The sequence below is a fragment of the Pseudomyrmex gracilis genome, unplaced genomic scaffold (genome assembly GCF_002006095.1).
Source record: "Pseudomyrmex gracilis isolate BER0280 unplaced genomic scaffold, ASM200609v1 scaffold_40, whole genome shotgun sequence".
Classification (NCBI taxonomy): domain Eukaryota; kingdom Metazoa; phylum Arthropoda; class Insecta; order Hymenoptera; family Formicidae; genus Pseudomyrmex; species Pseudomyrmex gracilis.
Window position 1 is genome coordinate 791 of NW_018020624.1, and position 144,179 is coordinate 144,969.

General features: G+C 35.1%; 1 protein-coding gene and 1 long non-coding RNA gene across 4 annotated transcripts in view; both read left to right on the forward strand.

Annotated features, from left to right (window-relative positions):
- The first annotated feature begins 22,170 nt into the window (after nt 1-22,170).
- On the forward strand, nt 22,171-94,511 carry LOC109852940 (glutamate receptor ionotropic, NMDA 2B). Of its 3 annotated transcripts, XM_020424581.1 has the most exons (17): nt 22,171-22,673; nt 24,715-24,886; nt 55,049-55,227; nt 55,917-56,331; nt 58,500-58,683; nt 59,206-59,344; nt 73,689-73,918; nt 83,461-83,608; nt 84,524-84,707; nt 84,982-85,091; nt 85,800-85,912; nt 86,617-86,901; nt 87,723-87,904; nt 88,072-88,307; nt 88,822-89,015; nt 92,517-92,618; nt 93,311-94,511. In XM_020424581.1, the coding sequence occupies exons 1-17, from the start codon at nt 22,392-22,394 to the stop codon at nt 93,366-93,368; spliced, it is 3,213 nt and encodes a 1,070-aa protein (XP_020280170.1). In that variant the 5' UTR covers nt 22,171-22,391; the 3' UTR covers nt 93,369-94,511. The 3 variants fall into 3 exon arrangements, with proteins under 3 accessions (XP_020280170.1, XP_020280168.1, XP_020280169.1); XM_020424579.1 differs by lacking the exons at nt 22,171-22,673; nt 24,715-24,886; nt 55,049-55,227 and adding an exon at nt 91,218-91,334 and having other exon boundaries at nt 55,958-56,331; XM_020424580.1 differs by lacking the exons at nt 22,171-22,673; nt 24,715-24,886; nt 55,049-55,227 and having other exon boundaries at nt 55,958-56,331; nt 84,982-85,121.
- A 9,133-nt stretch (nt 94,512-103,644) lies between these two features.
- LOC109852935 overlaps nt 103,645-144,179 on the forward strand; it is an 88,989-nt gene continuing 48,454 nt past the window's right edge. Inside the window, exons 1-2 of the long non-coding RNA XR_002250061.1 lie at nt 103,645-104,303; nt 117,207-117,775. This is a non-coding gene — a long non-coding RNA (uncharacterized LOC109852935). The remainder of the gene's footprint in view (nt 104,304-117,206; nt 117,776-144,179) is intronic.

Here is a 144,179-nt window from a genome sequence, read left to right on the forward strand (position 1 = left end):
TCTCTGTACTATCAACCATGTATCTGCGATTTCGCGAAAGAACATAGATGTATTCCTGATGTAAGACATATCGAGTTTGTAAACTGTATTGTACAGTTGTGTATTGATCTGTGTTTAAAACCGATCAGCGTGACTCAAACATATTAGCTACGTTGTTTGTTGTTTACATAGAAATGTTTTTATGTCATACATTTCTGGATAATATTGATCCTTTTTGACGTAAAAAATAATAATAATAACAAACAAGTAGATAATAATAGTAATGACTTATATACAATAAGTTAAAAAAAATGTTTGAGAAAAATTACTAAATGTATTAACATAAAAAAACACAGATACTTTTTAAAATTATATAAAGTTTATATAAAATATTATTAAAGTTTCTATAAATTAAGCTTGATTTTACTTGATACCTAATTAAAATGTCAAGTCAGGTCTCAGCTTACTGAAGAAACATATTTAATTAAGTAAAATTTAAATATTTTGTTGAGAGACTCGATATACTTATATTTTATAATTTTATTTAATCTTCTTAACTGTTTAACTTTTTGGTTGGTTACTGAATATTTACATATAGAGATTGTATACAAATTGTATAAGAACTCTTGAAAAGAAAGTAAGTAAGGGCGCATTTTTTTTAATAAATTACTTTTTTATTACTTCTTTTACAAATTAATTTATTCGAGTTCAAAGATCGGCACAAGAGCCAATTCGAATTAGACTAATTAATCTCTTAAAGAGTTATGTAGAAAGTTGCAAAAACACGTCGAGTGCGCAGCGCGATTTCCACCTTGTGAAATTGATAATGACGCAGAAGAAATGTGAATTGCACGGTCGGTTTTTCGTACGTGAAAAGCTTTGAGAGGCTCTACATCGATCTTCTCTTCAAGGACTCGAACTCTCGGCGCGTGAAAGAGCCCAAGTGATTGAACATTAAAATCGTGGCTCTGCAAGATGATTAAGATGATTAAGTTTAATTGGATCTCGAAGCCAGAGAATTAGAGTTCTCGAGAATGGTGTACGTCTGCGTGAAGTACCGACGCGAGAAATATCCATTCTAGTGGATTAACGCGTTTTACGCCGCGAATTCGCGATTAATTCGTCCTCTGAAAACGCTGCAAGCCAAAGACCCGTTTCCATTTAGAGTGAGATTATTCCTATGTCTAATCTATAGAATTAACGGAAGCTTTGGGAAACACTGGAACCAAAGTCGACAAACGCCTCGATTCACCTCAATTTATGCTTCTCTGTGTAGATTTCAAGTGCGAAACATATTCTCTGTGGTAATAAACGTCGAGAGATTAAACATAAATTCACTGTTACAAGCGATACACATTTGTCTATAGTCATAAGAGAGACAATATTAGATAAACTACAAACAAGCATTTGAAATGAAATTGAATAATATTAAATTCATATAAGCATATATTCTCCTCTCTGCACTGTGCATTTAGATCGTCGCTGTGTGAACTACGACAAACAAATCCAAGAGAGAATATTTATTTCTTTCAACCCATTTTCCACATAGGACTTTGTGAAGATCCCGGTAGAAATATTGCATCCCTGCTTTATTAACTGTGAATTTAATGTTACGTTTCTGTTTTACATATAACACGTTGTTAAATATTTTTCTATAGTGACATTTCTATTATAGAGATATTTATGGTCACATATTTACTGAGTATGTTTATATTATATTTACCGAAAAACACGCGTTTAATGAAACTCGCGTTAATGTTAGAATAGAATAAGAACTTGTAAAAAACAAAGTTTTGGATTATATCTATATCAGCAAATATGCTTATAACATATTTACGGGAGAGTATTTTTTTAGCATTTATACTTTATATAAAAGTTATTAGAGGCTGCAGATTTGTGGAATATTTTTATCTTCGAAAGATTTATTTACATCGTAATATAATTTTATTGGAGATTTTTCCGTCAAGAATGCCATAGTTCTTTAATTAGGTGGTGGAAATTTATTTAAACGAATCACGTTCAAGGAACGCCGGGAGCGAATCTCGATGGAGATCAGATGACTTTTAAATCTTCGTGTTTCATGGTGAAGAATAGGCGAAGAACATTCCAGCTTGCGCGTAAACAGAAGCTCCTTAATTAAGGATGCAATTAAGACGCGAAACTTTGCGGCACTTCTACTCCCTTCAAATTCCGCGTTTCCAGTCGAAAAGGATTAAAATGTTATTGTGTTGTTTCATTTACATAGCATAATAGGTAATTAATTAACGATTTTGCAAAATTTATTCTTCTCGCACGAATGCTTTAATATTAATTTAAGTTTTAAGATTTGTATAGAATACTAATTACGCTCACAATAAATAAAATAACACAACAAAGCGTTATTATATTGGTATAATGTGTTATATTTATCTTTTTTTGTTTCTTCTTCTTTCACAGTTACGCCGTAATAGTCGTTACTTTAATATTTATACTCAAATTTTGCCAGTTTGATTGTTTTATTTTATTACAAAACACATAAATGAATATTTTAACAAAACACGTTGCTGCAAGCTGTGTTTCCAACAGTCCATATGGCACTGCAAAAAAACACGGAGAGAAAAATCAATAACAGAAACAATATGTCTTCTGTTTGGTCGCAATGTGTCAGATTAAATTTCTCCAAAGACAAATAATTTTGTTTTGATTCGAAGAAAAATATATAAATATTTAGAAAAACGTTTAGTATGTTGCGCGCGCACATAATCTATAATAAATTAAATTACATCCATGATCATATACAATTATCTTACACAATAAAAAATCGTGACAACGCACTAAGTAAAGTTGGTTGTTCTGTTGTGCTATCTTGGTTGACAACTCTAAGAATTTCAACCGAATTTTTGTTAAGCTGCTTTCACGCAAGACTCATAAAAACCCGCGCGTCTTCCGCGCTTACAAGCAAAAATACTATAAAATCGCCACTATACTCTCGCTCGAGTTGCCACAGCAGCTTTCTTTAAAAAAGTCACCGCATTTCTTTTTTATTTCAAGCTTTATTCTACAGGCAGAGAGTTCGCGACTCCCCAACTCTGATGATTATTGACGGATCAGCAGAAAAATATCTATAATTCTGAAGATAAAAGTGTGTCACAATTCCACATCAGTTCTTCGTTTTGGCATGCAAAGGTGCAGATTTTGCTATTTTACAAGTCGAAGATTATAATAATAATAAACGCGAAATCAGATCAGTGAGTCAGAGAAAGTAATTTGGATTTGAATTACTTTATATATATATTATTGGTATTTTTTATTTAACTCCATATAAAGTTTTTAGTTATAATCAAGTTTAAAACTATCTGTTTTGCCGCAAAAGTATAAATTCCATTAAATAGATCTTCTATTTGTATAATAATTTTTTTAAAAGCTTTGAGATTAAATATCTGTATCATATATTATAACAATATTTTAAGTGAAAAGATAAACATTTTTTTAGGATAGAACAACAGGAATTGCGTAACGAGCGTGAGTTTGCAATATCAATCGATATTGAACGATGTCAAAGAATGTATGTATAATACATTATGCATTCCTGCAACTCGTATACATATATATACATATATATGTCGTGCTACGTCAGTGCCGTATACAATCGACGGTGTACCTTAACTGGCTTGTGCGCATCGACTGTGAACGTATTTGAAAAGCGCTTTTACGATAAACTGCATATTACTGGCTTTTTCAGCAACTTCGTTTTTAGAGGCAAACACGGACGGAAACGGTTTTTCGTACGCACAGAAATGCGCATTTTTTGCGTCGGTTGTACGTGCGTATCGATTATGCATAAAGGTCGCGTTTTACAAACTACCACCCACGCCGCGTATTTTTATCACTAAAAAACAAGTTTTTCTTTGAATTTCAACAATGAGTTTGTTTCTTTGCATGTCGTTAGATGCGCGATTTATATCAATCCATTGAACAAACAGTGATTGACGGCTAGCAATTGGCGTTGTTCTGTTACAGGTTTTATTTGAAAATACAAGCTCGTTTATGAATTTGTACAAAAAACCAATTTTAGAGCGGATGGAAATTCGGAATTCACATGTGTTTTGCTATCGGAAGGACGTACATTTCCGGAAAGCAATTTTGAATAACTCGATGATATCTGTATTATTTAAGAATTTAATAAACGATGTAACAAGTAAAATATATCAGAAACGTGAATTTTTCACACACCGTTTATTGACAGTTAAATCAATAACAAAAATCGCTAGAGAATTATTTTATTATGTGCGGTGAGAAAGACAATAAAACTTGGTTTTTCGATCAAATAACAGTATATATACAACTTCACTGACGGCGACGATTGTTTAGTATAGTTTCATGCGTCGTTTCAAAAGTGAACGCTTTAACGGAATGCTTCCTTTTCCGAGACTCCATTGTAAGATCCTTCGTCTGAGCACACATAATCGTTGCGATGCAGCACGTCGATCTCGCCACAATAGAGTCTTCGTTTGCGCTCAACGAAATGTAGCCTTTATCCAGAAACAATAGAAATGTTATCAGATGCGAACTGTGAAACATTTCAATATAAAATAGAGAAAGGACTTTTGTATAAACAGAATATTCTGTATGATGGAGATATAAAAATTATTTACAATGAACAACAAACAAATGTTCCCTTTAAAAATTAAAAATACAATTTATGATTAATTTTATGAAGATTAAAAAATAAGATGATGACGCACACATTTGTCTATATACGCAAACATAATAGAAACATTGTTAGAAATATGCAAACTTGGTTATTATTTGTGCGTGAAAGTTTGTCGTAATTGACAAATGTGACCACTGATGCGGCACGTTGATCTAACGCTAAGGACAGTAAGACGACAGTAGATACTCAACAACCGGTCTCATCAACATAGAATTACGACAGAAGTTTCGTACCTGCGCAGCAATAGTCGGTACAACACGGTATTTCGTAACAATGGACGCGACGTGCCTTTGCAAATCGGAAAGCAATGTGCAACTTGGAAACGAATTTCGCACGCTAAGTTGGAGATAACTGTCTTGAGATTGTTCCAGATAAGCCGCACGTGCGGACTTCATGACTGGTCAGAGCTTAGGCGAAAGTGTCTTACATCCACATGTATCACTCGCAAAGTTCTCTTGTGGACTCGAGGGAAGAGCTTCGTGTATATGCGCGAGTTGTTCGTGTGCGCAAATCGTGTAGTTCAATATTAGTTGCACAGAAACAGAGCTGGTTGTATTGTGGGTGAAAATATTTGATGTCTAACAGAGAGAACTGGAATGTACACTTATTGTAACAAGAACTTTCCCAAATAACGCATCGCGAAAAGTCATACTTTATATAGAAGAAATTTTAATTACAAATTGAATAATTTCGACATAATTTTCGCAAGTTTAATCTCGAAAATTTAGGATATTTACATTTTGCACAAAAATTATCACGAAGTAGCATATAAATGAATTCCGTGCTTGTAGCACAGAGAAATGCAAATATCTGATATTTTATTTATTTATTTTTATTTTATTTTTTTATTTTATTTTTATTCATTATTGTTTACTCGCGATAGAACTTAGAATAGAAAAATAATATTTCAATATTTAGAATAATAATATTTCAATATTTCTTGTGAATTGCCATTTTATTTCTATTATCTTTTTTAATCAGTCAGTTTATGGTGCATTTACATAATACTTCTCGTTATTGAATTTTTAATTTCAAATAGTAACATTAATTGCAACGCCGAATCGCTGCGTCACAAATTTTGAAAATATATATTCCAACGATACTCGGAACTATGATAGTGTATTGTGACAATTTTTCCGCGAACGTAAATAGGAAATGTGTGTAACTCCTGGTAGAATGGTAGCAGGATAGTATGGGAGTATACAGTAAAACGCGAAACTATCTGCGGACTTAGGTAGGTGGTGCTTACAATTCGTCTCTGCAAAGAAATTTTCTCAGCTATTCCCAGCAGGAATAAACGAAACGACGGAAACGGTCGTTTCCGCGAGATCGTGCATCATCAGGGAGTGTGCGGGACTCCTGTCAGAAATTGCACAAAACGTTGAGCTGTGCGCCAACGGTGTACATTGAGCCCTGCATGAACCGCACGCGCGGTTTATATTTCACAAGATAAACATACATACACAAAAATGTCCGGTTTTGACGTGCGATTGGTTTACCCTTCGAATTTTGCGCGCCTTGCTTGTCGCGACTATGCGAACGATTTCACATGGCTGAAAAACGTTGCGCAATTTTGTGATAAACTATCGCGATATTATTTCGACGTTGTCATGCGTTATTTAACGGGGCTCGTATTTCTTGGCCGTATACGATATTTGCTGCGAAATGCTCGAGCGGCGCCGCCAGTGTTTCATTATAATCTTGATTGGATTCTCACTGAAATCCTATCTTTCATATACTGTTACATTGTTCATTGTCTACACATTCATAACCCATTCATTCACGCTGATATTTATATTTCATGGGTTTCTTCACGTACACGCATAATACATCCTTTGCGTTCCTTCTGAGACGATTTGCGCGGAACAAAGACGATTCAAAGCGTATTGGGAAAATCGATATGTCGGAGCATCATCAAGCGCAACTTGTTTTTTATGGTTATATTTTATACCTTACAGCATGAAGATATTCTTTCAAAGTTTACACTTAACGCACTCGTACATTTTGATGCAAGTTGACAATATGTCATGCATTAATAAGTAAATAAACTAGTATAAGCAGATGTGCGACGACTTTTACTTGCATACGATACAGATATATATCTGTTTTGAGAAATATATATATACATATATTATATATAAAATATATCTCTGTAATACATTACGCAGAAGAAAAATTACATTTTGCGATTTAACAAAAAAATCTAATATATTTTAAATGTGATACGTTCAATAGCATAAAGAGATTATAATATTTACATGTTAAAATTAAGATAAGTCAAGTACATCTCGCAAATCTAAAATGACTTATCTTTGTCAGATAAAGTCACTTTAATTCATAAAAATGGTGAAAAGCATCGCAAAGTGCAAACTACTGTTGCTGCAACTTTTACTTTACAAAACAAAAAAAAACAAAAAAAAAAACAAAAAAAAAACAAAACGGAAAAGCACAAAACGGGAATGAAATGAACAACTGCGAGAGATAACTAGACGGGAAAACATGGTGCTAAAAGAGAAGCAGCAAACGATATAAAGGGTGAATAAACGCGCGAAACGAAGCGCCTTTAAAGAGTGGGCTGTTCGATCGGTCGAGCTTTTGTGATTTACCAACCGGAAGAAGATCAGAAAGCAGAACGAGGTCTGCGCGCGGCGGGCTATTCTTCGTGGAAGTTAAGTAACGAAGCTATATCGATGCAGACAGAGGTTACTGTCCTTTTTCTCCTGTCAATGACATCGACCGAGCAGATATGTTTCGACTTGCGAGTAGCGAAAGAAGGAAAGTTGTTTCTGATTACTTTCGGAATAAAAAAAAAAAAGTTATGAGAAATATAGTTTCGTCATCCGCTGAATGTTAATACAAAGATTAAACGCGTATTTCTTTGCGATTTAAAAAACGAAGATATGAAATCAACTCAAACAAACGTCACAATAAAAAAAACTTTTTAATCATATTTCTCACACATTTTAATTTTTTTTCAAAAATTAGATCGAACTTATAATAAGAATCTAATCTAATATAAAAATCTCGGGTGGCGTCTTTCAGATGAGAAATTTTTTGCCGGTGTTAGAAGGAGCTTCACGGAATTCGTTTTATACTCTACGTTCAAAAGAACACAGGTCGCTTCGATATCGGATTATATGCGAGCCGATTGTAAGACGAATTCACGGAAATCAGAGAATGCCGTGCGCTCTTTGACGTGTAAGCTCGCAAAGGTTATATGCGTCGAAATGGAAATGCTTTCTCAGGGACCGCGCGCGTTAAGGTGATACTCAGCGGCTTGTGAACTCGATTCTGTACGTTCTATACCTACTTCAGGATTATGTCCTTGTCGGCTTCTTCGCTCTCTCTCTCTCTCTCTCTCTCTCTCTCTCTTTTTCTTTTTCTCTCTCTTTCTTCTCCGTGACAGAATTTCACGTGGTCGTCCGTGCGAATCGCACAAATCTCTGCGCGATTGGCCGGAGTCACGCATGGAATTCGATTATCTCGACTGAAGTACGACGGTGAGATCCCACGGGTGCGGGAATGCATGCGCCGACATTGGACACCGAATGGAATGACAGTCAGGAAGTAGGAAATTTGAACTTATACTAAACGACTTTGAAACGTTTAAAAAAATCAAAGTTTTTTTTTATCTTTACGTGTGCGTCAGATAAAAAGCAGTGAAAGCAGAAAACAGAGATTAAAAACAAAAGAATTAATTTTAATAAAAAACAATTTAATAAAAAACCAAGCACTTTATGCCAGTATCGTGAGTGCTTAGTAGGTAGCGCGCAGTAAGACGCGCTATCGTGAAATAAAAACGATTGTGTCATCACGGTTAAGAAGGCTGTAAAAAGGTTTGTTAATAAGAAGATAAACAATAGCTCGATATTATAGTTTAGAAATGTAGCCGTTCTTTTAGTCGTCATAAGCGCCATCAAGCATCTTACTAGAGAGAAGACAGAGAACAGTCACGGCTACAATTGAGCTTATATGGCTTTTTACTCTGTTTAATAGCGCTATGTTTACGGTGGTGCATATTGGCAACTACTAAACCCTGAATTTCCAACTTATACTATCTAGTTCCTATTGTTATACGATAAAACGTTTCTCTTTTAGATCCTAATATTCCTGAATTCGTAAATCAAAGTACGTATCTCTGTATATTATATCTATATACATATTGCAAGATAAAAAATATAAATAGAAAATAGTTACAATGATATATAACTTTTTGTCCAAACAAAACAGTTTTACAGTTACTTCACTATATCGTTAAAAAATTATATGTAAAATATTACCTGTCTTTCGCTGCACCAAATCACGTTACAATAACATTTATATCTATGAGGACGAGATTGTGTTTACGTCTTACTTAAAATTAATATAAAGCTCGCGCGTGCGAGCACAGAACATGTCTATCTGCAGTTTGTAAATAATTTGCACGCNCACGTAGATCATGTCTGTCTCTCGGCTTTTGGTGCAGCCAAGTTCTTTTGCATTAAATATTTTTTATTTTTTTATTTGTTTATTTTTTTAATTTTTAAAATATTTTTTATATAATAATGTGACCGTAGTACACGTCATTGTTTTTACCACGACCTACTTCCTTCCGTGATTACCGCTAGATGCTCTCCCACAATCGTACAGAGTTCAATCAGATACCTAATCCTTATTGAATATCGTAAACACCTTTCATCACAACCCACTTCTTTCTTAATCATCATAAGATGTTTACTTGATTGTCACGAGATGTTTTTCTTAATTATTGCGACATGTTTTTCTTAGTCATTACGCTCTCCCACGACGCCCCCCAAGTACAAGGGTCTTCTCCTAAGTTAGTATAAGTACCACACTCAAATAGGGCACAGCCAGTCAGAATTGAGCAGTCAGATACATACGATCACTTACTTCAAGTCATTCTCGCCATTTACCTGTAATCTCGGTCGCGCCGATTATCTACAGAAGTGATACTTGTGAATTATAAGTTAAGTATTGTAATAAAAAACACTGTAACTGTGAAAGAAAATAAAATTGTTTTTATTAACGAAGTTCGCAAATCTTACAATAACAAACAAAAGTTTACTTGGTGCTACCTTTTGATATCACTTCTTTTGTAAAACAGGTTTTTTTATAGACAATACAATATATATACGTGTTGTGCGTGTACTTGGCGTGTCTGTTCTTACTTTTTTTTGAAAATTAACACAAACTGCAAGATATTCTCCATCCCGGACGGTTAACGTGTAACGGAATATTGTAAACGGGACCGTAGTCTCAGCTTCAATTCTCTTTCGCAAAACCGAGTAGCGCGAGTGGCGAGGACGAGATAATGGAATGGAATTACGATCGTGCCAATGAAAACAATACCACAGTAGTTCGCATGCCGCATACCATACGATGTCGGCACTCCAACGCAGGTCGAACTGTACCGTAGTTTGCATTCACCATAAACTAGTATGTCACGCGCCTTCGCGTCTATGAATCTTCTAAAAATGGTTACAGTACATTTTTACTTTGCCAGATTGTTCGACGATAGTCCGACAATCTTCTTTTTCTACCTGTCACAATTCAACACATCTGTCACATTTTAACAACCGAGATATAAAAAATACAAAAGTATTTTCTTTTAATAAATATTTACATCGCAAAAAAAAGAATTGCTTTACCTACTCGACTGAGCACAACAATCAAGTGTGCAACATTTACTGATCATAAGGTGACATCTATCGTCTAAATATTTTACGGTTTATAAAAATACAATTGGTTTGCAATGGGGGGTTTTTAAGATTGCTTAAAGTCTGCACAATTGTACGTTATTTTAGAAGTGAGAAAAGAACTTCTGCAGACGCAATAAATCAAGGGATCCTCCGGTGGATGCGCAGCATTTCTTTGCGAGCGAGGTATGTGAGAACGCGTTTTTGAGATATGTGTGGACGCAAGAACCTGTACACGGATTTCGCGTTTCGGAAAGTAGAGTCTAGATTTATCTACCATGTGACCTAAGAATAAACGCACCCACATAAAAGCAGGCGATATCTTATTTTCTACTTTGCTCCAGTTTTCTGTATAATCCAATATACCCTCTTTACGTTACCATAAAACATTGTCATTTCCAACGACATTATTTATTTTTTTTTTTATCTTCTGTATCTTTTTTAGACTTTTTATTTTGAAAAACATTTATAATGGAATTTTGACAACGTTGTTATTGTTTATGTGTAAAATAACGTCGGAGATTGAGTAATTAGTAATTTTCATATAAAAAACTATATTATGCAACTTGCACGACAATACAAATCATTTTACAAATCTGATTTTTATTGACCTATTTAACTTCACTCATAAAGAAATACAGTAAGTAAGAACCTTATACTTGAACAGATCATCTGTTTAAACACATCTCTCGCTGGTATCGTCCTCGTTTGTAGAACATTGCTTTGTGACAACGGATTTATTCTCGAGACGACATAGAGTGTGATGTTCTGGCAAAACACGGTTCGCCACTTTTACGTACGCGCTCGAGGGTATTATCGTATTTATCTTCTTTATTTGGCATCTTTCTGGTCGGGCGGGACCTTAAGAGCGTTGTCGCGCACGCAACCCCTGCGACATTAGTCGGCACGATATAGCGCGAAGGAACCCTTTGCTGTGTGCCAATGTCCCTGGAGTGCGCTTTTGTCTTATTGAATTTATCGTCTCGTCGCTTCCAACTTCGTGCAAAGCTACAGCCAATAGCGGAACGCCTTTTCGCTCCATCGAGTTACTCACGTACTTCACAGAAAGGGGTAACGGCAGATGAGAGACAGAAACGTAAAAGTGTAGAATAACACGGGAAGGAGAATTTAAGAATGAAAACTTTATAGAAAGCAACAGTAAGTGAACTATTATTTCTGAAATAGAAAAGAGAAGAACATTAACTCGTGAAAGCTTTTCCTTATTGGTGAGTGGCAACAGGATTTGCTGGTTGACTACGACAAGCGAGTTATCGTGGGATTTTATCGCGGTTTGTGCACAAGTATTGTTATTGGATGCGATCAACTGCCCCGCGAGAGAGGTTATAACTATAAATACTGTGCGAGAGCACACCCAATATGCTGTTTATCACTTGCGAATATGGCTTTGACGGAAAAGCAATAATTTAATACTGCGTAAAACAATTGTTTTTAGATTTAGCTAACACTGGTATTGGTTTAATTCCGTTATATTGAACATTTTACAGTAAAAGGTTTTTAATGTTTTATTTTCGCAATTTTAATGTCAAATATGTTATTATTTTTTGTCTATTATATAAACAAAACTAAAAGTTTATGATTCTCGATACATTTCGATACTCTTAGTCATAAAACGTGCGTTTGATAGAACGTTTTTAAATTAAATAAAATTATATTCCAAATTTCGTTTTATATTATTCATCAATTACATTTTTTTTTTTATTAACAGAAACATCGCGCGATCAGAGATATTTCAGACTCAAGCTGTCGATGTTGCTGTCGGACAATAATTTCGAGAGCGCCATGTTGTTACGTTTTATAATAAATTTGTTATACGAGCGAACCAAGTCGTTGCTGTAGCAATATCGTTTATCGTTATTTCGACTTTCAAAGATTTGTCTCGATATTCGTTCTCGATATTATTGTTTTATTACCATTTTTGAGATAGAAAGAGAATCGAAAAATACACACTTGAGTACTGAACGCGAAAATCGCACTTTTCTACCGACACAGACAAGCCGGAGGCGATCTTTGTTGGAATAGAACAATAAAACGATTCAAACGAGCGCCGCCTTCCTAATGAGAATTTCTCAACTTTCCAGTGAAGACTCTGAAAACGCGGTTCAAAGTTTGTGCGACGGAAATTTGCGCAGAGACAAATGACAAAACTGCAAATTTCTTCCACCACTCTTAGCAGTCTGTATTAGCATGACGCTTTAATGGCAATTTCGAAATTTCAGCTATTGATGTACGGACAATGAGAGGCAAAAGTTAATATGTGTAATTTACTTGTGTATTTTTTCATTTTTTTTTCTCTCTCTCTCTCTCTCTTTCTCTTCTAATTTGTAACTCACATTTGACGATTTTCTATCTCTGACTAGACAGCGATCTTTTTGCTTGTTTGGATAATAAATTGCAGTTTCTTCGTCGAGAAACTATTTGTCTCACGCTGAAAGAAATGGGTATTCTTGCGTTTTAATCGCTTTTCTGATCGAATGACCAACATTTGTTCATACTGCCTTGTAAAAAGACGATGTGACCAGATAAAGAGTAGAGAAAGAATATATAAGGTGAAGAAAACCTTAGCACGCGAAGCTTGTGACAAGGAGTAAAACAGCATCTGAAAGAGCACTTTTCACGAGGTCTTTTCGCAGTTTTTACCACATCTTCCGTTGCTTTTGTAAATTTACTGGCCTTTAAGGTCTTTAGTACACGCTAATGTACGCTAAATGAGGCATTTGCGGTTTATGTGTGGAAGCTTAACTCGCCGCCACGCACCGCTTGGGAAACAAATTAGCAATATGCTTAACTTTAGGATATACATAAATGTCAAATGTAAGTAAAGAGAAATGAAGAAGAGGGTAGCGGCAATGAGTATATTTATAAGTGTTTTGCTGTATGTGTGTGGTGCGTACATTAGCGGAGCATCGCGAATAATTTTATAACATTCACAAACCACAGAAATAATATATATCCAATGAAATATTTCAAACGACCTGTGTAGAGCAAACTATTTGTGTTATTTTTGTTGCAACACTTTGAGCAACGCTTACCAGAGAAAAATACAGTTTGCAAAGAGTAAAAAAAATACGCACAGATATACATGTACACACATATATATATGTATATATATATGTACACAAATATTATGATGGTAGATGGATTTTTTTATAACCTACGTGTATGCGAGAGCATTGACGCGATGTTCTCCATCGGCTGTCAATATCTGCCGCGGGAAATCCTGCGCGGGAGCTCTTGGGAAAAATAAAGCACACGATCGAAATGGGCATTATTATCGTATATCTCCGGGCGCTATGTATTCACTGCTATGTACTGCATGTAATATACATAATGCATTATGTAAATACATCGTCCACAAATGCAAATTGTATGCGTAGTTGCGTCATGTGTTCTTGCACTACTGAAACTATTCAGGTAACCTCTTAACGTCGTGACTGATAATCTGATAAGTTGGTTAGGCTATTATCATGTGCAAACGTTTAAGATGTCCCGTAGGCATCATCGCTTCGATTCTAATTGCGAATCAGTCTCTAAGGAAAATTAATCTTGTCCAGAGTGAGTTTGTACTTACTGTATATAACAATCAAGGATACGCTTAGCAAACTGCAGGAAGTTTTCTCTCTCGTCGGAAGAAAATATAAAAGAACTTAATCAGATGAAGTAGATTGATCTCTCTCTATATAGATATTCCTTTGTCAATACTACAATCTCATGGAAAAGATTTATTTGTTATCAGTTTTTTTTTTTTTTTTATTGCAATGTTATAAACGGGATTAACAACTTACTTCTGATTTTTCGATTGAATTAAAAATTGTAACGAAATGTATTTTCCACGCGCTACGAGCGACGTGCAATTTCGAGGAAGATTACGGTACTTCTTTCTCTCTCTTTCTTTAATACATTGCCGGTAGTTCTCCTTAATATATTGGAACTTTCTCCGGAAAACACCGCGGCGCCGTAACTTTATTCCGCCGTATCGCTGAGGCGCACAAAATTTTTCCGAATAAGAAAGAAAAAAGAACGATAGGACAGAAAAAAGTGCGCAGAAACGCACTTACTCATTTCTTCTTTTTTCTCCACTGTGTTTCCAGCTTGTAATCTCTCTGACGTATCTTCTTCTTCTCTTCTCTTGATTTCTAATATTACCATCTAGATGAAAGTATTTATCTTTTGTCTTGTTGTTCGGATTTTTTTATTATTCACTGTGTCGGGGCCTCTGTAGTAGAGTCTCTCGAAACCCCATTGTTCGCTTTACCGTGCGCCGAAAATCCTCTTACGGATCTTATCGTACCGATCTCAAAAGAGTTTCCCCAGCGTGTGTTTATGTCATCCAATGCGAAATATCCGCCTAACGACGATGTTTCTTGTTGAAACTCTGTCGTCAGCCGTCTGTGACGGCAGACAGTTCGCTCTTGTTTTCAAATTTTCCTTAAGCAAGCTACATTGCTAGATTGTATTAGTTTACGTGATTTTGCTGCTCTTTCTTCGGCTTTTGCATGCTTTATTTTCTTCCCGTGTGATAAAACTCAACTTCTAGTAAATTGAGAAACTTAAAATTCGAATTATACGTCTTGATCAACTCTCTCTTCCATCGTCGTGCCTACATTTTTCGAGATCGTCGGAATCCTTTCAGAATTTCGCAGTAATTCACTTTATTATTCCGAAGTTTTCTAGATGTGTATTTTTTTTTTTTTTTTTTTTTTTTTTTTTCAATAAAAGAAAAATTGCGGGGATTCCTGCTTCGCTGATAACCACGATAAGTTATAAATAAGCTCGAGAAGAAATAGTATTCGAAATTTGATTCCATCTGATAGAAGAACCGGTAGCGAAGATTTTCAGGCGATCTCTCGTTCTGGGGTTATTTCGCTCGGTACATACGTCAAACGAATTCTTGATTGAATATCGAATTGCGGTCCGATGGAAAAGAAATTGGAATCACTGGTGATTGCCGAACTATCAAGTTGTACAACAAAGTTATACAATAAATACGGGAACGTATTTAGTCCTCTTAGATAGAGTTTTCGTTCTTCGATTTTCTCCGTAATTAAGATGAATCTTGTACGACCATAAGGTTAAATAAAAATTGTCCGAAATATATAAATACATTTATTTATATTTGTCTGTCACTGTTTTCTCTCTGTTTTTTAACCATTATTTTTACTTTATTCAATTTAAATATTGTATTTTAAATATTAATACTGTTTATAGTTTTTCTATAAAATGATCATTTGCGATGCAAGACCTTTTCAATATTCGAAGTTTTATAAGGAATTTCGAATTATCAGAATATTGATATATATTGATTATGTTGATGCTGTTTAATCGAAACACCGATTATTGGATTATCATTTATTTGAGATATTGCTTATTCGATACGACAAATGTGCACGGATATTCGATAATACACCGATACGAAATATTGACACTGACGTAACATTTAACGACTGATATTTTACGAAACTGCATGATTGATGGCGAAAATTTCTTGTTTGTCAAATAGCAATTATATCTATATAATTTAATCACTTTGAAAAAAAATTAGAATTAATGACACGTGAAAGTTTTCCTAAATTACATATTTGATATCTTTGCAAAATATATTTGTATAAGAGATATGAGATCAGTCGATGTGTGATCTATCTATGTAAATTTTACTGTTGATATGGAAGACACATTGTTTCCTATTATTACCATATTGAATTTACGAAGCTCATTTAGGAACGTTCCACGTCACTGTTATCATGACTTGTTGTGCACGGGTCAACATTAATGAAGGTACGTACTGCATAAGCTATTTACTTAATCATGCCTGTAATCAGACCTACGTTTCCGCTTCTCTATCAAATAACATCTAGACGTATCCTAACAACGCGTGATGAACGCTTTCCGCACAGAATAAAGTAACTAGTTCTGAATTTTTTAAAATTCGATTTCAAGAATAGTTTAAAAAACTGATTTCGCTGTGTGAGCAAAACGTAAAACAACTTTATGATTTGCTTAAAAATTATAAATTAGCATGTAAACATTGATTTGGAAACTAATATTTCTGCATTGTAATCTGTCTATCTGTTTAAATGAACTATAGAATATCAAGATAGATCAGTGGATAGAGTTACCGCCGAAATTATGCACGGGGAGCGCACAGAATAGCTTTTGATATAACTAAGCCGCTTGTTAATTGGATGTGTAATTATCACAAATAGATCAATGGACAGCAGCAGATAGAAACCCTTACATGAAGGTTAGCTTGATATCTTAATAGAGACTACAAGGGTCTAGGGATAGTGTTGGGTCACAGAAATCTGCGATAGTTGATGGTCGGTTTACCGAAGACCATGAGATGTGGTTCAATATCGCAAAATCTGATATGTGCAGGATAAACGTGAGTTAAAGCGTTGCGGCGAAAAGTCAACCGTGTTGCTGTTGTATTATATTTGTGACAATATTTTTTATAGCATTTTTGATCTTCTGTCGATTTGGCAATTACTTTTAGAAAAAATCTCGCATTTCATTGTGTATCAAATGTTATGATATACGAATGATACTAATATATAGTATATATATATGTTACAAGGAGAGATGTACAATCTTATTTTTAACTTCTTAAAAAACTGAAATAAAATTTTGTAACAGTTAAACATGATCTAATATTTGATGCTTTTGCAGTGTGTTGTATTAACATTACAGGTTGCTCTTAAAATCCTGATGAAGTGAGCTGAAATGTTCACGAAATGTTGGTATAAAAATGATACTAACGCGGTTAAAACCCGAAAAACATCTTCGAAAGTTAAACATGACATTTTATATTTATATATATAAAATATACATATATGTGTATATACATATACACACAATAGAAATAGTCTGTATGTTTTCAAATGTTTTCGTACAAAGAAATTGAATCTTACACGTAATTATTAGATGTTCTCGCGTCACGCTTCAAGAGCAAATATTTAATTTCTCCTGAAATTGTTTCCTGAAAATCAAAAAGTAAACCGATGGAGAGAACAAGGCGACCTTCGACCATAAACTCGGAGAGACTTGACAAAAGGAATCTCGTAAAAAGTTTAAGAAGAATTTATGTCGTGAGATATCTAACTTGTCGTTACGTTGTCTGCCGCTGTTTTACTCTCAAGTTGTTAACCAATTATCTAAATGATAAAAATTATATCTTTTTGTAGCTTTTTAATTCTTTGATATATAATCCTATAGGAATGATTAATCTCTTTGTATTCTTTTTTTATATATTATTAACTTACTTTTTTATATATTACTTTATATATAATATACTTATATATGTATATATATACATGATTGTGTGGTATTTATAGATTAATTAATTAATTTAAATTAATTTTATTAGTCTTAGTGACTAAAAGGGTAAAGCAAGAATTACATATTGGTATGTAAGGTATTTGAATATTGCTCGCGCTTGCGTTTATAATATCGGAATCAAAATGTCTATCACGTAGAAACGAATGCTCTCTTTAATGAAACTCTTTGTGATTTAATTTGACGCGATCGTCTATGTTGTGCATTTGAATACATAATGCAAACTGGAAATTAAAATTATTTGCATGTAAAGTCAAACGCATTACTCGTAAATTACAAATCAAATTCGCGATGGTAACATGCGTTTATATTATTACAATTTCATGCAAATCTCTATCATCATGTGAATGATTACTGACAGCCTTTGCGTAAGATACTCGTTCAAACATTCGAATATGTACGTTGCTTTATATCAAAACGTTGAAAATATAAATCGTAGTCAAAAATTGACAGCTCTTCCGTGCAGTAGAAATATTGCACTAATGAAATAGGTGCCGGCGCGTCAAAGTTGAAATAAACGTCATCACCAATGTAGGTCTGACACAATCGAGAAATACAGCAGGAAGTATATCGGCAGCGATATATCGTTTTTGTTATCGACGGTATATCTATCAGTTATTTTACGTGAAATAAATTTGAATCGGTTTGAATTGGTTGATAAAAAAAAAGTCATTTACTGAAGTAAGACAACAAGCGTGAAAAAACAAATTTTACATATAATGTCTATTTCTATAGAACAACAACTTTGACATTAGAGACAACAAGAATCATTCTTGTGTTGTTCTAGATACAAACACCGGTGAAACGATCTTTCTCAGGTTTGCTGTAGGAACTTCGGTGATTGAAGTCCGATCAAACTTCGAAGATCGATTGTCACGTGAAAGGACTAACCAATATCTTTATTCCGTGTTACGAGAACTCGCAAGAAACTTTTACATCATTAGACGGAAGAAACTTTTAAAATAGAAGATCTCTTTAAGAAGTCTAATTATTATTATAGAAAGATCTCTTTAAATATTCTAATTATTACTTTTAATTACATATATGATTAAAAATTTGTCTGAAAAATTCACTTTCTCTTTTATCCAGATGTATGAATATTCAAAGTATATGTAAAAAAAAACTGTTATGTAAAATATTGTATTTTTACGTAATATTATACGGAGACAAATTTAAAGAATTTATTGGCGCCAAGCTAATATTTTTATTATCTATCTACATGTTAAATCAAAAAGTTCAAAAGTTCTTCTTTCTTTAGCCGTTTTCTCGTAATTGAAATTACCAGCTGTGTCGTTTGAACTTACGTAAGACTAAAAGTTTCGTTTGTTACGGAACTCTGATGTTCGTTCTTTACGAAGCTAAGATATATTCGTGTGAAGTCCGAGAAATCAGCATCGGTAACTCTCTAAAAATAAAATCAAAGAATCGTGAAAGTTAAATGTTTTTTTTCTCTGTAAAGCATCTGCGCTATGAATACGAATATTTGAATGTGGAATTGCTTTCTCTCTTGCTACTTTTATTTCTGGAAATCAATTCATGTCATGAAATTTCCATAGGAAAATACGTATCATTTGCCGTGAATAGAATCGTCAGATACGCGAGAAGAGTCTGAAATGTTCTTGATTTATGATTAATATTTTTTCCAATACTGCATTTTTTATGCAAAGTAATTTAATTTTCTTTTCTTCTAAACTCTTTCATACTTACTTTTTTTCTGCAATAAATATTTCCTTGCTTAATCAAGAAGCAATCAAGTATCATATTTATTCCGTTATAATTTTATCTTTGTTTTTTCTTCGTTCGTCTTTTATAACAAACTTTAGTTAATAACTTGTTTACCTTAGTTTTATTATTTTGCTTTGTTGCGCACTTATCTTGCAGAAAAGTTCTCATTGAAGTTGTGCACATCGTCTCTGTAGTTAATAAATAATGCAAAATAAATAGAAATGATTAAAACAGTTTTTTTTTTCCACCGTGGTACGGAAGAAGTTGTATTATTTGTAGTTCACGAAGATGAAATGCGTCAATGTTGCAAGCGTCAATCAGATTGAAATTTATCCGATTAAATTTTACAGATTTACGCCATCAACGTGCAGATTCGATTTGTGATAGATTCAATCTGTCGGGTAGAACATTTCACATTCATGTACGATGACAAGTCAGCGATGGTCGATCGATCTGTTAGACTAATCCCTCGGGAAATCGTCTATCCATGCATGTACGATCGTCTATTGCTTCGAACGCAATTTCTCGTAAAACGATTAGATTATTACGTGTCAAGAATTTGCGGAATCAACAATGTATCTATGACTGCATCTCTGAATTTAATATTTGAATTGTAACTTTTGATTGAGATAATATTACAAAAATGGTAGAGTAAATCTGCAATTAGGCGTTCAATGAAAGCGTTTACATGGACAAAAATTATTAGAGATTATCTCTCTCTCTCTCTCTCTCTTGCTTTCTCAGTTTTATTTCCGTGTAGTCTGGTAAAATGTATAACAGTTATTTATCATATTTCTAAGATAATCATGAAAATATTGTAGAAGCCAAAAATTATATTTTTATGTATTTTAAATTTCTGTGACTATATATTTGAATTTAACTGTTATTATCTCTCATAATTTGTATGTTTGCGAGACTCGAGGTGACAAGTGTTTTCAATTCTCACCTCTGAGATGTTTTGTCGACCTCCTCAACCGACTAATTCGAAAGAGAAAAACAGAGTCGATGAAAAGCGTAAAGCTGATAAGCGTACAGGGAAGGTTCGAATCCGCCGATGAAAGTAGACGCCCGAAAGATTACGCGCTCCGAAACGATTATTACAATGTGACCACATTTATAATTGTATAACGTGACTACATTTACTATTATTAACACGTTTAAGCGCGGAACCGAATTTGCTGTGCTTTCCAGGCGGCCTGACTGACGCCGTCTAAACGGAAAATTCACTGTCAATCTCCAGATACTGAAACCGCGTTTAACGTGTTAAATTTCTAATATTCTAACCAGTAATTCTATTTATTTAAATAATAGACTAATCATCAAATCCTACGAAAGATTCCTACAATATTTATACCTATTATATAATATAACCTGAGAAAAAATGGAAAACGTGTGATCATGTGAGATTATATATAGATCGGGGGTATATGGTTTTATATGATCATATAAGATTTTATGCAAGTCGGATGTAATTTCATGTAATCGTGTAAAATCAAATCCGAAATTTGACGCGATCTGATTTTATATGATCATATAGAGGAAAGTGTGTGTGTGTGTGAGGAAATTGTGCGCGGCGAGCAGTCGTATACGCTCTGGATTATTTAAATAACCAGCCATAATTTTGAACTTTTTTTAGTACTGCACTTTAGCAGTTGGTTCTCGTAACTATGCCACATTACCCCGACCGCGCCAAATTTTTTGTGTGCCAGTAGCGAAATAAATGTTTGTTAATGGTGCTTTTTTTTGTTATTTCCTGTGTGATCTAAAGAAAAGACAGTAAGCCTCTAATTTTTATTTGTTTAGTTTCACATACATATAATCTTAAACAGTATTCTTTCTTGAAAATAAAACTGTATTTTATAATTATTTTAGTCAATAAATATCCTGTATTTTAGTGAAGTTTATTAATTAATCTCGAGTCGGACAATAGTACGCAGTCACAAAAGATTGCACTGGAAAAGACTTCGGAGGATTATTTGTGTAATCACTTTAGCAACCAATTAAATGTAGACTGAAAATAGATTTTCTACAATGTCGTATATGTATTGTTTGAAATAGTTGTCCCTTTTAATAACATCCCTCTTACAGGCCAACATATAAATTTCATCATATTTTCTTATCGTTTCTTATCAATTTTATTATTATAATTCTGTTGTTATAATTTTGTATCATTAAAAATGTTTAGTTCTTAATATACGGCTTTTCTTTTTAAATTTTTCATTTATTTTCAACTCTCAATAACTGCGCACAATAACTCTATGTGGATTGGGGAATTGTGAAAATAAACTGTTCAATTATTTTCAATGGTATTAAAGTGTGTTTAAGCTTTAATCAAATTTACGTATATGATAATAGACAGTATAGGTTGTGTTAAAAATGAATCACAATGTTTCAAGTCTAATAATAGCAAAGTTACAACAATTCGTGCTTAAGTGTGCGCACAATTCCCCCACTTTTTCCTATAAATATAGAAAATCGTGTATAATTATATAAAATTAGATCCACAATTTGGCGCGCGATCTGATCACTTATATACAATCTTATATGATCATATGTTTCTATTTTTTCTCGGGAAAAGTGTATGTATTATATATTATATATATGTAATATATACTACAAAATTTAATACTAGAGAAAAAACTAATTAAATTGTATTTACTGAACAATTTTACTAACATTTACATATTATTATTTGTTTCAGTTGCATCAATTTGCGATGGGGCAACGCTACGACGGCAGAAAACGTGCGTGCGCGCGGTTGCGTTACGTCGTCGCGTTACGTTGAAAAGTTCGCGTGTGTGTTGAATGGCAGTGCAGTGTCTGAATCGAAGTAGCACGTGGAAGTGGGGCAAGATCGGATCGATTGCCGCGTCGCGACAAAACCGGTGATCGTCGTTGTCGTCATCTTCGTCGTCGTCCTTGTCGTCTCAAGCAACAAACTGCCCGCCATGAGAACCGCGTATATCCTCTCGTTGATGATGTCACCTCTTTTAATAATAAGTAGTCCGAACGCTATCAGAGAGGGTGGTATCAAAATCACTGGCAGGACTCCACCTCCTAAAAGCACAGGTAGAGGCTATTCAGGAGTTCAACTCGGCTCGGGTAGAATTTCGAATGCGACGAGGCAGCGGCCGTTTCCGACTACCACAACCACCACAATCGCGCCGTCATACGGATTGCCGTCCAAGTCTTCTATAACAAACAATCAGTCATTCGTCACTAATCTCAAGGTAAAACTTTTTCTTAATAAGAAAAAAACTATACGGGATACAATTGTTAGAGAATTATTTATTAAGATAGAAAGTACAGTCGGACAAAAAAGAACGTTTATGTATCAGACGATTGTTAAGTATATGGAAACAACGCATAGCGAAAGTAGTATCACATTGCTGTTATTGAGGAGTTTCATTCTTCAGAAAAACAAGTACTGAACACACACAAGTATTAAATCTTAATTTATCACATTGTATAAAAAAAACTATACTTGTATTATAAAACAATATTTTTTAAGTAATGCAATAGTAAGTATATAAATAAATTAGTTATATATCAAGTTGTTTAGAAATCTATATTTGTGTCAATTTTTATATAGCTTTCTTCACATATTATAAGAGTATAGCTGTTTGTTATTATCTTTGCACAAACTTTTCTTTGCGTCTCGTAATTTTATGATGACCGGCTTATGATGCGTTCTCTTTGTAAACTTTTTTGTCTCCCTTTGTGCACGCGTTGGTAGATTTTAATTAAATTATTCTTAGGGGCGCTCTTAATTTTTTTATGCTTTAGTTACTTAACTTATATTAAATTGTATTTTTGTGTGAATTAAATTCATTAAGCTTTTTTTAATTGGAATTCACAAAAACTTCTTTGATTTAACGGGAATAGTCGTTATGGAAATAATCATTTTTAATTAATGTTAATGAATTCGTCGAGTTAATATCTCGCATTATAATTAGAAATGATTATCTCGTTATTTTTTGCGTTCACACTTTCATAAAGCGAAATTCTCTAGAGGTTCCCAGTTTTCAACAATTTTATGATTTTTCTGCTTGTACGGCACACAATAAATTAATTTATTACATCTCATCTCTATTCATTGATTGTAATCAATTTATTATAATGCATAGCAATCAATTGCTCAAACTACGTTGCAAAATATTGGCAAAACTTTTTTGTCAAACAATTACTTGATATTGATGCTTTTGATGAAAGGTGTTAACAACATCGTATTGATATAAGCCAAATACGTAAGCCGCTGCCCATTCTCAGCCTATGCCGTATTCATTTGCACCAATCGATTTATGCAACAGGTGCGCGCTGGTCCATTCTTGCAGTAATAAAGTGAACAAGATGCCTTTGCTGCAGTTTTCTGATCGCTTTGAACACATTTTACGTTGTTGATCGCTAAGTTGATACGCTAAGCAATCGAAAATTATAATTGTCTCTATTATAGTAGGAGACGTTATTGTGTGCTATACTTTGATGTTGCCAAAATGTGGTAAACAAAGCGTTGACCAAAGATTTGAACGCTCATTTCAAAAGTTTGCTTATAAAACTGAGATTTAAATGCAAGATAGCAGGATACTCTGTGAAGTCAGTTTTTTTGTATTTCAGTTTTAAGTATCTTATCTAAAACATGTATATATATATATATATATATATATGTATGTATGTATACGTACAGTATACGTGTACCGAAATTTATTCCTTTGTTAATATAATAATGCAAAATCAAAAATTGCAAGAATATTAAATAACTATATTATTAAGTATAATTATATTTAATAAACATATAACATTTTTTATTGCTCCTAGAGAAAAGTGTAAGAAGGTGTACAAATTGATGCAGCAGTTACAAACTAAAAATGATCGCTCAACATGACACAGCAATAACGGTAACGATAAAATAATACGACGTATGACGAATGCGCCTTCTCGAACTTGCATGTCACAGTCAACATATATCGCGGACGACGATATTCGTTTTCTAACTCGGACCATTTGTAATGGGAACAGACGTCCCAACTCGGCGACAACTCAGCCGAAACTTTGCGAAATATCGTTTTGTGCAACCTGTTGACGATCCTTCTTACACTGTTTGACATAATACAAAAAAATGGATAATAGTTATGTCACTTGATGGATAACGATCTTCTCGACAACATAAGTTGAAACTAAGATGGAAACGCTACTCTACGCACACAATCGTGAAACACGCGTAATAAGCGTTCTTGCCGAAATTTTACATTTTCCTTATCACTCATGTAACAGGTGGGCATGATGGTGCCGCACAAATCTTTCGGTACGAGGGAATACACCAGAGCGGTCACCACCGCTATAAACACGCTGCAAAGAAGCACGAGAGGCCCGAAGCTGGGACTTTTTGAGCGATATGATCTGCACGTCAAGTTAGCAATGAAGGAGCTGACACCAAGTCCGACCGGTGAGTGTTAATTGCACTTGATTAATGTTTCGTCCCGATTACGATTTGTTTTTTACGCACTTCCTATCACATCTTTTTATATGCTACACGAGCTAAAAATTATTTTAAATTATACATCAATACTAAAAGGGAAAAAAATGAAACATTTATGTGATGTTTTTCCAACTGTGTTGTTTCGATTTTTAGTATAAAGTTAAGTTGTTGGATGTTTTGAAAGTTGCAATTGGAATCTTGTCGCATTAAACGTACTATAAGGTTTGCACTTATTCTCTTTCTTGAATTAATAATGTTTGTAAAAATTCTGAAATTCTCTGTGCTTTTAATTTTGAATTCAACACGTGCGTAGCATGCTTTAATATACGACTTTAATATGTGACTTTATGAAAACTGTATGACAAAGCGTATAAAACTAGTATTAATTCTCCAAAAGGAGGATTAAAGCATTTAATTGGTAAAAAGCATCACCGAGGCAATAGTGTTTTTATTGTTGCTATTACAAGAGATTATAAGAAGTCGTAAATACTCGGCGATATATTTCGGAACTGCGTAAATATCGCAGTAAAACTGAGAATAGAGAATCTCATAGATCGGTTCGAGTCCATTTTATCGAACGTTCGAAGCTTTTATGAAAGCTTTTATCACAGACAAAATCTGAACGTTGGTCTCTCCTTTTATCTAATATCGCGCCGCATAAAGTGCAAATCAGCACTTTATTTATGTGCGATAAAACGATTCTTCGCTATCGAGCAAATACAAAACAGAAATGTAAAGACGTTCGACGTTTACCGTTCTGAGATTTATGTGACTTATTTTTGACATACTTGTTTGCACAAAGCTATCTTTAAAGAAGACTCTCTTACATTTATATAATTATTTCGCAATTATTATTTTTTGAAAAATACTATTTTACTATTTTACACACATACACACACATAATATGTGTACGTAATAACATTTTTTGAATTTTAAAAATAGTGGGAATCCATCTTGTTTTTATTACACTATAGTCTTCGTGTTTTTGTTGGAGAGTTAAAGCATTGTATGATTGGTTTGAATATTTTACCATTGAAAGTTTCGCGTCAATTTCAGGTAGTGCAAGTAGATGGAAGTGTAATACCAGCTTTCCAATCATTGTACGCAAGTTCTGATGGAAGTGCATTTGAAACATGTTTATTTGTTGGCATTTGTCGATCAGAAATGCAGCACAGTTTCACACACACACACACATACACACACACACACAGTCGGAATTAAATAGAATTATGTATTGACACTATTATTGATTAAATAAAGATGTCAAGAAATATACGTTATTTGATTGGGAGGATCTTTAAATTAATTAAACTTCAGAATATTATTGAGCTAATTAGTGATTTCTATACAAGTTTTACAATTGGAATGTATTATAATTCAAAATTTTTATTCGCAAGTTTAACGTTATACAGCTTATATTGTCATCTGAAAACGGTTGTTTTTGTCGGACTTTTTGTCGTAACTTCAGCATTTTTGGAGAATTTAAATCCTTCATGAATTTTCTTCGCGAAGTGCATAGCCACGCGCGGCAAGTGACAGGTAGGTGTGTGTCGATGATTGGTTTGCTGTAAAAACTTCCTATTGATGTTAGCGACAACTCTTCGGAGTCTATCGAATTTATGAAAAATCGAAATCGAGGTGAAATCGGATGTTTTCGTGCTGCTGCACTTTGTCGAAAGACATAGAGTCGTCAGGCGCAGTTCTATCATGTAAATCACGTCAAAAAGCTGGACAAAAGCCAGGCGCCGCTCAGACATCATCACACTTATCGTCACACGCGCTTTCCAATGAATACATTGGCCGAGAAATAGTCATGCTTTACTGACAAAGGGTAAACCAGAAGTGGAAACGTATTTTTGAAATGCGGCTTGTTGCAAAAATAGTAACTCTTTATTCTCATATTAAAAATTCCATTCCTTAGCTTCAGAGAGCTCTCTTTAGATTGTTTCACAAATTAACAAATTTGCTTGTTCAAAGATTTTAAATATGACATGAAGAAATACTACCAATAATATACCAATATAAAAATAATTAAAGTAATTGTTTTTTTTTTGTGTTCTCTCTTTCTTTGAAAATACTACAAAAATCCTTTTATAGCTTTGGCAGTTTTGCGTGATCTTATCTGACACTTCCGCACACTTCCTACGATAACACCATTGGGAAGTAGCAAACGGCTTGTCGAAAACCGGAAGCAGCTCGACCGCAGGGCAAATTGAACATCGTGGTTAAACGCAGACGCCGCAACGGCTGACATGTGTAAATCGCGGGCCACCGCCAGAAGTCACGATCAATATCCGCGCTTTCAATATCACGGTGACAATTTCCATGTACGATAACTTTTCTGCGCGATCGCGTTCTGTTAAAAATAGAAACGGTAAAAAACGATGATCCGCAACTGATACGTCAGAAATCGACATACAGATTTAGCGTACAGATTAATCTCAGACTGAGTTATAAAAAAATTCAAATATACAATTAAATAATATCATTATATATTTACTGAGAAGCGCACATTTATAAAAAATATATATTAGTTGACGTTAATACATACGGAAGCTAAATTTTTGTGTTTTATATTAACAATATGCGGTGCAATTTCTTATACCATGTTTTCTAAGTAGTATAGAACTGTGTTACGTCAGGCAAATAATAGGAGAAAATGAAATCAACGAGAAGTAATTGAATGAATCTTCTATATCGAGCGTGTGCAATACTTTTGCCATGGCTGTAACGGAATATAAAACCCTTGAAAAGCCCGTACCAACGAACTAGAAAAGATATAACTTATACGATGAGAAAAGTTTATGTACGAACTTCGCGATTGTTGGTGTAGGTTTTGGATTACTCGTATATCGACGGTTATAAAGCTAGGTGCGTGTCAGCAGCACTGTGCGAAAATCCATCGGTAATTCCAGTCGGCGTCACAGAAGGAGGTCGCACCGGTGCCTTAAGAGAGAGCGCTCTGTTCTCTACCAGGCAAAGTGATCTACTCAATTTTACCGGTGACTCGATAATGCCTGCAACGCCTCTGATCAAGTTGGCGCTTCATCGATTATTTAAAATCTTATTAATTGTCTCACGCGTTTGTCACAAGAATGGAGAGTAGGTAAGTGAAGCTTTTGGCGAGAGCTTGCAAGCTGCCGCCATCTAGCGAAAAATATCGAAACGTTTTTACACAAAGTTTAGTTTCAACCCCCCAGAGTCTAAGAAGTTCCAGACGCTCAACAACCTTTGTCGATTTTGATTACTGTATCTTAATTGTTCAGTGATTTATATAAAAATAACAAGTCTAAAATGTTAAGATAAAATATTAAGAAATCTTTTTATAAGGTTGTTATGTAAAATAAAAAAATTAATATGTAAGAACGAAAAGTGCAATAAAGAGCACTAAAAAAGTGAGTGCGATATATGGAAATATATGTATCTATAATTTTATAATCGTTTTTTCACATGCGACATATGTTGTATTTCCAAGTTTTCAAAATTATTTGTTTGAACTTTCAATTAAATATATAACGCTCTGCACAAATAAGGTGTATAAATGGATAAATCCATTTTAATTATAACTTTAGTATATAATTTTAAATTTCGCGAAATAGTAGCCAATATAAGTTTTATTTTTATATTAATTTTTATATTAATGCTATTTTCATAGATTATACTTGTTTCTGTGTCTATAAGATAATGTTTTGAGTGCAAATAGTTGGTAAAGAAGATCAAGGGAAACATTCGAACTATTTCGCATAGTCATGCGTACAGACCGCAAAAGTTTCACGAAGTATTGTTCGAGTCGCCGAAATAGAAAATCAAGATATATCCAACAAGTTCAGAAGCCAAGTTTCAAAGACCTGTAGAAAGTATAAGTGAGCTAGACAAATGATTTCCTCCTCCTATTTTATTTCGTTCTTTTCTTTCTTTCTTCTCTTTTTATTTCGCAGCCCCCATTGTTATGCTGGCAAATCCAGGCGTGCTGATTTATGTGTCTCTTGCGGTTTTCTTTCCTGGCACTCGAAAGTGTTTCGATTCTCTAGTCGTGCTTTGTCAGAACATAATTTTTCGAAAATTTTTATTGGAAAAATAATCACAGTAAAACAACGATAATAAAAAAAAAAAGAAAAATTGGAATAGCTGCGGAATAGTTTTAATTTAAACATATCATTTTATTTAAATTATATTGACTTTTACTTGACTTTACTTTTATTTTCAAATACATTGTTTGTGATACTTATATGTGTATACATATATTGTTTTTTAGCTTTTTCTTTTACTAGTTTACGAGAATGCATGTTATATACATTTTCCAATATCTATATACGGATTGCGAATTACTGCCTTATCCGCCTTATTTGCTGGATATGGCCTTGTGTGATTTTCATTTATCTCCAAATCTGAAAACAATGGCTCGGTGGGAAGAAATTTTCGAGCAATAATGAAGTCATCGATACTGTGAATGGCTATACTTCGACGACCTGTTACACAAATACTATGTACGATAATGAGCCAGCGCTTGACATTTGTTTTTCTGAAAAATGAAATTTGTCAACGACAAATGCAATGTGATACTACTGTCGTTATCTATGCGTTGTTTCGAATACTTATCGAATTGCCTCACACGTAAATCTTTTTTTTTTTTTACACATTATAATTTATCTTCATATATAGTATATGTATATTTACTTTCAATATATGTTATCTTTAACGATAGAATTTCTAAGTCTCCATAATCTGTAAGCAATTTGCCGTTCGTGACATTTCTGTTATTTAATCGCATTAATTTCAAATCAATGACAAAGCTTTTCATACATCAAATTATTGTGAGATATACTATACGAAATCTGTTTACACAAAAAAGGAAAAGAGAGAGAGAGAGAGATGCGTCAATATTTGCTTTATTTGTTTGTTAACGAAATTGATGACAAATAATAAAATATTGAGAAATTTTCGTCGATTCTGTGATATTTGAAAATATCGGTTGATTTTATGGTTTTGAAAAATTTTATATTATTCAGAAACACATATTCGAAATGTATTGTCTACTCGCGCATTACTCATTGAAAAACTTGTAATTATCCGAGGTTTGATCTTTATCGAAATCTAGCAAACTAATAAGAAGCAGTATTTAAATACTTGGAGTGTTATTTAAAACACTCAGTGTTTCCGCTTAGCAAGTCGATTAAGATCTGAAAAGCGAAGCTAACTGCTTGTTATTGATTTAAGTTGCAATCAGTCGCTACAGTTCCTCGGAGACGATCTCGAGTTTTTCTCATCTTTCGCCTACATGCAACTTTCACATTTTCTTGAAAGAGATTTATATACTATTTTCTGCATCGGAGAAGAATAATGAAAAGAAAAACCACCTCCACCAAGCAATCTCATGCGAGCTTTGTTATCTCGTCCAAATTTTAATCCTTGCTCCTCTCTCACAGAATGACATTGCGATCAATCGATCGATTTTACCGTCGTCTTACAGTCTTACGAACGACATTCACACAACGACTACACTGGCCCTACCTCGGCAAGTTCGATTTATTCGAACAAACGACGACGTTCTTTTATCGCGCGCCATTTCGCAGATTGATGCGACTACATCGCGCGCTCTCTACGGAAGTTCAGATTGGTTTGCGTCATCGATTAGTAATTTGGAACACAAGGATCTTTATAGTTCTCTAAATTTAATTTTCTTTCTATTTGCTTTCTTGTAGATGTATCGTAATGATACGTATTACAGTATCAATGTTGCATTATAAGATCAATCTTTCTTTTTGCAAATTAACTTGACAGTGTTTAATTGTACCTATAATATGTAAAAGGTTTTTATCTATAATATGAAAGCAGAGCAAAACTACTTGTGTTTAGTATAGAACTAATTACAAAAAAATGTTTGTAATTAGTGTATGTAATTAATATGTTGCAATTTGAATAAAGTTACGTAATGAAATCCTTAAGACTAATGTCAATCGATTTTGATTTATCTTCAGTAAAACTAGACCGAATCTGTCTATTGATATCGAACATTTGACCTGAAATCCCGAAATAGGTGTGGTAAGTTAGTACCTCTTGTAAAAATAAGTCAGCAGTGAGTGAAATTGAAAGAACAACCGTGCAACCCAATACATTATCTCTCCCGATCAGAAGAGTGGAAGAGAACTTGATACTTTTTTTTAGCACAAGCAATCGGAGAAAAAACTTTTTATTCTAGTTGCACTTTGGGAAATGTTTCCTCTCTTTTAAAAAAAAACAAAAAAAAATATACGTTATCTACCTATCCGTGAAGTTAGAATAACTGTTTAAAAAATTTTTGCAATATAAAAACATTTTTAACATTTTTTCGCTCGGTATTTTATTTACTTTTTTTTCTACAAAGTTTTACACAGTTTTTTCTTGCATTATATGTAATAATATTTTATAACGCGATTATATTATATTATCTCTCATCTATCACACGTGTGTGTTAATATATACTCTGTTGAATCTCCCTCGAGGAAGCAATTTTGACTCACGCAAATGAACCATATGGCTTTTTGTCTAGTTTTCATTTTTCAACAAAGCACATCACGATAGTACGTGTACTATTTTTTGATTATTCATCAAACAGAAGTTTCAATTGTACGCCATGATAACGATGCCATCGCAATGAACTTCATCGCGTATATCGATGCGAAGTTTTGGACTTCGTTCTTGATACTGTCTCGACAACTGAGAATCAATCTTATTCTATACGATGTTGATTCGTCGATTGAGCACGTCATTTGGACTGATCGCCACATATGTACAATCATATATCTCTAGAACGAAGTTACGTCGCTCACCAAAAGAGAGAGAAATCAGGTCGATCCGCTAATGGAGCTTTTCAACGGACTCGCGGTGCTCCATTCCGGTCAATTCGTGCTGATCGATTTTTGTCTATATCAAAAGATATAACCGATCATCATGTGAGGAAACTTTCTCTTCTCTTTTTCCCGCGTCATACATTGTTATTTCAATAATAGCATTAATTTTTTTCTTCCAATAAGTAGATTCCAGTGTGCCTTTAAAAAACTAATACACAGCGTTGATTTGCTGACAGACGAATCGAGAAAATAATTGCGAATAACCACGTGGAAGATGAATCTGCGCAACATATATGTTGAGAGAATAAATTAGTATTTCTCTTTCTTTCAAAACGATATTTATATTTAGAATTTTTCATATCTGCATCTATATAAGATATTTCGAAAAAATATGTTGAGATATAAAATAAACATTGTAAGTAACTTTCGAACTGTTTTCTCTAATAAATAATTAGAAAAAGAGTTCGTGAACAAATAAGAGTGCAAATTAATAACATCCTATTGTGCTTGAATTTTATGTTGAATGTCAGATTTTATTTATTTCGACCTTTAGAATTTAATTCCAAATTATTTTGTACTTAAATATTAACCGAACTTTCTTCGCTTTATATTCACGTGAGAGAGATTCGTGCAAATTTCAAATTTGCAGAGAAATTCACGTTGGAAGTGAAGAAGTTTACACACGTTGGGGCAAACGGTCAAAGGAAATTGCAGCAGTATGCAAGTCTCGAGAGTGCAACAGGATGGGACACGGTGTTGTCGAGAGCAGATACGTTTAAATTTCTACTTTATCCTTTTTTTTTTTTTTTTTTTTTTATCAAACTTGCGCAACCGTAGAGCAACGAGTCAACTCGCGATATTGTCAAACGTACGACGTATAGCAAACATGCTCGGATTGGGAAAACGAGTAATAATGTAAAATTCTCGTCAACTTATTGCGTGATAGAAATCGTTATAGCAAAAATAAATTGTTTCTCGTAAAGGAAGTCCCTTAATTAATGATGCTACAAATAATAATTTCGCGTTCAAATGTTAATTACGCGACAGCGTAACGACTGTAACAACTCTAACGATTTTCTGTTACAACTTTACGCACAATAATATGCGTAAATATGAATATAGAAATAATAATAACAATATCAACGTGAGAAAGCTTGTTTGAAAAAACCTATCTTCCTTTCTCGAGAGAATAAACGAACGAAAGGACAAATGGAAAACGGATTGAAGACAAGTAGGTCATTCCTAGAACACGCATGATATTTGGTTGGGAGATGAAAGGACACGGTAGCAATATTCTGCTGCGCTGATACTCGATGCGTATTATTCGTCCTTCTCCCGTGCGGCATTCGTTGAAAAGAAGAATGCTCTTTGTGGTGCAGAATGACATCCGTAAAAAAAAAGTGAGAAAAAAAAAGAGGAAAAATACCGCGCGCCAGCTGCAGCCAATGTAACAAAGTAAATTGTTATCGTGTGCACACAAGACAATTGCCGCGACAAAATTCGCAAAGAGAGACATCTATTTTAGTCGCGTGCGACAAAGACCATTCAATAAAGTGATTTGGCGCGAAATCTCGTAAGCCGAATGTATGCGTTATGGGTCTTCAGCGATTCGATACGAGCCGTGCTTGAAGCGCCCTTATGAATATTTGATGCCGATACCGTTACCTCGGATTGTCTGCGTATCCTATTACAATACGGCGGACATGTTTCGCCATATTTTCGTAAGTGACTCTATGCATAATAAAAGCGGCATTTATGGATCTCTGATTTCATCGATATTAAATTTAACATAGTGTCGTTTATAAAAGAAACACTCTTTATTTTGTTTTTTTTTTCACATATGTATAAAATAATCACAAATAATTTTAAAATACCTCAGGATAATAGAATTGCAATGATATTGATTTATTATTTCTCTCAATTTTATATAATACTATAGCACAACAGAGGCGCGCGTTACGCTCACGCTATTATTATTTTTATTTTAACGTGTTCTGAACACAACCTGTCACCGCGATGACAGCTAGTATATATATATATATATATTCGTACGACATAAATCGAGAAACACATTCGAGAAACGTCCAATCAGCGTCGAGATAAAAGTGGCATCAATCAAGATCGATAAAATCAATTGTGATTATTTTTCTGGTAGAAAAAACAATATGAACAACAATAAAAAAGATCGTATAGAATAATTATACTAAAAGATTCAAGAGGAATTGCATCAAACTCGAGATTATAATTAAATTCAAAATTATATGAGTAACTAAAGTTTGTTTCTTCCGCGTAGGAGATTTGCACGCATGCAAATACTATATTATATGACACGTACGACTAAATTTCTATTTATAATTTCACAAAGTAAACATCACGCTCTGCTGCATTGACAAAAGCGACTCTGCATGCATAATAAAAGAGCGGTGTTTGTAGCTTACCACTAGACATTACCTTCTACGATAAAGATAATCTTCCGCATAATATTCTGTTTACTTGAGTTTTTCTAGCAAATGTTGAAAAATCAAATAACAGCGTTACGAGAAATAGAATACCTACGATTATATCTTAAACTGCTCGAAAAGCATACATAAATATATCTAAAAAACGGATAACTTTCGTAATTATACATAAACAATCACTTAATACAAATTGTTAGTACTCTTGAGTTTCTTCGCATACATTTACTATTTATTGAAGTGTAATATTATATGTTCTCTTGCGTGGAAGCTGTTGTGCTATTGCCACTCACATGGAATTTCAGAGCGCGAAAATGTAATCAAAGTAATGTAATAAAGTGCCGCTATCTCTTGCCTATTCACTCGCTGGACAGTCTGCTCGTGGCGGAAAATCGCTGGTCCTGCTCACACGTTGACATTTGTTTATGCAAGAGTTCGCATATGAAATCGACATTCACGTTTGAAGTTCAAATGAAACTGTAAATAATATAAATAATGTGCCCTATTCTTTTAATATGATGTCACCGGAATGATACTCGTAATAATCACAATTTTCCCTGATAAATTTCCTGAATAAGAAGATAATGGCTCGTTATTTTTCACTTAGCGAACTGTTTCGCGCGCGAAACTTTGTTAATTCCGCAGTAACAGGAGAGAGAATCTCCGGCTCTCAACGTGAGTGAACTATGTCACTAAAATTCAATTTTTGTTCGCTAACGCCCACGCGCATCTGGACACGCTGTACGAGCAAACGAACTCTCGAATAAAGATTTAAAAAATGGAGAGGCGTGTGTGGTGATGCAAAATAATAAATAAAAAGCACTTATTGCATTTATTGCACTCTTCTTATTTTCTATTCTTGCTATAAAGTGGTCATTTACGAATGAACGCGCTTTAATATCAAATTCTATTGTAGATTTTCTGCAACTCTTTCGAAATATAAAAAACAAAATTGTAGAGAGACTCGACCATTGTCTGGATTTTCCCGGGATTTTTCCCGTGGGAAAATCTGACAATAAACATACCGACGACATGTTTTTATTTTACAATTTTCATATAGTCGATGGAATTTTTATTGAAACTATTATTTTCATTTTTGAAATTTAACGAGAAATAGCAGTGAACATTAGTATAAAATCGACGTTTTGTATGCGACATGTAAAACGTTGCTAAAATTAAAATGCTACAAAATTGAAATACACTTACAATTTTTTAGAATGTAAAACTCTGTGTATTAGATTTAATTACAAACTACCGGAAGTTATTCATTAGAATAAGAGACAGAAATTTCTCTTTATGGCAATGATATAATAATTTAATTCCTGCATCCAATATAATTCCATACCTTGTTCAAATATAACACACACATTCTATTTCTACATATTATAACAGTATATTTGCATGTGCTTATGTTCTTGTGATTTACATGGCGTGATGGAACTCAAAATAGATGTTTAACCGCAGCGCGCTGTGAGACACATCTGTGTGTTTTACGCGACGTGCTTCGAAAAACACACAAACACATACACATGCAACACCTTCGAATAATCAAACTGAACAAAACCCAGTTTGGACAATTACTTTCGTACGTGGGACAGTAAAATACTTACTTGTCTTTACAGCGAAGCTTCTAATTACAGCACAAAGAACGAAGTACGGCGCCACAGTCTCTCTTATTCTCTGTTCAGTATGGATCCAAATAAAATTACGTGGCCTGCACTTTTTTTTTCTTTTTTTCGTGCTGCGTAGAAACGTGATCACGTACGAGAGAGAGAGAGAGAGAGGGACGCTCGACTTTAATTAGATAGCCTTGTGTGTCATGTTAGATATACTACCGATCCAGTGGGACTCTCCAAAGTCTCGACTTTTTCAAGACGCGATATATACTTCGAATTCTTAAAGAAATTTTCAACCAGCGTAAAAATACTCACAAATCTGAATTTGAAACCTTACAAGTTCTCAGAATCAATCAGTCAAATCATTTGTAACAATTCTTGGTTTCTTAAGTGTTAAAACTCCTCAGGATTTTATTTTCATCTTTGATCAATAGTCAAACTGACACGTTTTTTCGAGACAATACTTGTTCATCGCAACTCTCGCTATTGATGCCGAACAAGTTTCTTTCGATATGTTTTGATGCCTTCGGCGGCGCCTATTCCATTGTATTAACATAAAATAGCACTTATACCAGAGACGATCGGCGGGAGTCGAGCTGGAGTTGCTGGCGTTTACTTGGTCGAGAAGCCGCATTTTATACACCCCGAGAAGAGGGAAAGTTGTTAAAAGAAAGTTGCTGGAAAAGAGAGTAGACACAAATGGGGTCGACTGTGTCAGCGTTCTGTCTATCCTTGTTTTCGTGATTCGCCTCGCAACAAGGATCCGATATCGATTGGCGGCATTCTCTGTGTTTACGAGATGCGCCAGTAGCGGCAGTGCATGTATAAGCGCGAAATTGCCTGATCTGTGTGAACACAATTATCTGTATCGATTGATTATCAATGGCGTAGCTCGTTATCAGTTGTGGTTTCATTTTATGTATACATAATATACAAATATGTCACGTATGCATCAACAATGTTTGTTTGCATTATCGTGTCCGAATTTCCTATTACAATTACAATTTTGCATTACAAGTTTGTATTTTAAGAGATGGCTTTCTCTAATTAATCGAAATTACGAAATGTAGGCTGTAACAACGTGCGACTCTCTTGCTAATTTCTCGTAGAATTACAATTTTATACAATTTGACAATTATTTCTTTATATGAGGAATATCGTCCTTTCCGCGTCCTTAAACTACTCCTACGGTCGCTTATTGCATCAACACCGTGCGAGTTCTGCTCTGTGAGCAGTTAGAAGCACACATCCACTTTCGAGAGAGTAGTTGAAAATTATATTTAGTTAAACGGAAATTTCATTATGTATACCTTGCGCGTAATTTTTCCTAAATCAGTTTTCTCTTTGCAGTAATAATGACATCTACTGATCATACTTATTGCACTTTGTTCATTTTTGTTAATCCACTTGTGGCTTCTCTGCTTTAGAATATGCTATTTAGATATTTCTCCTGTTCTATGCTATTTTTGCATATAATAATGATGTTTAAAACAAAGAAGATTTAAATAATGGAAAATTTATTCGGCCGTAAATAAAAGTTAATCTATTTTTATTTATTTATGGAACGTGTTTGTTTTTCACTTTTGATATATTTGTACGCGCATCTATCCATCTATGTTTAATAAACATATGAATATCTATTTTAAATATCTTTGTTTAAAGAAGTATATATGAATTTTATAACGAGATTGTTGTGAAAATTATATTTAATTTAATAACAAATTATTTTTTAAAACAATAAATCTCAAAGTTAATCAAATAAGTATAATCTCAAATTAATAATATAAAAAATTTTAGATAAGTAATCTCAAAACAGCCTCGCCCACTTTAAGCCCCGCAAGCCAAACCACCACGCCCGTATTCATCGTTTCTCTTCTCGCATATACATAAACAGCCCCTTCTCATCCATTGTACTTTTCACTCTCTCTCTTTTCGGTATTATATAAACATTTGAAAGCTGACTTTCGCCGTTACGAAGAAGATCGCTATAAGGTGATGTGGGTGCGATGGAGGTGCGTGAAATTTCGCTATCCATTCTTTATATCACTAAATCCAGATATCCTGCTGCGTAAGAAAGTCCTGGCGACCCTTAAAGTACCACGGACCGCCGTCACCGACGCCACCGTTGTCGCCGCCGCCGCGTATCTCGCGCTGTATCCATGGAGACCGAGCACATGCGCGATGGGGTGACTCGGGCTATCCGCCGTGGAGCACACCACGGGGGTGGTTTTTCGTGTTGGCACACCCGGGCGGTTGGCTGGGCGGTGTCTGCGGCCTTCACTTTCCTCCCGAAAATCGAAGGCTACGGGGGTAGTTAGCCGTCCCTTTTTCCTCTGTCTCTCCTCTTCATCACCTTCTTCGTTTTCTACCTTCTTTCTTTTCCTTCTCTCTCTATCTTCCTTCTGTTTTCTGTCTCGTTTTTTTTTTGCATCTCCTGTTTCTTGGTCACTGTTTGGTTTTGTCATTTTCCGTTTTAACACCTTGTTTTCGCGTTGTGTCTATTGTGTCATGCGAGTCATACTTCGAATTTTCGTTTTACGGTGAGCGTTGGTACGGTGCACGTGTCAGCGGAACATGCGAGGGCGTCACACGGCAGTATCCACCGCACTGGAGCACGTGTCAAAACAACAAAAAACAAGTGAAAGTGTCGCAGTACCCGACGGTACGAAAGCGTCACTCGTTTGTACGCGCTAGTCCATCATCACACAGATGGTAGCGGTCCTTTTCAAGTCTACACGTTTTCTGAAGATTCTCGAGTTTTCAAGAGTCCTCGAGCGATCGTCAACGAGCGAAACGACTGTCATCGTCGAGTCTACTTTCCTAGCCGAGCACGCGATGTGACCAGAAAGAGAACATCGTTGAATCGAAAAATCGCACGGCGTGCAAACGCAACGCAGATCGTTTCCGCTGCGCCAAGTGAAACTTCCTGATCACGTGAACGAGTGAGGGTTGCGGCGGAAGTGAGGAGGGGTGCGTCAACTAGTGCCGTAGTCAGCGATACGACGACAACGACGACGACGACGACGACGACGACGAAGACGTGGGGTGAGATACCGCTCCGCGTGGGAAGCCACCGATGGATCGCCCGATTCTCTCCCCCGACTACCACAAGCAACTCTACGTCGATCGATCATCCGAACGGCTATCACGAAAATCACCGCGTTAGTCTCGCGTTTAGCCCCGCGGCGAATTGTCCCAACATATCGCTGCACTTGGTATTTCCGTCGGATAATATTCTCGGTAACGAGAGATAGTCGGTGAGTTTTGTCGGTCACAACAACGGAAATCTTCGCTATCGACAAATTCACGCAAAACGTCACGGCAAACGCGACCTTGTTGTTATGAGCGTGAGGAGAAACACGGTACGCTGAGCGCGGCAACGAAACAGCTGACGCGTGACAGGTAGCTCAGCACGCGCCGTTTGCGACGCGATTGGACGGTCAACAGCGCGGTGATTTAAATAGACGGCTGTGTGTCTTTTGCGACGAATACACACAACTTTGAACAAAGCAACGGACGGAAGCGGATTGCACGTCGAACGTGCGTGTCAGCGTAACCTCTTCCATCTATAGCGAATCGCGCGACGCGATGAATGTGTCCAGTTTTGATCAAAATTGACCTGATTTCATCTTTGGAGTTAGAATCGATCCTGGAGAGTGTCTTTCTCTTCACTCTCTCTCTCTCTGTCTCTCTTTCCGTCGTTTCGTGTATCTGTCTCCGTCTTTCTCTCATAGATTCCGGAGCAACATCGCAGCAGGAATGAATTTCCGTGGTCAGCGCGATGGTTAATTACGTTGCACCGTTCGTGACACCACTGCCAGATCGATCATTGTCAAGTAGATCGTGAGATTGTACGGTTCGCACGCATCTCTGCTCCGCAAAGGTATAGGATCTCTATATTGTCGTCAGAAATTCATTGATTGCGCGAAAGCGAATATGCAATTAATCACAAGTCAAAGTCTCGAAAATATTGCTGAATCATAGCAGTAAAAGTAGTTTATTTTCAAGTTTCATCCAACTTTTGTATGTGTGTGTTTAAGTATCAAATATTACACCTGCTTAATGTGTAAAGAGTTAAACTATTCTTGAAAAAAAACACAATTTCACGCGCAAGAGAGATAAATATCAAAGACTTTTACTTCAAAAACAATATATTTTATGTCTGTAGTTTGTTTGTACCTTTGTGTATATTCTTTGTTTTAACAACTTAAATAGTTATTTAATAATACGTAGAGTATAATAACGTGCTCAAGAGTATAATTCTTTCTAGAAATTAAAGCTTATATAGATATTTGTAACATTTAAAAATATATAAACATTAAACTTTCAAGACACATCTTATAACTTAAAATTAAATATTTTTTTCAACCTTATTTTTCTCCAAAGTGTTGAACTGATAATGAGTACACAAAAAATCCGCATTCTCTCTATCTCGTTGCATGGTCATTTACGTTATTGCATTTCCTGTCGCTCGGTTTTGCAGCGATCTGATACAGTTGCAAAAATATTCCATTTGAATTGAGCATTTATCGCTTCGTGCTCTTTGCTACATTACGAACGCGGCGATATATATATATATATATACACATATATATACATATATATATATAAAATATATATGTACATGAATGGACAATTTTCATGATACTGTACACACTCCGCGGAAACTATTCTCGCGCTATTTCTCTCGCTCTCATAACGCAATCACTTGTATGTACGCGTTACTCGACATATTTCGGTTGGATTAATCTTGTCGACGTGATATCGAAGTCAGCAGAACATTCAGCTATAAACGTGAAAATGTAACCCACTGATTTGTCATCATGTCTTCCGTTCAATGAATATTCCGATCGGTTCGTTATCCGTGAGTCACTTCCACGAGTAACCTTTCGAGCATGCGAGTATGCGTAGGACAAATGCTGCTTGCATAATGCGCCGAAAGTGCACTCTCCTACAGTTATGTCTGACTCTTCTGCGAACCTCGAGTAACCTTCCAGTGCGCGTCGCTTAACGAGGCGCTAATTAGAAGCCACATCGATTAAGCCCCCGTCTTCAGCTTAGGTAAACATTCACGTCTAATAAAATGACATTCTTTATTTTCCGCGCCGTTATTTCAGTTTTTTTTTTTTTATTTTTACTTTCTTCGCGCGCTCTTCGGACAAGACATTGTGCGTTATGAGGATGTGTTGATGTTTTGTTTACGTGGATATATATACGCACATCGTGCGTCATGCCATTTCCCACACACACACACACACACACACACACAAAATCTTCTTTCCCTCGCGCTGCTCGCAACGACCGCTGCGATTGGCGATACACAAACGCGATTTATCGTTCTCCGGAGTAGCGAATGTTCATTTGCACTGCAAAATGATTAACAGCCATTCTCCCGCAATGTTTCTTTGGTATCCTATCATTATTGCCGCTCGAGATATCGATTCACTGCTCTCCATTTGTACAAATCTCCGATATATCTGAATAGAATGTAGCTCGCTTATTTTCTTTCTTTTTTTTGTTATTCTTAATCTTACCTAAGCGAGTGTAATTTTTAATGAAACGCGATAATATTATATAGATCTTACATGGAAATGATTAAATAAAAGAAAAGCATAAAACTTTTATATTTTTATAATGCCAACATTTTAGCACTGCTTTTTTCTTTTATTTTAATCTTTATTTTACATTATGCTTTTATGTTACGAAAGTGCACATACACTCGGATTTTAAGAACATACATATTATGTTATAAGCTGCAAAATTTTACAAATTTGAGATGTTGACAATTACGAATCGTGAGTATTTTTGTTGCTTATAAATTAAGCGTAAACCTTTTTTTAAATAATATTTTTTTATCTTTATGTAAAATAATGCTAACCGCTTAAGATAGCAAAGTAAAAATATATAAAGCAACAGGTAAACGCGCCGTTACGGTTTTCTAACTGTATTATATAATAATATACGCTACATTAATTTCTTTCATAAAATCATTTTAAAATGTTTTACACATATGCATGCATATATATATATATATATATATATATATATATATATATATATACATATATATGTATATTTAATACATAGGCATCTTATAAGTGTATTAGTAATCCATTATAAAATAATTAAATATATGTTTAAACGCAATGGTTTTCAGTTTACGGATATTATGCTCTGAATTTTGCGCATGAAATATATGATTCTGTAGATAGTTAAATTATAATAATTGCAGAGATATAATTCCGCTTTAATTTTGTGATAATTTCTAGGCATGTTCGAATTATCGATAACCGTAGTTATGTTAAATGCTATCTCTCTAATTAAAGTTATGTTTCAGAAATCGTTTTTCTCAATGTTGTATTAAATTTTAAAAAAATATGTTTTTTGTTTAAATAAAACACAACTGTTGTAACATACACATGAAAAAGTATTTTAACAGTGTTTTTTTTTTCACGTTATATTCGCATGGTATATCCCGCGTGTGTTGTAAGAAAAATTAATAGAATTCCAAAAGCTATCGTCAACAATTAATGTCAACAACTAACTGGTTTCCCTCTAGAAATCAGTAATATAAAGGAATTCCTAATGGCATCTCACAGATTGAACTTCCGAAACTATTAATCTCATTAGGAATGAAATCCACGCATAGCGACGTGTTTAGTCATGCGAAACAGTTTGAACATTTCATTGAATACGTATCCAGCTGATAATGGCGAAAGCAATTTAGTTTCCTGCCACTTGCTGACCGTATCGATTCATATCAAATTTAATTTCACGCGTTGAACTACAATTAGAGAAAGCGGTAGATTTCGTGCCGGAGAAAAATGGGAAAACGAGGAAAGAAGTGGAAATTGACGCGAAACACACACACACACGTACACGTCGATTCAATGAGCCATGAAACAGCTGACGAAACCAGTTTGCGCCAAATTCCGTCTACACATTAAGAAGATCGATCTTTGTCTTGTTTTCCTGCTCGAATCACGTAAATAAGAGAAGGTGGGCTTGCGCAGTATTGATTTATGCTTTTCGAAATGCAGCGAGATTTATGTATTTTTATTTTGCTAAAAGTTAGTGTTTTTTCAATATACTGTGTGCGATATTTATCAGATTTGGTTATTTACATTATATGGTATGTGCATTCATGATGAAAGAAGTGAATATAACAGTGTGAAATGAAACTAAGAAACGAAAGATTTGTTTTTATTTTGTAATATTAACTAGTTATCGTAAAACTTTATCATTAATATCGTTATGCTATGTTCTTATTAGTACGCGCAATATCAAAGAAAGAGCTACGCTCTCTGCGTAATTTTGAGACCAACTTGTTCTTGCTTAATTAATCGTGTTCCATTAATGACAAAGCACGTCGATGAGAAGTAATTTTATTTTCACGATCGCAAACTTTCACGTTGCTCTTGTGTATAACGTAACTAATGGAAAAAATAAAGATTTAAATATTAAATCATAAAGAATTGTTTATCAAATAAAACAAATACATTGTATGTCATAATATCGGCTTCGAAATCAGTGAAAATGAAATTTTAATTAAATCTTTTTATCTTTACACATATTCTTCGCGCGCTTCAAATGTGATTCTAGCTTTTCAAGTTGGACGAAGAACAAGCAATGAGCTGAACGGTTGAAATTGAAGTGGAGACGATGGCGTTCAAAAAGACGTGAATCATGAGATTAAAAGTTTTTGACCGTACATTTGAAAAATTGCTACGAACGCGAACGGAAACTTACACGGACTTTACGCGAACAAGAAATTTAATAAATAGTAGCTCTGAAAATATAAAAATATGTCAATTATATTGAAGAAAATGAGATGATTATAATTTAGAGAAGAACTATAAAGAAACCAACTATTGTATTAAAAACTTTCAAAAAAATAAAAAATAAAAAATATTCAACTGTAGTCAACGAATATCTTTGTATCTAAAAATTACTAGAATAAGTTATCAGAATAATATAAAGATAAAATAGTAACTTTGACAACTTTTTAACTTTCTTTTAATTAAAATTATATGATAGTTAAATAGCATTTATTCAAACTTAGAACTCAATTTTAAGCATATGATAAAATAATCGCGGAGAAAGAATAATATCTTCTGTATTTCACAGAATGGAGAGAAATTCGCGCACGAGAGACAGAGTTAAACTTTACGAGAATATTTGTGCAGTATAACGAGAATTTCATAACTTCGGTAATATCGGAAATTCATAGTGAAAATAGAAAAATTTTTGAATTTGCGTGATCTACATTCTAATCATTCTAAAGTGTAATAAGTCAATTTCTTGTACGATTATTTGTCTTGTTTTAATTATTAAAACAGCTATAGTCTTGTTTTTTAAATTATTATTAAAATGTCATAGTACAACACAGAAAGAGATACTAAATTTAATAAATATTTTACACAAGTAGAACGCATTATTAAAAAGTTGTTTTTACATTAATTATAAATATTATTTTGTTCATGTACGGTTTGTTTTTCTGTAATTAATTAAGTTGGCAATTCTAAAATTTTTATTTTAATTGCAATAAATAATAAAACATTTCAAACTTAAAGGACAATAGTAATTTTTTTTGTTAATTAAATGTTTATAAAAACTATATATATTTTTATATTTTTTCTAAGAGACAATAGAATGTTATTGCAATTTTTATCGGATATACTGTTATCTAACTGTAAGATTACTTTAGTAATTTTCCTTGCCAGCCATTTCAATCTCATGTAATCACGCAGTTCGATTTCCCTTTTTCCTATTTCAGTTTGTCGTATAACTCGGCGAATCGAAAAAGACGGAGCAGAGTTCACTCCTCGTTTGAAAGTGAATATCGTTTTGGAAGGGTAACAATCGTGAGTCAACGCTTGAGAGGTTCAATTATTGGAACAACATGACTTCTTTTCTCCAATACTGTTCAGAAATTATAAAACGACGAGAAAAAATGTAAAAGATGGTAGCTTTATTCCGCTTTATTTCGATTTTACTATTTAAAACAAACTTTTTTTTTTGAAGAAATTTTATTTCTATAACATTTAAAACTTTTTAGTATAAAAAATTGTTACTAGGACAGAAAATAATGTGAATATAATCAACAATTTATATTTTTAGTTTTATTTACTTTCGAATCACAGCGTGTAATTGTTTATGATTTAAATATCTCTTATAAATCACATCAACAAAAAACTTTCAAAAATAGTATTAGAATTAGCTGCTCCGCTAATAGTAGGAGAACATCGAGAGACATAGTTTTGTTCGTATCTGTGAACACACTATATTAATGCAATGAGCTTGTCTCAAATCTGTATCTTTCTATTTCGTTTGAAGTCCCATTTCTATCAATAATTTTGACAGTACATCGAAATGCAAAATGATGCAAGTTGACGTTGTCGAGATCTTGTCGGATAACGTTATCCGGATATTTCCGTGAATCCAGTTATCGCCCATTTCCCCTTGGCATAAATAGCTCTAATTCGATACATTTCGAAGCAATCTTGGCAGCGTCGGGATATATCTCTTGAATCTATCGGATATTACATTTATTTATTTATTATTGTTCAAAATGTAGCAAAATGTCTTTCAAATCTTTTATCAAAGAACTTGCTAAAGACATAAACATAATAAACGCGATTTGTGTCGATATTTATTTTGAAATTTGTCAGAACTGGTTTTGTGCACAGTTATGTGCAGTGACATATATCCAGATAACGGTCTGATCCTTTTACGATTTGTTCCGTTCTATTTATCAATGTCTCAAAAATGTCTCAGCGACCTTTTTGCTGTATCGATATAAAGAAGTGTCACGACTATCCTATTGACGACTACTCATTTGTCTCTCTACTCTTTGCATCTATAAACTGCATCTATTTGCTCTCATTGACGTTTTCTGATAGAAAACTGAAACATCGATCGAACGTTGTCAACAAGATCAGTTCTGAAAATACAGTAACGACGTATTGTACGCGTTATCGGCACTTTCCTTCGATGTGAACAAATTCAATCTGACCTATCTTAGAGAAAATTGTATTTTGCAAGCTAGAAACATTTTTTGTACACGTCAAACATGAGATTACTGTGTCAGTAGCGCCAATGGCGTCACACAGTTTGATAGAGTAGTAAAATGTCATCTCAGATTAAATTGAAAGAAATAGATTTTAAGTTTATTAGACATTTGTGTAACATGTAAGAATCATATATATGTTTATATTTTAACGATTCTTTTACTACACACTTATATCAGTTTATTTATCATAATCAATACATGACAAATAGATAATACTAAGTATAGTTAATTTAATTGCAATAACATTTAATAGTCCATTAATCCAGTAAGTTTTTCATTACGATTGGAATTGTTCAGTTTGATGTTTAATCCTTTGAGCCTTTTGTTAATCGAGTTCTGTTTCATAACTATGCATAACTACAATTTCTTAAATGCCACTAGTGTCTAACGAGCAAGATCTTGTTGTAGCCCGAAGTGTTTTGTGTTCGAGTTTATGCGATATTATTCAAGAGACTCAGCAAGTTTGCTCGCAATGGTCATCGGTTGCGGGATTCTGTATCACGTGACTACGATCCTTCCGAAGTACTTTCTGAAATCCTGGACTTAACCGAAGCCGACACGGCTATCTCGCTAAACTTCGACGTTCGGTTTCCATTGGTGATTCTACGAGTAGTGCGCGATGTAACTTTAAGTTTGCCTACAAACCTTTGGAAACAACCAGAATCCTGCGCAAATGTTTCTACGACGAATTTCTTGTTGCGAAACGAGTGTGGACTTGTTTATCACGTGTGATCTCATTCTATCTTTATAAAGTTAGTTCTGATTGTCGGGTCTCGGTCGTTGCGAAGCGCTAATTCTACTGTTCGTGCAAGCTTAACAATAGATTAAACGTGTAGATGGCCTGCGTTTGACAAGTTTCCATTCCGCTATACAATGTGTTTAATTTTGTAACATTTGTTTAACGCGACAAAAAGCCGTTTGAGCTTTGAATCTGTTTTTACTTACGTTTACATTTGTTTAATTACGTGTACACATCGCAGTATACGTAATTTATATTTTTGAAGTTTTTTCCTTCTAAAGGCATATTAAAACAATCAAACTATATTTTACAAAATACATATTGCGTAAATATGACAGTTATTGATTTTGTTGTACGATCTATAAATTAAAAAAAAATGCATTCTATAGATGATCGAATTAGGTTAATCAAAGGATCAACAAAGTTCTAAAAAAAACTGTCTGTTAAAACGCTTGTGTCACGTTTACGTAATAATGGATTTATTAAACTTGATATTTCGCGCGCGTGTTCGTGCCGACGTCATAAAACGCGCCGTTCCGCAGGGAGTATGTCATAATGCAAATTTTCTCCCTTTATCGTCTATGTGCTTCGTGGATAACGCCAATTTCCATAAATCCGATCGAATGCGATTTACTTCGTTTTCTTCTAACACACCGAGAATTTTATGTTTCTTTAATTTTTGAAACACAAAAAAAGCGGAAAAACGGTGAATAGAACGATATAAGAATGAAGAGCAATCGAGGTCGGTGACGTTTCTGTTGACTTCTGCGCTATTCTATCGGACTTGGCAATAGATAATGGATATCCCAGAGGAAGAGAAAGAATGAAACGTGATAGAACTCTATCTATTCTTCACTGTTCGTTGTTGTTCCAATCTACAACGCCTTTTTTTTTTATATACATTTTCACTCTATCGAACGTCATACTGTCGACGAAACTGATTAACGAGCGCGTTTCGAAAACGATAGAAAAATCCTGATCTCGTGAAAAATTACACAATGAAACGCATTTATCTGTAAAACCATTCTTTTCTATATCCAGTTATAGTTTCTACGCTCTGCTACACTTCAAGCGCAATACGTAGTTATGTGTTTGTAGTTTTGAAAAAAACGTTTAACGAGAAAGAAAAAGAGAAATATAGTTTTTAAAGAAGTCTAGCGCAACTAACAAGAATGTATCGACTTTTTATCGGTTCTCTAGCTCACGGCTGTATCTAAGACAGGACTTTCTAAACAAAAAGTTAACACAAATACAGTCGCGCAATACTTTGCTGTAATTACCAATCAATATGTATCTATGTACGTGAGACGATTGATAAGTATCTGAAAAAGATAAAAACCAATTTATTAAGTTGAAAGGTATTTATTTTTCAATATATATATATATATATAAAAGAAAAACTTTTTAGTATAAAAAATTGTAAGTAGGATAGAAAATAATTTAAATATAGTCAACAATTTATATATTTAATCTTATTTACTTTCGAATCACGTGTAATTGTTTATGATTTAAATATTTCTTATGAATCACATCAACAAAGAAGACGTTCAAAAATAGTATTAGAATTAGCTGCTTTGCTAATAGTAGAAGAACATCGAGAGACATAGTTGTGAAAAATTTCTTTATATATATATATAGTCGCTTTCTATTTTGATACACTTTAACTACCGCTTTTCGAAAGCACTTATATCACTTCGGCAGAACGATTTCTCAAGCTTTTTAAAATATTAAGATATCGATGCGATAATAAACTAGCGGCTGATATTTATTCTTCTAAAAGATGACACTTGTCAACAACAACAACAACAACAATGTGATATTATTATAGTCACAATATCTATGTGTCGTTTCGGATACTTATCAATCGCTTTTCAAATTACACGCCGCGGAGGTGGCTTTCCAACAGACGATGAAAATCTCAATAATTGGCTCACGCGCGCGGTCCTTAGATCCTCGTGAAATTATCAAACCGATTAATTGCAAGCGTCGTAATTGCTTCCGGTCAATCTTGCCAATACTTGGCAAAGAAATACTCATTATAGCAGCAGTGAATATGAATATTGTCACTAGAAATATTGTCAAATTATCTACGCATAATAATCACGAAGCTGTGTTTGATTTCGAACTTCTTGCGCGCGGCAATGGGTTACCTGAATATTAAATTTAAACACCGAGTTATCTCGCAGAGATCTCGTTGTGTCAATACTGTTCCATTGTAAGCGTTTAATATATCCATCTGTTGCGTTCGTCGTGTTATACGCTTTATTCCGCTGAACGTAATACAGGTGTTCGGTATCAAGAGAATAAAAGAGCGGAGAAAGAGAATTAAATAATAGAATTAAATACCGAGAACACTTTAGTATCTTTATAGAAAGATTAAAGGATTTGTAAATCCAATTACCGACACATCTAAGTTCTCTCAAACACATAAAATCCTACAAAAGAGAGAGCTTGAACGCGTAAGAATTTATACATGTAAGCACTTTTAAAGAACAACGAAATATATAAGGTTCCAAGAGCAATTCGTAGAATGTTTGTGCGAAAATATGTATGTGTACATATGAATATATATACGTGTTCACAAGTAAATTTTTACAAGTGAGTTTTTTTTTTAATTGAGTTTTCAATTCTTCAATTTATATAAGATGCTAGATTTGCATCACGTGTGTGAGGGACCCCCCAAACTAATTTAAAATATTGCGAAAAAAACTCTTCAGCCAGGAGTCGAAACTGGAATCTCCGGCTTTCCGCGGGCCGTGTCGTGCATATATTTATATATATATACATACATATTTCCGCACAAACATCCTGCGAACTGCTCTTACAATCTTATATATTTCATTTGAATTTTCGAGGAGCTTAAGAATTCAATTGCACTTTTAAAGAATTCGAGAGCATAAAGAACTCTTGATCATAATTCGAGACTTGGCTTGCGATTAAAAAACATTCGCAAGTGTGGAATCAAAATATTTTTTTCTTTCAGTATCTCCTTGAGTGTCGCGTGCCACTGGCGGTGTCATCCGAGAGATAGACACTTCCTCAATGTTTTACAAATTTTCCAATCTGTACAAAATACTACGATATATCGCGAAAAAATCAAATTTTGTCTTCCTTCTCTAAGATAAATAACATATATGTGTGTTTAACTTCAATGATAAATATACTATATTCCACGTTTTTGATGTGTCAGATAAATTCATATAAACGCCATTGAAAAGTTGTTGTGTCAAAGTGTCTTATCTCGTTGTGATATGTGTTACTCGTATGCTGTGCGCATAAATTAAATTTTAGAGAAATAAAGCACACAGAGGCGTGAGATAATTATCACGTCATAAATTTAATTAAATCTACAAAGTCGAACAAGTACAAGTGTCAGTGAAAAAGAAAAAGTTTTGTAGCCTTCAATTGTGTGATGCATCATTCTTTGACAATGATAATGACGAAGGTGCGAAAAAAATACGTTATAGTGACTGAAGGAATTGAAAGTAGAACAGAGCATGCATCGATCATTTGTGATCTATCTAACCCATGAATATGTCGTTCCATGTTAATGGTGCACCTGACTGACCAAAAAGAGACCGTGAACATTATTCTATAAGTTAAAAAAAAAAAAAAAAAAAAAAAAAAAAAAAAAATTAGAAACAAAACTATCCGTGGTTGCGACTTCAGAGAGAAAGAAAAAAAAATGCGCGGCTTGTACGCTCTCTTAATAATGGGCGCATTCGTCGTCTTAATCAACGGCGGTGTGAAGTCGCGGGATAATCACGGGGGCAAATTTGGCCAACAAGAATTTACTCGTGACAACAAGAACGTTTCGAAGACGCCCCTCACTATTGGCTTGATATTGCCGCATACGAGTTTTGGCGTGAGAGAATATCTCAGGACCATCAGTAAGTCCGTCAACAATCTGCACAAAGGTCATTCGAGGAGCAAGAATCCGTCGTCCATGTTCTCATTCCTGGACAAGTACACGTTTAGCCAGCAACAGGTCAAACACACTATGATGAAGCTCACGCCGAGTCCGACAGGTAAATGTTGTTCTTGGCTGATCGAATTTTGAGAACACGTTTTATTTTGACGAATGTAGCATTACTACTCTGACGTTTTATTTATTCTTTTCATTAATGATCCAATTTTTATACATTTCTCATATTAGAAAAAATTTAGACATTTATTAGTAAATTAGAATTTTATTTAATGTTAGAATGTTATTTGTTGTATCTTTAATTAAGTCTTTTGACTTAAGATTAGAAAATTTATATACATTTATAAAAATATATATATTTATATAAGATTAGAAAATTTATTTAATTAAGTCTTTTGACTTAAGATTAGAAAATTTATATACACAAATCTCTCTCTCTCTCTCTCTCTCTCTCTCTCAGGATAAATACCTATTACTGCAACGACTAGATGGAATGTGATGAGACCTCAGATAGATAAATAAACCGCTGTGTGAGCATACGGAGTAACTATTTGCTTTGTGGCAGGTGTCACAATAATATTCCTGGTTAATATTGCAGTATTAAAGTGGACAGATTTTAAAAGAATTATAATGTAATATTTTTATATTTAACGTTAGTAAATCCAATAACAACATTAAGCTGGATAATAAGATTATAAAATTCACACTATCTACATAATTCTCTCACAAAATTTTTCTTAATGCACATCTACACAATATTCGCGCAGCATTCAATAAAGGTAACAATTACCAAGAAGCAAAATTATCTGCAATACTCGTCCTAGTGACGATGTTTTTTCGTTTACTCGGTACAGTGTTACGCTAGCGTCGTGTTCGAACATCGTCGAACAAATATGACCACGCACGAAGTTCTCGTAATTTCCCGTCTGACGACATTGGTCCGGAAGATTCCGCCGCGGGAAATATTTTTTTTGCTCGCTGTTCTGCCGCGTGTGATGTATGATCTGTCAGAATTAACATCCACAGGCGGTGCGTTTCTCCTACATCCGAAAGATGTCCTGGCGAACTAATATTTCAGGCTTAACTCATATGTTTGCGTGACGACAGCGAGATGAATTTGATGTCGGTGTGTTTACGCGTTCGCTACCACAGTGTATGTGATTCTCGCACACACCGGAAATTTTCTTCTCCGTCTAATATTTGGAAAGGCTGTTTCAATCTTCAATGTTTACGCGCACTGTTTTAAAGTAACAGCCAACGCTGTTAAACTTTGTAAGTCATTTTTTCCTCCAGGTAAAAAAAAAAAAGAGACAATCTGGTAAGAAACGAAACTGAGATATTTACTTGACACACACGTTCAATGTGTATTTAATTAAACTTGCGTCTTCAATTTGCACTTTTTCCCACGATAAAGAACTTAGAAAACCATAAAGTCGCACTTTTGTTGCTCGAGGTTTACTCACATTTTGCCGCAACGTCGTATCTTTCGCAAGCGGATTTCAATTAAGTAAAACCTCAGAATTTATATGAAAATATATGAAATAGTTGTCACACATATTAAAATTTCATAAAAAATACTCAGCTAGACACGACGGAATAAGTAGCGATGCAAATATACGGCGCTTTTCTGAATAAATTCACATTATATATATACTTAGTAGAACAAGACGACATATGGTCAGACGTGTCGAAGTGTATATGGAAGGTATACGGGGTTTTAGTCAGACAACCATCATGAGGCCACGTTTTTCATTCTGTTTAAAAATATATTTATTTTAGACGGTAAAAGACAATAGGATATCGATCACACAACTATGAAACTCTGTCTCTTGGCGAGCAGAATTAGTATGCTAATTAATTAGTATGCGGTCAAGTCGACTATTGATGTGCAAACGTTGAGCCGCAAAGGCCAAGGCAGCGTTCCCCAAGCCGGCGGTCTCTATTACGGGATGTGTGATCATTATCGATATTGTAATTACCGGCGAAATATCTTCGCGGCCTAATTGTGTGGAATCCACGATTTATCAGGATTGTTGTTTATTGGTAATTGTTAGTCGAAGTAAACGCGACTGATTTCAGACTTACCGATGCAGATGAGTTTCAGTTGTATTAATTGAAACCTCGCCGCGAAAGCATGTTAAATCGTATGTAAATATCAAAATAACACCGCAAACACAGCCACGCGAAAGATAAACTATTTTGACGAATTGTATTTAGTTAATAATTGCGAATATGCGTCGGTTGTTGTTTTATACATTAAGGCAAGACACTGCGTTGATTATAACATATATATATATATATGACATATTTACTCATATATATAAGAGAGATAATTCGATGAAAATAACAGTTCGACATTGTAGAATTAAATGAAATCGGACATGCACATTCATACGTGTAATTAATTTGAAAGTTGTAGATTTAGCGGATAGGACGAGTAACGTTTATATATTTGCTAAATTCAACGCATTTAATTTAAATGCCCTCCGGTGTTATATGTGGAAGTCCAACATTCCATTTAGGAATTATTACTTTTCGCGAAACATGCAAAGTCGTAAATAACCCATTTATCGGTTTACACCAAACATTATTGAGCTGTATATAACCTGCTCGTTAATAATACTTGACGAGAATTTAAAAAAAGCGGCTTCGACTTGTCTAGTTTGTCGCATTCGTTACTCTCTTTGAACGTTTATCGTTTTCAAGAGTTACCTACCCGATTGTGATGTACATTTCAAAACAAACGCAACATCGCAAACACTGTTTGTTATATTCATGCAATAAAATTTAAGATAAGCGATCAAGGTTACAAGTGAAATAAATATTTACGTTAAAAATGTTACATTTAAGAAGCAGTGCGTGTTTAGAATTTTATTTTACTCGATTACATATTTTTTTTAATAAATGTTTTTTTTTAATAAATGTTTTTTACATACTTCTGATCAATGAAACATTCGATTATCATACTATTCTGGGAACAAAATAATTCTTGTATAAATTTGACGCGCATGTTACTTATATCTAGAATTTTCTGTTAATATTATATATATATAAAAATATTATAAAAATATTATAAAAACATTTAAAAAATTTTATATTAACGCGCAATATTATAAAAATTGCGCGTTAACATAATTATGCTTACTTTCATTATTATCGTTTATTTATTTAATTGCCAGGAGTTCCGTATATATTATTTTGTACTGTTATACTACGGTTGCGTTAGTAATAATAATACACGAATTTCTACATAGCGGGAAGTGTTCTGAAATAATATTTGTTGCTGCTGACGTGATATATATGTTCCAAATCAAATTAATTAGTTATATATACATTCAATATATATTAAAGAGTAAAGATTATTATTCCGCATATTGTACCTATTCTCAATATTATAATTAAATTTATCGATAGAAATGAAGAAACAAACAGTAACGCAACGATTAGCGTGACAAAGTGGATTACTATATTACATGGTAACGTATATTTAAAAAAAACTATTAATTGCCGCACTTAATGTGGTGATTATTAGCGTTCAAGCATAATCTTCTTAAAAGTTGTTGTTTCATACCTAACAGAAGATTCTATCGAATACTGGATGAGATCTTTCAATATTGTCAATATTTCTACAGTGATTATTTTCACTAGAGAACAACTCATTTGATAAGACAAAACAGTGATCTTGTATTTTATAAATAAAATAACATTTTATCACGCAAACATATTTCTGAATTAAAAGATGCATCCGCAGTTGGGAATTAAATGCTGTTGTAAAGCGTAAAGATTGAAGTGACGCAAAATTCAGTCATTGTTTAAATCCACATTTTCTCTCTTGGAGTTATCGATTAGCAGAATAAATCAAATAATGGGTGGACACTAGCAAGATAAAAATCTAGTAAACTCCAAAACTTGAAGTTATATTCTGCACCCTGAAACAATAGAACTTAAGTTGTAAACGAGGTCACTCGGTCAAGCGTGTTGTTGCGTGAAGCGGGTCGAACTGCATTCGTGTGGACGGAATATCGTCGTTGCTTTGCCCTCTCGCTTTTCGAAAAATGGGTGAACGCTTATGATAAAAACGCAGAAATTTAGTTGAAATAACGCAGCGTAACTACAACGAGGGTCGCGAAAACTCAAACTGAATCACTTTATTTCTGCGGCTAATCGATCACGCAATAATTTCGGTATTTAATGGATTTACGCGATAACAATCTATTAAAGTGTTGTAATTTGAATGTCGCAATGTTTATCATGCATTTTTCATGGTAAGTCAATAGTAAAAATTCTAAATTAAGAAGGAAAGAAATATGGAAAAAAATATTTTCATTTATATAATTGTGTCAGATAGTAATTCGAGATTATGTAATTTATATCAGAGTTATGAAGTAAAATTAAAACTTTCTTTTATGAAAGACGAAATTTTAGGGGAAGTAAAGTAATTCTGTTTCTTAAAGTTATCGTGCTAATGTGATGCAATAATTTATGTTTCAGCGATTTTAGATTCGCTTTGCAAGGACTTTCTTTCTGTGAACGTATCGGCCATCTTGTATCTCATGAACTATGAGCAATACGGACGTAGTACGGCCAGTGCTCAATATTTTCTCCAATTGGCCGGTTACCTAGGAATTCCTGTGATCGCATGGAACGCCGATAACTCCGGTCTCGAGAGGGTAAGCTAAAATAAAAAAAACGGTAGAATTTTATTGTAATCATTATCAGACTGAATAAAAAAAAAAAAACATAATGACGTCTTAGAAAGTATAAATAATTACAGAAACGTACAAAATTTGCAAATTAATTTCAAAAATAGTAATAAAATAAAAAGTAAAAAAAACGTACTGATGTTGAAGTAAATATAAACATGTTTGAGAAGAAACAAAAACAAAATGTCAGCCAAGACGTCAAAGTAACGTTTCTTCTGCAAACTAGCGACAACTCTCGAACTAATAAATTTAAGTCAAATATTTGTTAATAAACATTTACTGCGTCATTTCTCACACTAGGAGTCTTATGCTTCATATATGGTTCTATTTTTCGTCTTGTTGTTTTAATCTTGAAAGCATTACATTTTCTATTTTATTTAATTCGAAAAAAGTTATATGATATCTCCGACACGTAAAGAATATTTGCTTGCAAGTACGAATTTGTTTTTCATGTTGAAAAGAATCTCTTGAATTAAAATGCGCAACTGAGAGATGCGCAATTTAAATAACTCAAATTTTATATATTCTAGAAGTAGTTTTTTTTTCGTTTACACACACAAAACTTAACTTAAAATTACTCGGAAGTGTTGCGCATCGTCTGTGTGCATGCTTTGCCAGCTTTCGTGAAACATTACGAGAATTCCATTGGTTTGCAGCGGGCGTCACAGAGCAGCCTGCAGTTGCAGCTGGCGCCGTCGCTGGAACATCAGACCGCGGCGATGCTGAGTATCCTGGAGAGATACAAGTGGCATCAGTTTAGCGTAGTCACCTCGCAAATAGCTGGTCACGACGACTTCATACAGGCGGTCAGAGAGAGAATCTCCGACATGCAGGACACATTCAAGTTCACCATACTGAGCGCCATTCTGGTCACTCAACCGCAAGATCTACTCGAGTTGGTCAACAGCGAATCCCGAGTGATGCTGCTCTACTCCACCCGGGAGGAAGCTACTCACATCCTGACCGCTGCCAAGGATTATAAAATTACTGGTGAAAATTACGTGTGGGTTGTCACGCAGAGCGTTATTGAAAATCTACAGACCCCGAGCCAGTTCCCGGTCGGCATGTTAGGTGAGTAGCGGATATTACATATACCCACATATTTGCGGTCGCTAAATCCGAGCTTTCATGCGAGCTGAAAATACCGTTTCGCATTTTGCGTATCTCTGGTTTCATTTAATCAGCGTAAACTACATCTCATTGTATATATCACAATATATTTAAAATAACTTATTGTTAGAATAAAGTTGAAAATTATTGGTTAAACATGCTTTCTTCAAGAACAAATAATATTAAATGTAGCGTAAACTACATCTCATTGTATATATCAATATTTAAAATAACTTATTGTTAGAATAAAGTTGAAAATTATTGGTTAAACATGTTTTTTTCAAAAACAAGTAATATTAGATTTAATACACTTATTTAATAAAATTATTATGTACACATACACTCATCTAATATTGGTTTTTTTAACATTTGAAAAAAAAACACAAAAAAAAACACTCAAAACACTAAGTAAGCATAGCGTACATCAAGGAAATCAAGTAATATATCACGGAAAAGAAGAAACAACATATATATTTCTTTTACGCTTTGTATTTAGATGACTTTTATATTTCTGTGAAAAAAGTATTTACATCGCTTATGCGTTACCATTCAGAATACGCCTTCTTCGAGAAGAATGCACTTCTCTCGGACGGGTAAACGGAAGAGTTGTTCACACCGTGATCAGAATCGCGGAAAGAGAAAATTGATTTCTTCCTTGAGATTCAGTCGAGAATATCCTTGTGGGAAAAATAAATTCGTCGAATTCCATCCAGTGAACCGCGTAGAATAACGTAACACAGGTTGAATCTCTGGCGTCTGTGAATTTTTGCGTGATGCTAAAACTAGCGCGGTAAACTTATTCTCTTTGTATAAAATGGAAACATCTTGCGTTTTTTTTTAAAAGCGATTGCTGCGAGTCGAGTAGAGCAAAAACGTTGCTTCTATTCAATATTTCTCTCTGCGTGAACACGTTGATCAATCACCTTTTTCGACTAACGTTCAGCCTTTCGCTAACACAAAACCGCAGCATTGAATATGTTATAAAAAATTTTATTATATAACTGTTTAATAATTTTATTATATAACCTGCTTTGCATTTTGTTCACATTTTTGCTGCAGGCGATAAAGTCAAATGTGAAAAACGTTAACTTTCTACGCCAAAGTATCTTTCTTGCATCGTCCGCAACAAATATCACATTCAAGAACATATTCATACAATGTAGAGAAATTTTGTTGACTCAACTCTCACGGGGTTCAATCTCGTTGTACGCGTTGGAGAGAAGAAGGTGACTATACAATTCTTGCGTGAATCGCCGATATTTCTCGGCCTTGCGATAATTTTTCTTCCTCTCACGTCCTTCTGGCATTGTCGATATTTATGGAAATGTTTTGCGCCGTCTCGCAATTAACAATCTGGCCAAATAAAATGTTGTTGCAAAATACAAATAACATAATTCTTTTGTAAAAAAAAAAAAAGAAATATACATGGTTTGTACATATCGACAAATCATTTCCGTGCAAAATAAACTCGGCTGCGAAAATAATACATTCTCGTTGAAAAAATTTACCATAAAACTAGAGAAAACTCTTTCATCGTTATTTCTTTTTTCTCTTACGTTGTATATATAAACTTTATATTTTTATTCTTTTATTTAATTAATTTAGATAAGAACTAGCTAATATGTAAAATGTTAGTAAATGTTAATATGTAAAATGTTAAAATTTAAAAAGTTGCAGAAAAAATGGAATTTTGTCTTAAAAAAGAAAGGACAAAATTATATTTTATTTACATAAAACATATTTTTCTCTCTTCCAAGTAGCTTCATGTAATATAAACAGAACCGCGGATTTATTCAGAAATGACCGAGAAAAATAATCGAAGCAAGCCGATGCCGATTACTGCAAGAATCCAATTTCTCTAAACGTCCGCGTGCTCGGACAGAGCTGCGAGTATCAAAAAGGCCGAGCAATAAGCCCTATATTGAGAGATAGAATCCGTGTCTCGTGAATTATTTACAACCTCGCTCGGTTAGCTGTCCCTTTCCACCCGATTACCATCAGCGGTGGAAGGTGAAAAATACAGAAAATCCTGATGCGCCGATATGAATCGGTGATTGAATCCATATGAGAAGCAATATAAAACTCGCTGGTAATGAAATCGCTTTAACGAACTCGCTTGATGGTTGCAGGCGTGCATTTCGATACGAGCATGGAGAGCTTGGTAAGTGAGATCACGACGGCAATCAAGGTCTATGCTTACGGTGTCGAGGACTTCGTCAACGATCCGAAAAATGCGAATCGCAGCCTCAACACTCAGCTGAGCTGCGAGGGCGCCGGTGAATCACGATGGAGCACAGGGGATCTGTTTTTCAAGTAATCTTGCATAAGTTTTTCAAACGAGTGGATTTGTTTATCCAGCATTTTCGCAAAAATGTCTTCAAAAGAATTTCGTAAAAGACTTTCCGATGCGGTGAATCTCTGAAGAAGTTTAATTTTTTTAAGTATTTTGAATATTTCTTAAATTTTTATTAGATAAAATATTTCTCGTATTCGTGCTGTCACAATTTGATTTCACGATATGATACAAAATTTCTCTTTCTCTCTCTCTCTCTCTCTCACACACAATATAAATATATTATTTTATATTTGAACGATACTTTTTATGATTCTATTAACATATAATTAACATTTATATTTGATATTCTGACATTTCATACATGTATAAATGTTATTATTTTGATAAAAGTTACGAAGTTTGTATTGCTGTTATAAATAAATATTGAAATTACATATGATTTCATGTTTTCGAAATTACTATCTCTTCTGTCGTAAAAATAAAAATATATTGCTCCTCGTTCACTTGATATAACGTGGCCCGCGTCTCTTCCTTTACAGATATCTGAAAAACGTCTCGGTTGAGAGTGATCAAGGAAAGCCGAATGTCGAGTTCACTCAAGATGGTGTCTTAAAAGCGGCGGAGTTGAAAATTATGAATCTCCGACCGGGGGTTAGCAAGCAGCTTGTCTGGGAGGAGGTAAGCCCACAAATTATTTCGCATGCACTTTACCAGTCACGAAACTTTATCTAGCCGAAGCTATTGCCAGTCACGTAGGAAAATTCGATGTATCTATAAGCTGAGAACGTGCGCAAATAAATGCTTAAAAGAACGAATAGTTAAAACACCGAAGCAAAAGTTCGATATTGTTTTTCCAAACGCTAAAATTTTTTCGTCGCGCTGTTAATGCAATTAGATATTTGCATATATTTACATATAGTTTGCATAACGGACGTGGAAAGAATCTCTGTAAAAGGTTACTATTAAACCGTACAATTGAGTATAAGAAAACACAAGCGGAGAGAGAAAACACAAGTGCAGTCACGAACTGAAAACTCTTTTTCACTTACCAACGACTGTGTTACACAATAAAATAAAGAATCTTAATGAAAAGAATAATTATATTGTTTATTTATAAATTTATCTACTATTTATATATTTTTTAAAATGTTTGCGAATAAGATATATAAAATGAGTCGGAGACGTAACAACTCGTAAAATCAAAAAGTTATTAGACGAGAAAGTTCTTGTAAAAATACGCAACGGCCAGAAAAACTTTTCCAGCGTGCATGAAGTGGCTTCGGGTAAAGGAAAGGCGTTATCGAGCAAAAGAGCAGAATTTATCGCCCTTGCTGCCGAAAAGGCTCAAAGGGGACGTGTTATATATAACTCGTGATCGTCTCTTTCGTTACGTTGAATTTAGGGCGCTGAGCCACGGAATTGCGGTAAACTCAAGGGTTTCCTTTTGCTCGTCCAGTACTGCAATATTACTCTTAACAATTGCGTTTGCAAGTTAGCAAGAGTGCTTTGCCGGGACAACTTGCGAACGAAGTACCGCTCTATTAATCGGCGGAACGATCTTATTATAATTCCTATTCTCTGCCGTTTTCACATAGCGTAATCTGCCGGATCATCCGAGCGATAATAAATTAATGCGATAGAGCGGGAAAAGAAGGCTTTCTTGCTAAAGCTCGTCAGTTGAATTCCCAAAGCACGTTTCGTCGCACTGATGCTTTCTAAAAAATTGTCAGGCTTGGATAACTTATAATCGCATTAAGAATTGTTGCCAGAGATATTTTCAAGACGCGCTCACCTTCTTCACGGACACAGAAATGGCAACACAATTGTCACGTACGCATCAGCGGATTTCGCGCTACTTGGCCATGAATAAAACTATTACGGCGTTCCTTAGCGCGCGCTATGGAAATTTCCGACGAGAGAGAAGATATTGAATTTTCTTTGTCGAAAGCTGTGTAGAAAATTCTATGCGATGCTACGTGTATACTGCAAAACACGCACCATATATTCTTAAACGATTTTGCCGGTAAACGGAACAGTGAAAAATATATTTCTTCAACTATTGTTTGCTCGCTAAAATCTTATTATTTTGAATTTCAAGATTTCTGTGCCGGAATGTAATATCGTCAGAGAATAATATATAATTACATAAAGTAATACAAGTCTTATAATTAAGGTACAATAAGTCTATAATTACATAAAGTAAAATACAAGTCTTATAGAAAAGATGTTCTAGATTTTTCTAGCACATCTTCTCACAATCTTTTATTTTTCCGTAAAGTTTTACCGTATCACAACGTGTCGTTGAGCATCTGCTGCAGATTTTCGTTATCGTTTTGTAACTTTTAACAGCAGTATTAGATCTGAAAAGTTTGATGGGAATTCCGTCAGAAATTCCGGCAAAGTTTAACTTCACCTGTCGACATTCCGTCCGTGACATAAATCTATCTTTGTTTGGCTTGGCGTTTTATCCAGAAAATTCTTTCGTCACCTCATTAAAGTTTGAACCGCTCGCCGCGTCAGTAACGCAAAATTTTCAATGATGACATCGGCACGAATTTATCATCCGTTCTCTTTGCGATAAATCCGTCATTTGTGGAGTATGAGCCGCCCGCTAAAACCATGAACTTTTTGCTGAATGGCTGAATGAAGCTCTTATTCTTCTTTGCAGAGACTATTCATAATATATTACAATCCGTGCGAGCCCAACGTTTCTCAGCGTGTGTGCTTTGATAAAATATCGTTCAAATATTCCTGTATTCCGGTGCTAGTAGTCTCGACTCTTCTCTGGGTTAATCTTCTTTTCAATCATATTATTCTTTTAAATCATTATTAATTATTTTAATCTTCTTTTTTTGGAGCAATCTATAATTACGTCCGATTGACTAAGAGAATTTATTTATTTTATCTTTTGTATAAATATTATTTACCTATCACACGCATGTTGTAATTTTAACATTATTTATCATCTGTCAGAATGAAAAACTATTAGTGAGATATATCGAAACTACTCGGAAGACTACGGCATTTTGTGTTTTGTTCATTAATCAATCTAACAGTAATCCAGCAACTTTATAATGGAGTTTAATGATTCGACAAAAGTTTTAATGTACCTTGACGTGAATGCTACGCGTCCGCAACATTTCAGATAAATTCTAAAAGTTCTTCGAATTTTTTTCCTACAATAAGTATATTCACATATAATTTGTTTTCAATTTCATAATCACTGCACACACAATAAATAATTATCAGTAAAATATTATAAATAAAATTTTTATGATATAATAAACACAGAACGTGTATATGTAAACATTTGTTGAGTAAGAGAGACGTATGATTGCTCTCTTTTACATTTAGCACGCAATGTATTCAGTCACGCTTATCTCTTGGCAAAGCTATAATTAAAACGCTATTAATCCCGCATCCAGTTCGTCACGTAATGAAAGCTACGCTAAAATTTCATTTGCCACTTCGCGACTGGCGCAACGGGATGCAAAACTTTGTTATCGTCCAACATCCGCAAAAGCCTCGATTCTAACGATTCTCGTGCGCGCGAGTCACGATTTTAATTATTCTTTTAATTTGGAAAGAACGATGGTTTCGTTACAGAGTTGCATTTTGAGCGTTTCGTTTCTTGCTCCTTCTCTGTTTCTCTCTCTCTCTCTCTGACTCGATATCTCATTTCTAATTATATCTTCCGTTCGTATCACGTCAGCACGAATCATCGCCATCGGACTTCAGGACGCTGAGATTCCACATTTCCGTTTATTTCGTTCTGACAGTGACATCCTTCCGTTTCGCTGCTAGAAATAATTAACTGATATATCGGAGAGAGCACTTGACATTTCCTGCATAAGACCAAACTGACAATTCGATAAACGATAACATAAATTTTCTACAAAGATATTCAGAAAAAAAGATATACAAAATTTACATGAAAGTGTGAAATGTTTGGAAAGATTCAATTTAACTTGAGAGAAACAAAGAGAGAAACGAAAAGCGCGCTCAGCTGTTCAAAACTAACACAGTGCACGTACCATTTTCACAAAAAACTTTCAAGTCTAGTTAATGATATTTTGGTAAAACGTAAAATCAGCAGAGTAAATGATACTATTAATTGACATTTTGACTATTAATTGATATTCAAAGACGGTGAAATTTTGCATCTTAATTTTGATATAATAAAGTTGTACTATTTTAAAACATTAAGAGTCTCAAAGAAAAATCATGTTCTGCTCATAAATATTTCAAAAATATTGTTCGAATTGTAATAAAATTTTTGTTTTATATAATTATTATCTTTGTTATTTATATATAATTATAAATGTGATGACGACATATGAACGCGAAGATATAATGCGTAATGATATATGTGTACATACATCTAACAATATTTTAATATTAATGTAATTTTTTGTATTATTATTATATTTTTTCGTTATTATTGTAATATTTTCTTGCAAGAATATTTATTACATTTTGAAGAGTTAAAATCTCACGTTGAAGCTCTTTTGCATGATTTTCCCACGACTTTCTTTAATTACAGTAATCATAACAATTCCAAGGTATTCGCGTTTTGTAGATAAACGGATTTTGTAGATAACGGATTTGCTCGTGAAACATTTTGTGAACGAGGTTATTTACGCTATAAGTTAGAGCATATCTGATCTTTCTTTGTTAGCAATTCTCATCCATAATGGATGCGCTTGATGTTCGCAGGAAAATTTTAGCAATGCCGGCAGTGATGATGCATCATTTTCTGGTGTGCACGTGTTTTCCACGCATTTCGCCACTAAATTGCCGGCCTTTTGCAAAATAAGCGGATTATCGGATCAAAGTCCGGTCGTGGTCGGACGCCGAGCGGCATTGCGCGTGAAACGCGCCGATCGGCTAATCACGTTAGGTACATCCGCTAAATCCCAATTCCCGAACCAAGAATCGCGCACCCAACTCGTATCGGAACGCAGTTTGCTTCAGCCCACTCGCGCAATCACGCAGAATTAGGTCGTCACTTACGAAGCTGGAGTTAGAATTAATTAATATGCACCCGTTTCCCACGTTTCGTCAGTCGAGATATAACGGGCGACGCCGACAATCAAACTCTACATATGAGCGTACGTGCGACAATGGCACTCGTCATTCAACCGATGTTTCGTGCATGTGCGCTCCTCTCTCTCTCTCGTCTCTCCTGCAAGCTCAGAGAGTGAGATAAATTGTATACCGGTGTACACAAAATGAGGTCATTTTCAACGCTATATCACGCTTAGCTCGTTGATTACTTCTCGTTCTTCTTTATTCGCATTGTATCTTATTAAATTTACAAGCTAACTTATTCTCGATCAATCTCTCTGTTCAAATTTATTTATTTATGTGCTCGTTCGTTCTGTTCCCTTTTACTTACGATTTCATAAGTGTGCTAATAATATTACCTTGTCTAATCAACGGGAAAATTGAGATAAACTATTAATTTGCGAGTGCGCAGGAAAATGTGAATAAAACATAATTCAACTTGGATAAATACCTTGAAGTCCTCGTTTGTTCGTTAAAGTTTGTTGAAACAATGACACAATTAATTACCAAAAACAAAATGCAATCATTCTCAGATCATATTTAGAATAGAGCAGCACACGAACAATATACGTGTACGTGAAATATTGAGCAATTACATTAATTTGAGCAAAATAATGTTAATTGATCAAAATTTAATTAATTAATTTGGTTGTAAATCAAAATTTATAAACATTCAATTGGATGTACGTCTGAGAGTATCAAATAATAGGACATATATATATATATGTCCTGGATACATATATATATACTATATATGTATCCCGGATCACTTAAATAGTTTGCCGACAGTAATTTGCAGTGTCAGCAAACCAATTCTCATTAACGACAAAATTTCGCCATCTGCGATGATCACTACTAAAATTCCCATTGGTACTATTCGTAACAACAATCACGTTCTTCTTCAAACACTTGTATTTTTGTACAATCTCGTCAGATGTAAGAGACCGTGAGAGAGTTTGCAATTTGATCCACCAATTTTTACGCCAGCGTAATTCTTTTTTTTTTTTTTTTTGGCACAACACGTATCGATTTTTTCTGTTCTTCACGCTCTACCAAATAAAAGTGGATTCCAGAATCCCTTTTGGCGATCCAACGGATCACGTTGCGAGGTATCGGTGCGCAATCGGCCAAAATAATAAAGGCGCGAAAGAAGAAAAATCAAATTAAAAGACGACGTCGCGTTCTCTTCGAGGAATCAAACCTGAACAACCTGAGAGCTTACTGAACTGAAATATCCGAGAGAATTGGATAGATTTTTTAATGTAATAATATATACGCAAAACGAATACAATCAAATGTTGAAATAGAAGTCGCTGAAGCACCTAATATGGGAAGGATCCCGATAGTCAAGATTTCTTTTGCGCAGATTGACGGTTGCATAGATCCCGTTTGCACAGAAAATTTTTGCGCAGATCCCGATTGCGCATGTATGATGAACATTATTGCACGTGTACCATATTACATACATAACTTTTACACCATATTACATATATAACTTTTTTGCACAGAAGCATGTACTTATTTTTTATATATGTATTATAAAAATCATTTGGTAAATTTATAAAAAAGCTACCTCCTCTTCAATTTTTGTGAAACTTGATATCCTTATGTATTTTTAATCACTGAAAACGAATGTTTTGTCAGTCGGACATAAGCCGCCATTTTGAAAAAACATGTCAAAAAGAGTTTTATCATTATTTCCGAGATTATTTACGTTATGAAAAAAGTTTCCAAACAAAAACTGTAGGAAATTAGATTTTCCACCAAAAAAACGGTTCTATGCTTCATTTACATAACCGTTTTTATGTTAGAACGCTGAACTCACTGACACACGTATGTTACACAGATGAAGCACTATGCATTGTGACATTAATGATGTTATAGTGACATAAAGTTGGATTAGATTAGATTTTTTGGGAGAGCGCAGCTCCCCGTGCCTACACGTTAACGACGCGAATAAAAAAGAACATAAAAAAAGTCGATCATAGTAAAGTGTAACGTTTTTTTATAAAGCGCAAAAATTTTCTGTACAAACGGGATCTGTGCAATACTCACTCCGGACAAATTAAATCTTAGTCAACTGCGACATTTGTGCAATAACGACTATGAACAATCCGGGGATTTGCGCAAAAATTTTCTGTGCAAACGGGATCTGTGCAACCGTCGATCTGCGCAAAATAAATCTTGGCTATCGGTGCTCTATCTCCAATATGTACAATGGATAGCGGCATCAAAAATATAACAAGTAATCGCGTAGATGTATATAGAAACCAATTTATTAGTAATGGCTGTCTAATGCATAACAATGTCGTTATATGAACATGCAATATGTTTTCAAAGAAGATATGTTGCGAGAGATAATGGTACATCTTCAAATTGCATTATATATATATACACACACGTACATATATCATGATTTTAAAATCCAGAACGATATTATACAGTGAGAAACACAAACGTGATGCCAAGTGCGACACATGCGGTCAGTTTAATTAACTCTTTGTGAATCTCTCGCTTTAGTGGTGTCATAATAAAAATGTACCATAGTGCTGGAACATCTGTGTCTATAAATCTGAACTTCCTTTGGCATCATATCAAGATGTTGCTGAGAGTCAAGATAGGAGGATGGGATGAGTCACCTTCTGCAAATAACAGACACAACGGGTGGCAATTGGCGTTGATCGCGCGTAAATTGTTCGCTGCAAGGATGCGACGCGAGTAATTAGTCAATTATCGGAGACAGAGAAACGGTTCGAGAATTTAACTGCTCGCAGAATTAACCACTTCTATTTTGGGTGTATCATCGTGGTTACTCAAAGCTTTTCGATGTCCGGCGTGGTATGTGTGTATATGCGCGATGATACAGGCGTGCCCGTAAGACATGCACTACGCGTATAGCGTTGCGAGCTAATTAGCGAAATTGCTCGAATAGCGTCGATTCGACGCTATCCCATTTACTCATCGGCAATGTTAATTAGCTATGGATAGAGAGCAGATTAATTGGCATAATCTACTGAGAAGAGAATCGACAATATCCAGCTTTTCATCACACGATTTTACGGTATATAATTATAACGCAGAGTTTTTATAAATCGCGCATATAGATGAACACGAATTTTAACAAACTTATAATTATGTGAAAAATTTATTTGTTTTTTTTTTATTTCATATTTTTCTCAAGTCCAAAACTATTTTTGCGCGATTGTTGCATAACTGATTTTATTTTAAACTATTTATATAAATATTATAGAAAAACGATTTTAACATTATGTTTTTATTGAAAATCATTATGTCATACTTTTTATATTTCTAGATACCATGTACTTACGATACGTAATAAATATTTTTCGTATTTCGTGAGAAACTTGTAACATATTTTACATAAACAAAAAAATTTGTTATTTTACTTAATCATTTAAACATACGAAAAAATACATATGGAAAAATAAAAATATAGGTACATAGCATTTCGTAAAGAAGAGAAGCCAAAAAAAGTATATAAAAAAGAAAATTGCGACACACATGTGCTTAATACTGATACTTGGTTGTTTTATTTGATATCAAAACGCTGAACTCGCCGGCAATTTCGAGCGCAATAATTCGCCGAACTTCCGGTGAAAGAAGCGCTGCGAGGCGTGCACATGTCGCGTATGCGTTTTTCTCTTGCCAAATCCCCTGAGTTACGTCCTTTTTCGATTCGCGTCACCGATTGCTCGTGGTTCTCGGGGGTATTATAGCCTACAGGGCGATACTCAAAAGTCGTCTCTCCCCGGGGAGGAATGTTCTTAGGCGGAAATTTACGCCGGAAGTTTTGTAGATTAGATGACTGGGGTTTCGGCTCAGAGGGGTGGCTGGAATCGCGCCAAACGCAGTGAGATGTATCGTCGCAAACGGTTCCAGTAAAACGTGGACAATGTACCGGCGTAATTCCCGTTTCCCTCAGCTTGGCCGGCTTATCGAAGGGACGACCATTGTGGTGACTTTATGTTGCGGTCAAAATCCGTGCGGGATTAATTAACCTTTCTATCGTTCTCGAGACCTTCGACATCGCTTCTTGTTAGTCAGTTAGTTTATCACGAAAACGTTTGCGCGTTATGTACTGTGTTTTAGATGTCTTAGGACTTGACGTATATTTATGAAATCACATGTAATATGAACAATGAATAAGAGGCAGGAATTATGTTTTTATATATATTTCTCTCTTATTAATTAGATTAGAAAAATTAAATCTATTACTAAGTTAAAATTGATAAGTTTTTGCTTGTAAAAGTAATTTTTACAATATGTTTGAAAATTCGAGATAATTAAAATAAAGTGCAAACTGAAGCAACAATTTTTATAAAACCAACGTGAAATTTTCGGTCAATGAGAGCCATACATTGGATGTTTGTCGCATATTTTGTATATGTATATAAATTTCACTCAGACCGGCCCAGTAGTTTCGCGGGCTGAGTGCAGGGGCTGCGAATCCGGAGGTCTCGAGTTCGAATCCTTATCTTCGGATTCTGGCCGGTTTTTTCAGTTTCGGGCGCAACTCCCCAGGATAGAAATGAATGGGAGATCAGTATACCGACTGAGATGCGAACTGAATCGGGGCTCTAGGGCGGGAGTCACAGAACATCTTCGCAGATTTAGGTGACATTCTATTTTTACAGCCCACTCGTTCCAAACATATCTATCTATCTATCTAAATTTCACGTTGTTTGAATTTCAAGAGACTTAAACTTTTTATTAATTTTCGTAAAAATCAAATTATATATAGATATTCACACACGGATTCAACATGCGCAAAATAAGGTGACACAAAATAGCCACGTTTTCTTTTGTCAACAATGCCTCATAACTGCAGCCATATTGCGATTATTGTGCCAGAAAGTTCGGTGCTTGTTGCGACACATAAATTGATTAACAAGATGTAACTGCTAACGTTTCGAACTAAGCAGGCGGCGGAACTTATAATTAGCAAGCGATACAGTAGAGACCGCAATAATTAGGAAATTCTACGAGACTGTACGAAACAATGGTTGGATCCCTGTGTCAAAATAGCATGTGCGATTACCTTGATGGAAAACAAAACGGAATATCTGTGTCAAAGAACGCGTTATAGCGTATCACGCAGCACAGTTAACTGCATTACCACGACTCATGTAATAAACTTGTAATCTGTTCATTAATTCATAGCACGTTAATGTAATCATATTAATTCATCACCGACACTTTGTAGCGAGCGCTATTTGCACGCGACGTTTCGCGAGATATATTTCCCAGCAAAAGTTTAATTTCCGAGTCTTCCTCGATTTCCTGGCTTGTATTATGCCGCGATACACGATTTATTATTAGTAAAGGTACTATGCAAAGTGGAAAAAAATGTTATATAGTTTATTATTAGTCATTATCAGAAAAATTCAAAAATATAAATATATATTTGTATATAAATAAACATTTGACAAATGCAGATTTAGATAAACAAAGGAAACTAAAAGAGAAATGACGCGTAAAAAATTTTCTTTTATATCTGAGAAGTATATATATACATATTTATATTAAAAGAAAAATATTAAACACGAAATATATAAACGATGAGTAAGAGCCGTACGCTGGATGTTGTGGCGGAAATATGTATATATATTTTTTTTGCAATATTTTAAAATTAGAGAGAGTTAAGGGGGTATACTGAGTTTCTCACATATATGTGTGATGCAAATATAGTATTATATATAAATTTAAGAATTGATATTTCAATTCAAACATTCATGTGTAAAATTTACATGTGAATACATATATATATATATATACATATTTCTTCCACAACCATCCAGCGTACGGGGAGCTTTTATTCACCGTTTATATATTTCGCGTTTAGAAACTTTCAGAGCCTAAGATTTTTTAATTGTTGAAAAATATTAATATAAATTTTTCATTAAAAAAAATCCATGTGTACCGCGCGTTTTTGAGTCGAATGTATCGCATCTATTGTTGACTTCTTTCCGCGTTGTCAATTGGTTGGTTGGTTGATCAAGTCGAGTCGAATCGAATCGAATCGATAAGATCAAGAAAGTAAATAATGACAGAAAAGCGATTTTGACAGTTCGTCGTATACGTGGAAAAAATTAAAAACGTGACTAAAGTAAAGTAACGTGACAGGAAAGAGTAGAGAAAAAAACACGTGACTAATACACGTAATTTATATTATATATAACATTAAATAATATATATTATACATATAATTTATTGTATATTTATAATATTATACTTTATATTGTATTCTATATATACTACAGTAAAGTCACTGACCTCGGCCGCGCGACCTTGGCGGGGTCATTGACCTCGGTCGCGCGACTTTGGCGGGATCACTGACCTCGGCCGCGCGACCGCGACGGGGTCACTGACTTTGTTCACGTGATTACGGTATATATATATATATATATATATGTGTGTGTGTGTATGTGTATTATATATAGATATAAAATATTATATATAATATAATATATATAATATAATACATATATAATATCCTCGTTTTTACTTTTTCTCTTATCACGTGACTTTAGTCACGTGTTTTTCCATTCTCTCTTTTTTCTTTTATTTTTTGAGTTTGATTTTCATGCGTTATTTCTGACATCTCTCATGTACATACATCATGTGTATCATGTGGTTTGTAAGACGTGTAAACTAGCTGTCATTGCGGTAACAGAGTGTGTTTACTGGCACAACACGTTAAAATAAAAACAACAACAGCGTGCGCGTAGCGCGCGTCTGTGTTGTGTATATTAAAACATTACTAATACAACTAAGTAATATATCAAGAAGCACGGTAGTGCCTTGCGCCAAGTTCACGCCCAACAAAGTGGCGCTCGAACTGCGCGAATCACTCCGTGTCTCTATTACGCAAAATTGTGGAAACTGAAAATATTGTGACATTGAAAATATTCATAACATATATACTGTGATAAGAGAGAGATGTAATGTGTAATATCTATCTATAATTAAAAACTGTAGACTCGTTTTAGATTTTCTAAGTACTAATTTATATATGTTTCTCTTACACTACTGTGTGACGATATATATTACAAAATTTATATTTGTCTACTACTCTAGTTCTCTCGAAACGCGTTTTCGTTCATCGCACATTCCGCTTGATGCTTGTTTCGTTATTCTCGCCTGCGTCGCGCTTGTAACCGCATTAGCACATAAATATGTGTGCGCGTTTGTCGTAATTCCAGTATATAAACGGAGGATTTCCCATAACTAAATGCATAGAACATTTGCGTGAAAGCCTGTATAATTCACAGACACGGAATGCAATTGATAGGCATACGTGTGGAAAGTTCCGAGTGCATCAAATTACATACTCGCGGCGAGTATCGAGCTTTTAAATTATAGATGTGCAATCTCTTGGACGATTCCCGGACTTTCCGGGAAACGAAGTGACCGATCAAACTAATTTTGAGCTTGTTCGCGTCCGCCGGTATGCATTTTAGAAGTTTAGACATTTAGAAGAAAAAGTCGACTGCCGTACACAAACGTGTATATGAATTTTCATCACGACACGCTCGATGCAACCTATCCTCTCGTGCAGTATCGGTTTTTAATATGTAGATGTCTCGGACGCATCGAGGTGCATCGCTGGCGAAAGCTTTACATATTCAGAAGTTAGGCGACACTGGATCAATGCAATTTCGTTTTATTGGTTTGCTGCACCTGGGAAAGTTGCTATGTATTCTACATGGAGCCATCTACTTTCTTCGTCATGGTATACGACTGTTAAATATATTTTGACGGCTAACAGAACGCGCGCGCTACATGAAACGACGGAAATGAATACGGAGAATATTGCCAGTGTAAATAGATTGGTCTAGTTAGAATCCTTGTTCACATTCCCATAAAATTATTGTTTTAATAGAGTAGTTTTGAATGTAAGGAATAAATCAATTCGCGTTCGAATGCACTCGATTAAACATGCACTAGAATCAATGAATAATCGATAAAGTATAGTAGAAACAGATAGAAGTAGAAACAGATATGAAGTATAGTAAAACACTTTGTGATAGAATTTTAAATTGGACATTGTATCTGTACCGAAGTTTTTCAAAATAAATATCGTACAATGGAAGTTTTTAAATACAGAAAATTAAAGTTAAAAGTAGTTTGTAAAATAAAGATCTGGAATGCACGTTAAAATATTTTTACGATATAATAGATGTGAAATAAAATTAAATTTGTAAAAATATGTATTCTAAAAGTAATTTTATATATAAGAAGATTATATATTATTATTTAATAGAATACATTATAATACTTCTACTTTCATCAATTTATGGCAACAAACAATCTTGCGAAATAATGTTTGTTTTTCGTTTTCTAAATATTTATAATATGTAAATATATTATCGATTCTCGATAATGTACATAATACGAGAGTAAGAATTTACATTGTCTTTCAGAGAATTAGTAGATAATTTTCACAAGTTTTTGTTTATATCACAAGAATTCGTCTTTAATTATCAGAAATCAATACTGTCGATGTATGTTACGGTGAAATTTTATCTCTCTATTAGAGACAACAGCCGTGAAAATATTATTTATTTTAGGAGCTATGATATATTTCTGATTTTAATTACATATTTAAAAAATTCTTTTCCTCTAATAAAATAAATTACTTTTTAAATATATCACGTTGGAAAAAATTTTTATTGTTTTTCAGAAAACTACGATATTTATAATTTAACAAAAAATATGATATAACACAACACATATACGTAGTATAAAAGCTTCATTAATGTTTATTTTTTTTACAATTAAAATTAAAAGTATGAAATTTAATATCAGAAACAAAAATCACACAAAGCTTTCCTTCATCTGTTTTATTTCTCTTTTTGATTTCTTATTATCAATACTTCGCATATTCACAATTACTGAAAATCGATATAGTTTAATGTTCGACGAAGCTTTCAGGAAATGCGCGAGAGATCCGAAAAACAGGCATAAGTGCACTTTCAATGCTGCCGACGTATCTTTCTGTCGCGACTGTCACGTATTTTCTCTCATATATCCGTGGTCGACCGTAAGTTTTAACGTGCAGAAACGTCCGCGTATGTGCAAATGGTTTTAATTGCCGGCATAAATTATGCCTGCGCCATTTCCATATTTCGTTAGCCCGTCCACTACTAAATTGCTGCGTGCAGCTTTAATGACATTCTTAATATACAAAATGAATATCAAATTGACATTACATTTGACGTAAATTACGGCGAGTTTTTGTCTAACACATTTGTATTTTATTTTTTTAAGATATTTTTCAGAAAATATATTTTATAACGTAATTAAAGGGTAGGTTTATATCGTACCTCTATTGCTGTTCTATTTCTGTTCTCTTCTATACTCTATTCTACACACTTCTTTTTTATAGCAACAAATTAACTGAAGTTTTTTATGCTATTATTACAATAGTGAATCTAAGAAGGTAGCCATCGGCGTTGATGAATGTATCATAAAATGTTCTTCGACGTTGAGTAATGGAGCTCTATTAGTAATGGAGCCTTACCAAGTAGAATTTTGTCTGAATGGGAAGTAAATTGCACGCGCCCGATTGCGAGAAACGATACGCGTCGGAGAAGCAGTTGAGGTATATAATGAATTTTAGTTGCGACTAACTCTTCTTTCGCACTAGTTTGTCACCGAGAGATTCACAGAGACATAACTGCTAAAAAACTTTATTTATAATTCTATTTTTGTTCCACGTTATATTTTCTTTGTCGGTGCTTTCTTCTCTAGGAACAATTACGCACGTAATCATATGCTAAAAGAGAAGCAAGATTCAATACTGTACACAAGATTTAAAACAATACTGTACACACATTCACATTAATAAGACGGCATTAATTATGTAAAAAGTTATAAAAAGAAGATTTATGAAATAAAATTACACCACATACGTCTTTTTGCTTGTTGATAGATCGGCGTCTGGAAGTCTTGGGAAAAGGAAGGTTTGGACATCAAGGACATTGTTTGGCCGGGCAATACTCATACGCCTCCGCAAGGAGTGCCGGAAAAGTTTTATCTTAAAATAACTTTTCTAGAAGAACCACCCTATATCAATCTTGCACCGCCCGATCCTGTGACCGGAAAATGTCTCGTCGATCGCGGTGTACACTGTCGAGTGGCCAAGGATTCCGATATGGCTGAGTAAGTAAAAGGAATTAGATTCTTTCGTCAAAAAAATACATATATATGAATATTCGTTTTTTTCGCTAATGTCTTATATTGGTGGTATATATGTTCGCGAATGTGTGTGTTTAGACATTTGAGATTCTCTAAATTAAATAATCATATGTGATATAATCACATCACAATACTTTTCTACAGTTACTGAGATTTTGAACCATTTTTATTAATATAATTACTTTTCTTTGTTTGCGCTCATTTCATTGCATTGTCACATTGCCAAGCAATTGTATTTAAAGTTGAAATATAGCTTTTTAAGTGTTTACACATGTGAAACGCCGCGACTGCAAGAGAGAGAGAGAGAGAGAGAGAGAGAGAGAGAGCGTAATTTGATCACGAGAAAATATTTAAAAAGAACGTTCGACCATTGACAAGTAATTATTATTTATTACCGGTCTGCAGCACGCGTGAAATACTTTATTTATATTTTTAACTCGTTTTTTTTCCATAAAATAACAATGCAATATTAAAATTTACATAATTATGCAAATGCATAAAGTTGTTTACAAATTATTTATTGGAGATTTGTCTTCCATCAAGTGATAATTAAAATATAATTTTAATACATGCATTAATCATATTAACTACGACACGCAAATACGTATCAATGTTTTTTACACATGCCAAATGTATTACTATTGTACGACGCGGTAACGTCTGAATACTCTGATTCGTAGAGAAATCTACTTACCAAATTTCGACAAACGCAACGTTGCTTTTAAGCAAAGACTAAATATTACGCTTGAACGTCACGGTACGCGACACACTTATTGTACGTGTTTACAAGAGAGTGCTGGCATGACAAACGTGTCGCTTCTACAAGGCAAGAGCAAGTTGGAAAGAGCTTCGCGCACGTTCAATCCAAAATTAAAGGGCCGGCCTTTGAAAGCATTGGACGAGCGAGGTTGGGCTAACTCTCTCGCGCTTTACAAGAGCGAGGAGTTGACATTTATAACGTAATGACATTTATCATGTGGTAAATGAGTCCATTGAGAAGCACTTTGCGGTACACCTTTGTCAATGAACTCTTTAGGATCACGTGTACTTTCTCAGAATTTTGACGTATCTAACGAAATGTTTGTGTAGATAGATATGTAAGAAAACAATTATATATATATATATATATATATATACACTGTTAAACAAAATATTTCATTACTATGAGTGCGTGCAAATTATTATTTTATTATTACGCATTTGTAACAACGAAATACATTGTTCAACAGTTTTACACGATGCTATTTTTATCAATTAGTTGTGTCGACCTTCACGTGAAACGCGTTACATTGTTGAAATTTATCGAGCATGTTCTCGACGTCGTTATCCAATTTGGAGTATCATCGATATCGTTTGGGGTTGCAGCTTCCAGCGCAGACGTTTTCTGCATATAACAGTATTTATTTACGTAAAATGGGGTCAGGTAATATACGTTAAAAACTCTTTCCAGCTTGTATTCCTGTTATGGTTTAGTGCATGCGACAGCTGTTGCAAGCCTCGTTTTCAGTGTAAACTCGAGTGTCCACGCAAAAATCTATTTCCGTATAAAAACAATACAACACTTTACTGAAAACAACGCGAGGCAAAGTGGCTCCACTCTACAGAGTTTGTTTTTTTTTTCTTAGCAAGAAAATATCGAACTAACAACTCATTATACTTAGACGTTAAAGGAAAAACAAACTGTTTGTCAGCATCACAAATGACGATATATTTATCCGAGCGATTTTAGCAAATTGCACGTCTTGATTTGAGCATATTTTTTATTTTCAAATATTTTTCAGCGATATATATGTTTGATTTTTTCTAAATTACTCGCAATTTCATCAAGTTGAATTCTAAAGTGCGTGGAATCGCGATGTTTTTCTCGGAATGTTAATCAAGTATTATTTGGGTGAGAAACTTGAATACAAAGCAAAATCACGAAACGCGCGAGAGCGGGAAAAAGTTAACGATCTAACGCGTATTTGTTTTTGACGATTGCGAGATTCCGAATCCTTTATCTTGAAAAGAGCTTCTCCGACGAAGTTTCCCAGAGGCATCAGCGAGATAATAGCTGTGTAGAAGTAATTGAAACTCTACCCCCTCTCCCTCAAGAGAAACGCAACTCGCGTAAACGAGCGTTACAGGAAATTACTACGGAGAAGAGTACAAAAGTAGTGAAGTCGATTTTCTGCCTCAATTGTCGATGTCACAATAGTTGTCAGTCGCCTATTTAAAAGAATTTTGAAGGAAATGTATAATATGAGAAAGTCGGCAAATTAATAGTTACATGCAACATGGAACTATATATAACACATTTATGTTTAAACTGAGACGTTATATTTTACTTGAACTTACTTTACAGTATGAATAAATCTTTATAAAATTTGTTAATTTTAAAACTTTTTTGCGCATATTGCGCTTATAATGTTTTTGCTTACTTTTTATACCTTATTACAAAATATAAATCATATTAATAATTTGACAATTCAACATTAAGATTAAATTTCTATCTTGAAAGAAATTAAACTTTTTTTTTTTATATAAAATGATAAATGAATTACAGACTGGTTTGTTATAATTATTTGTCATAACTAATTCTAATTTAATTGACGAACGGCTGCATTACTAAAGTAGGACACGCGCCTTTGTCCGCTTCGATAAACAGCAAAAAGGAATTAACGTACAGCGCGTTTCCTTCAAGCAAGAGTATTTCGAGAAACATGTAATTGAAAATTCTGTGGCAAGTCGCAACGCAACTCTGCTCTGAAAACTGTCAACCTGAAAATGACGTTATTTTCTTTTTGAATAAATTTTCTCTCTCTCTCTCCCTCTTTCTCTCTCTCTCACACTCTCTTTTGCCTTAGAATTGACTAATTATTAGAACTGTGTGATATCAAAAGCTCAAATACAAGTGTATCAAATGATTACGTTAAACGTAATTTCCTTAGTTATTATAAATATGCAAATTATTTCTCATCCATGAAATATAACAACACGTGTATTAAAGTTTCTTTATTTCAGAACAGAATTGAATTTACACATAGATATTTCACTAAGTAACGTTTTCCATTTTAATCTGATAAATTGTGCTAATGAACATCGTTGCGAGACATAGCTGCGCGTGCACGAGGGATGCATATCTAAGTACATAAAGTGCTAAAAATATTAAACCATTAGTAGGAAATGCACATTGCATTATCTTTTTACGTATAGCGAGAGGCAACTAATTGCTGCTGATGAGAAATAAAAATTGCGTTCCATCAGTCGGAACGCGAAGAGAACGGGGCTAATTTCTTGATTGCTAATTGTGCGCAGCTTGTAAAGAGTAGCACGTTACTCTCCTTTAACGAATCAGAGTAGTAGCGTTCTAAGGAACTAGAGAACGTATTGCACGGTGCGGAGTAATTGGCAATAAATTACGCCAGGAGCGTAACGCTTCGCCGATGATGTAACGTCGGCACGAATATCAATTTGTCCATGTTATGTTTTTAATTTTTCCTCGACCGGGAGATCACATTCTCATCCAATTAAGCAAGTGCCTTGAAGCGAGTGACGAGATAATAAATGCTGTTTCATCGCGGTTGTTCTTGGCAGAGAAAAATGTGTGTCTGCCTGAAGATTTAATTGGCTTATTGGAATTTTTTATACCTAAAAGTTTTTCTTTTCACTCTCTGTGCAACATATATATCTATACGTATTATTATTAAAAGAGTATTAATAGTATTTTTCTTTTTTCATCGGGCATAAGTTGTTAAAAACTTGTAAGAAGTTTTGTCAATTCTCTTGGTTTGGTTGCTTATTTTGTTTTTCGTCGTTTCTCTCGTCCGTTGTTGCAATAATCAATCATAGACTTTTCACACTGACTTTATAGACCACGAATTTGTAATGTGTAACAGAAACTTACAAACGTCTCGTGTATTAATATGCAAATCTCGTTTAAATTAACCGGGGGTGTCCTTTATCGGTGGAAAGCGGCTGAGGCATCTGCAAATGGCAAAGACCGAGCTCTTATCTTGAACACAGAAGAGAATGTAAACGTGGAACATGGGGGTCGTTCTTGCAGAATGCAAATCTTCTTAGCTTGGAACGCTACGATCAGAAACTGGAGGAATTATATTAATGGATGAGAAATCAAATTTACTCCAGGAAATCTGATCTCAATATTCATTACGCGAGTTATAAACGCATATACACAGATCAAAGTTATTTTTACACACATTTGTCACCGCAACTTCGTATTTGTATGAACGTTTTTATTACTTTTGCGTGTTACAAGTGCGCTTGTAACACGAAAAAGTTACATGTTATAGGAAACATTCTGTAGGATATATAACGCGTATATACTTCGAATATCTCTTTTTGTTTTCTTCTCATAAATAAACTTAATGAGTTCTGTAACGCAGTTCTGTTTCTACGCAATATATGTAGAACTAAAATAGCTAGATTGATTGAATTCGGAAAAAGGAGGAAACATACCTAATTAATGAGCTATCATAAGCAACGATTCAATATTCCGCAAACCAACGAGAGTCTTCGTACTGATGGAATGCACGTACAGAAACTGTACAGTAATACGAACAGAGATTAAAATAACTCTTATAAACTTTCTGTAATGCAATTATCTTGTAATAATGATACAAGTACAACTTCAACGGAATGTTAATGTTCGTAGGTAAGTGTAAATAGATGTACTCTAATTGCATTAATATTGCATTCGAAACAGTATTGTGTTTCTAGCTTTCATTACGTGTGTATACTTACACACATATCAGATACCTCGTTAGTTTGTAACTGAGTCGTGTTCTCTCACTTTGGCTAATGACGTTTCCGGAGAGAAACAGTATGGAAACGCGAATCGATAACGAGATAACACGTAAGACGTTAGCGAGCAGAAAGCGGAAATTTGCAACGACATTAATATCCTTAAGCAATTACTGTCTCATGCTAATTTAACAAATATTAGGAAGTTCACGCAAACGTGTTAAGAAACCGAATGTCTGAACAAAAGAGCTAGATGGTGCGCAAGCGGCGTATCGATAAGAAGCAGCGTGGAGAACACTTGTGTGTGTAATGCTTTTCGAAGATAACGACCTCTCTTTGTAGTTAAACTACCCTTTGTAATTCAACTTTCTATTTCCCGTGTACAAAGGAAAAATTTGCTTTTCTTAAAGTTAACACGCTTGACAAAGACCGTTGAAAAAATGCAATGAATTACAAAACGCATAGCTAAGGAAATGTAAAATAATTTTCTTGAGAATCAATTAGTTTCATATATTGGAACTTATAATCATTGAGTGTGAAATTATCAATTAAAATATTCTCATTATAATTTTTAAATTATGGATAAAGAACGTGTACACACAAGATAGGATTTTTATGAATAATAACATATTTTTCACGGAGAGAGGGAACGGATTTCTTAAAATAAAAAGAGTTAATCGTGAAAACGTGTATCCTTCGTGGCAATAGTAACCGCTTAATCTTTCGGAAACGATTTATTTGTCAGGCGCCAAGCGACCACAATATGTTACGCAAAGAGCCACCGTTCATTTTTCATGTTTCTGATAAGTGGCAGAATGGATCTGCGCGATAACTGGCTGTTCGTCGTGACAAATCACTGTCGTTAGGTTGATCCACAATAGAGATTTAAAGTGCATTTCTGCGGCATTTATGGCCATACATTGATAGCTAACGAGCATCAGAAACAACATCCGAGAGTCGCTCGTTTTTTTTTCGCATTGCGAAAAGAATTTTCAAATAGTCACGAAAGTCCTGGCATGTTTTGTTTCTCTGAAAATGTCAACGTCAGAGTTCTCGTGCCGATTGATATTACTTCTGTTCTGTAAAATTCGCGAATAAAATGGAACGTCGTTTTACAAAACACACACGTTTTAACATATTTTACTCGATTGCAGTAGTAGTAGCGTGGTATTGTCAGACAAACCGTGTCCATGACTTTGAGTGCTCTCCATTATTGTCAAGTGGCAAGAGGAGTTTCATATGTCATCTGCCTGAAGAATGAAAGTCGAGAATATGCGTTTGTTTTTGCGGTCGAGTAGCTCGGGTTTTTTACACGCATAATTTGAAATTTATCGAAAAATCGATTGTATTATTGTGCAAAAATATATTAACTTTAAGTATGCTCTAATTACTTTCAAAAACAACTTTGAAAAAGCGGAAAAAACAATTTTTTATATTTTTTGTATTTTTCTTATTCAACATATTTATTACATAAATTAACGGTCGTATATTTTCATTAAAATCGCTGATCAAAACAATAGGAAAGTTTAGACGAATAGCTTTATTGATTTTGGCTGTAGAAAGTCGTAAACAGTTCAGACAGTAGAACCTTTATCACGCCCCAGCATGCATTACGTGCGTATAAATATGAACGCGAGCTTCAATATAATGTTTGTTTTAAAATAATAAAAGCAATCAATAATAAAAGTTAAATCTATCAAGTATATAAAAAAATATAATTTATATACACTACTAAATATAATTTATACTTATCTAAACAATATATAACTATATATTATTGCATAAACACAATTACATATATACATATATCAACGTTTATTGAAGATAATAAATTAATAAATAAAATGTTGAAGATAATACATTTGCGTTCAAATAGTAAAATATACAATTTAATTTATAAAAACAGAACTCTGGTTAAGAATATTATAAATAACAGAGTTTTCACACAAGCACTAAGCATAACATCTAGTATAAAATTATATTTATTTTACATATAAACAATTGTTTAAAAAAAAAGAAAAAAAAATGCGTATTGTGTTACATTAGAAATTGTGGCAAAGTTTCTTTAAGAATATTGGCTTCGGAAGATAACATCAAAGTCTCTTTTCCTGACGCATATACGCGCATATTGCACGATTACAACCGAGGAGTCGAAAGCATTACGAGCGTGAACTTCTCCCTTTTAATGCGACCGTACATTTTTCTCAGTAGCAACAGAAGGCGCGCGTTTAAAAGTGTGAGCGTCTTTTACGTGATCGTACCATTGCGAGAAGCAATAAATGTCACTATGGGACTCTTTATAGCAGTGTCTTTGCCATGATACTTTTCTGGGTATCGTTGCCAGAGTTGACCTACGAATATGTATTCGATTTTATCACCGCCAATTCCGGACATGCGTTTCCATCGGGACCTTTCTGCTTAGTCACGAAATATATATGCCTTCTCTATTTACTTTATTATCTCGTGCAACATCGTCTTTATGTTTCTTTTCCCCCTTGAAAAATAATTTTGTTTATGACAAAAAGGTCGCGCTTTATTGCACAATTGATTGATACGAGTAGATAGAGTAAAGTTACGCTCAGACATACCCGTTCTCTTACGTCATATTCAACTAATTCTTTCTAACAACTAACTTTTGTATAATAATGTTATATTTGATATATATCTATGAAAAAACAAACCTACGTATACATATTACAAATTATTTATGTACGTATGCGTTGTAGCAAAATATGTTATTTTTGATTTTTTTTAAAACTTTGGGACTATAATATAAAAAAGAAGCACTCACTGACACAAAATACCGAATTTCGTCACAAATATTGAAATCCGATATTTTTCATATCGCGTACATATCAACGCGTCAATAAAAAATTGTGTAATCGATATCACAAGCAATAAAAGAATCTACCGAATGTGTGCCGGTATTGATAAAAAGATATTTTTCAGTTTTTTTTTCTTTTCAAAAAATAGTTTACTCGCGTTTTTATCGATAACATAACATCAGCAGTTGACATCATTATAGTTTTATAATCAATAACAATAAAAATATATAGTATTGCAAATTTGTTAATAACTAAAACTGTATAGAATATTTTTGTGTAAACTTTTTGCAAATAACGTGTACATTTTCTTTTTTTAAATGTTAATAAAAAATTTTAATAAAACGCATATTTTTTTATGTATACACAACACATGTATAAATATATATATGTATATATATATATATATATATATATATATATATATATATATATATATATATATATATATATATATATATATATATATATATATATATAATATATGTTAAAGTAGATTAGAGTATACTAGATAGATGCTGTGAAAAAGAGAGAAGAAACAAAAGTTAAATTCATTTTACTTCCGACCATCAAGCTAAATGAAGCTTGTTATCTTTAAATTGAAGCTTCGCGCCGGCCAAACTTTTAATCGGCTATTATAGAGATAATGTTACATTTGTTCGACAGCAAATAAAATACGTTAGAACAATTGTTCGTTGAAACAACTATTATTTGTTATTGCCAATTGAAACAATTTAATATTGAGAAATATATGTATATCCTGCTAACAGACATTTTATACATTATATAATATTTAAGTACTCAATAAGTATATTTAATTTTCATATTTTATTAATATTATATATGAATTTTATATACTTGAAATTTGTTTTTATGTAACAATAACACAAACTTAAGAAATTATTAAAGTATAAAAAGTCTTTCACTACTTTAGATGAATTTCGAATTTAGTGTAAAATATTTCGTTCTACAGAAGTCACTGCAAACCATTTAGCCTTAATGTACTTGTCCTTCGTCTCTTATTTTTACATTCTTTGTACTATGGCTTAATAACATTGCGCTCTTTTTGTAACATTAATTATGATTTAGACTTTGTACACAAAAGAATTTAATGTTACTTTCAAAGCAAATCTTGTTAGCTGTGCATGTCAGATGTATGAAAGGACTTCATTTCGAGAAGAGCGATTTCTTCCAAAGAACGTCTAACAATGGCTGTCAGTTCTTGGCACGACGACATTTGGCTCGAATGGTGCGGGTCGCCAGTCTCGCGGTAGATTTAATTGCACCTTGCTTATATATCGGGGAAAAAATAAAAAGAGCTGACCGCGCAGGATCGCGCAGAAGAAACGAAATGCAAAAATTCTCGAGGTAGAAAATCAGGACACTGAAATGGAAAACTTTGCCAAGATATCTCATTAGTGCATTAGTCTAACTTTAGGAATGTTTTGCTTCTTCAAGAATATGACGCCACAGCTGTGGCTTTGCTGAATATATTATTTTATGTTTTAAAGTAGGAATGTGGTCTAGAATTGAAAGAAGAATTTCTTTCATCGTGAGTCTTGCACCATGAAAATTTTTAGATAAGAGCAGCGCGATATTACGTTAAAAAATGAGCTCTTCTCTACGTTATTTTTAGCAAATTAATTACATAGTAATTTTAGGTCACAGTATATTAATGTTGATTTACACAACGTCTTCATTATCATATTTATTTTTTCACGTATCTATTTTTTTTTTACATCTCTCTCTCTCTCTTTAAAATAATTTATCTTGCATCTTCTAAAGCGCAACACAAAGTTACATAATACGTATATAAACTTCGTATTCGACAGCAAATATTCCTCGCGATTTCAATAATCTTTTATTTGTTTACGAGTATACACACAAGCGGATATCGCGGATGTGAATTCTCCAATTTACGAACAACTCGGTTTGTTGCAGATTGGATATTGCATCGGCACTGAAGAATGAAAGCTTTTATCAGTGCTGTAGCGGATTTTGTATCGATCTGCTGCAGAAGTTTTCGGAGGAAATCGGCTTCACTTACGAGCTCGTGAGGGTGGAGGATGGCAAGTGGGGTACTTTAGAGGTAAGTCCAACACATGAAATTCATGAAAGGCGATGTTTACTTACGTCGCGCGGAAGACGAATGTGTCTTGTAAATGCAACGGGAGGAAAATTCTCGCGTAACATTTGCCGCATCTACTACGCGATCGCGATTGTCTTTTTCTTTTGAACAGTTAAAATTTTTATTTCTCCGCATGTTTTCTGGCAGGCAACTGTATTGCGCCAGCAAAACCTGACGCTCAGACATGAGCAATTGTTTCACACAAGTTTTCATATTTGATAAATTTGTTGACTATAAAAAAAAAATATATCCGAATGAGATAAAAGTGAGAGTGAAAAAAATAGTAAAAGAGCTCTCTACTACCGGGGGGTAAGCTTATCGATTTGAAGGGAATCTCTGTATCTATAATATAAAATTCGAATCATGTGACGATAATAGCTTTCCACAAGATCTTTTCGTTGACCCAAGTACTGATGACTATTATTGTGGAAATGCACGCATGAATACGCATTCAACACGTTTAATTTCCGCTGCACAAAAGTTGTTTCCGACTATATAGACGTATGTCCACGCTTGAGTGACAATGGCCTAAAAACGGATAATTTTCCGCTTATCGCTCGCTCTAATCGCGTCATCGCATCATCGCTCTGGACGTTTATCTCTCCGAGACATAATAAAATTACAATCATTAACATCGCAATTTGAAAAATACCATTCAAAATTACTTTTATTTTTATTTAGTGCATCATAAACTTATTTTTTTACACAGAAATTACAGTCTGCAGAGAGAGAGAGAGAGAGAGAGAGAGAGAGAGGAGGGAAAGAGAAGAGATGTTATATATAAAATTTAGATTTTTTGATGAAATTTAAAAAATAATAAAATCCTCTGCGTTTGACTTATTTATTATTAACAAATGGTGCGGTTATTGTGCGTAGAATGGAAAATGGAACGGTCTTATAGCTGATCTGGTCAACCGGAAGACCGACATGGTGATGACCTCTTTAATGATCAATTCGGAAAGGGAAGCGGTGGTTGATTTTACTATTCCTTACATGGAAACTGGTATAGCCATTGTTGTAGCAAAAAGAACAGGAATAATTTCACCCACCGCGTTTCTAGGTGAGAAAATACATTATATAGATTACACACCAAAATATCGTTAGTGTATTTTCGGATTACTAATAATGTATTGCAATAAAATAATATCACGTTATTTTATTTTTCTCTTGCATTAATAATAATGAACTTACATTTACTAGAGTGAATACATGCATAAAATATTGACATATATTGTTTATAAAAGCAAATATATTGTGTCACGGAAAAATACACAATAGACGTTCACTGTTGAAGTAAAATAAGCCATTATAACATTTAATGATGCAATTTACAGAACCGTTTGACACTGCATCGTGGATGCTGGTGGGTATTGTCGCTATACATGCAGCGACAGTAATGATACTGTTTTTTGAGTGGGCATCACCTTCCGGTTTCGACATGAAGGTAAACCCTTCAGGCGCTGCGCAAAACCTGGTATCTTTTATTTCGCTTTTTATGAACTATATATGTTTTCTACTTTACTGCACCTTTACCTTTTTAATGCACAGTTATGGTATCTCATAATCTCTTTAAATTATGTATGAGATAGCTTAATGTTAATGCATGCTTCAACATGTATCATAAAAGATAAAGAGGAAAACAATATGTGTTTTGTAGAATATGTAATTCCATTTTTATCTTATATTTGCAGTTATTGCTTGTAAATAATCAAAATGTATACACGAACTGTAATTACTAAAAGATTTTGTAAACATTTGTTTTTGAAATTTTATTTATCATTCATGTAGATTGTTACAATTTATCATACTTTCTCTTTAGCATTATGATTATTTGTTGCACGCAATTTACATATAATTCTCATTTTCGAAACGTGTACTTTTTATTTGAACTATTTATTCTGTTCACAAACGACGTTATTTAAATTGAAACAAATAAATGTTTTTCCACAACTACTCGTATATTATTTTAAAGTTAAATTTTTTTTTAGTAGAAAAGCAACAAGACGCATATAATGATATTTTTTTAATGTAATTTTTCAAAATCTGTTTGCACATAAGTAGTTTGAAGATTTGCTCATGCTGGTGTACCTTTGAAATATATCTTTTGTTGGGATAATGCGACGTCTATTTCAAGTGTATTTTATTTCTGCAGAAAAATCCATCAACGAACCACCGGTTTTCCTTTTGCCGCACGTACTGGCTGGTCTGGGCCGTATTATTTCAGGCTGCCGTCCATATCGATTCTCCCAGAGGATTTACAGCCAGGTCAGTGAAAAGGATCCCTTTACCAAGGGACGTCGCTTCACCGACGAATTTTAATTACCGAGCTGAGATAGAACTCGACAAATTAGTTTTCCGCCTCTTCACCTACTCATCCGAGATCGGTCGGCGTGCATAAATGTGGGGAAAATGTTCTTGAGCAAACATCCGCGCTCGCCCGACAACCGTTTTAAAATGTAAATTACTCCGACTGCTTATGAATCGTCCATCGCAATTTACATTTATCTGACATATCCAAGTTATGCACTTTGGTGACATGCGTTTCGAATGTAAATTTGTATTTGTGTAAATCACTTAAACGAACTCAATTCGTTAAAAGTAACACAAGTTGGATTTGTTTACATTTGCATACAATGTTTTGCGCGGAGTGTTTTGAATTCACATCAGGATTTTATTTCACAAAGTTGTTATTCATAAATTTCACAATATGATCGTCACGCGCAACATGTTTGTTATAATATAAAGGAGGATTCGGTCTCATAAGCGAATTGATCGTCCTTGTGATCGTCCACACTGGAAAACTCGGTTTCCTGACGATTGCAAAAAATCATTAGATAATCAAATTATCGTATGCGTTTTGTGTTAATCATATGAGGAACTCGTATGTTAATCCGATTTACTCGAACGTACGATCGAAATATGTTTTTTGATTATTTTGCTAATGAAAACTCGATACGATATCTACGTAGATTTATGACGAACGTCTGGGCATTATTCGCCGTGGTGTTCCTCGCCATTTACACTGCCAATCTGGCTGCCTTTATGATCACGCGGGAAGAGTTTCACGAGTTCACCGGTGTGGACGATCACAGACTCGCTAAACCGTTTTCGCACAAGCCCATGTTCAAATTCGGCACTATACCGTGGAGTCACACGGACAGCACATTAGCAAAATACTTCAAGGAGATGCACTCTTACATGAGGGCCTTTAACAAGAGCAGCGTGGCGGAAGGTATCGAAGCTGTCATCACTGGGTGAGTAACCGAGCATCTTCTTTAATTTATTGATTTCTTTTCCGGAAGATTATTTAGAATTATTAGCGCGCAGATTTAATGTGTAATGAATTTTTTAAAGTAAAACAAAATTCTTCTTTAGTTTTTTATTGTGAGTGAGCAAAACTATTTCCACTAGATAACGTAATGAAAATTTAGTAAAAATAGATATAATAGAAACTTGTCTATCTTCGCAAAATAAGATATTTTATAATTTAATGTCGCAGTATTATAATATATATATAAAAAAAATAACGAAGTTTTGTAACATTAATTTTGTTTCAAAAAACCTAATTAAGGAGATTCTAAAGTGAATCGCGTATTTTTGTAGCGACTGAGTCGACTTTTGAGGTGTCAGTTCGTAGTAATATTTGCTTAATATAAAAAGTTGTGCAGTTTATACGTAGAAAACAAACTGCATCCCGAACTGCGGGATAACATAAAGAATAATATAGAGTTCTCATAAATTAGTTTAGAAGTTTAGTGTAAATGAATAGAGTGTGTTGAAAGTATACAGGATCGCTTTCGTAAATATTACAGCGCACTATTCATTTACACTAAACTTGGAAATGCATTTCTAAGAGCTCCTTATTGTTCTTTACGTTGTTCCGAGATACAGTTTATTTTCTGCGTATAAATTGCATCACTTTTTTTATTTAAACAAATATTACTACAAAATAACGGCCAAAAGCCGCAAATTCGATCAGTCAAAACAGGACTTTAGGATTTTCTTAATGTCGATTGAAATATCTTTCACGGAAAAAAACCGAAATATAAGAGTAATCTTATTATAACTTCTGCAGAGAAATGGATGCCTTCATTTATGACGGCACGGTTCTGGATTATTTGGTCGCGCAAGACGAGGATTGTCGATTGCTAACGGTCGGGTCATGGTACGCTATGACCGGCTACGGTCTCGCGTTCTCCAGAAACTCAAAGTACCTACAAATGTTCAACAAACGGCTATTGGATTATAGAGATAACGGTACTTTTTTTAATGTTCCGCAAGTTTATTTAAAAGTCGTGAAAAATATATTTCCGCGTATGAAGTTGAAAGTTTTTTACAACGCTTACATTATATGGATCCATGAATTTTATTTGATGGATCCATTATATTCGTATTTCTCTACGTCGTTTCATCATTCTTTTTAGGAGATCTCGAGCGATTGAGAAGATATTGGATGACCGGAACGTGTAAACCCGGGAAAGAAGTACAAAAGAGTAGCGATCCACTCGCATTGGAACAGTTCTTGAGCGCGTTTCTTTTGTTGATGATGGGTATTCTCCTGGCGGCAGTCTTCCTACTTCTGGAACATGTATACTTTAAATATATCAGGCAGCACCTGGCAAAAAGCGACGACGGTGGCACGTGCGCTATTTTCAGCCTGGTAAGCGCGGATTTTAATATCGCGAGAATCTCGTTGTAATTTCCTACGCTATCTCTGGAACTGGGTCATTCTTATCTTTATTATTAAGGCCATGTACAAAGTACGACGGATTTTTAAATATTAACAATATACTTCTTCATCAAGAAACTGAAATCAAATCATTTTTCGATAACAACAAAGAGCGTGTACTTTTATATAAACAAAGCTTTACTTATTATGTAAGTAAAAAGTATTGTAAAAAAAAAAAAAACATAAATTATAGCAGTGTGCTTTTGAAGTGATTTAGAGAACAAAAAAGATCATAAGATATGACTGTAAAACGTGAAAGTATTTTTCGAAATTATTTACAAGCATTGTGAAAAGTTTAAATGCACACTTTTATTTTGCTGTTATCAAAAGTAATTATAAATTGTTCGCTTATATGATCAAATTTTACGCATATAAGAAATAAGAATGCATCGAAAAAGAAACTTGCGGATAATAAAAACACGCACGAAATATTTTTAATTTAAAGAGCGTGGGGAAGTCCTTGACCTTTCGTGGCGCAGTGTATGAGGCACAGGATATCCTGAGGCACCACAGATGCAAGGACCCAATCTGCGACACCCGCTTGTGGAAGGTCAAGTATGAGCTCGACATGGCCAAGATCAGGATACGGCAGCTAGAGAAGGATCTCGAAGCTCACGGAATAAAGCCGACTCAAACCAAGTACGTTCCATCTTTGTCCTAATACCGTCTAATTCCGTATTAAGCTAGGAAAGTACTCGACTGCGCCGGGTATTTGCAATGCGATCGAGCAAGGAGCCGACTTGATCAGACCGAATCGCACGGTTTATACAAAGACAGAGGATTGTCCTCTGATCAGCCGCGCTATTCGATTAGCTTCGTGCTCGATCGCTTAATATCCGATGAGGCGTCGTTCCCTCTTGAGCCAATTCCGTTTTAATCGAGTCTGAGTTTATTCCGTTTTATTGAAAAAGACAGAATTCGCGCAAATTTCGAAGCAATTTATTCTCTAAATTTGCGTCGAATATCCTTGCGACGGATTGGGGTGTTTTCCGATATAATTTAATCTTTTAATGTCGGATTTCGCTAAAATTAAAACGTGATAAAATAAATGTGCGTTATTACGTAAAAAATGTTGCTCTTATCTCGAGCATACACACACTATGCAATTGAAAGTATAGTGAATTAATAATGCACATATGTAATGTAATTGCAATACTTCGTTATCGAATTTCAATACAATAACAGTTAAATTAATTTCTCTATTAAATTTAATTTTAAGTTTTGTTTATAAAAGTTTAGTAATACGACAAACTTTTGCACTTTATAACAAAATGAAATTTCTATCAAAACGATATAAAATGATAACAGTCATTAGAAATAACATAAAAGAAAAATACATTTTTTAAATAGCTACATATTAACTTTTATAAATCTATTTATATATATGTGTTAACAATCAACAATAATCATAACATCGCAATCAACATTAAAAGATTAATTGATCTATTATTTATAGAGCACAAATATTATGAATTATGGGAAAAAACGACATTAGAAAAACCGCCGGAATTATGCATTCTATTATTTCTTTCTGGATTATGCTTTCCAAATGATATTATCCGCAGAGTGCTGTCGCTTGTGTTTCATCCTCGAAATTGGAAGCTTTTGTTCTAGAAAGCTTTCTTTTGAGTCTCTTCACTCTTTTTACCCTTCTCTACGTTCTTCCTCCGGAAGTTACTTTGCAAAGCGGAAGTGGATCCGTAATAAAAGTCTACGCATGCAGTTGCACATTTATTCTACACCTGTTTTTTGTAATTTTTAAACTTATGCTCGGTTTTCTACGCAAATCTCCGCGATAAAATTTAATCACTGCGACAATCATTGTCACGATAACATCAAAACTGTACGTTCCGAGGGACGCGAATATGATTCGCAGACCGAGCTTAAGTAATAACCTACTTTCTAAAGTCACTTTGAATCTTGCTCGCATAGGTACAGCATGCACCTGCCTTCTAATCTATAGAATCTGTGTGCGTTTTCGACGGGGAGTTTAATGTGTATCGACATATTTTAGTGTTTTTTAGCATTTCATATGAATTATATCACGCTTAAATATGTGTATCTTTTTCCAGACAAAATCTTTTTTTGAAATTTGATTAAACCGTACTATTAATTATATATATATATATAATAATCTAATATTAAATAATAATATGTTTGCATATACATATATATACACTAATAGTATATAAAACTATTATCGTTATTAAAAAAAACGGGAATTATTTAATTTAAAAAATATTATATAACATATTTATATAATATAAAACTGATTTTATGTATTTTATTATATGTATTATTATATATTTTTACATAACAAATATTAATCCAATAAAACAGTTTTTATTAGAATACAACTTTTAATGTTATTATATGATCTTTTACGCACGCACACACACTGCAAAACAAAATCTATTCTCTGTAACAAAGGAGAAGTATGTAACATAAGAAAGATATTACATAAAGATCCTGGTATGAGAACGCACATCTTGTTACAGTTCAATATTTATTTTCGATAATATGTACATACATCGTGTATATATTTACGCTTACGTACGTATGTTAATAACGTATCGATTATTAGCACACGCACTTAATTTCTTCTCTATTGTCCGTCTGTGGCATCACATGCTCACTGCATAGATAATTGGGAAATGTTCGGATTTTTCTCGTGACAAATGAATCTGTCAGTATGTCGCGTTAAATGAAAGAAAGAGTGTTATATGTGTCGCCTCGGGCGAACTGGGGAAGGGGGTTTATATCTGGGCCATGTTAAGCGATAATTGGTGGTTCGACGGTGAGAAGGAAGCCTGGCACATATCCACGTCGGCTTTTTTAAAGGAGGAAAACCGGAAGTCTCGGCTGGTGGCAAAGATGCTTCCAAAGCTCGGACCGCCATTCACAACCGGAACCATTGGCGGTGGAAGTTCCGCATCCGCTACCGCCATACTTCGATTCGTAAGTCCGCAACGCCAACTCACACGTAAGAATGTTCAGTGACGTAGGAACTATCGTCAAAAAATATAATTCTTCTTTGATATTCTTGACAAAATAAGTCTTTGATATATTTTCACATTTTTAACATATATATTTAGAATTTTCAAAAAAAACTTTCTTACGATTGACAACATACGCACATTTGACACAGATACACAAAACTATTCTTCAATATATGTTGTTTCTATCGCTACTTCTTGCTATCATGCCTATGAGCTGTTATTTTTTCAACCGATCAGAAACTTCTCTCTTGTGGGATATATATCGCGTTGCCAAACCAATGCATTGCTTTTTCGAGGGGTACTTTTTAACATAAAGTATAAGGCACACTCTGAAACTTTACATAATTACATGTACGCAATTTACTACCGTTCCTACGTCACTCTATAATCGGTGTAGAAAAAACACTCTATTTTATCATTGACACTTTGACACGAATCGCGTGATTCTCCGCGAGGCTCTTGTTTTATTTCGCAAACTTGCGTGTGACTTTTGTTTCTCTTTCTTCCTTTTCCTTCTGAATTCAATAATAAAGAATAAAAGGAAACGTGGGAAAAAAACAAAAGAAACGCAATCGCGCAGATCGATGAAGGGTCAGACTTCGCCTAGAGAGACCAATTAGGAAGAATAACAAGGGACTAGTAGATTTACAAACTAGTAGAAAATAGCTGCTTTGCTTTTGTAGATCAGTAGATCGTTTGCACATATAAGAGTTATAAGCATTAAATATCTGTCGTTTCGCACACACTTTCGTATCGTTCGTTCTTATTATCACGGATTTTTTTTTATTTTAAATGGAATGCTCGAGAGCATGGCATGTGCGAGTTTATGGAAGGAAATCGCTGGGCAATCTAGGCGCGTCGTCGCCTACGGTGCACATCATAGATAATTACCTGCGGTGGCTTGTGGTAGCGAATAATCGATTAATTACCTATGATGATGACGACGACAGCGAGACGACGATGTGACGCGCGGAGAAAATTAATTCTCGAGATGTGGGAATATTGAGAAGGGGTCGTGAGAGACGATAAGTGAGAAAGACAGAGACGGAGAGCATGATCGAATATTTACTTTACGTGTAGGAGACAACTTTCGCGACATTACGATGGCGATGACATAATTTTCGATCTTTTATATATTCAGGTACATTGATGCTGTCGAGGTCGCTCGTCCGAGAGATATGAGCAGGAATCACGTGGTCAGCAATGAATACGCCGAAACGTTTTTACCCACAGAGATTTACAGGTGAGAATAAAGAACGCGGTATTGAGAGAACAAACAACTTTTTTAAATTTGTAACTTGAGTATAAAGTAGTTTAAAGAGATAAAATTAAAAACTGGTGAAATAGACCTTCCAGCTAAGAAACCAAGATTGAGGTGGCTTAAATAAAATCAAATTGAATCCAAAACGGAGATCAGAGGAACGTTTCGATCTTTATTTTTTAAATCATCATCAGCCTCACTGGACGGAACAAAAACGTTCCTCTGATCTCCGTTTTGGATTCAATTTGATTTTATTTAAGCCACCTCAACCTTGGTTTCTTAGCTGGAAGGTCTATTTCACCATTTTGAATTATATTACGGCTGTTTTTTTGTTCTTAAAATTAAAAAAATTTTTACATACTTTTGTTAATATCATATTATATTATATATAATCATAGATTATTTATTTATACCTATATGTACAATTTTTTCTGAAAACAAAGAAAGCACATGTTTGCATGTAATATGTAATTAATTTTATATGCGCAATTTCCATATGTTACTTTAACGTGAAGATTGTAAGTACAAAGATTTCGCTTTATTTAAAGTTATTTTGCGTCATAGGTACGTGTTGCCTTCTTATCGTTAGTCTTCTATCACGCGATCGTTTGCTATATCTCTCTCGGAAATGTCTCGAATTAGTTCAAAAGCGTTTTTACTACGTTTTTTTCTAGAATCCCGGATGAGGACACAACTAGGACGGAAATTGCCGAAATGGAAACAGTTCTGTGATCGTAAAAGGATCGGCTTCAGTCGCCCAGTCGTGCAACGCCGGAAGCGGAAGCGCCCTGGGACGTACTGACTGGCCCCTTGAAGACTCCAGTAAAACAACGCGAAATTTAGAAATTCGCGTCTCCTGTTGCTCCTGCCTCAAACAACGAGCCCCATCTACGTCAACCTCTCGTTCGGCTGATTTGCTGATATCGATCTTTGGAGAGTGTCGTAGCGTGCGCGCGACTGCATTACGGCGACAGAAAAAAAAGAAACATCCGTATGATCTGTCAACGATCGAGAGTCAAGAAACTGCGACTCGAAGATGTTTCTGATACAAGAGAAAGTGCATTTGTTTTGAAAATGTGTGTCACACTCCCGAGAAATGTATGTTTTATGTCCTTTGGATTATAAGTGATACTCGAAAAAGAAGTTATCTCTTGTATTCGCATATTGATTACTGTGAAGAAAAACTGTTTTTTCAAAACCCACCGCAAGAACTGTTAAATCTACATAATGCTCGAGAAGACACTCATTAGCGTACCAAATCTCTTTGAATTTGATTTTTAACGCATAATCGACGATCAGATATCGTGTCATGTCGATACCGAAGCGTACACACTTCGTGTAGTTAAGCAAAAGAAAAAAATTTTTTTCGAAATTTCAACCTGTGCCTAACATTGTCTGTGCAGTGTGCGGCGATGAATTGATTTTGCCAAAAAAAAGAGAATTATCTTTTTTTCTCACAATGGAAACAATTTGTTGTCGCGTACTGTATATGGCTCGCAATTATAGATCCTGGAGTAATAATCGATTAGGTGTCTTGAAGTATGATTGATGCCCTAATTCAATAAAAGCAAATTAAAAGTTAAAATCTTTTTGGAATACTTCGAGATACGATTATCTCATCGAGGCAATTTTCATTAAATTTTTTTTTTCTGCCAAAGTTTCATGCATTATCATAATTACAAATCGATCATTAGTAGAAAAAACATTTCTAAGAAAATGAAAAATAAGTATTATATTCTATACGGGTATTTTTAAATGGAATTTCCGCAAAAGCAACCACGTGCAATTAGGGCATTGCACATCCATGAGAAACTTTTTTTTATTTATTTTACTCAGATTTTTCTTAACACTTTACATGTTTTTACATTTCTGTTTAATATATATTTTGACCATTTTTGTTGACTACCCGTTTCACTGCCAAAAGTGTTTTAAAGAGAATTATTTTAATCAATTTTTTCTTTGTTATTTATGTTTTATATTATTGTTAGTTATTTATTATTTTATATATAAATATTTACTCTCATTTTATAACATTTGTACATAATAAAAATGTTTGTGTAAATTGTTATGTGTATCTTTGTGTTTAGTTTAAAATTCATAAGAGTATTTGGAATAACTATCGGTATAAGAAAAGATTTTAATAAAAAAACTTATGTGACAGATGGAACCACGGCAACTCGCAAAAAGATAGCGTGTGCTTTGAAGCACAACAGAAAATGCAATAGATAGTTATGAAATTCTAAACCTTTTAAAATAGACGCGTTTAACTTTCTACAAATTTATGCCAGTTTCGAAAATTAAGGATATTTAAAAATCGAATACCTATGGTGATGCGTTGCGGAAAAATCCAAAACCTCAAAAAGTTAGTCGATATCTTGGTGGAAAATTGTCAATGTGTATCATATGAGATATAACATGATTCCCATAAGCATGTATGTTGGATAAAATTAGTATAAATGAGTCACTATATATATACATATATATATATATATATAAATATAGTATATGACGTATATGTATTTAATATAGTTAAGACACAATGAAATATTCTAAAGAAAAATTTACTTTGAGAATATAATATGCTCAAACACAAAGTAATATTTAAATATAAATGAGAGGGTAAATTGAGGTACAATGCGCGTATCGCGGAGTGTCAGGACTCGATTTATGCGAAATCGTAGGAAGAGAAAGTAAAGAGATTGTAAACATAAAATTTTCAATTAAAGAAAAACACAGATAAAAAACAACATGAACGTTGTAAATCAAAAAGATCCAACACACAGAATTTGGCGAATGTGAAATGTTTTTTCTATTTACAATTATGACCGGTGCCTAAAATTGCGATTTTATGTTGAACATGCAGTGATTAATCAATAACACAAAGTACATATTATTCGTACAGATATATATGTGCATCTCAAATATAAATTTTTGGAGAACGTACAAATGTTTAATATTCTTGAGAACGGACAAAACGTCGTCATTTTAGATTTGACGTCCTGGCAATCCGCAACAGATGACGATAACTCGAGATAACGAACAAACCTCCTCGAGTGAAGTCAAGCTTTACGGGTGCATCAGAAAGAATTAGGGATTAAGGTTTTAAAACTTACATTGCTGTACATATAATTGCATTGATTCGTACGAGCTATAAAGTGCATTGCAGGTCGTAAAGAAACAATAAATTTTTATAATGTAATAAGAATATGTACCCACATCATTATGTGCGCGACAAATTTACAAAATTTTACTAATTACTTTATATTTGTTAGAAGATTGAAGATATTTTTCTACATGCGACACTTATATAATAATATATAAATATTTTTTTGAGTTAAAATTTGCTTTCTACTATTTTTTATAAATGATATTTTCTAGGCTTGCAATGCACGTCAAATTGTACACGGTCAAATGAAACTCGGAGCATGTTTCGATGGTCTGCACAAAAAAATCGTTGGGACACTCACGAACAATTCCGCTTCTCATTACAATTTCTCTTGAAAACTCATCGATTATTCGTACTAATTATCGTGCGATATGCGTGCATGAGTGAGTTGTGAGACGAATCTTCTCGTCACATCCGGAGAGTTTTAAGAGAAAATACATTACTATCAAAAGAAAATATGTTGTTACTGTTGTTGTTAAAGATAAGAAGAAATGTTGTTAAGTTTCGAATGCGAGATAAGTACCTTCAAAATGTGTATCGGCACAGATGCGTTTGAGTGCGTCGTGACACTGGAGCCGGCAGAGTCGCTCGAGTTTTTCGGTTTTGGATATTCGAATAATTCGAATAATTGATAAGAGATATTAAATATGAACAATTATTTTTTTAACGTAGTATTTGCTCTCCAATTATTTTTATTATTTAATTTGTTTTTAATAGACATTTATAAAAATTGTGGTATTATCATCTTTTTTTATTTTTTTTATTTTACTTTTAAAGCGTTTATTTTTAAAACGTTGAAAGAGGTAATTTCTAGAATTGTTGTTAAATAATAATATATTTTGACAGAATTATTTTATTATATGTTTTTACAAGACTTTATAAAAACATAGAACCAGAGAAAAAAGCAAAGAGATATACGCGGATGGATGTTGAACCGCTTAGTAAATTACAGACAGAACTATGCGCAATACTTTTGAGTTTCTCAGTAGTTGAGTACACCAATACTGCCAGCTCCAATCTATTACGTCACATAATCCTAATTAAGCTTCTAAACATAAGATCTTTAAGACCCTGACACATCAAGCTTTTTCCGCGTGTGAGTTTGTATTCTTTCGCCGGAGGCTCCGCGTATAAGCGTATAAAATAAAGTTCCAATCCTCTCACGAACTTGAGTGGAATGCGAAAACATATGACGAGGATCTTAGATCTCTACACATGGATCTCAAAGTGCATTTGTACGCTACTACATACAGACGAGAGCTTTTCACGCACACACACGTGCAGCTCTTTTTCGTCTGGCAGCGAAGTCGTCTCTACTGTTATAAATCTTCACTACGTGCGTGTGTGCTCTCGCGTAAGCTTATGCTCTTTTCTCCCTCCTCTCCCCGATTATGTTAATTCACTTGAGCCATCGTACCCTGTGAATGCAAAGTGCCCATTTCCTTCTCCGTCGTAGAGTGTGCGCACACGGCTTGCGAATTGTCCGTTACATCGCGGAGAGAAAGCTTTTCGGGTATATATTATGTCGACAATAGTCACCTTAATCAAGCGCGCTATCACGTGGTGTTGTTATTTGCCTCAGCGCAACAATTAATGATCTATTAATTAGCTGATAAGATTAATATGAGATGAAATAATCATTGTACGATTTTTTATTCATTGTTTAATCGTCACTAAGTGTTAGTAGAACACGCGAGAATATGTAAGGAAGTGTGAAAATTTAATTTAACAATGGAATTGTGTGTTACATATACGTTCTTTGTCGCTTCTTTCAATATCGCTCAGTAAATTTGGATTGGAGTGTAACTGATTGTCTAATTGAACGGTGAATGTCGCCGTGCAAGTTTATTAATTAATTTTATATGTAAATATATATACGTGAGTCTTTATATTGTCGAATGTGATGTTAAAGCAGTCACTATTCATGGAGGGAACGTACATTATGTACAGACACTGCCTAACTGTTAAGCTGATTCTCATTGAGGCAAAGTGACACGGCGATAAACCGTAAGAAAGAAATAGAAAACGACTGTAAGATGAATCAATTCATGTGTTTATCAAGTTTCTTCTCTGCTACATTTCGTGAATTATAATCGAAAATGATAAAAGTAATGAAAATTGATATCTGTGTGTGCAAAAAAACCTACGTTGCACTGTACACAATTTTATGTCACAAAAAAAAAGTTAAATGAAAAAAATATATGAACAAAAAGCAGATTGCAGTAACGAAAGTAACTTGCATGACCGTGTAAAGAAAAAAATAAACAAAGATTGCAATTTAATTGCTAAATTCAAAATATAATTTGTTTATTAATTCTGATTTTGTTATTCACAAGATTTTTTTCATTTATTAATTTTTTTGTGCTGAAATATTTTGAAAATAATTTATGTATAATGTTACTGCTATTGCATTTACAATTTACTCTACGATATTGAAATGTCATTAATACTTTAACTTGAATTATACAGTAAGCAATTGTGAAATGTATATTTTGCAAAATTCTCATTAAATTCACTTTACAGAATTTATTTGAGAATATAACAATAACTAATTCATACGATATAATATTAATGATATCATATAAATTAGTTATTGTAAAATCCTGTTATGCTATACACAATATGACGACGTAATAGAATGAAAAATGTAATAATTGTAATATCACATCACAATCTGTCCTCGACAACGATTCATGAATCAGAGAGATTACGAAAATCCGAAAAAAATCATTGTGCGCACGCACGAAATAGCGGCCTTAATAATTTTCCGTATAGTAGTCGCTGCGAACTCCTTATATTTGTAACTGTTAGCTAAATTTTATCCAACCGAGCGTAGATGATGATGACATCCTCTTTCATAATCTCCGTCGAACTCAAATCCCTCGCCTTTCAAACTTTCTTCTACCGATAGCCATAACTTTTTCGATCACAATCTACGAAAGATTAAGAGATTTAAAAGATTTTTATTAAAACAAAAATCTTTTTAACTATGAAATTTGTAATTCTTAGAATTTTGTACGTATTAAGAATCATATCAATTATGATTAAGTTAGATTGTTTGATCAAAAACTATATCAGAGAGAAAGAGTATAAATGTTAATTGAGCGAAAAATTTTTATCTCAAAAACATAATCTAAAAACATTGATGTGAGAAAAAACATTGATCTAATTGGATAAGTGTAATAAATAATACAGTAGTTTCTGTATATATACAATATATTTTAAAACACCTATCAAGTGTCGTTTTTGTTATTTTTTATGAAAAATAATCATGAACTTACGTTGCATTGCGCGAGGATCGATACAACGAATAACAAACGCCAGTTTTTAGCGATATGATCCACAAAAACAATTATTTTACTTTAAAGACAGTTAAACATGTGGACAATTTAAAAAAAAATGTGTCTTTTAAAGTACAGTTAATTTTGTTATTATCATTACTGAGAAGAAGATTCTTTAGAAGCAACGTTAAATAATTTATATAGTTTGATGTACAACTTTAAATTCAAAATTTTTATTTAATATACGGTAATATTGTATTAAAAAAGTGCACTCGCGCGAGTCAATGAAAGATTCAATGACGGATCAATGTCAATACGATCGTTACGTACGAAATAGTTATGGCTACCGTCTTTCACACACTTTAAACCAATAAAATAATAATTCTAACCCTAGATTAGATACTATACAAATTCACAGAAGGCATCGCACCCATGCGTGAAGGGGCGTGCCGTTTCGTACCATTGAAAAAAGATTGCTGTGACATCACTATTAAAGATATCATATGAGTATGTGTATAATAAAAATACATGAACTCGTGTATGTATATCGTATTCGTACTTGTACATAAAAAAAAAAAGTCCTCCGCTCGACGAATCATCTCGTCCTCGTTCTCCGTCTTCGTCGTCGAGGACTAGGGTTAAAAAAAATTCCTTAGAATTAGCCCTTTAGCGTAAGAGCGCGGCTTGGAGAGAAAAAAAACTCGCGATCAGAACTCTCGTAATCAAGAGTTTCTTCTTTCTTCTTTATTTCCGTCTGTCTCTCTTGGGATTCGGATTGTCTTTGGGTTTCTCTCTCTTCAACTCAAGAAAGAGAGAGAGAGAGAGTGAAAACAAAAGTGGGCGCCTAATGATAACGAAATACAAAATTTCCAAAATTCAAACGGAAAAACAAAAGACGTTCGTGAGTTCCGCGGCGAAGGTGAAAGGACGAGAGTGATACTCGAACGTGACAAACGGGCTTGCTCCACGAAACTTCGAGCATTTGTATTCATTTGTAACGTGCACGCCTTGGCGGGACGCGCGAACGATAAGATCTTATAAGAAAAATATGTGGTACGTGATTGTATGTTGTTTCCAATAAAACATTGTTGTTTTGTATATATTTCTGCTTCTGATTTTAATCTGTGTGTGTGAGGAGTTGTTATCTCCTTTCACATATATATTCTTTTGTTCTCAATACAAGAATACGTGTCTAACGCGCAACGTCTTGATAGAAAGAAAAAAACGGAACATTGCTACTATCAGAGAGAAAACTGAGAGCAGCAAAAATCAATTTCGAACGCAAAAATCGATTGAGTTGCAGGTCGAATATCGATCTAAAACTATCGATCTAAAAACTATCAGAAACTGGTGTAAGGACTGTATAGATATAGAACATGATAGAAAGAAGAACCACGATTATGCGTTACACAAGTGTATATTTATTTTTAGAAAATATGTAAAAGCGTGTGTATATTTTTCCGTCCCATTTTGCACAAACTGCGGACTGTCAGACGCAGTGACACGTACTGTTTCTGGCGTGGTTAAAAAATATATCACATGCATGTGTACGACCAAAACTGTCAAAATATCAGATTTCAAAAAAGCAATTATTTTTCGAGAAATATTCTTCCCTGAATAGCAATAACAGCTATGTTGCCGTGGCCGCGCTGCTTTCATTCTTTTCTTTGGCTAAAATTACTTCTCGATTCTTTTCGTTAAGATCAAAAGTGTATATTACCGACGTAAGTTTACTTACCGACAAATTTTGTGACAGACATGATTACACAGTTGCCAGTTTGCACCACTGTGGATATAGCGCTTACGAATACAGAACGGAAACGCGATTACATAGCTGATCTGTGGCTGCTCTCAGTTTTCTCTTTGCTTCTTTATATAAAAGATGAATTTGGAATTTGACTTCAGATGTTATTCAGACAAACTGGATTAGTTAGTTTATAAGAGTATCAAAATCACACTTCAACCTAATTTACCGACATCTTTCCCGGTATTTCCTGCTATTTTGCCACTTTGCCACTAGATAGCACGATGCACCGTAACTATAATTATATGTTAAGCTCTTTGCACAATTCGAGGGAGTAGTGATAGCGATAAGCAATAGACACAGAATTCCAACTCGTCGAAAATTTTATCGCTATTGCTTATTCCGTTTTCTGATCTGCATTGATACAGGTGTATTTTTGTATGCTAGATTCCGCTGTTTCTCTACCGTTATTTATAAACATAAACTCTTTAAAACTGGTGTTATTTCTATCGCTATCGCTATTCCTTTCATTGTGCAAAGGACTTTAGAAGTTGATCGAATTTTAAGAAAGTCTACGTGAAGAATTGAGTATAAGTACTGTTATATGATAATGACATTTAAACGTCAAACGTATTAAGTTATACTTGAAAATCTCTAACTACTTTTCAATTATATAACAATAAATAAAGTTTTTCACATTCGTTGCGTAATAAATAATAATAAAATATTACTATAAAAAGAAATGAAATATTACTAGAAAAAAAGAAGAGCACGAGTAAAATAAACAGTTACAATTAACAAATAAAATAAGTAAAACACTGATATTGTAATAACAATTTAATAAGAATGCGAAATGAGAGAGATGTGATACCCAAAGGAAATTGTCTGATGCATTTTTATCTGCAAACAAAAAGGTAAGAATTTAGGCCGCGTGATGAGTAATACTTCTCATCTCGCGCGCGAGAGAATAATACGAGAAGAACGGAGGAATACATCGGAGTCGGTCATACTTCTATTTTCTCAGAACGGTAATTATCGAAGATAAGTTTCTTAGAGAATTTTTTGGATTGAGAGAGAGAGATACAATTCGCACGTGGGCGTCTTTGTCTTTGGCTTGGCAACGGCGTGACGCCTGATTCCCAAAGGCGTGGCCAATGATTTGTCTACATCTCGGTCACACAGCGCGCAGAAAAAAATGCCGGATTGATCCTACTTCGAAATACTCGAATAGCAACACCTACATCCGCGGCCCGCGGCCATTTCTCGGCAAGATTCTCTGTTTCGCGATCGACGATTCTCTCTGTTTAAGAGACCCCGCGTTACTTCGAACAATCATTCTTACTTTCTACGAGAAATATATCATACTTAAAACGAAATTTTTTAGCTAACTCTATATTTCAGTTTTTTGTTTTTTGTTCGTAAACGTATAGAGCTGACATCACAAAACAATCGAGATTTAGCTCTCTTGTTCCTATATCACATTTATATTGTGTACTTTTTTCTTTCTAAATACATTGATTTAAATGATATATATATATATATATATATATATATATATATATATATATCATTTGTATATATATATATATACACTGAGTTTACGTATATTATCTTCTCTTTTCATAATTTAAACGGAACGATAAAAAAAGAATATGTCACGTCACAAATAATCGTGCCATTGCTCATTGTCAATTAACTCAATATCAGCAATGATTACTTTTCTAACGTCAAAGCAATTGACTGTCTTAGCAGTAAAAAGAAGATTTAATCAGGCGTATCGTTCGAGACAAGCGATTGATTTCTCAATAGGTATATCTTATAAGTGATTGCCTAGTTTTTTAAATGTAAAAGTATTGTATCGATCCGACTCATCGTAGTCGACTCGAGCGATATGTGCGAGCGACGACTTCGGTCGTCTGCAAGCGGAGATAGCGAGCGCGCGAACGAACGATCAGAGCCAGCCAGCCACACAGCCAGCTTTGCCTGAGTCGAGGATGGAGAACCAACCGACGACTCGAGAAGGCAGTGCACGCCCGGCTGCCGACACGAGCGGATGGCGTACGTTGTTGCTCGCGCCACCGCAACGCTTGCCTCGTGATTTTCCTTTCTGTCACACTCGACCGTCGCTCGCCGTTCAAGTCACGTGTGATGACGAGTCGTGCTTAGGTGTTTAGGTCAGTCTACAAACACATCATCGTTTCTCTGACCCTTCTCTTTTTATCACTCTCTTTCTCAGTTTTGCCCTCGTGCCTCTTTCTCTTTCTCTGTTTTCTCTCACGCACCTTCCTCTACCTTGCTCTATTACGTGACCTACCTTGGCTTTAAGGAGCAAAGAAAGAAAGAAAGAAAGAAAAAAGGAAACAAATTATCTGAGAAATTTGTATTCGCGTGCTGTCTTTCATAGCAAGAAAGATTTTTTTGATGGACATCCAGCGCGCAACGCGCGTGCCCACGTGCCCGCGCATGCACGAGACTGCTGCTCAACACCACGGCGGTGTCGCACGTGCGCGATACACATACTACTGAAAAAGCCGCGCGTGGGCTGGCTCTCTGTACGCGCGTGCACGCGTGCGAGAACATAAACTCGCGACGCATTGTGCGCAAAAACAAGCGAGAGGCTTCCGAAATGAGTCCTATGTGCAATCTTGTTGGTGGAGTAACCGACCGCTGACGTTGGTTACCATAGCAGCGCGCGTGGCGATCAGCTGATCGTTCGCGGAGTCGACTGTGCGAGCACGCCCGCCCGTCCGTCCGTCGGAGACAGTCGGCCACCAGCGACTCCGTCCGCGTGTTGTCGTTTCTCGTTCGCGTCTCGTCGTTGCACGTCGTCGCGCATCGCTGTTCGTCGCCCACCCGTCGTGTCTCCTCGTGCTTCACCGAGGCAGTACGGTCGCACCGACGACAATCAGAGGACGTTTCCTGGTGTCGCGTATATATGTGCGCGTGTTCCGCCATGCCGTCGTGCCGGCAGCTCGCGATAAACAACGTTCTGCACTCGAGTGTTCGCCGGCGCGTCGAGTCACTCTCGACGAGATGATCCGTCGGCAACCAGTCGTACTGTCGACCACATCGACGTGAACGTTGCCGCGGAGGTGGTGGCGGGCATCATCGTACGGAACAGTTATCGCGATGCTTTTACCGAGATACCGATGATATCATTCGCAGGATATTATTCGCGACGCGCGATCGACCGAGCACCGTGTTTGTAAATTACGGATTTAGTGGTGTTTGTCGTGAAAATGTCGAAGTGGACTGTACCGCACGCGATCCGCCGTAGATCAAAGACACAAGCTGCATGTCGCACAGCAGAAAAGTGACTCTAGGCGCAAAGCAAGCAGTATTGAATGTGTTGAAGTGTGTTTTTGTTTTGCAGTGAGAGATGCTTTGTCGTTACATTTGAGAAAAAAAAAAAAAAAAAAAAAAAAAAAAAAAAAAAAATCGCACGCATGCTGCGCTCATCAAAACGCCACCTGTCGGTACGTATAGTTTGAAACTTTTTTGAACGGTCTGCGAGAAAAACGTGAAGTTACACAGTTATTACGACGTTTTCGATAAAGAGTTTTCGACAGGTTGTTCGGAGTAAACGGAACGATGTTTCTGTCTCGTCCAAGACGAGAAGCTAAACGTAAAGTCGTGATGTTTTCGGACTAACGCGTCGTCGGTCGACCGCGAGTGAACAACGCACTTGTTTGTGACAATCGTGTTCATTGTGCCTCGCGTGACATTCAGGGAGGATTCTCGGACTCGGTGTGCGATCCGGTTTGATTTCCGTTTCGGAGTGCGTGCGCAGGACTTTGCGAAGATTACGTAAAAGTGGAAAAAAAAATTCTGTGATAGGCGCCAATCTGGATTAAACAAAACCAGGCGCAACAATCTTCAGAACAATAAAAAATGCTGTTTTGGCAAGTAATATATAATAAAATAATTACGCGAATATAATAGAATATTAAAACAAACGCAAATTGAAAATGGCGTTTCTCCTTCGATTACACACGGGGTAAAGATGTCTATTATGAGATGGTCGCTTAATACGAGATAGCGAGTTTCGTGTGGTTACAAATTCATAACTTTGTATTTTTAACGCATCACTTACAAAAAAACAAATGTCAAACCTTTTGTCAGTGTCACTCACTGCCGAAGGCGACGTGCGAAAAAGTAGTCGCGTACGCGCGGAAAAGGAAAAATAATCATTATAACTTTAAAATATGTATTTAACACATATGTCACAGGCTTCACTGTCATTTCAATTCACTCAAATGTACACATGCACTATAAGTACATAATAATTAAACTTTAACTTCTTACAATTTTATATTTTCTAATATGAGACACACGTAGTCGCTCTTAATATGAAATACTTTATAATAGGAAACTGTCAAATTCTTTATTCTGTCAAGTTCTTTATTTGATGTGTTAGTAAGTTTTTAGTAATCATATTTTCAGATGGAAACAAAGAAGAGACAATCGTGATCTCACAGTCAATTAGAGACTGTTAAGATAGTAAGAAGCACAGAGAAATGGGATATTCAAAAGCATCTAAACAATTCAACGTTCCAAAGAGTTCTATCGAGCAATATGTTAAGAATGACAATAGTTCTGTTGTTGCTAAGATTCCTTTACGAAAGAAACCCCTTGTGTCTCATATTAGGAGCTCTTTTTTAAATCAACAAAATCGGCACTTTTGATTTTAAAAAATTCACATAAAACAAAATATAGCTATTATTGATTGCTTTTGGAGATAAAACTTGAATATATTTTCTATCAGTTTGACATAAAAAACTAAGGTTAAGATTAGATATTTAATAACTTACAAAAACTCTTAAAAAAAAAGATGTCTCAATAGACACCTGTACTTTACATAAAGTAATAAGACTAAGTCGTCATGAGATAAATAAGATGATGTAAATGCGCAAACGTTTCATTTTACCGTACCTTTATTTAACACACATAAAATCATATTAATTTATTTGTTATAATACGCGTGAGTAAGAAACATGGATTTTATTTTAACGAAATCTTAAAATTTTGTATTCAACGTGTAAAACCTATGTGATAAAAAATTATCTTCTGATTGTGAGAAAACATTTCTCGATGTGTTTTTCTCACTCTTCAAACAGTTTACAAAAAGTAACAACACTGCATGTTTTCTCACAATTATCAATATTCGACGATTTGATATATTTCTTCGAAGTATCTTCTAATTTATCGTATTTTCATCTTAGATTTATTAGCTCTTGACTATTTAGAATTATGCAAATCCGAGTTTCTTGATTCTATTGCGGGCCGGTGGAGCTTCCGTACTTGGACAAAGTTACGAACCAACCCATCGGTATCGAGTACGTAAGCTCGGTCAGTCGCGGAGTCGACGAACCTCTATCGATCTTTACCTTCTATCTACGTTCATCCTCCCCCGTTTGTGTTCGTCGCGTAGGAATGCAACTTACGAACGACGCGCACCCTTCGTCGTCTTCATCGTCATCGTCATTGCTTGTCAAAGCTTCACGCTTTCAATAACCTCTGAGAAAACGTTCGTTTGTTTTTATTCTCTCGAGTTGTCGTGCTCATCTTCTGACAAAATATAAATATGATGTCTATGTGATTAAATAAATTGTGTCGTCTTGAAAAAAAAAAAAAAAATCGAAGCTACTTTTGCGAAAAGAAATTCGCGATGATGTGTATAGAAATAGTTTTTGAGTGGTAATCAAAATTAAACGCACGTTATTACACAATGGTTATTAATATCTACTTATTTGTCGAGAGGAAGAAGACAACAAGAAATAGAAAACGTACGGAAGTCGTGATGTAAGCCTAACAAACATCAATATATATACGTACAAAGTTGATAACCAACGTATGACATTAGAACGTATTTTTTTTTTCGGATTAGAAATCTGCGAAAAATTATGAGCTGTTTTTTAGTTTTTTCAAATTATGTGACGCACATACAATTATTCAAATCTTTACGACATTTACTTTTATTTAATAAGGTCGAATAGATCTTGCTCCGTTTTATCTGCTCCGTTATACTTAAAAATTTACTGCTTTTATAAAGTAGTACATATTTTTAGATCATTAATATTTTACCGCGCCTGTTAAAAAAAACGTTGACTGCAAATAGCTCAAATCTCTCTAGACAAAGCTAAAAATCCACTCAATGACACCTTGCACATGACGTCCGGCCCTCCTCGACGATACTCGAGTTGCGCGCGTCGTGTTCCACGTCGCGTATACCTTATTTACTCACACATCGAGTCGGCAAAGCCGTGAAGTGGCTTGCGGAATAGTTGAACGGACAAACAGGTGGCGAGCCGTATGACTCTTAACTGTAAACGAACGTCTTCAATTCCTAGCGAGAGAGATTGACCGCCACTCGAAATACCATCGGTCCTAATCTGGTCTCTCTGTTTTTTTCTTTCTGCGTCACTTTCATGCACGCATAGCGTGAACTTTATCGCGCGACAAGCGATAAATATACACGCGAACGAATATAATAAGAAGCATATACGATACAGAATTACTAAGCGTTGCGTAATGTTGTATGTACTTGTTTCAGCATCGCTCTCGTTGCCGATGAAATCATTTCCGCAGCTTCTCCAACATTGACTTGTATGTACGTCCGAGTCACGTGCAAACGTATATATCCGCGTGTGCACCTAACTCTAACCAGTGTTGCTATACGATCGGTAGCACGACAGCCGAGGTAGGTTTGCTGCCTGTCAGATTGTTGACATAGCTAGTGACACGTTTAATAGGATTATTTATGCTCTCGGAGGCGCTTAAACGGTCCCCGCGTCTGTATCGGCTTCATCTACCTGACGGCGCGTAGCATAATTATGTCGACGCGGGCACTGCTCGTATCTCGGCCGCCAGCCGCGTTGACGACGCCTAGACCCTGATCCCTGATCCCGTCCTCGAGATGGGATTTCTCGATGTTATACACGCGCCGACTCTCTCGCCGCGCAATCTTTGTGTTTCTGTGTGTGTCGAACATAATTTAGCTATCGCGCGCTGAAGGAAATTTATCACATTAATCCGTTGGTGATAGTGTCAAGTTTCGTTGTGTTACACCGACGACAGCATCGAGTGTTGACAATATCTCATTTATTTGATATTTTATAAACGCATTTAATGTGTATATAGATATATCCGGTTTATATTTATTCAATCTTAACAATTTTTCTTTATCCGAGATTCGTTAAATGAATTAATATTTCTATCAAATGTGACGTTGTCCTAATGAGTAAATAAATATAAATGCAGCTAAAATTAAGGATAACTATAAATATGATTAAGAAAATCTGTCGATAAATTGTTCAACTTTGAACTGTGTGATCAAAAGAGACACAAACGGAAAATTCTGCGATCTTGTTTGCATAACGTTTGCGTTATGCAAATAATGTAAAATTATATTTTGTGAATTATAAGAATATTAAACGTTACAGACGATAATTATTCGCCAGGATGGTGAATTGAACCTCTCAATTATATATCTGATATTGGTTTATACGTTACTTTACTTTCACTCGGTTAATTGTTGATATCTAATTCAGCGTTTTCGTAGAGCGTATCGTTCGAGCGCTTATGTAAGTCGATGTGTATGCGTGTGTTGGACAGATTTGCACGTACGTGTGCATGCCGTATTTGTGAGGCCTAGCTGGCGGTTCTGAGATGAGCCACAGTTGGATAACCACCAACAACAGTCATAACCTTAATTACACTTCGTTTCAGCTGCCCGCAGAAAAATTCATTGCGTTAAAGCATTTATTTCGCCATTTCCTAAGAAGCTTCCTCTTCCACCTTCTTCTTCGCAAAAGGCACACGCGTGTATCATACGTGCGTGCGTGTGTGTGCATACGTGTGCGGCTATTTTCATGATCATTTTAATGGCGCATAAAAAATTTACACGCCCATTAAAACCACAGTTTGCCTTCATCGGCCGTATATTATGTTCCAACTATGCTTTAGGACTGTTTAAAATTGCGTACATCAAACATTGTACATGTAACAATAGCTAAAACAGGACTGCCAAATTATTATTGTAATGATTCGGTAATATCCGTGTTATTTATTGGCTAATGAATAACGCATAAGATATATTTGAATATTCTGAAAAAATATTTTTCTTTCTTTATCTGTTGTAACGCGTTGTTTATTATATCGTAATGTTCTACGTATATCTATTTTAATATCGTAGAACTTTTTGTAGCCAACCAATACACAGTACAATTTAAAATCGAAACACGTGCAAGGGAGATTAAAATTAGACTGTAATAATAAAATTATTCCCTAACTGTGTGATGATGCGTTGACTCTTTTATTTCATCGCTTCCCCTTTTGCTTTTCGAGCTTACCGCGTGAACTTCACACTAAAGCCGCAAGTAATTTTATGTAACCCTTTGAGCGCGTGAATTTTTTTTCCACCGGAACTTTTTTTCACCCATCAACGAAATGTATTAGGGCGTTAAATCGACTGTAACCGCTTAACAACACAGTTCTCATTCCCGGTTGAAAATAAGAAACTTTATTCAATGCGCAACGTGTAATTTATACATTTTTAATTTACTTTAATTGATTAGTTTTCGTTGATAATAAAATGTTTACGAGACCATCGCGTTCTCGGATGTGAGTTCATTGTCTCGTGAGTTCGAGAAAATGTTGACGGACACGCGACGAGAGACGGCGATAAAGAGATAAATTATCGCGACGGAAAAGCGCGATTCGCTGAGAACCGCTGTCGACGATATAACGCGATATATATAAGTACGGATCACAGGCGACAAGCGCTCATTAGCATACAATGCGGGCTAATAGGATCGCACGCTGACGGCTACCGTTCAATATCGCGTCCTCATGTCGTCCTAGTCACCCTCCAAACTACACAGTTACACTTGTATTAAAAATCGCAAGATATCAGGTATCTCTTTTTCTCTTTTTTTCTCACAATATTTATAAGTATATAATAAGTTTTATATCTTTTTGAATGCTACAACAATATAAGAATTAAGACATTTTTCTTCTTTGCGAATAATATAACGCGATAAAGATTGTGCGTAGAGCGAGGAGCAAAGCGCAAACGATCGCTATGTACTTATACGGCCTGTATATAAAAGATAAAAGCAACTGCTGTGGAAAAATGTCGCCACTGCTGTTACTATACTTAAGTCCAGTATGATTAATTCCACTGACTAATAAGACGTGTATCAAGCTTTGCCAGCCGTTATCGCGTGCGATATTGTCGCGCACTCCTTCTTTGTCTCCGCAATTTTTCCATCTTTGCACGGGAATACCGCGTATCGCACACCACTCTGCGCCGGAATTCTTTGTCAAGACAATTTTTCATCCGCGATTTATATCGCTCGCTTGAGATACAATAGGTTGTACGCATAACCGCGTGTTAGTACGTACAACTCGCCTGCGAATTGCGCCTACCCTTCTACGTATCTTGGCCGCCTCTGTCGCTGCAATAAGTGTACATATAGGTATATGCGTCCCTTCCTCGTCGAATGAGATAAAACCAACACGAACCGCTTTCCGCCGAGCATTGTGCACCGGCCGCTATTTACACGTCATCGCGTAATAGCTCCAACTACGTTCCTCATTACCGCGCCGGTGAAACGAATGCGTGCGAATGTCAGTTTTAGTGAGGGCAATAAAAGACACCGAGTCTCACCGCGCACGCGTGTGGCATATACATATACAATTTGTGTGTTACGATATTAACGTTTCAGTTTGCGCTCTCGCGCAGCAGCAACCTGCAACACTGTGTGGCACCGGTTACACCGCCTCTCGCGCGCGTACTCTCTCGCTCTTTTCATTATCGTCTCGCCAGGCTTTCGAACGAGAGAGGATTAGACGGCGCGATAAGCCGGCGCGATCTTGGCGCAAACGGTAGCGCACCACAGAGAGCGCGGGAAAACAAGATATTCTACTGTCCATAAGTTCTCAAATACGAACAAAGTTTATCACTCGTGTTCATCTTACTTTCAGTAACTTTTTCGAATCTCATTATGCGGATTATTAAATTTTTCAATTGTAATATCTTATTGTTTTTCTCTCTTTGTATTTTATAAAAGAGAAATAGTTTTACATACAAGAGGTTTTTTTTTAACTCGGAAAACACAATTTTACGTATTTTAAAAACTAAACACACTTTTTATAATAGAAAACTAAACTAGAACAAATGCGCGTGACATTTTCTTTTACGTAACGATAAGTTATTTGATTTAAATAGATTCGCGTTGATTATCGAAAGTTGTGTTCGCGTCGATCGATAAGAATCGAATTTACGAGAAACGGAGTCTTGTTATTCCTATCTATTATCTTCTAAAGTGCGCGAGCACAAGAGTGTCAATGCACGCATTTTACAAGCTCTTTGCAAGAACCTTCGGTTGAGAGAGTTGTAGAAATTTACCTAGCTTGAGTTTTAGATCCTGGATACACCAGCATATGGCAGTAAAAACGTCAATGACCGGACAGTAAAATTGAACACTCGTTGTGTTTGCCGCCTGTCACGCTACAATAGTAACAGGTAGCGCACACAGTCGAAGTGTAATCAAAAATTCGATTTAAAACCGGTCTCATAGATGTTTTTCACAGTTATACGCGCAACATCTGTCGTAGTAAAATAGCGTATTACGTTGGTTAAAAAAAATTGCTGAAGTACGTTTAATAATATACATATTTCGTTACATTCTACAGAAAACTTTTAATAATTTGTCCGCTAGTTTTATCTAGTAACGCGAAGAATTTGCCATACAAAAAGATTAATTTTTTTTTATAGCTATTTTTTGCTATGAACATGTTGAGAATCTTAGGTGAGTCGTAAACAGGTGTTTATTCGATAATGATTATTCTTTCAAAGACTTCTGTTTGAAACTTTATAAATTTTGAATCAGTTTTTTAAATAGTAGATTCGACAATTTCTCTTGTTAAATATGCAGTTATTTTTGTTCTTTTTAAAAAACCAAAAAACAAAATTGTTTTTCATAATACTGCAATATTTCAACATTTTTGTTGAAATATTGCAGTATTATGTAAATATAGCAGTTTATATTTTTTTATTCGATCACAGTCTTTCTCTCTCTCTCTTTCTCTTTTTCTTTCTCAAATCGCGTTGCGGGACAAGTACAAGCATTGCAGTACGCGCACGCGGCTCGCGTTCGCGGACGTTTTCTCAACGCAACGTGTCGCAATCCGGGACCTAAATCAGCTCGTTAATTTTCATTCTTTCACGTGGGACGATAAAATCTGATACCACCTAGGTATGAGATACACGTACACGGATCGCGATCTACATTAGCACAATCTAAAACAGAAGTTTTCTTCGATGACACGTGCATATATGCGCGATGCGCAGCGCGCGATATGTCGCGCTTAATATATCCGTTTCGATACGTGTCATTTATGCGACACGCATTGGAGATTACACTCGAGTCGGAGCCGTTGTGTCTGCACGTAAACGCAAATGTTCCTGAAAATACGCGCTTCATTAATACATAGTTCTCCACATGGTGGAACGATCTTTCTATACAGTTTTATGTAATAAACTATTTTCTATTTGATGTGTCATGCGTTTATTATAAATTGTGAATGACATCTCAATGTAGAAACATCGCTACTTTATATGGTATAATTAAACATTTACTCAAGTATAATATTCTCTGAAAATAGATTTTTATTTTAAGAGAATTTTTTTTACACAAATAAACAGTCGGTGTTTTATGTGATCATTTACACAAACGCTTATATTCATATGCACTGACGTGTGCGCACACTCGCTTTTCGTATGCACGAGCACAGTTCACTTTCGAAATAAATCGATAAGATCTTTAGTCGGACGAGTTTCAAATTGATGTCAATGTTTTCAGCAAGAAAGAGGAGTATATTAATGTGCTTAGGCATTTCTACGTAATATCTGGACTCGTTTCGATGTTATCACGGGGTCTTATAACATAGTTTTTTAATTTCGCAATTTGTGAGATAACTCGAGAGAGAAAATATGGTGTAATGCTGTTGTCATACCATTGATAAGACAAACTTGTTGTTGAGTTCTACATACAGTTGGTGCCGTGAATGTCTTTCGCACATAAAAGTTAAGATCAAATAATGCCTTTCATTATTCAAAATTATATTACTTATGATGCGCGCCGAAATAATTGGCGATCGACATCGCCACTTTCTAGTGCGATGATGGGACGAAAGTCGGGTTAGCTTATAGAGAGTGATTAGATTAATTAATGAAGACGAGGTTCGATAGGTTAGCGAGATAGCTGGCGGTTTCACAATCATTGGTAAGGTTAATTGCAAAAAGCCGCGGTATGCGCTAATGGTATTTGCGGTGTTGATGGATCCATCGTCACGATCCGAAGAAACTAATGGCGCCATCGCGAATCGAAGATCGATCAATCGGATTAGAAGATCGGCGAACAAAATGAGCGATCGAACTTATCCGGGGAGAAATGAACGCCGAAGAAAAAGCGGCATTGATCGATGGTACGATGAACTCGCGAAGCTCTTACCTTCTCGAGCTTCATTATTCACTCGACCGAACGGGCTCTGCTTCTAATTTTAAGTGACTTTGATTTAGCAATCGTGGCCTACGTAATTCCGACGTTCCGCCAATCTCGTTCGGGAAATTAAAACTTTCGTGAATTATGATCTCGCGATTATGCATAACAAATTGAACTACAGTAATTGATATAAAATTATATGTTTTTTTGACATACAATATAATTATCATTTGCCAATAAATAAGATATATATTTGCTGACCTATTTACCACAACTACATCGTTTACTTTCGTGCAACGTAAAACATAATTTGCTTTTGTTGGAAAAATTGTTACTAAAATTATAAGAAATAAGTGTGTATATAACTTGAATTCTATTGAGCTCGAGTACTTTATTGTTTATCATCTTTCTTGGCATTTTTTAAGCAGAAAGAGAGATCTTACAAATGCATTCACGAAATAATCGATTACATTTCGCAAGATGCACTGTCGTGATGTGCATCGTGTCACGCAAGTATGTTCGAATTTATGCCTGGCATTCGGCGCGGCTATCTGCGCTACCAACTGCGGTTGTGTTTTCAAGGCGATCGGATAGAGAAGGCCGGATAAGGTAATGTTTCGACGGTAGTAAATCTGACCGAGTTCGCATGCAGGAATTCGACTCGATACGCATTGATCATTATCTAACGCGCCGTATAATGCAATTATTTGCGCGTCGTACAACCGGTCCGCATGTAGATTACTAAGACAACGTGATAGTGATGAATCGAGATTGAAGCGAATGCGGTTGTGTGCGTATCTCTTTTTCTGTCTTTCCTTTTGGTTAACGCGGCGTAACGAAATTGCGTTGCCGAAATAATTGTTCAAGAGAATTGAGCGGTATATTATAATACAGTGTAATACGCAGTTGAATATACATAGTTATAAATTACAAAACAAAATATTTCAGGGAAATTTTCCAGAAAACATCTACATGTTATGAAAAACTTTTTTTGTTTTTTTGAAAAATAATAATATATTTAACTTCTGATGTAAGTCTATTACTTATTACGTCCGAAAAATATTTAGTCTAAATTCGTGCGTGTTTATAATATAATTTGAACAGAGATATTTATATATATATATTTAGTAATTTTATAGATGTATTTTATGAGATATTTCATAATTATAATTTCAAATATTGTTCTAAGAACTAAATGTGCTTTTATAAAATACTAGTTTGTTGTATGCAACTTTCCCTTTTATATCTTGTAGCTAGATTAGACAGTCTACTTTTATGTCTTGCTATATAAATTCTTATTCTAAAAATGTGATGTTTATGGGAAAGATAAGTAAACCATGTTTCTGTAAATTTTTTTTTCTCTCGAGAATAATAAACCGCAGAGCTCTCTTGTGAAAAGAGCTTATCTACAGAATTATTATTATTATTATTATTAAAGATTCAATTCGGTCAATTTCTTTAATGTAAACGACGATCGAGAAACTTAATGCTTTCTCACTTTATTCCAGATTAAAGCGGTTTAAAATGTTATATTATATGTTGTTTCGTGTGAGAACGGTTATTATCTTAAACTTCCATGAAAGTTTTAAGTTCAATCTGATTATCATTGCACCTTGGCATACGCGGCTATCTCATTTACCTCGAGTGAGATCATCCAATCATTAGTTTAATCTCGTAGAGAAAGTCGCTTATCTGGTTCTCATGAATACGCGAATACTTTATTAATCTCACACTTTTTATTATATATATAACTTTCTACTGATTGTGACAAATGGTGATTGATAATAAACTGCGAGACTGCCCCGACAATAAGTGATTCTGATATAATTTTTTCTGCATTTTAATGAATAGCATGTTGCGCTAAATTTTTAGTATTGCATTAGTGAGCGTTCTAACTTGTAATCTCTGCAAGATTAATTGAATATTTACTTTTAATTTACATCACTTAGTTACTAATTTTTAAATTTAATTATTTCTTTATTGATGATACGAATGCTAGTTTTATAGACATTGCTCTCTGTTTCTCTATACCTGCACGATGTGCGTACACGTGCGCGCGCGTACACATCGTTGTATGCTTCTCCGAGCAAGTCACTTTCGCTGCCACACCGCCTCTTACACACGGTGTTCCAGTCGTCGCGCACGCGTGCTTCATTCATAAACCTATAGAAACGTGCGGCGGCCGTCGTAGTTGTAGAAGATCGTCGGTCACCGTCAAACGCGAGCGCGCGAACGATGCCAAACACCGATATATTTCAAACGCCGGTTTGACCAGTTTTTATCACGTAACATTTTTAATTAGATACAAGTTTTTATATCTTCGACAATTGCTTATTCACTCTCTTCATGTATAAGCCTGTATAAAAAAATATAGTATTTAACGTATAACTTCTCTAAAATCTTAAACGATTACATCATTTAGAGTTATATTGTATATTTAACATAGAAAAAAGTTTTACTAAATAGTTTGTGTAATAATTTATAATTTAAATGTTATAGACAACTTTTTTATTTGAAACTTTGTTACTATAGAATTATGATGACGTAGATAGGTTTTTATGATAGCGTATTGTGTATACAGTTCATTGTACTTTTGTTCGTTGCGCGTAGTTTGAGGTCGATTATAGTCAAAGAACTGTGTGTCGCGGTCAATAATTATACTGAAAGTTTAACTACCGTCCACACACATATACCGTGTGTATGGCGGTTTTTCAGAACTTAACAATTACTTGTATCACATAGTAAAGTATCTTTAATATCGATTAAATATCTTCTAATTGTTGAACTTTATCGCGATGTATGACAAGTATTCTATGAAAATGTACTAAACAAAATTACTTAGTCAATGCACTTTCTATTCGCAACGTTTGCAACACGTTCGCACTTTCTTGCTCGTCTAAAAATTATTGATTGTTCAAGTTTATCATCGGAAGCACACACTCGACAAATATTTGTCTTTCTTCCGTTTATTTCATGTGAAGAAGAAAAAAAACTTCCATGCGTCAATTTTTCGCGATATGATTCGTGTATTATAATCGCTTGAAAATTGATCGATCGATGTTTTGGAGATGATCGCAGAATCATGATAGGCACGCGCGGTATGATAGAAAACACTTCGAATAGCTGCGTAGCCACGGAGTGAACTCTATTTCCTTGGCTATTAGTGCTAATCGATTTTAGCGTGACGGATCGAATGATTTAAATAAAGACCGGGTGCGTCATACGGGCCCGGCCTGGCACAGTCAACCGCGCCCTGCAAAATGATGCCGTTGCATTTGCTCATTCTATTATCTGATCTGCTAATACGTTTTTTTTTTCTGGTGATCGGCCATGCTGGATTCTCGGAATGAAATATAACGGAGGTCGACACTTCCGTCTCAATAAAGACTTCGCGCCGATTCATTTCTTTCATTAGTTTTAATTTGCTTTTTATTTTGATCGTACGAAAATATTCTCCAATCGCATCAATACATTTGAAATTATTATAATATTTAATGATGAATATTTATTAATTGATTTGTGAACATTAATTTGCTCTCTTACTAATTAATACAGATTAATGCAATATAAAAATTACTGACTTCTGCAGTTTGTTTGTTAGCTTGTGTGTTTTATTTAAATAAGTATTTTTTGCTCTTGGAAAAAGAAATAACGATTACATGAATGCAATTAGACAATTCATATAGCAATGTTCGCACGAAATTCAACGGTGATTCGAGAAGAGTAATCTTTATTTCAGTTGCCGTTTTTTTTTCTCGGCCTAAATTTGCACTGTTTTGTCCGCGACCGGAATTATGATTTCTGCAACGTTAATTTTTAGAGTTTCGTAGACGACAATTTCTAATGATGACGCGCGTTTGTATGTTGCAGGTAACCGGAACCGAACGGGCCAGTATTCATGCCAGTATGCCAATCGAAACGCCGGTAGACGACCAATATCTGCGTTTACCGATAGCCAATTAATAAGTTACTTAGCTAGATTAATTTGTAGTCAATAATATTTCCGGCTGAAGAGATAATAATCGCCGGCTAAAATCGCGACTACATAGTGATTAGAAATACAGTTGCGCGTAGATTTGCACTGTTTCGCACGCTCATAAGCAATAAAAAATAAAAAAAAAATAAAAAAAATAAAAAAATAAAAAAAAAGATAAACATCGGTTTATCGTAGTTCTCTCAACGACAATAATTTTTGACATCCTCTTATACGTTGTCGAATTGAGGCAAAAAACAAAAAAGAAAACGAAGAAAAAAGGAACCCGGTGAATTTATAGTAAAGTGTGATCGACTGTTTTTCTTTCGCGGCTGTCGAGTGCGACGAAGAACGGTCTGCGACGCAGAAGTGGAAGCGGACACCACCCCGGCGATCATCACGGTGGCTGGAAACGCTGACTTACATCAGGAGCGCCAACCTGCAATCAAGGTTCATGGTTTTCATGGTGAGTCACGACACTATTTCTATCTTTTCCTTGTAACGTTCTTTTTACGTTGCGGTCTTCTTCTCTGGCTTACGCCGTGTGTCCTCCGCATCGTTTCTTCGGTCGGGTTTCTTTTCATTCCGATTACTAAATCTCTCGGTCGAGTCCCGTCTGTCTCCGGTCAATGCCACGTGGAATCAATTGGCCACGGCCGTATTTCTCTCCCTTCGCGCATATGCTCTCGTGAGATGAAGAAACAATTTCGCGAACGAATTATCGCACTTTTCACTTTTTATCATTTTGTAATTTATTTAAGCCTAATGAATATATTTGAAATTTATTATACCAAGTATATTATAGATAAATATTACATGTATATATTAATAATTTTTAGTGTGAAAATTTAATTTTGATTATTTTGAAAAATTAATTTTTAAAACGTGCGATATTTCTACGATAGGTATTTGTAGATAAAACCGTAGATAAATGTATAATTATTTCTTAACAAATTCCTTTAGACGCGTGCAGTAGCGCGTTTAATCGTCGAATTTGCTATATCATTCATATGCGAATGAGCTTGCCAATCAAGAACGAATACGAATCTGCGAGACTACCGTAAACTCCTGTCACACGTCCAATTCCCGTCTTCATCGGAAATATCGTATGCGAAATATTCTGTTTTATATTGACGCCACCCAGGATTAATCGCGCGTTTCACGAGGCTACGACAAATAAGCGCGTATATGCGCGCGCGCGCGTGTGTTTTAAATCCCACCTTTATCGAACGTATCGACGTCGCGCCGTAAATGCAACAGACGATTTGCATAATTTTAGCGTCGGCCCGCCTTTATGCCGTCTCGTTATCTTTACTCACGTACCATATCGTGTTGCATCTCTGCGACGCGACGGGACGACATCGAATATTAAAATTATGCGGGAATATCGGTTGAGTGGTTGAGATCGACTCGTAAATACGAACGTAACAGGACTACCGACGCGCGACGTTGCCCTTCGTACGCGCCTTGCCGTTGTTTCTTCTGATTTTATTTTTCCGCCTGTAATCCCGAGGTCTCACTATTTTCAGAGCATCGCGAGACACACTCATTCGCGTCTGTATCTCTACGGCCGATTCTGTTTCTACTTCGCACTGTTTTTTGTCGCAAGATCACTCGATAATGAGCACCGTCATCATACCGTAGCACGTGTCACGCGCGATTTGCATAATTGCTCGTCGACTTCTTTTCGTACTGCCTCGTTATCTTTATACTCGTCATATCGCGCCAGATCTTTCTCGAGACTTCGAAACTCTTATGCTTTGTGAACGCGCAGTTCCGATATTTCGAAACAGGACTTTAACTTGGAAAGCAGAAATCGCGTAAACACCTTACGAAAAACGTCAGTATTGCCCCGTCTCTTTCCGCGGCTCATTTATTTTCGTCATTAATTATCGAAGGCGTTCAAGCGCATTCCGCAAATCGTTCGAACGGTTTTCTTAATGAAAGGATATGCGATCTCGTTTCGATCGAGCAATATTATTGCGTGTGCATGCAAAGATCGCGAGATTTACGGAATATAACTCATGCCGTGTGACATCGCCTTGTTATTTTTTATGTTGCGTTATCGTGTTTACGTCGAACTGACGTAATACATAATTTTCGCGTTCATCCTGCAGCATTTGGAAGATTTTAGCTTTAAAGATGTGATATACATATATGGGGCTTAACAATTTTTATCTAACAATAAGATATCTAATTAAGTTTTTTTTGCAATTCATATTGTGATATTTAAATATAAAATTATAATATAAAATTATATTGATAAATTAATTCTAAATGCGGGACACATTAGATCGAAATTTAGTAAACATTTTTTAACTTTAAGTATATTTTAAAGTAGCGAGAATGTTAAATATAACGCTCGAATCTTTTTCTATTAAAATAACTTAATGTAATTTGTTGGTTATACGTATTTTGATTTTATATTTTATTGCATTCTCTCTCTCTCTCTCTCTCTCTCTCTCTTTCTCTTTCTCTCTCTCGCTCTCGTTCCTTGTCCAATAATAACTCATCACGTTTGCAACGGCTGGATGATTCGCTGGCGCGAAGATTTCGATGCGAGCCTACGGCGTGTTACGCAAATTAGTTAACGTGGCCAGACATAACCCCAGTGTTATTTATCCCTCACGGAGTGAGAGCTTCCAACCGGCTAATTACGAAAAAAGCCGGATAAGGATCGATTCCGTTGAGAAGCGATCCTCATGATCTTGAGTAGTCGAGATTATTTTGAAGGAGAAAGAGAAGGGTTGGGGAGAGGAGATTGGGGTGATGAGAGGGATGAGGCGAGATGTTAAGAGAAGAACCACACCGCCGGGTTACGGGTCAGCCGCAGTGGAGCATTAATAATCGTTTACAATCTTTAAGGCAGGGTGTGGCGAGTGCGTTCACCCTCGCCTTCCTCTTTTTCTTTCATCTCTTCCTTCTCTTCCGCTTCTTTCCGCGCTCTCTTCGTCGCATGGTACGGACTAAAATGAAAGGAAAAGGTTCAATCTCTATAAACATTCACGTTCTCGTAAAACTAGAGGAATATGTATATCTATAAGGAGAAATTATAATAAGAAAAGAATGGTTTTATCGTCAAAAACAAATATCATTCAGATAGTTGTATTTTCGTAAACAATAAAATAATTTATTTTTGTAAATAATAAAATGTCCAATTTGTTTAACAGATTATAATTCAAAGAAAAAAAGAGCCTATGGTTCAGTTTAAAGGTGAACGTGATGATCAACAATAAAGAGTGATCGACACGTTCGGAATACACTGCTTTTTATAGTGTATTTAAACGTCCACCTTCAACCTGGATCATAGGTTTTTTGGTTTTTTCGTTGTATTATAATTTGTTCCATCGAGAGCCGTTATTAATCATTGTTTCACAGTATTATCTTTGTCAAAGAATTGCTAACATATTTCAAACAAATTTTGGACACATAATTAGAGTACACATTTTACAACAGAGTAGAATAAACAAAAACTATATTATACAACGAACCTTAACAACACAGAAGTTAAGAATAAATATGTGAAGAGAAAATGTGTGTGTGTGTTTTTTTTTTATTAATTTATGTGTGGAAGACTTTGAAAAGATTTTGAAGTTTTACTCTTGGCTTGTCTTTATAAACTGACGAAGTTTATTCTTAGCAACCGTCGAACCACTCGGGCACAAGCAACCATCAAAAAATTCGTTGCGGTAGGCGATAAGGCTTTTTTTCCTGCGTTATTAACGACGGTGATAAATATATGCGCGAATGGCAACTCCGTACTTCTCGAAGTGCGACGAATTGGCAATCGAGAGTTCTCGGTACGAAAAAAAACATCTACAAAAAAAAAACTCGTTTTATTTATCTTTCGTGCGAGTCTATGTTGTTTTGTAAAAATCATAAGTCAAATTCAAGAGCAATAAGAAAATACATTTCTCCAGTTATCGTTATTTTGCAGACATATATACTTTAAATGCTGCAGAGACAAACAGTCGCGTGATTAATTTCTTATCGCGCTGCTTCTTTAAAGCTTCTCTCAAGCAGTTTATAAACTTAGATAAGACATTTCTCGTTACACCCGTATTTATTGGGTATCATATTGCGCAAAAACAAAATTATGTAATATAAGTACAATATTAGATTTGTTTTTCTTTATGCGAATTGACGAGAAGATTTCCCAGAACTTGTTCGTTCAGCATATACGTGTATATATATATATATATATATATGTATATGTATATGTGCACAAATCGCTTGAAAATCGGTCGTCGGTCTCTTCTTTTCTCCTTTGCCTTGCCCTCCGGGTCATTCCGTCGTCACCACCTGCGGCGACGAATCAGCATATTTAGCATCCGACCGAATTTAATAGACATGGTGCATCGCGCGCTCGTCTTCGCGAGACGCATTAATAATGCTACGATGCATAATACGTATGCGCGACGGCGTCTGAAAGTGCCGCTATTGAAACTCGATATGAGAGAGACACACGCCCCCCCGTTTACATATTAGCGATAGATGTCGAGAGACGGAGCTAACAATTCTGATATTTATCATATCATATTACGAGAATTTAATTTAACTTGTTAATTGCCAAAGAAAAATTGATTTCGACGCGTAATATGTATAACACAACGCAAATGGATCGATTTGTTCTTTGATGATTTGCGTTCTTTAAGTTCAAAAAAAAAAAAAAAAAAAAAAAAAACAACTGCTTGACTAATAGCGACTTCAATGCGAATAACAAATCGACAAGTTTAGCTTTCACATTATTTACGAATCTCATATGATTACACTGGTATTTAATTGATCAGCATCGTGTGAATATAAATATCGGAATTACAATGTGACGCGAAAGCTCGAAGATTAAATATTGATGTCGATTCAGTCATTGACATCAGAGTTATTTTCGAAGCGCGGTTGTTTCTTAGGCACACTGCTATGTATGAAAGCACGCGATTTCACGTGACCACCAATGGCTCAAGAGAAATGTTACGATATTAACATGCGTTTTTTTTTTTGCTAATCCATCGAAATATTTCATCGGAGTTACGTGTCGAGGGTAAAGAAAAATCGCGCATTTATCGACTCGAATTTATTGCCGCGCCTAGGTTCGTGGCGCGCCGCGTGAACGTATATTTTTCACGTAAAGTACATTAAAGACAGCACCGGGTAGCATCATGTATGAGGCTTCTTTCGGGGGAAGTGAAAAATGAAACGACTCTGCGATACGATTCATCATCCGCGTCGGTTGCAGTCTTCGAGAAAGTGATGCATGCTTGTTGTCGGGGACGATATGCCGAATATCATTTATCCTATTGCACGAATATACGCCCGTGTTATGTTCAAGCACCATTCGCGCTCGGCACCGAAGAGTCGTGACAATATATATCGTGTATATAACAAAAGATAGCAAAAAAAGAGAAAACTATAAAACGGAAATAGTGAAGTAAAAATAACTCGTTTTTTGTGATAAATTTTTTATATTGTAAAATAGAATTTTTTTATATTATTCTCAGTAGATAATATTTTTAAATGAAAAATTAGATTTAATAAACAAAAAATTTGGAGAGAGAGAGAGAGAGAGAGAGAGAGAGAGAGAGAGAGAGAGAGAGAGAGAGAGAGAAAGGAGAGAGAGAGAGAGAGCCTGAGCCGTGTGTAGAAACTTTTACGAACGAGTAGATATACCTAATTATACGGTTCATAAATCACTAAACTCGTCTGTGGCGGAAAGTTCAGTTAGGATGAGAACGAAGTGTTGAATTAATGAGTAATATAATTAATGTGGGTTTATTAGTCGAGACAGAATGAATCAATTGTCATAAAAAAATAAGTTTGTGTGGCAGCGTCAAAATTCCCGATATATGGGAAAAAAAGAATATATTGAATTACCGAATAGCGAAATAATTGGTAGATCTAGTGGAATAATGATTAATGTCGAGTTGAAATTTTCGCTACTATAGCAATAAATTACTTTTATATATATTCGCAAGATTATCTTTGTACACGAACAATTAAAGTGTCGAATAACCAAATTAAAATGCCGAGATAGTCACGCGATAACGTGTGATGGAAGAAACTTGAGCTTCGCCAAGTCGAGATCACCCTCGGTTGCATGAGAGATCGCATCCGGCGGGAAATCGCGTTTCCTGCGAGATAATCGTGGCGTTCGCTCAGGAAATATAGCTAATTTTTAATGATACATTGGCCGATGGTATAACCGTTTTCTCTTCACATTGTCTGTTAACGATCACTAAAATTGGGGAATCTTGCTCGTTAAAAGTTAATGCGAACCGTTTCGGAATCCGGTTGATGTTTCATCGCGTAGCTTTCTTGGCTCAGTTGCCAATTCGATTTCGGCCGTGCGATGAGTATGCGGAGAATTATTCTTTATCATTCTTTTTATTGGTTACGTAATTCAGTAATGTACAATGTTTAAGACGCGAACTCGCGAGAGCGAGTCAACGTGTCCGACAAATTATTCTTGTTATACGCTGGAAAATCGTCGAGAGATACTCGGCGGAAGTCATTAATTTTATTTTGCAGTTTACAAAAAAAGAAAAAGTGCTTATAAGAAAGATAAAAATTAAAAAAATATAAAATTTATAATTGGTCTGTTTATACGCCTCGCGTACATTTGTACGTTGCTTCTTTATATATTTATCGTTGTGTGAAAAATCTAGAATCTTTTTTGCGTCATTTTACGTTAATTAAATATTATATACTATACGAAATTTATTATTATTGACTTATATATTGGTATTTTGTTGAATAACACGAGCGAAACAACCGCACAATTATTGATTTCGAGTTGCACTCGTCCCCAAAAATTGACTTACGCATCTTGATCGTATCTCAAAAGGGAGGGGAAAGTATGTGACAAGTTAAAACGCCTGTCGTTGATTACATCGTGAGACTGGAACATTCGAAGTGCGTGACGCCCACGCTGTGTGCAGCAGACGCCGTCGGTTAATTGTTCGAATGAATTTAAGGACGGTGCCGAAAAATAAATGAACACACCGCATATGAAGGTGTGTCCAGATTATATATGGGCGTCGCAGATTGTATTTTTCGGTCTCGTTATGTACATGGCTGTTAAGCACTACAAAATATGTAAGGAGGTATTCATTTCTCGTGGTACTCCGCATTTTCAAAGATTAAACGTGGGTTTTTAATTGCTTCAACTTTGTTTCGCATCCGGTAACACTAATGTGCTCGCGGCACAAAAATGTGAAGGATATGAAGAAAAGTATTTTAAGCGATATATAGCGTTTATTAATTTATGAATAATTAATTTTTCAAGAATACGCATGATTTTGCAATTGTCTTCAATGCGTGTGTATGCTTATCGTCGCTTGACGTGCAAGAGCAATTAATAAAGATTAGTTCGTAATCGGCGAATAAATTTACCGTCTCGCCGCATGTCGCGACGAAAGATCGCAAAATCGTCAACGCGTCGATAACTGCTCGTTTGCAGCGGTGTAATGAGATTTTATCGCCGTGTAATGTACGGCTGGAGGCTGCTTTGCTCGGCGTTGATGCCAACGAGACATTAAAACAAGCTTCATTATGCAGAGTTAAAAGTACGGTATGCTCTTCTTTTTATCCCGATTACTAATCATTAAATAAAATATGATCTTATTAAGTTGTTGGTTTCAAGATAAAAATTGCGAAATATATGCAAAACATATCTGTCCCATGATTAATATATTTTTTTTTATTTAATTTTTACCTGGTTAGCAAAAACAATCATATTTTTAAATTATATTTGAGAGATACGTATAATATTTTTATAGATTATAAATAAGAATATAATGTAAAAAGAATGAAATATAAATAGTATATAAGTAAAGAAAAAACTACTAAAAGTTGTGACACATGTTTTACCGTTACTGCAAAATAATAACAGTTTCAAAACAGTTGGCTACTAACTTAGTTGAAAACGTTTTCTATATTCAAGCGACACAACTCTCTTTTCCTCACGCGCTATAAAATATTGATCACTGTGAAATATTCCACATGCTGTAGATATAGAATGACGCAAATTATTATATTACGAAACTATGTGAAATACATTGTAGCGTCTTTTCGGAATTTTTATAAACGTGAAACAAAAAAAGTTAACTTTCGACTTACGGATTACAGACACGAAAATTCTTCAGTTTTTTTTTTTGAATAGTCTATTATTTTTTTGTTTTATTTTGTGATCGAAGTTTTTCTCGACATCAAAAATTTCTTTTGTATTTTATTTTAATCGTTACACACGTTAATTTTATCTCGATAACAGACCAAATGAATCGATATAAATTATTTGCAATCTCATTGCTTTAATTTAGAGTTTGTTGCAACTTTGTTTTTGATTTATAATACTTTAATTTGCGCGATGTGTAGCACGTGGTTTATTTGACGCATCTTGGTATATATGGTATATATACTCGGTGCACTTCGCTTCGATAGCGATCTCAAATCGACTCTCACACTGCATATACGAGACTCGATTATCGGTATCGCATAAGCACGATCGATTTTTCGATGGTCTCATTTAACGGGCGTGAACACGCGCGCTTTCTGATTTACGGCACTTTCAGATAATAAGCAACTGTGTATATCAGGACCGTTACTTATTTCCCACACCACGGTGAAACTGCATAAAACTCGCTAATTATGAAATTATTTAATTGGAAATTTCTCTTTCGTAGAATAATTAATATAATTGATGAAATATCATGATAAAATCGTGATTAGGCAATTACGAATAAAGAATTTATATTGATATTAGACACTTTTACATTTTTTGAAATTCTGTATCAATAAGAAAATAATTAAATAATAAAGTAAGAAATTATGTAATATTTTTCATATTGTGAAAAAATTAATATGTCAAAAAATATATTACACTATGTGCACCAAATCCATAATTTTCAATAAATTTTTTAAATACGTCTATCTATATGTAGAACAAACATCGTGATGATAATTTTAGACAAATTTGTAATTTATTTTTCCATGAACGTTTATCACTCTTGAGAGAATAAAGTCTTATATACAGTGAATTAGTTTGTCGACAACAATTGGTTTCGTTGGTGCCACGGTTCGAGTGAAAATAACTTGCGATTAACTTAACAATATAACTTTCCATGCGTAAAAACACGTTTCGCATTCGCCAGAGGGCGAAACGACAAAGAATTCGCGCGAACTTTATGACACGGACGAAGCACAAGAGAACAACTTCTTTTCACTCTCTACCCACGCTGCCGGAACAAAATGGAGCCCTTTTAATTTATGAATCGTTAACGTCATCTGGACCGGTACTAAAGTCGACGAAAGGCCGCGGTTGCGGCGAGACGAGTGGTTTAAGGCTAGTATAAATTTCGTCGGTGTTAAAGAGGTGCCAAATTTTTTAAATCACCTGGCCGACCGATCCGCTTTCACGGTAATGCAAAAGCGTGTACGTTATGAGATGTACTTTTCGGCAGTTCCGCTTCGACTTCGACTTGTATTGTGCAGAACTCACTGCGGTTTGAATACACGGCTATTGTTATTATTAGTTTTTTCCTCTGAAAATCAAATTCTTAAATTATATTGCAGAGAAATTATAAAAATTCGAAAATCTGTAAAGATGCAGAGTATTCACAATTTAAAAAGTGTAAAAGTTTTAATGCTCTCTTATAACAATTGCAACACAGTTATTTATTGCACGAGATTAGCTAGATTTTTTTTTAATCTCTACGCGACAATTCGAGATTATAGAAAGAACACTTGAAAAGGAACGCACACATGCGTAATTATAGCGCGAAATTGATTGTTTACTTTATTTTAATTTATTTTACTTGCGGCAAGTTACGAACGCAAGACGCTTGGCCAACACATTTGGGTTTAGTTACTTTGTGCGCCTGAATTTTGACTGAAGAGATTCACGAGCTTTTTACGACTGCGAGTCACTTCGCGACGCACATGTACTAGCGGCTGTTTCAGGAGAGAAGAACGGCAAGAATTCGCGTTACTGACGAATATTGCCGATAAATAACGTACTCCACTTCCTCGTAAAATCGTACAGACGTTCTCTCTTCGTCAGCTTTCGCGGCCAAGCTTGAACGTCTATTTCCACGTTGTAACCCGCTCAAACGGTCCTACGATAAAATTATCCGTCGCTGTTTCTGACCGTCTTGAGATGAGATCTTGCTTGCCGCGCTTTATATATAATATTGTTCATCTTTGATTATACATTACCGTAATTTATTTACGATTGTCATTAATTTTATTGTTTTAGAGATGTTGCGAATAAATTTTGACATTCTCGGATTTATCGAGCGTTTCTGTTTTTTTTTTTTTTTTTTTTTATATTTTTATTTTATATTAGATAGATATGTGTCACACGACTGAATCAATCGCGGCTTACAATGTTCCGTCGAGTTAATAGAATCACTTTTTGTATTCCAGCGAGTCGGTAAGTGGTCATATTGCCGACGAATATTGGCGATAAAACGAGACGCGCCCACGGATCACTTCCTCGTAAAATCGAACTTCTCGGGTCTTACATCTATTTCCAAGTTGACAACGCATCTCTCTGTGCCCACTCGGGATAAAACCTGTTTGACATCGCGTTTCGTTTCACGTGCCATTCGATACACTCGATTTCGCCTGCTTATCAGCAATATATCTCGCGAAATAGTAGGGTAAGTTGTCCGAATACGGAAAACTTTTTGTTGTTCGCCTGTTTTACTTACTTGCCGAATTTTTATAACAACATTAAATACTATGTATTTTTAGAAAATTTCATGCTCTTTCAAATGATGGAAGCAAAAGTTTAAATTTGATAACAGTTTAAGAGATATCTATTGTTTTCTTCGAAGTCGTCATTTCTTATATTAAGCTCATGGTGTACCTATTATGAGATACTACATGTGCCTAATATAGAATAGCGTATTATGTCGAATTTACATTGTGAAAGAAGAAAAATAACAATGTAACACAACTACTTTTATTTAATTAACATATATTTTTATAATGATAAACCTACAAATAACTCTAAAAAATATTTATTTACATTTTGTGCAAATAAATATGTTTTTATTACATTTTACACATTTTTCGTGACCCCAATTTTTGCATTTATGACATTGAATCCAATCTCCACATCGGAGGTCTTACTTAAGCTCCATAATCCTCCGCAGACCATACACTGAATATTTTTTTATATTTGTTTGCAAACATATGCTTGATTGAAAGCTTCTTATTCTCTCATTGTTAAAAGCATCATCAAGGACACAATCGATTACAATTATTACCGCGACGTAGCAGTGTCAAGATTCTCTAATATCGCGATATTCCATATTAGGCACGTATTCCATATTCGGGCAACTTACCCTATCACTTTCTGATAACAATGAGAAGACTCAAAAAGTTTGCACTTTGAGTAATTTGTCTATTTTGCGAAATATAGCTATAGAAATATAGATTTATATATAGTTTTTATTTTCATGGTAGTTTTTATAAATTTAAATAAGTTGAATATTATAAAGAAATAGATATCACAAATTATATGCAAAGGTAAATATTTTGCAACAACAGCTTAGAAGACGCTTAGAAGTGCGTTAATTATATATTTATATAATTAAGAAAAAAATATTTGTCGGTTATGGTAGTACGATGTCTGTCATTCTCTATTTTCACAATAGATAATTGCTCATTACGCTATTTTGATCGCGCATTTCAGATTACATTGAAATTATTAGTTAACAGTTTTGTTAGCGCGCTTGCCACATGTGTATTCTTTCGCGATATCTTTAGTATTTAAAACGAGTTGAGTTAGCGAGACCACAATGGCTTTTCAAATGGCTGCGCCCGCATTATTTTACGCGCGCTTAATAACTTCGCTTTTATTACGTTGCTTTGCACAAACTCATTTCGGTCTCCGGTGTTTTTGTTAACAATTTTTTCTACTGAATTTCTCCGCAAATTTAAACATTGTATTGTGTAATTACGATTATTACATATGTTGTATATTTTTTTAACTTCAGAAACAATTTTATCGATTCTGTCGTCATTCGTCACTGCCCGTCTACAAATGTCCATCTCCCAAGAAGCGTACGTCATTACCAGAGATATTAGCTTAAATGTCAACAGGACATTGATTATATATGTGTTTGATAATTATCGCGCACTTTGTTAGAGACGTTTATTAATCTTGCTATGTGGGTCTTGCAATGCGTTCCTAGGCTGACGTTATTCGCGGCAAATGCTAATTGCAGCATATTTAAAAAAAAAATCTCAATAACCAATGGAGAAGCGATAATCTGGCAGCGCGATCATAGCGGCAACAAACTTGTGCTCTCTCTTTTCTCGAAGTACGCGTCTTGCGGTCTGTGTTCTTAATTCGCGCTTCTCTCTCTTTGTTCGACGTATACGCTAATGATGGGTTCCGGGCATAAACGTCCGATCTATTTAGAGGGGAAATTAACTCTCGGCTGAACTCTCGGTAGTGCTAATGAAAAACGTCGGTGTTCGTGTTAGTTGCGCAAATTACTGCGCGCTTTGTGCGTGACATGTTGCGCGTTCGTCAAGTACCTGATGATCTATATAATTAGCATCGCTGATATCATAATTTAAAAAATTCATGAACATGACTTATTAACGCAATCAATAATTCGGCTAATCGCGTATGCCATATACGTAAAGTGTACTTACTTTTCTTTTATTCTTCCTCTTTGCTCTTCTTATAATAATAAAAAAAATTCGAAATTCTGTTTGATATAATTAACTGATTATTCGCAAATTACTTAACTATGAGAAACATGTAGCTCTCAACTGACACGAAGTTTAAAGCTATAAATTACGATAATTATACACTGAAGAGACTACACAGTCTGGTTATGCAAATTCAATTCTTCGCCCTTGTTTCGCGCGTTTAAATGCAATTTATCTTCAAATATAACGTAGAATACTCATTGTAAAATACACATATATTGCATTATAAAAGAAAGAGAGAGAATATACATATTCTTTATTTATTGTTTAATGTAACATTATTACATTGTCAGATTATATAGAGGAATCAAATCTCTCTTTATTCTTCTTAAATGTAGTTGTGTTATTAAAAAGAATTCATCATCCGTGCATCGTGCATATAAAAGATGCACACTGAAAAATATGAACTAAAATAAAACAAAGCGCGTACAGAGGACCGTGCATCACTAGTGAAACGAAAAAAGAAGATAAAACCGGTTGTACCGCCGAAACCAGAAAGATTTCTTCCGTACGTTGTCGCCCAAAACGGACAAATAGGGCGAAGTAGTTTGGCCACTGGTATAAGGATAAAAGGAAAAACTTGTGAAAATTACTGCGCACCCGTAAAAAGTAACATCCTTTCATTTCGAGATAGCTTAGTGGAACGCAAACACGATTTTATAACAAATTTAATTTTTATATCGTTTACGTACGAGAGATGTTAACAACTGAATAAATACGTACCATTTTAGGCAAAAAATTATTTTATAAACATATTAAAATATATATTAAAATAGAGGAAATTTTTTTTGATAAAGGTTCGAGATAAAAAAGATTCTAATAATAAACTCTCTCTTCAAATTTTATGGTCGAAATAATACGTATTTTTCTGTTATTGAGAAGCGTTGTATTTTAACTAGTATCACATTATAATTTGCGTGAAACATTTTAATATGACTTTTAGCGGCATCACGTCGCCGAATGTGCTACATCGATAAATGAGCAATTAAATCGCTAATAACATAATTTACAACTTACACATTGACACAAATGAGTTATCGATCGCGTGACGCGCGAAATAAGTTATTGCTCGAATAATTATCCGACGCCACGATGAAGAATTTTTTTGCTCCTAATTAACACGGAGAAAGCTGGAATCACTTTTTGTGCGCGCCGCCCAAGTTGACTAATTTAAATACATTTATTAATATGATCGCGGTTTATTTCTTTTGTTTACTCGATAGAGGAAACAGTATTTGGAACTTCTACGGGAACAGTGTTTGGAAGAGTGCTAAATAACATAATAAGTCAAGTGCAAGCTTGTTTATTTAAAATAATAAAATAATAAAATAGTAAAATAATAAAATAAAACAGTTAAAAATAATTTAATTCTCAAATTTCTTTGCAACTCTCCGCGTTTTATACCACGATGCGTTTTACACAATGATATTTAATATTAAGAATTAATATTTTGTTACGTTAACGTTAAATTTTTTACAGCAATTATGATATCGCGCAGGTTGTTTCATGAAAACCGCGCTAAACTACTGTTTGTATTTATATTTGAAGATTGCCGATGACACTCCGAATGCTGTTATTAGATTTTTTGACTAGACGCCGCACAGTTGACACCTCGATAAAAGCTACGCAAGCATCCTTACGCGCCGCAGGTGTTCCATCCGCGGTTAGGTTTATGAAGTCACTTCGGGTGCCCGTGCGCGCGCAGTAACCAAGCATGACAAATGGTTAGTGTATATTAGCTTGTGAAGCAGGCTCTGCTCTAACGCTCGGCTGACTTATGCGTCTTGGAAATGTCTAACCTGCCTGCCGCTCCATTGTCAGGCCAGTAGCGCGCGCGAGGCTGCGTGTAATTTTCATTAGTTAATAACGTGTGTACACATCAATTCACGCCGACGATTCCATTCGACTGAGCCGCAACGACGAGTCGGGTCGCAATCCGTGAAGTTGATTTGCAGCCTTTGACTTCTCGTTTGACACTGTTGATCGCTTGCGAGTGAGTATAGTTCATGCATTTTACCAGTAAGGTCAAACAGTCGGCAATATGACAGTGACATCTTTGAACATATTTACTTTTACAATCAATATCTCTCGATAATTTATGAAATAATAATGAAACAGACATATAAACTCGGTGATGTATAATTAAGTAATTCCATGTCACGTGATTTTCTCTTCAGCTCTGTGTTTTTATTATTTTGATAACAAAATCGAATTATTAGACGTACAATTCTATTTGTCATTTATTTTTTTTCACATAACAGACATATGTTTTGCGTTTATTCCGTTTCTTTATTACCGCGCTTTTAATAAATGTGCATTTCTTATCATGAATTACGGTTAATCACTGAGCTGTGTTATTCATGAATTTATTATCGGAGTTTCCTCACGAAGATGGCATCCTGTGTGTGTGCTTCGCGCGCGAACCTATTCTGTTTGCGTCGTCTGATAAAATCTCGAGATGCCATTTATGCCATTGCGGTGATTAATTACGGAGAGGGACTTACCGCTTTCTCGCCGGTGCCGTCATGTGCCGCGCATCTCTCTTGGTTGCGTATACGGCATTCTTAATTGCCAGGTCAGAAGCGCGGTGCACACACAAAAGGTTATATTTATTTACTTCGTTTATCGGCGCCGGTTCGTTATGATTGCGTCACGCGTTGCGCGGATTCTCTACGCGCGAACACCCACGTAAACGGCCAGCGTCGTGTGCGAGCGTCATATCACGCACGCTTTCGTGTTTAATTATGCTAACGGTATACGCGACCGAAATCGAGTTGTCTCTATGATAATCGATTCGCAATAGCCGCAACAGCGTCTAATCTTCTTCGATTTTTCAATAATTCCGATTTGTATAAGTAAGAATCTCGAAAAGTATAAAATTACGTTATCAGACCAGAATTTAAAGTGATGACGGATTCGTGTGAGTGTGAATAAATTATTCCACCCACATGTGTCGAAACTCACAATCAAAGCCGTTACTGAAGTGAATAAAAAACTTTGGCAAGCAAACACTCTTGTCTTGATACGAAGAAAAATATCTTCTTTCGATTTTAATCGCCCGACTATATACAATAAAAGTCTACGAGTGATCGAGCTTTGAGCTATTTGTGAATTTACTTGAACGTCGATTAATTCATCTGTTGCGATTACTTTAATATATCATCATATATTAAGAGAATATTAAAGTATTATTTTGAGCATAAAAATAATCGCATTTTGACAGCGACTGTGATAAAAAACATGTCGAAAGAGCTGCTCGCGATTTCGTCCGGCTAGGACAGCAATCGCAGCAGAAACAGCGAGAGAACGACAACGATAGAGTAGATTGCGGACACATCAGGGAGTGTGCACGGTCTGGCGGACCGAGATATAGGTGGGCGTTCTGCCGGATATGGTTCGCCGGAAGTAGGGGGACTCTCGCCACCGACACGCTCCACGCTTCTCGACTCCATCGTGGACGTCATTCACGATATGATTCGATCGTAGTTACGTCGAATCATTTCACGGTCGTATCGGAACTCGGTATCTCCAGAAAATTGCTATCACCTTGCCGTTCGCGTCTTTACGCAGGTTCGACTGCTTTATATTAGCTCGTTTTAGTTAAAATTACTTTCCGATATATACCCACTTAAGTATCGATATATTTTGTTCAACGCTTTTCTTTTATTAAAGATTTAAAAAAATATAATAAAAGGAAATAAACACTTTAAAGGTGTTGTGTCACCAATTGTTTTCACAAAATTTTTCACAGTTAATTGGAATCTCTTACTGAACTTATTAATCTTATTTTAAGATCACGTTTTGGCGTCGTTGTCGAGATAAACGATTCAATTAACGTTTGAGTGTATTAAAGCGCGCGCGTTTGCTTTTACATTTTATCGATTGAAATCTCACGTGTTTTACATGATTTTAATTGTCAAGAATTCGTAAGCAAAGAGAGAGAGAGAGAAAGAGAGAGAAACAGTAACGAATGGGATAATACGTGTCGTCGTGTTAAACATAACCCAGTTACGAGCGCGGTATAAGTCTCTCTCTTTGCATACAACCAGTAATTAAGATTCATTTATTTGGTCCTTATTTGGTGGAGAGCCGGTTGGTCAAAACACCCGCGAACCAAAGTGATTTATTTGTCGTTCGCGTTTCTTCAAGCCTTGGTGTTAAGAGATTTTTTTACGCGACATCATTCGCGCATATTGAAATTGTGAAGCGTTCGTCTCGATCGCTTCCTCTCACGAAGATTTATTCGATATTTTTTTATTGTCGTCGTTTTTTTTTCTCCTCCTCCGAGTCTCTGCGTGATATTTAATCTTACGAAACAGGTTGTTTTAAAAAAATTTCTGCTACATATTTATAATTCTATCACGTAATGAAAATTAAAACAAAATTTGGCGTGCTCTGTATGTTATTAACTGCGGTCCAATTGATACAGTATTTTGCATCTCGCGAGCGCGCGCGGTTGTGCACGCGCGCATGTTGCATACGATATGCGATCCATGGATACTCACAAGACGAGACGTGCACAGACACATATGCACGCGATGATCACAGCGCGTGCACAAACTGCGCAGTGTGTAACGACTGCAGGCACGCCCTTCTCCCGTTTGGCGGAGGCACGATACGTCGCGTAGTTCGCCTACGTACCGGGTGTCACCAATTCCACGGACGCGGTGCTCGGGCGCACGATATCCGTGTAAGCGATAACGGGTCGTTCGCCGCACGCGATAATTCGATGGCAATGGGAGTTTTCTATATACGCCGTGCAATGAATACATTAATTTTTAAACGGTTATAACATAATGGAATTTTTAGCGCTGTCGAGTCATTTACAGTCAACGGTTTAAAAATAGGCTAATTGTAAAACCGCTCATAAATTTTGTATAAATCCTTGAAATTATTCAATTTTGAATGGATATAAAAATATATAAAAAGTATATTTTAATTTATACACACAAATATTCTTTAGAAGCTTTGGAACTCTTGACAAATAGACTTAACTTATAGAGACACTTTATATATCTCATTTATTCTTGTTTAAGATCATTTGAATTATATTATTCTCATAAATATTTTTAAAGTTTAGATGTCTTTATACACGTTATGCAAATTATTTGCAGATTATACACAACGCTATCATTTTTTCCCGTTTTTTCTGTTTTTATTAAAAAGATATATTTCCAAAATATGGTTTATCTCCTTTCGCGCGCGCGAGTTCTTTCACTGAAGAAATAAATGACGGCGCTGAGATTTTCGATAAATCAGCGTCATTCGATAAATCTCGCAAGATCGTAAATCACATCACGTCGCTCTCGGAAGAGATACATATCGTGAATTCTTTTTGCAACTACGATATGAGCTCGTGTGCCGCGTCATGTCGCGCAACCGATCGATTTCGGTGACGCGTACAATAGCAGAGGTGCACGTGTTTACCGCGATATCGCGATGTGGAAGGGGCGTACCTACTCGTAACGTTATCGTCTTGAGGTCAACGCAATCGTTGATAGTCACCTAACCGACGGCGAATCGCGTTGCATTGTCGCTGCGCTAGTAATATTGCATTTAAGATCTTAAAGTTGACTTTATAGAGATATGATGCGCGAATTTTTACGCAACGTCAAATATTCGACAAATGCGTATAAATAATTTGTATTTATGTTACATCTTTTCATAAATGTTTGTGAATTAATTATGATTAAATAGAGTTTATAAATAAATAAAACTAAATTTTATTTATTACAGATAGAGAAACAAATGTAAAAAAATATCACAAGTTAGAGATATGTAAATAAGTATATACAAATAACTAAAACGTAAGATATAGCTCCGAATATTTTAGAAATTGAATGTTTCAAACTGGCAGTTTGAAGTAAAACACGATTGTTGTTGTGTGTAGATGTAATTAGTTGTTTATTGTCCAAACATATATGTATATAAATGTGTGTAAACGTTTCGACCTCTGATTTGGATCTTTTTCAATACAATTAGATTTATGTATTGAATGTGGACGTCATGAAGGTGTCAAGAATGTAACAAACATAGTATAGAGAGAAACAAAATTATTGATCATACTTTCACAAGAGTATAACATGAACTGATAAAAAAACAATAAATTACATCTACACACAACAACAACCGTGTTTTGCTTCAAACTGCCAGTTTCAACATTTAATTTCTATATAAATAATCTTGCGAATCTAATTTTGCGAATGTTATCTCGCTTTAGAGATTATGGCGATTTTCTGTTGCGTTAGTTTGTCTAATTTTAGAAACTCAAGCTCATCGCTATTTTGAAATAGCTCGTTTCGCAAGACAACGCATTTATATACAACTTGCTCGTTAAGTTATATATTTATGCACTTTTAACAATCGGCGTGGTTTTCTTAAAAAAGTGTAACGTGCTGACCGTGGCTCTTATATGCATATACATGATTTTAACCATTAGCAAAGCGTCACGCGTGTGTCTGCGTGTGATAGCCTTCACCTCATTTTAATGGACGGTTTCCGCGGCTCTAACTACTACCAGTTTCGATGAGCTTAAACGCCGATTAAGTCCCGGTCATTATTATACTTCGTGCTTTCCTTATCGTGAGAAGAAGGATTAATAAGAGACTGCAATACTATTGTACGCGCGCACACACACACACAGATCACATCGTAAGTACATGAGTAATTGAGTTTCATGTACGTGAAATTAATAAAACCAAGTGTTTCTTTTGTATAAAAGTAATTCTTGAAAAAAAGGGAATAAACAAGTTTTTCAATTTGCACATGTTTGATCTTTGTTTTTAAATCGTTTTCTCTAATATTGAAAATCTTTCTCTTGAATTTCATTATCTTTGGAGCTAATTGTTTTTTCTTTAAATTATCTTTCTCTTGCTTTTGAATATCGTAATTCTTTTGGATAAGAAAAATATACAAAGATTTAGTTTTTGTGCTATATTAATTTTCTCTTACTGTATTGGAAATTTCTTTGTATTTTTTGACAAATTTGTTTGATGCATACACGAAGTCGAAATTTGATTCGGAACAAGTCGCGCGTTTTGCACGCAGAGAGAAAAAGAAAGAAAGAGAGAATAAACCGAGTCGAAATATCAAGCACAATGCAGATTGCGGTTATGTACGATTGCGGTCATATACGATTGTGGTTTCCTATCAATTGTCGTGGTCCGTTTGTCGCATCAGAACGGAAACATAGTATTTGCCAAAATGGATATTTTTGGATCATATTTTTGATGTTTCTGTAATTTTTCGATTACGCGTAATTGCGACTATTGTAATAGAAGTAAAATCGCAACCTATAATTTCTTCAAAACTTAATTCTTTCCGCATTGCAACAAGCGGATAACAAAATTAACGAGAGAAGGTCCCAAATGGACTTGCATCTTATATCTCTTGAAATGGGGAACACAACGCACGATCATATTCTGCCGTTTCTTTTATAACGTAACACACAAGCCCGGAAGCTCCACCCTGCTTCACTACACCCGGCTCGCACACGCGCAACCGGGCATCTGGATTCAATCTCGATCGTCGTGCGGTTACAGGGGCGGTCGAATAATTACGGTAATCGCTGGCTTGCGCTCTTTCTACGGCGCCCTTTCTCACGAGAGTAGAAGGATCCCGCGAAATTAAGCACGGGAGAGCATCGGAAGAGATCGAGGAAGGAAGGAAACGACGATTCTCTCCCGAGAGAGGGGAATAAGACGGAGAGAGGCACGCGAGGATTCGCTTCATCCCTCTCTTGGCTCTTTTCTCCTCCTCCTATTACCATCGAATCGACGGTTACGCGCGGTCGCATAATTACAGCAATTACGGATCGCGGAGTTACGGACTGTCGGAATAAACACAAGCCGGCGCCATTAAGCGACGGCGGCCGCGAACCCGCGGCGGTTCTGTGCACCGGCCACGGTAGCAGCCAAGCCGTACGACCGGCATGGTATGTGTGGGTTAGGTGTACACGTCGGTAGACGGGGCTCTCTTTGTTCTTCGGCGAGTCCCCGTGGTAACGATTACATCGAGTCGTTTCCATTCAAGGCCGCAAGCGCACGTACGTAGGCATGGGCGCCGCCCGGAATCTTTCGTTGAGGGATCACGTTTTCGATACCGAGTTTCGAACACCGTGATGATGATGGAACACTTGACGTGTTATTGACGTTATTCTCGCTGCTCGATTAATTTGTTTTTCTAATAATAAATATTTTCTAATAGTTTTGTTATTACTCACAAGAAGAATAAAATTTGTTTATTCAAAAATTAGTACAATGAATCAAATAATTTCTTAGTAGTTTACTTCAAATGTCGAGAAATTTTGTGAATGTAAAAAAAAAAAAAATATATATATTAATATGAGAAATGTATGTTTAGTTCCTGATTTAAATCAGACATTAACACAATGTTGTGTGACACACGAGTTTGTTCTGCGAAAGAGAGATCTGAGAGAAAGAGAGACCAAGTTGAAGGTGAATGGCGGGCGTGGCGAGCAGCCAAGGTAGGATGAGTGCATCCTGCTGCAACGATGCCTTGATCGCCGTCTTCCTTTCTTTCAAGTTATTCCACCTCGAAGGACGTTTCTTCGAGGTATCTGGGGTTCCCAGCTAAATATTTCTGCGCATCAAAATGTGTTTTTCAAGTGATTTTTTTACTGTTCTACCATTTTTAATTATTGAATGAAAATTTCTACAATAACGAAATTGATATTTTATTCACAGATGTTAAAATCACGTTTATATCAACTTTTGTGTATTTTTGTGATAAAACTTTTGATATTATATTTCCTACAAAATAGTTACATAATTGCAATCTACGGTCGGTCTCTAGATAAGAGCGTTATATAACCAAAGCGCCAACTATAAGTGTTTACAAAATTGTTAAAGTTACGTCTTTGGACTGTAAATCTCTTCGTATGCAATTTGTTTGTGTGTGAAAGACACGTGTTTTATTCGCAAAGAGAAACATTTTGCTTGCGCGATAGGATCGACATGTTGGTATTTAATCCTGTTATTTGTCTACGTCCAGCGCGACACTATCTTCACTATTCCGTCTTTTCTCCGAAGAGCATCATTCTACTTTTTGTAAACGAGAGATTTCTCTTCTCGCTCTTTCGCAGTCAACATACGAACACCTCTGCTTCCAATTATTTGTCCACGTCTATTTTTCGTGTTTGAGACACGCCGCTCTCGGCGTCGCTTTCACGTAATGCTCTTTCCCACCTGTAACTATCGGCTGAGTCACGAGCTGGTTATCCCGCGGTGTGACCAATTGTGCGCCGCATCATTTCTATTTCTAAAATCAAAAAATCAAGGTCAACGTACGCAGCAGCAACTTACGCTCTCTCCACGTGTCGCCCGTGTGTGCCCCGCCCTTTTGACGCGACTAACGAGCCGGGATTCATCGTGAGCCATCATCTTTCCTCTATCGTTGTGGTAACGAGCATGAATATGCATATCATCTGGCATTTACAATTTTCCAACACATTCGCAATGCGGACAATTAACTAAAGCCCGAGTTACAAAGTGTACGAATCATGTTTGCGTTGGAATTCTAGCTTTCATGCTAGACTTTCGTAGTCGTTTTTTAAACGTTGCAAAATAGATAGTTAGATTAAAATTTATTTATTATTATTATTTATTTATGCGATTTATTATTATAAGATCTTCAAGGTTAGTCAATTTACAATTGGCTGACTTGGCTCTCTTTTCGCGTGTTCTATTGTACGATTGCAAAAATGAGGGGAGCCTGATGTTCGCACACTTCGTACCGTTTAACTGGTCGCGTTTCTGCCTTTTTATCCCTTCCACGTACGCGATCGAGCTCCATTTTTCAGGCCGCCTTATAAAGATCCGTAAGCGCGAGAGGTGGTGCCGCTCAGAACGTTAACGAACCAGTTGGTTCCCCGCGAGGTTTCACGGCTCGAAGGTTCTGCCAGTCTTTTCTCTCTTTCTTTCTTTAGGTATAAGTTTGGAAAAATTACCCATGAGAGGTACTAATTTAATAATCTTCATTATATATATAACCGACGTTCCGGAATGGTGGTGGAAGAACAGGAAAAGAAAAGGAGAAGGTGCAGGCGGTGGAGGTGAAGGTTGGAGCAGAACGAGGGGCGACTCAAGAGAGGGAAATACGACCGTGGAAGGTTGCCGTTGTGGCCGAGTCAAGTATCCGAGTGATGGGCAGTTCAGCGGGAGAGCACAAGAGAAAGAGAGAAGATCGCGAGAGCGAGAAGAGAGAAAAGTAGGGTGTAGCGCGAGAGAGAGAAAGAGGAAGCGAACTGTTTGCTCATTAGACCGGATAATTGCAGGTGGGTCTGGACTCACCTCGTCTCGAATCACCTCGACCTTACCTCGAACCTTACCCATCGTTCAACCACGTCGTTTCTTGCGCTCCGCCGTTTTTATTCTCTTCCCTTTTTCAGGACAAGCTTCTTTCTTCTCTTCTTTTTTCTTTCATCGCTGCTTTTCCCGCGGTTCATGCGCAGCAATATAATGTCCCGCTTTATGTATAAACTTATCAATGTCTAAACTACTAATCAAAACCACATTTAATAAAAACTTTGCCCTTTTAATACATATTTATATTATATATTTATATAATACATATTATTATTATTTAAAAAATGTTATGTTTTTTACGGAGTTGTGCCGATTTTATTTATCTTCGTATTCATATTCAAAAAAAGCGATATTACAAAGAAATTTTTACATATTTTACATATTTAGTATCTTTACACAGAAATCATTTTCCATTATTCAATAGTGCATCGTATATTGTTACATCATCCTTTCGACAGAAAGAGAAGGTTCGCGTTTGTTACGGAGATTGCAATACATAATACTATCCGCTACTCCATCGCGGCAAACTTTTACCTTGTATTTAAATCACACAAAAAGCATTCTCGTTCTCAAGTGTGCCAGAAAGCCGTCCGCAATGCGACTGCACGATCGGAAAGACAGCCGCAGTGCGCTTCAGGACTTTTTCTCACGATGGTTCTCGAAGCGAATTGCAGTTACACGACAATAGCCCACGGGATCGCGAGCGCGACAGTTGTTGCGAGCGAGCAGTTTCCGACTATTGTGGCCGAACATCTCGACAGTTTCCGATTCGCGCGATGTAACAACTCTTTCTTATATCTTTTTTTCTCTTTCCTTCTCTTTCTCTCTCTCTCTCTCTCTCTCTCTCTCTCTCTCTCTATCTCTCTCTTTCTTTCTTTCTTTCTCTATTGTGAATAGGAACGTAGCGAGTATAGTTGTTGCCATTTTAACAACGTAAGTAATGCGGTTTTACGGGTGAAAAGTTAATTAATTCTAATAAGTTTCCAATAATATATGGATGAGTTCTTTAGGTCGGCCGCACGCTCTACCGGGGGACATTCATTGCTTGTCGTAAAAGCCCTCACAATTCAGACTCTGCTGCTCACAATGAGGAGAATGTTTCGATATGTATTACATTTTCTCGTGACATGATGTACACGTTACTGTTCAAGCTTGGTTGGTTAATAATGACATTCTACAGAGAGAGACAGAGAGAACACGTGAGCTTTACATATATATAGACCTTAACCTTTTTTAGAAATTAATATTACATCAGTAAAGTTTATTTCTAGCAAATTCTACTTAACGTTGATAAAACGAGAACGGCAAAAATAATTCAACAGAAATCGAGGAAACAGGAGCACACACAATATATCTATAATATATATATTTAAAAGACTTTATTACTAAAGACTTACTTTCTTTACGCTGTAAAAAAAATTTTAATATTTAAAAGATTGTACGTATATAGAAATATATACGTAAATTTGCGAGCGTGCAGAAAATTTACTTAGAAAAGATAGGTACATCATAAGATATTTATGTGATACATTTTCTGCCTTTCTCGCTTAAAAAATAAAATAATTCAATGGATATATATGGGCAAATCCACCGTAGTTTTAACTTTTGATGAACTTTTTTATACTGATGATGAACAAAAGTTAAAACTAACGGTGGATTTGCTCATATACGTGCTTCTACATATCGGAAAGCTTTTGGGAAAACAAAGATTATTATTGCAGAATAGTAGCAATGGATATACGAACGTTTCAGACAATCGTTTAGTTTAGCGCAACTCATATATGCACATGTATGTATTCAGGTGGCGAGTTGCGATAGACGCGCATGCGAGTCAATTTTGACTCGCCGATAATAGTTATCGTTATCAAGAAACTGTGCGTTAAATAGCTTCTCTCTCATTGACATTCGCTTCGGTCGCATCGACAAAACCGTTTGCATTCCGCGACGCGGAGGCCATCGCGTCGTAATCGATTACAGCCGCATTGCGGGGATACATGTAATTGTTGCGCGCTCGTTTTCGCGTATTTAAACGCGCATAGCATTTATCGCTGGAATTGTTTTCTGCGTTGTTCATTTATTTAAAATGTATAGACAAATGTGTTTGCTTTGCAATCGATGCGTCTTACGCTTTGCTACCGCATTTACATTTTTTATACATATAAAAGCTGTTAATGCCGTTGTCGCGAGCTACTCTTGCGTGGTTATTAAAGTTTTGAGTGCATAATTAATTGAGACTTTTATAGAGACGAGCTGATTGCAACTACATGATAAAACAGTTCTTGATATTTTTGAACTTCAAAAAAAAATCTTAGCTGCTTTATATAAAATTAACGCGATCGTAGTGCAAATAAACTTTTACGTGCCGAGACAAAGTCCGGGGCCTTAGAAATTATTCTCAGCAGATTCTTTACATATTAGAGTGCCGTATTTTCATTTCTTTAGCGTTACTTATGTAAATTTACACATGCTTGTTTACAATTCAAGAAAAAGGAGAAACGCCCACACGCACGTGCAGAATATTTTAAAGTGGAAACGTATTTTAATTTTGTCGTACTTACAGTTTTCATTTATTTTCATTTACTCGTCAAAGTAAGTTTTTAACGTAACGGATCGGTCAAGCCTTAACCGTTCGTGCAACAGTCGAGAGATGCGCAAGGGCGCGGCTGTATGGTCGCAATCGCGGGATCTAGTTTGATGCCCAACCCAGTGAATGCTCCGAGATATTTAAATCGGATGACAAGACGTTTACGATTCTTCCGCGGAGACGAGCCGGGAAGGTACATCAGTTTGTTTACGACGGACGATTTCTCGTTTGTATATCTCTAAAGTCTTGTCTTCATTTCAATTTCGAAAGAGTTTTGCTGCCAGTACACCACGATGTACAAATTACGATATGCACATATATCAGATAACTAGATATAAACATTAAACATTAAACTTCAAGCTATGTAAACAGAAATTATTTTTCCATTATGTAATTTATGCCGGTAATTTATGCTTGCGCGTAAAAAAACCATAAGAAAAAGTTTCAAAATAAAGGTTTGTATCGACTAATAAGTCGGGCATTTACGCACATAACGTACTAAAGATAATTTTTAATTTACAGTGACTATTAGACCGTCTCGTGTATACTCGAGTAATATATGTGTGCGCTTATATGCTAGAAAACGAAACAGCCGTGAATACGAACGTAACTAAGGATTATGCGCTTGGACGCGAAGGCTGTATAAAAGATATACCGTTTGCATTAACTTGTAGAACTATATTCTCGGAAATAATTAATATCAAAGCAGTCTAACTTTATCGTGTGTGTGTGTGTGTATGTATTGTGTTATCGACTATAAATTTGAAATCACATTCTTAAAGAATGCGTTTCAAAATTAATTTTTTCTTTCAATTTCATAAGAACTGACAATATATAAGTTATTTATAACATCTTTTGTGCGTATCAAAGTTATCTTATATTTAAAAACTCAATTCATAAAAACTTTTATTTTTATTTATAAATTAAAATAGGAGGTTGATCATCTCTAAAATTTATACAATTGTGCTCATGTGTGCTTTAATACCTGGTTTATTGTAGTTGAGAGTTGATGTAGCGAGCTCGGGACACCCGATATGAATGTCCTCCGGTGCGTACGCCGGTCACCGAGATCCGGAAGCGTTTGAAAATTAATGCAATGGTCGAAAAGAGCGAGTCCGCGGAGCGGCTTGTCGTGCTCGGGCTCTTGCCGCAGGTATTAGCATGGGAGATTAATTTATCGGTCTCTGGCGGGAATGTGGGCATAAACAAACATACGTACATATACGCGCACGTATGTA

Excerpts from the sequence above, each read along its gene's own strand:
- LOC109852940 (XM_020424581.1), top strand. The coding sequence starts at position 22,392 with ATGAGAACCGCGTATATCCTCTCGTTGATGATGTCACCTCTTTTAATA. Across the intron at positions 83,609-84,523 it reads GCAAGTGGGGTACTTTAGAG|AATGGAAAATGGAACGGTCT; the intron begins GTAAGTCCAACA and ends TATTGTGCGTAG. Across the intron at positions 87,905-88,071 it reads ATTGGATTATAGAGATAACG|GAGATCTCGAGCGATTGAGA; the intron begins GTACTTTTTTTA and ends CATTCTTTTTAG.